A 106,169-nucleotide genomic window follows, 5' to 3' on the forward strand; every position below is an offset into this window, starting at 1 on the left:
CCATCTTGTGGTTATTTCCTAGTGTCTGCAATGGAATCTATATAGTCAATAAATGGCTCCCTGATCCATGGAGTAAAGATTAGTGTGGAAAGAAGAGCCAATAACACGACATTTCTAAGAGAATGACAGAGATTAGCACCTCAGAAAAGATTTGATAAATTCAGAGTTGATGCCTCTGATCACTTCCCAATTAACTTGCCATTTTCCCTGTGTAGAATACGAACAGATGTGAGGGAATGATTATTTTACAATTTATCACATGGCTATTCCAATAGCAATCATTGACCCACATTTGGTCTATGTACTAGAACAGACCACCATAGTCTCTGGCCCCTGATGTGGAAAACTCTTCTTTCCTTATCCCAATGAGCAAAGAATAACAGAATGTGTTTGCTTTCATCTACAGAGAAAGAAGTACGTCTTTCCCAGGATATGCAGAGAATCAGACTTGGAGTATATGCAACCAGAAACAATGCTCAAATCGTTCTAAAGGATTTTGCCAGGAAGACACCACGGCTGTTGCTGCTGGACAGACATTGCAGCTCAAACTGTTCATGTTGGGCACTGCATATCCCTGCAGGGCCACCACTACTGTGGCCTCAGTAAACATCCCCTGTGTGCTGGGGCGCCTGGGTGGCGCAGTCGGTTAAGCGTCCGACTTCAGCCAGGTCACGATCTCGCGGTCCGTGAGTTCGAGCCCCGCGTCAGGCTCTGGGCTGATGGCTCGGAGCCTGGAGCCTGTTTCCGATTCTGTGTCTCCCTCTCTCTCTGCCCCTCCCCCGTTCATGCTCTGTCTCTCTCTGTCCCAAAAATAAATAAAAAACGTTAAAAAAAAATTAAAAAAAAAAAAAACATCCCCTGTGTGTCTCTGCCCCAGCTCTGTTCCTGCCATATTAGATTCCTTCACGTTCAAATCAAAGTCTTGTGTGGGAGCACCTGATTGGCAGAGCTGGGTCACATGCACGTGCCCTAGCTGCAAGGGAGGTTGGGAAAGCAAGGTTCTGGCTTCTCCCTTGGGAAGCCTCAGACTCAAGATGGACAATCTTGAGGTAGAAAGGTAGAGAGAAGATTAAAGTGGTAGGAGAGGAAGACAGCTGGAAGCAGGAAGAGAACCAGAGAAGAGAGTAACCAGTGGCACAGTAAGGGTGGAGCACTAGCGAAATGATCACAAATTCTCACTGCTCCAGCAACTTGCTAGAGCCATCTTGGACCCAGAGACACTATCCAGCTTCCATCTTCATAAACCCCAGGGTCTTGGGTTTTCCTGAGCTTCCGTGTCACTTGTTGTCCTAAGTTTACCTTTATGCAACCTCTCCCCCAATAATTTGGCCAATCTGTGGCATATTTTGCTTTCCCAGGGCACCTGGGTGGCTCAGTCGGTTAAGCATCCAACTCTTGATTTCGGCTCAAGTCATGATCTCATGATTCGTGAAATCGAGCCCCACATCGGGCTCTGGGCAGACAGCATGGAGCCTGCTTGGGATTTTCTCTCTCCTTCTCTCTCTCTGCCCCTCTCCCCACCTCCAAACAAATAAATAAAGTGTTTTTTTTTAAAGTGTGTTTTTTAAAAGTGTATTTTCCGAAGATCACTATATCCCATTCCACATGCTGATCTTCAATGTGACATTGACACTCCTCCATCTTGATATGGGATCTGTACTTGTTTTCTATTCCTGCTTTAAAAATTGCTGCAAATGTAGAAGCTTAAAACAGCACTCATTTATTAGCTCACAGCTCTGCAGGTGTTTTCTGTGAAGGGTGTTACAAGGCTGAAATCAAGATGTTGGCCAGTCTGAGTCCTCATCTGGAGACTCTGGTGGAAAATCTGCTTCCAAACTCTTTCTTGTTTTTGGAAAAAAATCCGTTCTTTGCAGCTGGAGGACTGAGGTCCCCTTTTTCTGGGTGGCTCTCAGCTTCTAGAGGCCACCCACATTTCTTGCCATATGCCCCTTTTCATCTTCAAGCCAGCAATGGCAAATCAAAATCTTGCGCTTCACATCTCTGACTTCCTCTTCTATGATCATCCAGAGAAAACTCTCTCCTTTTAAAGAGCTTATATGATTATGTCAGGCCCACTGGATAATCTCCCTATCTTAAGGTCAACACAGTAGAGACCTTAATTATTTCTCCAAAATCCCTTTGCAGCAATACCTAGGTTCATGTGTGATTGAATAACTGGGGTCATCTTAGAATCCTGCCCCCTGCAAGGTCTATGCTTCCTCCCTTGGATCTAAGCAGGCCCGAGCACTACAACAGAGGGGAACCCTGCATGACTTCCAAGTCTAGATAATAAAGCAAAACAACTTCTTCCAGCATGTAAGAATTCTGGCTACCCTGAAGCTACCCTGCTGGAAGGGTCACACTGAGAATCTCCATACAAAGCTACTGAGGAGCCCCTTCAGGGCCAGCCCCCACATTTGAGTCTTTCCAGCCCAGGTGCCACACAGGTGAGTAAGACTTCAAATGACTCCAGCCTGTGAGGCACAATGACACCAAGTGGAACAGAGGTGAGCTGTCCCCACCAAGCCCCCAAATCAATGTTATTGTTTTAAGCTTCCAAGCTTTGGGGGGTTTAACATCAGCTGTGATAATATCCGGAACACAGGCTGAGGGGCTGTCCATCCCTTGTCAGGAAAAGTAATTCTATATCAGGCCTGTCAGAATCTTTGGAGAACATTGTTGGCTGCTATCAACATTGTTGACAGGGATATATGTCAAGGGATATACAATATCCCTTACTTTGCCTTGGAGCTCTTTTATTTGGGCTATATTTTTTGCCATCTGTGAAATCTTCCAAAGCAAAAACCACATTGTGTTTGCCTTATTTCTCTCTGTACCAGACATAGGACCTGCTAATAGGCTATGGCAGATTGTTTGCAAAAACTGGCCTCAGTCATTGCCCTCCCTATATCCATGTCCTTGCCCTGTGACTTTGTAGCTCCTCCCATCGAGAAGAGTCTATTTCCCCTGCTTTTGAATCTGGCCAAGGCTGGGATTGTTTTGGGCAGTAAGATAGAGCCAAAGTGACTACTCTGAGCCCAAGCCCCAAGAGGCCTTGCACACTACCACTCACTCTCCTGAGACACTTGCTTGAGCTAGCCAACTGGAGGATGAGAAGTATGTGTGTCATTCACCCCCAGCACCCCCAGGCAGCATGTAGCCAAGCCCCAGAGGCAGAGCAGCTAGCCAAATTGCAGCTGGCCACAGATGCTTGAAGGAAAATAGAACTGCCCAGTCTAAACTACCAACTGCAAAATCATGAGCTAAATAAATGATTATTATTTTAAGCCACCAAATCGTGGGTTGCTTTGTTACAAGCAAAAGTCAACTGATAGAAAACCTGACCAACACTTTGCAAAGTGGATTCAGTTGATTCTCCCTTCACCTCCTTTCTTAATCCCAAAGAACAAATGGGTCCCTTCTTAATCCCAAACAAAAGTCCCTTCTTAATCCCAAAGAACAAATGGGTCAAAGTCCAAGTTTGATTTGCAGTAGGAAAGCTTTATTGGGAAATTGAGATCAGGCAGGAAGTGGGATCACCCCCAGACCAGACAGTTGGAAGAGAGGTCTCCCCAACCCTCCTAGGGGAGGGAGCCAGTGAGCAGCCAGAGGCACACATGCCCATTCAGCCCAGTCCCAAATGAGCCCTGGGACTCGTTGCCAGCCATCCTTGATGTCAGAAGGCAATAAGCAGGCTTTGTCGGGGGGCTGCCCGTCTGGGGGACACTCAGCTGAGGCGGAGCCAAAAACATTTACAGGAGCTCTAGTATCGAATCTGATAGCCTGTAGAGAGATGGAAGAGAGGTAAGGGTGAGAAGGGAGGACTTAGAACACGAGACAGAGAAACCAAGACTTAGAGAAAGATAGGCAAACTGAGAGCGAGGAGACTGGAGCTCAAAGAGCTGGAAGGACCTTGGGGTCCTGGTGGCCCCCATCCAATTCCTAAAGCTCTCCTGCAGCAGCCCTGACTGATACTCTCCCGTTTCTGAAGATGAAGTTTCATGAGCCTGGTCCCTCTTCCATTCAATAGCCTTATTAGTACATTTCTTGGATATTGAGGTAAGGATGGCCCAGCCTCTGCCCATACATGCACATCCATGGCCCTGTGGTTCCTCTTGTTGCACAAAACCACACCAGACACCCTAGACAAGGACGGCTTCCATGCACCTCAAGGTTTCTCTGAGCTAAACATCCCCGGTCATGTTACCCAGACTTTTTACTACAATTTCATATAATTCATAAAATTCAACATGCACAAGGGGAAACTTTCTCTGACCTAGAGACCACTTCACGGTGTGACTCTTACATTAGACTTTTCTGTTCAGTGTATGCCCCTTTAGATAGTTGCACCATATAACTGACTTGTATGAGCCAACCACTGACTACAGTACCTGAACCTCTTTTCTACCTGAAATGTTGCCAATCCAGGTCTTCCCATCCTCATGATGATGGAAAGTATTGGCTGTGGAGACCCACAGAGCTGAGTTCCTCATTTATTGATTGTCTGACCTTGCATAAGCTACTTCTCTTCTCTGAACCTCATTTCCCTTATCTCTAAAATGGGAATAATGATACCACCTCATAGGGTGTGATGGGAAATATATAAGATAATGCACAATTTCCAACCAAACTCCTAAGCTATGGAGACTCAGGCCATGTAGATTTGGTCCTAGCCTCACCCAAAGGTTTGTCAAAATTAATGATAATTAAGAAATAAGGGCAAGTCTATAACACCTTACTAGAGACCTCCCTAAAACCTAGCTCTGTTCAGAGTATGTATACCCTAGAGAAGCTCAAAGATACTCAAAAAGGGGTGGTACCATGACAGCTTAACACCCGTGCCTCCCTGACCCCATGAGCTAGAGTTGTCCCTTACCTTGTGTATCATCACATTCACCAGATTTTGAGGAAGAGGACTGGGACTGAGATGATCTTCCACTTCCTCCTGCATAGCTGCCACCACTTCCTCCTCCAGATCCACTTCCTCCTCCGTAGCTGCCGCCACTTCCTCCTCCAGATCCACTTCCTCCTCCGTAGCTGCCACCACTTCCTCCTCCAGATCCACTTCCTCCTCCGTAGCTGCCACCACTTCCTCCTCCAGATCCACTTCCTTCTTCACAGCTGCCACCACTTCCTCCTCCGTGGCTACCTCCACTTCCTCCTCCGGAACTACCTCTTCCTCCATAGCTGCCTCCACTTCCTCTTCCATGGCTACCTCCACTTCCTCCCCAGGATCCTCTTCCATGACTGCCTCCACTTCCACCGTGATATCCACTTCCTCTGCCACCTCCAGAGCGCCTTTGTCCAGATTCATGAGATTCACTGAGAATGAAAGATAACACAGAGAGAAAATGAGAGACCCCACTACATATACAAGGATGGACCTGGACAGAGTCAAGACCCAAATGTGAATCTTCCTGAGTTTTCCTTCTGCAAGCTAGAGGACAGACTAGGCTGGCACCACAGCTGGAAAGGAGAGCCTCCCTCTCCCTGGAACACGGAGTAGTCCCTTTTCTCATTGTTACCAACCTCCTTTCCCAAAGCCCAGATGCCCTGAGGCTCCCCCACCGAATGAAGAAGTCCTCAACCCATCAGACCCAGTTTACAGGAACTTTCCCAACTGCCTGTGTCCAGAAAGACAGATGCAATGTCAGGGACTTATAAATTCCTAGGGATTCCACAGAATCCTGGGGCACCTACAAGTCCTCCTGGCCACCCTCAAGGAGGCTGCGGTAAGTCGCAATTTCCTGCTCCAGCCGTGTCTTGATGTTGAGCAGAACGCTGTATTCCTGATTCTGGCACTCAATCTCTCCCCGGATCTCAGTGAGCTGAGCCTCCAGGTTACTGATCTGCTCCTGCAACTGCTGCAGCTGGCCACAGTAGCGGTTCTTGGTGTCTTCCAAGGACTTCTCCAGGGCCGATTTCTAGGGGGCATGAGGAGGCTATAAGAGGGATGCTACATCATAGCTCCTCCCCTTCCCACTCCTGGGGATTATGTCAAGCCTCCTGTGCCTCACGTTGGCAGAGGGTCTAGAGCAGAACAGCCAACCTTGCTGAGCTGAGACTGCAGCTCAATCTCCATCTCCTGGATGCTGTGCCGGAGCTGGGTCACCTCCTTGTTGCTGGACTCCATCTCCCGGCCACTATTCGTCACTTCCTGCTCCATCTGGCTCATCTGAAAACCCAAGAACTCAGTGAGAACCAGGCTGGACCAGAAGCTGCAATGGAGAAGGTTCTGCCCCACTCACCCGGACCTTTGCCTCCAGGACCAAGAGTGAGCCAAAACCAAAGACAAGTTATCCTGAGTCCTGGGTCTGCTAGCCAGCCAGAGTAATCCAATTCTCTCAACTTAACATTCCCTCTCAGCAAGGCTCTAAGATTCTTCACACTTGTCCCCAAACCACCTTTCTAACCTCATTTCAAACCGACCCCCAAACACATACACACAAGCACACACACACACACTAGAGACCATGCCCTCATGTGCCAGGGTCGTGTGGTAGGCTCTGGAGGCTCAAGGAGAAAGGAAGACATCAGAGAGCTCAGTGTGGTATAAGAGGCACACCACGCACCTCTACTGGGGGGTCTGATAGCACGTAGACTTACATGAGTTGTTCATGCCCTGCCTTTGTTCACACATGTAATAAATTGTGAGCTTCTTGAGAGCAGCAATCTTATTGGCTCATGTCTGAGACATTAGGACTTCACATAAAGCTGTCACTGACAAGCCACTCAGTAATCATGTTTGTGGGCAATGACTGAAGCTGGATGGAAGACAGCTGAACCGAGAGATGGAGGGGTGGGAGGAGAGAGGGATAGGGTGGAGGAATGGAGGGATGCATGGAAGAAGGAGAGAAGGTTGAATGGGCAGCCCGCTCTGCTCACCTGAGTCTCATATTGCTCTTCAATGTCCCTACGGTTCTTAGCACTGATCCTCTCATACTGCTCGCGCATGTCATTGAGGATCTTGGTGAGATCTTTGCCAGGAGCAGCATTCATCTCCACGTTGACATCCCCAGAGTTCTGCCCAGTCAGCTGACTCATCTCCTGCCAGGGATGATGGGTCTATGAGGTCAAGGGGTAGGATCCTCTCCACCACATTTTAGCCCTCCCTGCTTTCCCAGAGGTACAAAAAAGGGGCACAGTTGGGAAGGCAAAGCCCAACCACCACCATAGGAACTGCTAAGGAGGCACTGGGAGAGTGTCCTCAAAAGTCACGGAGAGGGTGTCTCCCAGGCAATGCCCCATAGCTGTCCCCCCATTGTCTCTGCACTTCCATTCCTCCCACTCCTCAATAAGCCATAAGTAGCCAGTATCATACATCCTCATGATTCTTCTTGAGGAAAATCAGTTCCTCCTGCAGAGACTCATACTGCATTTCCAGGTCAGACTTTTGCATGGTCAGATCATCCAGCACCTTCCGCAAGCCATTGATGTCAGCCTCCACTCCTTGTCGCAGGGTGTTTTCCATCTCATACCTGCAGACCAGCCATGGGTAGGAATGAGCAAGAGGGCACAAGTCCCTACTGGGACATTTAGAGCACTAGGGGGTGGAGAAAGATTGTTGACAGCAGAGGGAGTGGCAGCCGGACTCACTTCATCCTGAAGTCATCCAATGTCATGCGAATGTTGTCAAGATCCAGGAGAGTCTTATGGTTGCCCACTGTGGTGTCCAGAATCTAAAAACAGAGGAGACGGCATGGAACCCATGCTCCTCTGCTATGACCCACTGCTGGGAAGGCAAGAGGCCAGGCAAAGCCATAAGAGATGATGGCCCCATCCGGGAAGATGCTTAAAACGTAGGAGAAGCTTCCAACAGCTGGTACCTGGCACATACCCCTCACAGACTTCAGCAAGGATGTTCAGTGTGACAGTCATTCATTCATTCATTCATTCATTCATTCATTTAGCAAATTAACTAAACTGAGAGCTCCTCAATGACAGAGACCAAGTCTGGTACATCACTTTGTCTGCCGGAGGCAACACTGAGGGTGGTCATTCACTAGATTGAGTGGATGAATAAGTGGATAGATAGAAACATGGCTGGATGGATGAGTGGGTATATAGATGAATGGGTGGTAGGAGGATGAGTAGATAAGGGCAGGTAGGGGGTATGGAAAAGTAGATTACTTCCATCCCCGGAGTTCTAGATCCTCTTCATCCCCTTAAACAACCAGCATGTGTGTCTGTGTCCAGCTGGAAAGACCAAGACAGGCCCCTCTAGGAGCCCAAGTAGGAAAGAAGAGATACAACTTCTAAGTTTCCCAAACTAGAAAGTTCGAAATTCTTAAAGAGTGAGAGGAGAGACACGCACAGATTACCTCCTCTCTTGAGCCACACGATATGCTCCAAACAGGATTTTTTTTTTTCATATCATTACAGAAGTTTCGAACCAACAGGGACAAGAGCTGGTCTGCCCATCCCATGCATTAAATGTGTAGGAGAACAGATCCAGAGAGGGCATCAGGTTTCCCAGAGAGGGCATAGTGAATTGATGGCAGACCCAGGACTGCATCACTGGCTCCCAGGGCAGTGCCTCCATCACTGTGCTCCCTCCACACTGCCTCTCCATTCCCAACTTAGGGTCAGGCCAAGAGGAGACCCCCCACAACCAGTCCCAGGCTCCCCCATGCTAACCTAAGCCTGTCCTCTCTTCTTCCCAGACTCTGAAAGTTGATGAAGCATGTGAGTGTGTGTGTGTGTGTGTGTGTGTGTGTGTGTGTGTGTGTGTATGAGAGAGAAAAAGAGAGAGACAGAGATAGAGACACCAGGAGAGAAAGATCAGAAAGATCAGAGTTTCCCCACCTACCTGGTTCTTGAGGTCTTCGATGGTGTCATAGTAGGGGGAGTAATCCTTTTGGAAGACCATGGGTCCCTGCTTGTTATACCACTCCCGGATCTTACCCTCCAGTTTATTGTTGTCTTCCTCTAGTGCCTGCACCTTATCCAAGTAGGAGGCCAGCCGGAAATTGAGGTTCTGCATGGTGGTCTTCTCATCAGCGCCCAGAATACCACCAGCACCACCATCAAAGTCACCGCCAAAGCCCCCAGATCCCCCAAAGCCTCCTGCAGAACCGCCACCAAAACCAAAGCCTCCTCCAGATCCACCCCCAAAGCCCCCAAAGCCTCCAAAGCCTCCTCCAGATCCACCCCCAAAGCCCCCTCCAGACACACCACCGAAGCGCCTGGAACCTCCACCGAAGCTACCAGCACTAAAACCACCCCCAGATCCTCCACCGTAGCTGGAGCCAAAACTGCCACCACCTCCTCTCCCACAGGCCCCCGAGCGCCCCCCTCCGTAGCTACTGGAAGAGCTGAATCGGCCCCCTCCTCCAGCTGCCCCTGAGGAGCTGACGCGACCGAACGAGGACATCATGCTGCCCCCGCCGCCCCTGGAGCTGCCTTGGCTCCGGTAAGAGGAGGAGAATTGTCTGCAACTCATGGCTGGCCCTGCTGCAGCTCGTGGGATAGGAGGCAGTCGTCAGAGTGCTGCTAGTTCCCGAGTGCAGGGTACAGGGCTGTCCCCAAGGCTTCTTACTTATACCCCCAGCTGAAGATGGCATGCCTGGGTGTGCCCTCTGTCAGCACCAGCCTCCCCCCACAGACCTGAAGGAGGTCTGCGATCGGGAGGCGGCAGTGCCGCCCAGGCTCAGCGTCCTTCTGTGACTCCCTGGAGGCAGCCCAGCCTCTCTCCATTGTGTGGGGTAATTTGGTGATATTAGGCTGTCAGGGGGACCATAAATCAGCTCTGCCGCCAAGGGGGTGACCTAGATCCTGGAGTTTGGTCTCCAGCCGGCCCGGCAGCAGGTCTGAGACTTAGCCCCTTTGGGACAGGAGCTCCTAGGAGTAGAGTCTTCTCCCCCACTGATGGTTATCACTGTGTGCACCCCTCCCTGCTCCCACCTTGTGCCCACTGTGGGTGGGCTAGGACTGGGGGACCACGGGGTCATCCCCGAGGATGGAGGAGGCACAGCCCCAGCCCACAGAGAGCTGCCAGTGATCGTGGGAAGCCCAGCCCCTGTCCTCACGGAGCCCCAGACTGATGGGGAACCCGGTCCTTGCTCTCAGAAACCCCAGTCTGACGAAGGAAGCAAATGACATGGCAGAAAGACCACAACACAGCCACATGCCCACCAACGCTCGGAAATAGCAAGCGGTGTTCACACAAAGGACACGGGGAGAAGGACTGAATAAGGACAGTGGTACTGAGGCTGGCTGACCTTGGAGCAGGAAGGCAAGGGGCTCCACTGTCCTGATCCTTCAGCAGGGCCCAGCAGCGGGTATGGAATTGACCCTGGTTGACTGCCTAGTCCGTACTGAGCCCTGAGGGATACAGAGATGTGCGATTTCCCAGCCCTCCTGGAATGCGCAAGCCCCCCGCTCCTGGCAGAAGGTCAGAAGCATGTTCTGGTGAGCAGGGCCAGGAGACAGCGGTAAGAAAGGCAGTGGACTCTGGTGCCAGACTACCCGAGGCAACCCCCGCTACCCGCTCTGCCACGTTATGTAATTACTCGGTGCCTCCGTTCTCTCCTCTGTGAAAGGATGATGTTAATGGTGTGCCCATCTCCTAGGAAGAGACGCATGAGAAGGGCTCCAGAAACCGTTTCACCACCTCTGATCCTTCAGTCCCAGAGGCCCTCTGGACTCTGCCCCCTCCTGGATCTTTACCATCAGCTCGCAGCGGCTCTCCCTGCCTCGCTCAGTCCGGACTCCTCCCCTGGGGAAAGTGGTCTTTCCCAACCTGGGTGTGACCACAGTTCTCCACTGACTTCCCTTCACCCCCAAGAGAAGGTCCACACTCTTGACACTCAAGGCCCAGGCTAATCTTTCCATTCCAGCCTGACCTGCTGCCGTTCCCCAGACCCCCTAACCAAATCACGCAACGCTCCCAAACACCCTTCAAACCTCAGATGATGCTCGGGGCTTCCAGTTTGCTCCAGTCCAAATATCCCTCTGTCTTTTCTACCCAGAGACTCCTACTCATCTCTAGCGAACCATCTGTGTGCCCCCTCCTCTGGGAAGCCCTCCTGCGTTCTCTCCCTCTGGCTTTGCACTTTGCTCCACTGCAGTTTCCCGTGCTTATGCATCTTGTACTTGTCCTGGTGCCCAGCACCGTGTCTCGTCCAAGTAGGATCCCAACACATATGGAATAAAGGAACGACGACCGGTCATTCCAGTTAGGAGGTGCTAAGAGCTGAAAGAGAAACAAAGGTGAAAAGAGAGAGGCCGGGGTGGTCAGCAACAGCTTCTGGAAAAGGCAATGACCTCTGTGCTGTAGCTAAAGGATGCTTAGGCTTCACAAAGGACCAGTGTTTCTTGAGATGCTTTTAGGCAATGCACAGAGACTCTGCTAAATAATAGAGTCACATGGTAAGAAAACATTCCCTTTTTCCATTTTTCAATTTTCTGATCAGTCAAGGAGAAAATCTCATTTGGATTCTACAGCCCCTTCAACACCCGTCTGTAACTACCAATCGCTGTTTCACAGACCAAAGCTGGCCTTGGGCTCAGAACCTTCAGGAAGCAACAGTGTCTAGTTAAGTATTTATTTCCTTCCATTTCTGGCAAGTGATTCTGGTTTTCATTTTTTGCTAGTAATAGAGTAACATAGGATTTCCTTCATAAACATGCATTTGTTGAAATGGGTTGGTTGAGTGCCCATCTCTTGATTTCAGCTCAGGTCATGATCCCAGGGTTGTGGGTTCGAGCCCCAAGTCAGGCTCCACACTGAACACGGAGCCTGCTTGGGATTCTCTCTCTCTCTCTCTCTCTCTCTCTCCCTCTGCCTCTCTCCCTTGCTCACTCTCTCTCTCTCTCTTTCTCTCTCTAAAATTAAAAAATAAGGGACACCTGGGTGACTCAGTCGCTTCAGCCTCCAACTTTGGCTCAGGTCATGATTTCACAGTTCATGGGTTCGAGCCCCATATTGGGCTCTGTGCTGACAGCTCGCAACCTGGAGCCTGCTTCAGATTCTGTGTCTCCCTCTCTCTCTGCCTCTCCCCCGCTAGAGCTCTGTCTCTCTCTCTCTATTTCAAAAATAAATAAATGTTAAAAAATTTTTAAATAAATAAAATTTAGGGGCGCCTAGGTGGCTCAGTCAGTTAAACGTCCGACTTCGGCTCAGGTCATGATCTCGCGGTCTGTGAGTTCGAGCCCCACATCGGGCTCTGTGCTGGCAGCTCAGAGCCTGGAGCCTGCTTCAGATTCTGTGTCTCCCTCTCTCTCTGCCCCTCCCCCACTCGTGCTCTGTCTCTCTCTCTCTCCCCATCAAAAATAAATAAACATTAAAAAAAATTTTAATAAATAAAATTTTTAAAAAGACATGAAAGGTGAACAGATGTACCAAAATGCATTAACTATTTAAATGGGCAGTACGAAATATCAATATTAAATATTAAATAAAACATTAAACAGGTGATACATAAAATATTGAAGGCATTTCGTGAATGCCTAACACACAGGAAACTCGGTGGCAAGAGTGTTGTTTGTAAACCTTTCCCAGGTTCCCGCCAAGCTCTGCTGGTGACCCCAGCACCTGCCATGTGATTGGAACCCTGGGAAGGCCCCTTCCTTTTTACCTCCTCCCCTGATCCCCATGAGCTGCTGCCACTCTGGGATGCAAAGCCCAGGTCTCGGTGCCCAAGCTGGATGGAGGAGGGGTCGGGGCAGCCGGGGTGAACAGGGGAGGCAAGAGCTAGCTGAGCAGCACCTCTGGGGCCCTGAGCGTGCATCCTCTGCAAATGCATTCGTGCTGGGGGCTCCTGAACGTCCATGCCTGACTGTGTCGAGGCAATTGAGACCTGCCTGCCTGACCAGAAGGTCCCAGCGGGGGCACCTCTGCCCAGATGGCTCTAGTGACAGACGGCCCTTACCCAGCCCTGTTCCCGAGCCCTCCAAGCCCTGCCCCAGCCACCTCCTCAACTCCCCCAGCTCCGGGCTGGCCCTAACCCTCCCTCAGCTCAGAGCTGTAGGCTGTAATCCTCAGACTTCCATTGTGGCTACACAGGAAGGCCAGGTCGCCCGTGGGGACACCCAACTCCCAGGGGACCAGCAAGGCAAGGACTTAACAGGCCATGTGTTCCAGGTTGACTGTCACCTCTGGCTGTCCCCTGAATTTTGGACTTCTCTGGCCAATTTTCTGCCTGCACTGAAGGAACCCTGGTCACTGCCAGCTCCTCTCCCTTCCCTGGGTGCTAAGAGGTCCAGGCCTTTCTCCCACATCTGGGCCGCCCCTGCACATCTCCAGTGCCTGCCACCCTCTCCTGAGCCCTTGCTCTCTCTCTGCTCTCTCCATCTGGCACTCCTCATCGGGGCTCAGGGAAGCAGTGGTGTGGAGAGAGAAGGGGCTGCCTCCCAGCCGCACTCTCCCTACCCTGGGGCCTTGGCCTGTTTCTTCATGAGAAGCCCTTCCATACACAGTTGTCGGGGCCATAAAGACAGTGCATGCGTCAGGCCCGTCTGGAGGGGTCCCTGGATGAATGTCCAGCTACTCCCCATGTGCAGCCCTGCCCCCCCACCCCTACCTGTCCTCTCCGCATCCGGCTCTACTTCCAATGCCAAGAGCAGCTTGCTGTACTGGACCACCCTACGGCCCGGAAATGAGGCCCTCCTCCAGAAGCCCCTGGGTGCCGTCCCTTCCCTCCCCCAAGTTCTCTGTCTGGCACAAGGACCCAGGCTGCGCGAGATCGGTTCAGGGACGGGGGAGGCTGACAGATCCCTGGCCTTAGTGAGCGATTTCTTCTGGGCCATGTGACATGGCTCACTCTCCCACCCTCTCAGGGCCCAGGGGCTGCCCTCTGAGTCCCACCTTGACCACCTCCTGCAGGAAACCTCCAGAAGGTGAGTGAGAAATGGCGCACACACAGCCCAGGGACCCGAGGAGGAGCGGCGCTGCCTCTGCCGCCCCACACGCAAGACTGCCACCTGCACCCTTGGTTCCAGCCCGCGCGGTGCAAGCCCTGCCTGCAGAGGGGGAGTGGGAGGGAAGGGGCTGCTGGGATTCAGGCAGGCAGAGGGACAGACAGGGAACCAGATCCCACCTGCGAGGTGTCCTCACAGGGCAGGTGTTAAGGGGACTGGGGGGATGAGGGGACAAGGACAGGCTTCCACTGGCCACAAGAGCCCTTCTGCTTGCCTGCCACCAGCCGCTCATACCCCAGACTTGCTGTGTCATTGAGCCCCAGGTGGGGCCCAGGGAAGGACCTTAGTCATCCTGCGTGGCTGCTTGGGCGAGGCGCATGGGCCCGCCCCTCCATTACCTATCTAGGCAGGGACTTCCCACTGGCTCAGCGCCAGGCGCCTGCACCTGTTCTAATTCTTTCCTCACACGTTAAGTGCCTGCCATCACCCCCACTTAACCAGACCCCATGACACCAGGGGTCATGGGCAAGGGTGCGAGGGCATACCTGGCAAAGAGGTTCAGGGCACTAGCTTTTGGAGCCCGGACAGGTCTGAGTCTGAAGCCAAGTTCTCCCACTCAATTTGGGAAGAGTCGCTTCCCCTCGCTGAATCTCAACTTCCTCACTGTAAGTTTGGATTCATCGTCTCTTGAATACTTACTGTGTTCCAGGCATTGTCTTGAGTGCATGGGATAAAGTGGTGAGCAAGCCAGATATAAGCCCTACCTACCTTCTTGGACAGTTATGGGATAAAACAGACCCTCAAGAATAAAGGTATATAGGGGCACCTCATGGCTCAGTTGGTTAAGCACCTGACTTTGGTTCAAGTCATGATCTCACGGTTCGTGGATTCGAGCCCCATGTTGGGCTCTGTGCTGACAGCTCAGAGCCTGGAGCCTGCTTTGGATTCTGTGTCTCCCTCTTTCTTTGCCCCTCCCTTGCTCTCACTCTGTCTGTCTGTCTCTCTCTCTCTCTCTCTCAAAAATAAATATTCAAAGAAAAAATTTTTTAAAAAAATAAAGGTATATAATTCAAAACTGGGGTGAGTACTATTGGTAGGAAAATGGGGAGCACATGACAAAGGTGTGACCCCATCTGGGAGATCGGGGAGGGTCTCTCTGAGAAAAAGACACTTCAGTGAAGGTGAGTAGAAGTGTCCTCGGGAAGATATAGATAGCATGTGCAAATGTCCTGAGGTGGGAAGAAGCAACGTGACTGCAAAGGCAGAAGGCCAGTGCGGCCAGAGTGCAAGGTTTAAAAGAGCTAATGTAAAGCTGCTGGTGTAGGACCAGCACCTAATGGGACATTTTCCTGTCAGTGGCATTGTGCCTGCCCCCTACCTTCTCCCGGAACCTGGTGGACAACTTGGGTTCTCAGTCCTCTCTCTTATTATCAGTCTACCCCTCTGGTCTGCTGAGCCCCTAGTAAGACCGAGGACCTATGCTCAGTGGGACGGGGAAGAAGAGGACACAAAGGTTGGAGGATCATGATTTCTTCCATCAGGAACTTCCACGGCTCCAGGCAAGACCCCCATTGCTTTGCCTGCCCTATGGTAATCTTCACAATTAATCCTCACAACGGTTGAATGAGGTAGATACTAACTTTTAAATCATTTTACAGGTGTCTAAATTGAGGCTCAGAGAGGCTGAGTGTCTTGGCCACAGTCACAGAGCTAAACAAACAGAAGGCGGAACACGGTTTGTCCTGCCGTGAGTGGGAGCTAAGATGGACACGGGCTCAGGGCTCCCTCTCCCAGCCTCACACGCCTTCTGGGTCTCTCTCTGCTTTCCCCCACTTTGTCTCTCTCCTTGTTTCCGTCTGTCTCAATTCACCCCCAAGTTCCTCCACATGTAAATTTCAACAACTATGTATGAGGGAGGGAAGGAAGGGGGGAGGGAGGGAGGGAGGGAGGGAGGATCCTCACTGCTTAATCCCAGCCCAAGGCCGTCATTATCTTGTCTCTCTCTCTCTCTCTCTGACTCTGTCTGTATGCATTTGTTTCTATCTCTCTGTGTCTTTTGCCCCTTTCTCCCATGCCAAAATGCCCCCAAAGTTCATCAGAGTACCTCAAAGGAAAAGGCTTCCTTTCCCCGGTCTGGCCCTACAGCTAATAGTGCGTCACAGGAAGGCCCCGGCAGGAATGTGCTGGCCCAGCAAAGGACAAAGGAGGAGCTGCTCGTGTTTGTCCTATCTGCCTGAAGCCAGGCCATTGCCCTGGAGTCCCTAGAGTCCTCTTGTCCCCTCTGTGGCAACATCTAAGCTCAGTGAGGTGGGCCAGGCCGGGACATCAGGACGTCCAGCCTCCGGGGCCTCAGGCTTCCTTGGGGCTGCCCCCTCTGACGCTAGCCTATAGGACTAGTTGGCTACGTTGCCTAAACCAGGTCATCTGTGGCCTTGGGGAGGGGCCTTTCACCAGATCCGATAACCATAGGGAGATGTGCCACTTGGGCCTGTAGAGTTCCCAGGGCACAGTTAAGTTCCTCTCACAATAAAAAGTCAAGTTTCTCCCACAAACTAATGAGGACCCAGAATTTCAAGGTGGGCCTATCCCATAAGACGGAAACCTCAGAGTGAGTTGGGAAAAAAATTCATGCTCGTCCCCTGGGGCTCTCAGCTCCATCCCCTGCCTGAGAGAGAACACACAGGAATGGAGCGCAAACCTGGTCAGGGACCAGAGGCCTGAGCACCCGGTCCACTTTCAGTCTGTATGACCTAGAGCGGGCCGCTGTGGCCCTAAGTTGAGGAGGTTGGAAGAGCCGTCTCCCTGACTCTCCCAGCACTGCCCTTCTGCGCTGTGCGAGGGCGGGGAGAGAGGATCGCTCTTCCCAAATTGCGGGAGTGGAGCCAGAGGGTCACGTGACCTGCCCCGGGCCGCTAAGAGGCCATTCCTCCTACCTCCACTAGACTGTGCTGTGGAGTCACTTTCTCGGTTTCCTGTCATTCCGATCTGGGGTGGTGGGAGGGGAGGCAGTCTCGCCATTGTCAGAGTGGCTGACCCAGGTCTTCGGGTGTGTTCTTGTGGTGCCAGGCCTTGTGGGCAAGAGCACTGGTCAGCAGCAGGGCCCAAAGTGTTGACTCTGCTCTTCCCAGTGGGGTATGATGGCAGGGGACCCCAAGGAGGGGTGGCCTCCATGAGGGACTCTGGTACGGCAGCTCCACCTGCTCTTTTTCTCTGGGGCCCAGATAGGGTGGAAGTCCCTCGAGGCCCATGTTTGAGCTCCTCACTTCCCACTTCTGACCCTGCTGTCAGCCAGGTGGCCTCCAGCCGCCATCTTTACTGTCAAGCAAGCCCACACCCCCTATATTCCCTCCAAACATCAATGGCAACCAGTCAAGAGGAGGAAGCTCACCCCACCACCTTCAAGTCTAAGAAATCTCACATTCTATATTCCTCTAAGGCAAATCTCTTTGGGGGGTGGAGAAGATTTAGTCTGCCACCACCTCCAAGACAGAGTGATGTCTGGGGATTCTTACGCAATCTGGAACATTCTAGGCTTCAGTCTTCGTTGGCAACCGCTGAAAGGTTTTGCTCTTCGTCCAGGTCCGTGTGGCCTCCCAAATGTGAACTTTTCCCCGGGTTTCTGCCACATGTGAGCTCATCGCCCAGCTGGGAACACTAGACCCTAGAGTCCACCATCCTCGGGGGTAACGTGTGGCCCTCTGCACCAGGGCACTATCATTCTTAGGACCACCAAACTACCCCTTCCCAGGATCCAAGGAAACTTTTCCAAACACCCTCCTCCCTGAGTGGCCTATCCTCACATACCTCCAAAACTAAGCATTCATCCCCAAAATGACACACCCTCCCCCAGAGATCACCCCAGGTAAACTCTTCCTAATGACAAAACTCAGGTAAAAAGACATCCCAGAGTTTCAGGAGCACAAAGCAGGCGTCTCTTCCCTGGGGTGAAGATGAGGTGAGGAGAAATCAACATCACTTCATTCCAATTCCTAACAACTCACCCTTTTACTGTACCATTTATAGAGCACTGACTATGTGCCAACCACAAAGCTAAACTCATTGCCTGCATGAGATCATTCTATCTACCATTGGCCTTATGTGGTAAGGGTTTTCATTCCCCATTTTGTAAAAGAGGATCTTGTCCAAACTCTTCCATGCTAGTCAGTGTGGAAGCTGGGACTCCAACTCAGGGTGTCTAATTCCAAAACCTAGGCTTTTGGGTCCCTTGCTCTCAAGGACTAAGTCTTTCTTTAACCCACGTCCCATCCTCGGCACCCCCCGAGAATTTTCATTCACACAGCCAAATGAATGAGCTCTTGAAACTGATACAGTGACTAGTCAACTCTTTCCTAGCTCTGGGCAATGAGCCCTACCCACCTCTGGAATTTTCACTAGCACTCAGATGATCTTCCCCTTCCTCCTCCTTTTCCAGCTCCCTACAGAAAAGAAAAAAAGACACTTCCACCAGAGAAGTCTCCTGCAACCTACAGCCCAGGTTCTTACTGTGCATTTACTTGCTGGATTCTCATATTAACTGCAAGAAACAGAGTTCCCCACGCTTACTATGTAAGTGGGGAAACAGACTCTCCGAGATCACAGAGATAATACAGAACAGAGTCAGGGTTAGAATCCAGTCTGTCTGTTCCCAAAGCCTCTAAAAATGCCCTCATCATGGATGGCAAATCACCACACACGAGAGGTAGCTCCCCCAGTATTACTCACAGCTGTGCCTGAGCCTGCACTGTGCCAGGTCCTGTGCTGGTGGCCTTACATGCATTCTTCCAGAAAATCCTCACAAAAAGCCCATGAGGTAGGTACCGTCATTGTGCCCACTTTATGGATGTGAAAACTGAGGCATGGAGATGGTAACCAACCTGCCCTATGTCAACTGAAAGTAGGCAGTTTCTCTCCCAGCTCTAGAGACAAGAGCAGGTGGGATGGAAAGTGACAACGTCTCAGTAAAGCATGAGTTCTTACTGGGTTTGTGGACCTCCACTGATGAGCCTTAGGGGACCCAGGAACCTCATGAATTATGTGCAAGTGTGTGTGTGCTTATCGGGCTGAGGGAGGAAAGAATATCTATAGCTTTCAGTATATTCTCAAAGAAATCCCTGATGAAAAAACTGTTAAAAAAAATCTTTAACCTGCTGCAGTGCCTGGCACACAAAAGGCACTCGATGATATTGGTGAATAAACAAACTAATAAATAAATGAGTAAACAAATAAGTGAGTGAGTGAATGAATGAATGTGCCTCCATGACCTTGGAGACACCACAAACAACCTAGTACACACATCCATCTCTACCTTTTGAGATGGTGAAAGCCATTCCAGGACCTGAGCCCAGTCCGCCCCCAAGCCCTTTTTCCCAGTCCCAGAGGCCACAGCCAGGTGTTAACGACAGGCTTCAAAGAGAGGCTTCCCCCGCTTTCTCCCCACCTCCACTCCTGACAATGACCAGGTAGAGGCGGGAGCTGTGCAACTCAGATAATGAAGCTTTATTGAATGCCAGGAGAGGGCAAGGGTGAGGCAGGACTCAAGTGTGAAGTTCTTGGGGGGCAAGAAAGGGGATTCCCTAGTGTGGTCTGTATCCACATGGCGGGGGAGCAGCGGGGGGGGGGGGTGCTCCTAGGCCTGAGCAATGCTGAGCAGCCTTAGTTCTTGGTGCGAAGAACCTGCTCGTGGGTGGACACCACCTTGCCATCGTGCACATCCATGACCTTGGTGCGGATCTGGCGACTGGAGGAGGTCACTGGGGAAGAGGGGAGAGAAGGTGTTACCAGCAGAGGACAGGCAATGGAGAAATCAGGAGTGGGGAGACCAGGGAGTTGGGAAGACTTAAGCAGACTGTCTCCCTGTTGCCCTCTCCCCTGATTATCTCTTCACTCACTGCTCTTATCCCAGCACTGATCCCATCTACACAGTTTTTTCAGCCTAGAGCTCCCAAAGGTAGGACAGAGTCTGTGTCCTCGAACTGGAGGCTCCTAAGAACTCAGATCAGCTTGGTTCAGTCCAGATCAACCCAAGTGGACTGGTCTTGAAGGGAAGACCCATGTGGTGTCCTGTCCGTGGTGCTGACCATCAGAACATTGGAGTCTGCCACAGACACCAGTGACAGAAGTAAAAAGTGGAGGCCACTAGCTCCTAGCCCTAAGGAAGGTTTATAAAATGGCTTCTTCTACCCAAGTAGCTTTATAAGGGATCTTGGGTGAGAAAACTCTAACTCAACCCCTCAAAAAGCCAATTCTCTAGACCTGCTGGGAGACAGGAAGTGGTCACGAGTCCAGGCTTGATGAGAAGGAAAGTCTTACCGTCTCTGGACGACTGAGAGCCAGAGGAGAACTGGGAAGAAGAGAGGCTATGAAGACAGAAAAGGGCAAGATCATTAGACACATGGGATACAGCAGGTGAATAGTGGGGGCAGGACTGGGAAGGAGGGCAGTGCACTCACTGGGCATCCTCGCCCTCCAGCAGGCGCCGGTAGGTGGCGATCTCCTGCTCCAGCCGCGTCTTCACGTCCAGCAGGATCTTGTACTCCTGGTTCTGCTGCTCCATCTCGCAGCGCAGCTGGGCCAGCTGCTCCTCCACGCTGCCGATCAGGTCCTGGATCTGGGCCAGCTGCATGCAGTAGCGGCCTTTGGTCTCCTCCAGGCTGTTCTCCAGGGATGCTTTCTGTGACGGAGGGAAAGATCAAGGATCAGTGAGGGTAGTCACTCCCTCCCTCCCAGTCCTGGATCAGATCCAAGCCTGTCAGCTCCCCTACCATGCTGAGCTGGGACTGCAGCTCGATCTCCAGGTTCTGCACGGTGCGCCGGAGCTCGGAGATCTCGCTCTTGCCGCTCTGCACCAGCTCGCTGTTGGTGGCCACCTCGCGGTTCAGCTCCTCTGTCTGCAGAAAAGAAAAAAAAGTCATTCACACCAGAAGTTCCTGGAAGGCGGGTCTCCTGGGTCCCTTCCCCACCCCCCATCCCCCGCCCCCGGGATGACACCCACCTTGCTGAAGAACCAGTCCTCGGCGTCCTTGCGGTTCTTCTCCGCCATCTTCTCGTACTGGTCGCGCATCTCGTTCAGGATGCGGCTCAGGTCCACGCCGGGGGCGGCGTCCATCTCCACGTTGACGTCTCCGCCCACCTGGCCTCTCAGGGCATTCATTTCCTGCACAAGCAAAGAACGGTCCATAGTCAGGAGCCATGGCGACATGGCAACCAGTTGGGGTTCCCTCCTCTCAGGTGATCCTGGCCTGAGCATTGCCCACACCACCACCACCCCATCTCAATCCCATCCTTTCCCTCCCAGCTTCATCTTCTAAGCTGGTTCTCACCTCCTCGTGGTTCTTCTTCAGGTAGGCCAGCTCCTCCTTCAGGCTCTCGATCTGCATCTCCAGGTCGGCCCTGGCCAGGGTCAACTCGTCCAGCACCCTGCGCAGGCCGTTGGTGTCAGCCTCCACAGTCATCCGCAGGTTCAGCTCAGTCTCGTACCTGGAACGATCCGAGACAAGAAGAATGGGACATCCATCCTGGCCACACTGAAGGCTTAGTTCTCTGCCCTCTGCAGCTTCTTCCCATAGCTGGCACCCTGTGGGTGGTTTAGGGAGTCAGTTTTGAAAATGGCGTGGTTGGACACAGCACCCATTGAGGACTCAGATCTGAACACTCCTGGGGGCAGGGAATAAGGCAGTTCATTAGGCTGCAGAATTCAGGGAGGGGAGACGCTTCTGGCCTCACAACCAATAGCACACAGGCCTCCAAATGTGACTGCCTCCTACACTTCAGGGGCAGGTGGAGGAGTGGGGAGCCCCTCTCCCTTAAAGCAATGGCACCCAAACCTGGCCGTGGATCAGAATCTCTCAGGTAGCCTGTTAAGAATAACTGAATCAGAACTCCAGGTTGGGGCCCAGGAGTGTTGTATTTTTACAAGCACCCCAAGGGGTTTTCATGTGGCCATCCTGGCAACTGGTCAGCCCTGTTTAGGGGACGCTGCCCCCAAAATTCCCCACCCTGGGGAGATTGGACATCCTGAGTCACTGCTGCGAACTCACTTGGTGCGGAAGTCATCAGCAGCAAGGCGGGCATTGTCAATCTGCAGGACGACATTGGCATTGTCCACGGTGGCCGTGAGGATCTGCAGGTAGAGAGGGCACAGGTCGTCAGCCAAATGGACGTCACTAGCCAGACCTCACTGCAGCCTGCATACATCAGGCCTTTGCTTTCCTGCTCTCACCTGAGTCTCCCCTCCTCCCAAAAACCTTTGCCACAGCAACCTAAAGGGTAACCCCTGATGGCCCAGCTTCGACCCACGACTTTGCTGACTCCGGGTCAGAAAAAAATGGATAGAAAGAGCCCTGGCCCTGGAACCAAAAGCCCTTGAGTTAGAGTCCTGGTTCTACCACTGATGAGTCTCAGGGTCTCAGTTCCCCTACCCACAGAGTGGAGGAGTGACCTAAGGTCCCCAAGTCTCCCTTCCTGGTCTGAATTCTCCTTTTTCTATACGGGCCAATCTGCCCATCTTCACACCTTCCTTTTAAGCCCGCAGAACATGGGACCTCAGGTGTGGCTTTCCCAAAAGAGGAGACCCCACTAGCACAAGGGATGAGAAAAGAAGAAGCAGAAGAAGTACTAAACCCCGGATTGGCTGCAGTCCTCTCCCTCACCATCTAATTTACCTAATCCACGTGAGGCATCAGAGCCAGGCGCGAGAGGAAGAAGGATCAGCGGGGAGGGCTCCCAGGGTGAGGTTGGAGCAGGGGGTTGGGGCTGGAGCCAGGAGATGCAAGTCCCCCAGGCTCCCTCCTGTGCAGGACACGTAAGGCGGGGCTCCGCTGATTGCCTCTGTGGGGTTTTTGTGCCCGCCTGCTGGTGGGGAGGGGCGCCGGTGCCAGGGCTCACGGGCGGCAGCCGCCACAGCCCAGACTAATGAGCTAATGAGTGGTTTGGGTGTCTAGCCTCATCCCGTTACAGCCTCGCTCCTCCCCTGTGCTGGGGAACAGGTAGCTGCCTCGTGTATTAGCAAGTGGGCACACGGGTTCTGGCCTCAGCTCTGCCATTGATTCGCAGGCCACAGCACCTCTCAAAGCTCTGACTCCTTCCCCTGTAAAATGTAAGGGTAGGAATCCCCAGGCCCTCGCGGTCTGCGGTCTGGAGCCCCGAAGGGCGTGAGCAAAGCGGGGAGACACTGACCAGCTCCGCGGGGGCGTCCAGAGCCAGAAGAAGGGATGCGGGGTTGGAGTCTGCCCGGTCTAGTAATCTAAAGATGCCAGTGGCCTGAGGCATCTATCGCTCCAGAGCGAGGGAGCTAGAATGGCAAGTCCTGCCGCCCGGTCCACACACCTTGTTCCTCAGGTCCTCGATGGTCTTGAAGTAGGGGCTGTAGTCCTTGGTCTCAGCGGGCCTCTGCCTCTGGTACCAGTCGCGGATCTTCACCTCCAGGTCGGCGTTGGCCTCCTCCAGGGCGCGCACCTTGTCCAGGTAGGAGGCCAGCCGGTCGTTGAGGTTCTGCATGGTCACCTTCTCGCTGCCGACCAGGAGCCCGTCACCACCACCGAAGCCACCACCGAAGCCAGCACCAAGGCCACTTCCAAAGCCAGCACCAAGGCCACCACCATATCCTCCACCGAAGCCGCTACCCAGGGCCCCACCAAAGCTGCTGCTGCTGCTGAAGCCGCCTCCGTAGCCGCCCCCCAGGCCGTAGGCCCCCCCGGAGGAGTAGCGGGAGGAGGAGACCGACAGGCCCCCGTAGGCGCTGGGGGCCCGGCAGGACCCTCCGGCCAGCACGGAGGACATGCGGCTGGAGCCGCCCCCGATGCCGCAGGAGCCCTTCATGGAGCTGGAGGAGGTGAACTGGCGGCTGCAGGTGGTCATGATGCCAGGAGGGAGGTGAGTGAGCGAGCGAGCGAGGCGGCAGAGAGGAGAGAGAGGTGCTCAGGTAAGTTGGAATAGGAGGTGGGTGCTTTATACTCCTGAGTAGGGGGCGGGCCTGGCATTTTCCATTCCCCTTGGCTTTCACCACCCACAGTCCAGTGCCAACTCCCAGTCAGATCCCTCCTCTCCCCCGCCTCATCACGTCTGTCATATTTTACTGGAAACTCATTGTTTAGGGTGTTTTTGGTTTCTTGTCCCGCCAGGTGTGATTCACATAAGGAGGTGTGGGCCTGCAGGCTATACTTTCCCATCTGGCCCTGGAAGCCGCGGCCCTCAGGAGCCTGCATGTTGGGCTCGGCCAGGCGGCGGGGAGCAGGACGTCTGCCCCAGAAACCTGGTGACCTGTTCTCCCATTAATGAGGTGGGCCTTTGACATCCATCCAGACATCACTCCAGGTGGCTCCTGGCTGGAGAAATGCCAGCATGGCAAGGCTACGTTAGCCACAGTGATGCCCCCTCAGCATTACCGTCTATAAAAAGAGAGAAGTTCTTGGGGGGTCCTCCCAGATGCGACCCGCTAGGCTGTGCCGAGAAGCCTGTCACATCCCCGGAACACGCCCAGCCAATCAGCTGGCTCGGGCTTCCACCCTGACACCCCCATTAAAGGGAAATCTAGGCAGCTTTTCCCCAACCCTGAGCACAGACTCTAAGATCCTCCACGCACCTGTGGATGGGCCCATGGCATTGGCTGGCCAAGAGCAGGTGACCAAGGGTGGGGGGGCCTCACAGGCACAGCCAGAGACGTGCTAAAAGAGCACGGAGTCACACTGAGTCTGGGCTCTGCTGTGTGCCCCTGTGTGACCTGACATTTCTCCGAGCCTCAGTTTCCTCACAGTAAAGTGGGAGTAAACATCATCCACCCTGCCTACTGCAGAGTCAGCTCCGAGAATCCAAGTGGCAGTGTATATGTGAGGGTTTTATAAGCCAAGTACGGCACGAAGTCTGGTTAGCATTGTTGTAGCCTCGTCTGGCCACAAAGAGGGTGTGCAACAGCCCTGGCACAGGACAGGAGAGCCTTTCTGCTTCTAGCCCCAGGTGTCTCCAGGCCCCCAGGGCAGCGGCAGTGGGAGAGGCCGGCTCGGGCACCCTGGTCTGAGCCCCTTGTGTCACTGGCCCAAGAGATTTGGGGGTGGAGAGGCAGTGCAGGCACTTGGGAGTGTACTTGAGGGTCCCTGACTCCTGAGACCCTGAGGCTCAGGGGGACATTTCCAGGGGTCCCTTTGGTTCTACCTCAGAGGCTTGCAAATTGGGACCTCAGCTGCCCCCACGTCTCCCAGGCAGCCTCCAGAGGCACCCCCTCCAGCCACACCCACCTTCCCACCAGCCCCTCAGCTCCACGGACCCCAGCAGGCATGTTGGGAGGAATGCAGTCGTGTCTGGGGCTGCCTGACGCGTCCCATCTCCCCAGACAGGCCCCAACAGCCCCCGCTGCAGGCTCCAACGCTCTTCCGGGGATCAACAGCTCCCAGGAGGGAAGCAAAGCCTCCCTCTCCCCGCCACTCCGCCTGCCACCAAAACACATGCCAAGGGAGCACCCCCTCACCGGGGCTTAGGAGCTCAGAAGACAATGTTGAGACAGACACTTGAGGCTGTGGGCTCCCCAAATCTGCCGCCCAAGGACTTGCAAGGATGAGTAAGCAAGGGCCCCGCCTTGCCCCACCCACCCCTGACAGACACTCTAATCTCCTTCCAGGGAATGGTCCCCCACCCGGCCCAGCCCTACAACTACCCCAGTGAGAGGCAGCAGGGATTTTGGCTGAGGGACAGATGCATTTGTTAGGAGGCATACTGCCCTTGGGTGGGGCAGGGGGGTACCTACCAGAGAAAAATGCAGCCTCCACAGAGACCTGCGGGACAGGAGTGGGTGCAGAGCCCAACACCAGCTTTCTCTGTGCTGCCCACCACCCTGTCTCCCTCCACGGCAGGAAGCCACGGATAAAATCCCTAGAGCGCAGGACGTGGGCAAAGCTCTCCTCCCCCAACCTTCCACCTGATTCGGTGGAACCCAAAAGAGGCTCCTTCCTTGTCCACCTCCAAGGGAAATCCAAAAGTAAAGAGCACAGGGAACCAGAGACATGTACACTCACGCACACAATCTAGGAAGAGACTTTTGCCAGCCCTCCTTGCCCCTCCGGACCCCAGAACCCCAGCCTGGAACAAGTCTGAGGTCCCCCACCCCTTTCCGGCCAGCGCCCAGGATTAGACCCCTGGCCTCGATCCTGGGACTGATCTCTGCAGACGTGGAACTAGGCACAAATGGTCCAGTCTGGTACTCATGACATTGGAGGAGAGACAGCTTTCTGGACAACAGGGATTAAAGGGATGAGGGCTTGTCCGCTGGGCCCTAGACTCCTAAACAAGCTTTAAATGGGCACCATGACCTGGCCCTCACTCCACCTACCCCAAAGAGGAGGGGGCCAAAATGAGCTTAGGGTGGTGTCTCTTGTGGTTGGTGAGTCTTCCTGCCAGCCTATGGAGGGGGGGATCAATGCCAACCCAAACAGGTGAGGCGGCAGGGCCAAGCAGCCCCCCACAGAGCCTGCATTGTGTGCTGAGGATGGGCTGGGCACCAGGGGATGGGTTCCTAAGGAAGGAGGGGACCTAGTGACAGCCCAGTCTGAGGAGAGAGGCACAGCCCCTGTCTTCAGAGCCCCGTCTAATGGAAGAGACTGCCCCTGCCCTTAAGAAGCCCCCAGCCTGAAAGGGAAGAGAAGTACGCATCAAAAGTACTTAAGACATGGACAAGCATAAGAAAAGCACAATTCATATGTATTCGTTTCCTGGGACCGCCATGATAAATTACCCCAAGCTTTGTGGGTTAAAACAACAGAAGTGTATTCTCTCACTGTTCTGGAAGTCCAAAATCAAGTTGTCGGCAGGGTCACACTCCGTCTGAAGGCTCCAGGGGAGAACCCTTTCTTACCTCTTCCAGCTCCCGGTGGCTCTTTGCAGTCCTTGGTTTGTGGTGACACAACTCCCGTCTCTGCCTCCGGCTTCACATGGCTCTTTGTGTCTGTGTCTCTCTCTGTGTCCTTTTCTGTCTCTTCTAAGGACACGCATTGGGTTTGGTGCTCACCCTAACCCAGTGTGATCTCATCTCAATTCTTACCATAATGGCATCTGCAAAGACCCTGTTTCCAAATCAGGTCACATTCTGAGGTTCCAGTGGATGTGAATTGGTGGGGGGGGGGGGGGGTGCACTGTCCAACCCACTACATGTGTAACGGACCAGGAACTATCCACATCACAGCAGGAGTGGTGAAAACGTGGTGGATGAATGACTGTGATAAGATGCGGGCAGGGCCAATCTGGAAGGCTTCTGGTGGCAGCTGTTAGCTCAACATAGAAGGGTGCTGGGGAGTGGGCAGCAGAGAGACAGAATTCTCAGGTGTCTGGGCCATGGTTCCCACCACCTAGTTTCTCTGGGTCCTTTACGTATAGACAGCTGCTCTGGAGGAGAGCTTTTTTTTTATTTTTGTTTTAAAATTTTTATTTCGAGATAATAAAAAGTTGCAAAAGTAATACAGAGAGTTCATATGCGCCCTTCACCCAACTTCCCCAATACAATCATGTTACATAAACATTGTACCATGATTCAAACAAGTAAATTAACATTGACCCAATGCTATTAATTAACTACAGAGTTTACTTGAATTTCACTGGTTTTTCTACTAATGTCCCTTCTCTGTTGCAAGATCCCACCCAGGACCTCACATTCCATTGGTTGTCACGTCTCCTTGGTCTCTCCCAATCTATGACAGCTCCTCAGTCCGTCCTTATCTTTCATGACCTTGACAGTGTGGAAGGCGACTAGTAGAATATCCCCCAGGTTGGGTTCTCCTGATATTTCCTCATGATCAGACTGAGGTTATGCATTTTGACAAGACAACCACAGAAATGGTGTGTCCTTCTCAGTGCCTCGGCTCAGGTGTGGAAGACATTAATTGAATGGGTCTTACTGCTGTCCATTGGCTAAGGTAGTGTTTGCTGGATTTCTCCATTGTAGCGTTACTGTTTTTCCCATTGAAATTAATAAATACCTTCAAGAAGATACTTTGGGACTATTCAACCATACTGTTTCTCCTTCAACTCCTTTTTTTTTTTTTTTTTTTTTTTACTAATTCTGCATCCATTTGTGGTGGGAAAGAGCTCTTGATACCCAAGAGCTCTTCACCTTAAACTTAAGTGAGCTTAAGACCCTCATTCGCCCGGGACTCCTTGAAGGAATGTGGCTTTTAAGAAACACATTGGAGAAGGAAATCCAGCCCCAAGAAAGAACTCTTTCTTCCTTTCTAATCCAGCCCCCAAAGCCAGACTCTGTACCCTAAGACGCTCCCAGGCTACTTCCCTGGAAGACCTACCAACTATTTCTGTAGTCGTTAATGTCTAGAGTCGTTCCTTAGGCCCCCACCAGCCTGGAGGAAAAAATAGGACAGTCAGGGTCCTCCCCATGTCACAGGTAGGAAGTCTGAGGTCCATAGAGGCTCATAGTCAAATGACTAATTAGAACCCCCCCTCCTTGGTATTCTCAGACCTCTGCCAGAGGTTGGGCTCTTCCTTTCCTCCTAGCAGAGTCCTATATCTCCTGCCCTTCCTTCCCTGTCCCTCCACACCATTCCCTGCCCACCCTTCTCACTTTTGCCCATCCTTTTCTCCACCAAGTCCCAGCCAGCTGCTTGACTGTAGCACAGGTAAAAGTCTCCTAGAGCTGAGGGCTGTCACTTCTAGAAGTGACAGACTGAAGCCTGAGCTGACCTAGAGCTCGATTTCTGCCTCCAGGAATGCTGGGCTAGCATGGGGGCAGGGAGCAGGCTGGCAGGCAGGATTGCAGACACAAGAGGCAATTGGGAGCCTAGAGTACCTCCTTGAGGCCCTGAGTCCTCTTTCCTCTAGAAAGGTCTGCCACCCACTGGTTTCCCAGGCCAGCCTGCCCATCTGGGCCTTGTCCTTGTGAGAGCCTTCACTGACACAACAGATGGGCTCAGCCAAGTGTTTCAGTGTCCATGGCCTTGTCTGTACCTGCCAGCTGCTAAGGATGACAAGACAGAAATTGACTGTCCCACATTATAGATGCAAAAAGCTCAGAGGTTGAGGAAATTTGCAAGGTCCACGGTGAGGAAGCCGCTCAGCCAGGATTCATTTCCAGCTCTTCCTGGCTGTGAGCCTTGCTTTTCAAACACAGAGAATGGTCCTTGAAAGTCAGAGCCAAAAAGGGGATCAGGGGTCATCTAAACCAACCTCTTAACTTTGCAGTTGGGAAAACTAAGGCCCTGAGATGGAAAAGGTCATGTCCAAAGTCACTCATCAGAGCTTGCTTTGCAGAAATGGCAGAGGTCTGAGAATCCCAAGGGGGGACTCTAACTAGTCACCTGACTATGAAATGTGTGACAAGTGCCTCCCAGAAATCTGAGCTAGGCAGGCTGAGAATGTGTGGGCTGAAAAGAGCTGTGCCTGCACCCCAGAATCACATTTAGGTTGTTAAGAACATGAAGAGTTAGGTAGCCAAAGCCCGACAACACATGGGTTCACTAACCATCTATGAGCTACCTACTCAGGGAAAGTAAGGCTTATGTTCTCTAGCCAATTACCCATAATGCTCACTGAAAACTGAACTCCACCCCCAACAGCCCAGTCCCCTCACTGACCCTTACATCACCTTCCATCTTCCAGCCTCTGCCTGAATTTCCGCTTCTGTCCTCTCTTCCTGCCCAAATTTTTCATGTTCTTTAAGGCCAAGCTTCTGTTCAACACACAGATTTAATATACGATCTTCTGCAGACTGTGTGGCATAGAGTAGATGGAAAATGAACAAAAGGGAAGGAGGTGTGGGAGGAAGGAAGAGAGGAATGGGAAGATGATAAGGGAATGTGAAAGGATACTTGGGATGGATGAATGGATGGATGGATCGATGGATGGGCAGGTGGATGGACAGATGAACGAAAGGAAGGATAATGGATGGAAATAGAAGAATGGAAGGTGGATAGATGGTGGGCGGGAAGCTGGGAAAAGGATGGATGGAAGACAGAAAAAGGGCGGTCATCACACCTGTCCCAGGGTGGACAAGCATCCACCTTGACTGGGGAAGGACCAGGGCCACAGGAGTTCTCAACTTAGCTGAACCTTGACAGTGAATAGATGCTGAGCAACAAAGGAAGTGAGGAGGGACATCCCATTTGCTCACCTGAGCAAAGACTCAGTGGCATGCAACCCTGGTCTGAGGACAATGCAGCACCTAAGAGTCGCTAGAACACAGAGCTGAACTGCCTGGCAGAACTGAGAACAGAGGCCAGGTCATACACGTGGAGCTAAGGAGCCCAGACTTTATCCTAACAACATGGGGAGGACCGAAGGTTCTGCACACGGGAGTTACGCTGTCAGCTGTGTTTCACAAAGGCCACTCTGGCATCCACGTGGAACGTACTTCTGGAGAAGGGACAAGAAAGGCAAAGCCAGGAGGATGTTGCCTTGCCACTACCCAGGCAAGAGATGGGGTTGGCTCAGACCTCTCCTCTGCCGGGAAGCCCCCACCCCAACACCTTGGATCACCTGACCTTCCCCTTCTCAGCCTTCCTACTGCCTCTGTGATATGTGCCACCCCTCAGGAGAGCTTACCACAGTGCCTGAGAGGGCCACAAAGTGTCTCTCACATAGTAGGTGGTCAGCACATTAAGTTGGTATAATTACCCCAGCCTGTTTGGGGAGACACAGTCCCTGTCCTTGGGGATGCCCAGTCTGATGGGGGAGGGCAAAAATGAGGGTAGAGCCTACTCTGCTCTCTGAGGGGAGCCTGGAGCCAAGAAGCCACCAGGTGGGGTGGGTAGTACACAGAAGGCTTCTTGGAAATGGTGCGTTTGACTCAGGTTTTGAAATAAGGAAGAGCCCTCCATGGGTGGAGTGGGGAGAGGGCATTCCCAGGCAGGGGCGTGGCTGTGGGAACTGCAGCACCAGCAGTGAGTCGAGAGGAAAGTCAGCGCCTGAGTTGGAATGGCTGTGTCAGGAGTCCCGAGCTCCGGGCCCGCAGGACAAAGGGGAGGGGTGAGAAGGGAAAGAGGTCCCCGGGTGTCTCCAGCCTCACGGGCGGAAAGGAAAGGACCCCCACCAGCCAGAGGTTAGGAAGTGGTCTCAGTGCTGTGCTGCCCCAGACTGAGCCATCACGTTGGACTGGGGAAGGACCAGGGCCTCCCAAGTCAGTCAGGCCAGGGCTCCAGGCCAGGCACCCCTCAATGACAAGCCACGTGACCTTGGACAAGTCACTGCGGCCCTCCTAGCCCCGTTTCCTATCAAATGGGCATCATAACAGTTCCTACCTTGCAGGATTATCGAAAGGACTAGATAATTCATGGCAAGCGGCCAGCAGGGTGCTCGGCACAGAGTCGACGTGTGGCAAAAAGTTCTCTTAAAGTAAGCCCCAGAGTTTGACCAATGGGGGGACAGTGGGTGAGCTCAAATGGAGACCAAGTGTCGCAATTCAGGCAAAGACAGAGACAAAGAACAAAGAGGGTCCAGGATAGTGGTGGGCAGTGGTGGAAGGAATGGGGAGGCCTTGGGAGGGCTGCTGAGGCCAGCAGGCCGAGGTGATGAACTGCTGAGTCTGAGGGCCCGGACAGGGCGGAGTCTATGGGAATGGGCAGGCCCGGAAGCCCCGCTGGGGAAGAGTCAGCAGGACGGTTTGGGTGTGAGGAGAGAGGGCCTGAGAGCTGGCGTGGGGCCCACATTCTGCGGATGGAGGCCCAGCACTGCCTCCCCTGACTGGGAGTGAAGGGGACGAGGAAGCAGCCAGTGCAGGTGTCCCCATGAGGCCCTGAGGCCCGGGGAAGCCCCACCAGCCACTCGACATCCAGGGCCTGGTTCTTCTCCCTGCCCTGGCTATCGGTGCAGCAGGGCGACATCTGCACACACACACACACACACGCACACACCGATTCTAGGTCACTCACCTGCAAAAGAGGGGGAGCTGGGTCAGCTTATGATAAAAGACATGTGTATAATAAAACTGAAAATATCCAAAAAGGGTTGAAGACAAATCAAAAATTAAGTACTAGGGTATATTGACAAACATGTTTTTTTGATTGCAGGGAGCCTGGATGGCTCAGTCAGTTAAGCGTCCGGCTCTTGATTTCAGCTCAGGTCATGATCTCATGGTTCGTGAGTTCGAGCCCCACATTGGGTACTGTGCTGACAGCTCCTGCTTGGGATTCTCTGTCTCCCTCTCTCTCTGCCCCTCCCCTGCTCTGCTCATTCTCTCTCTCTCTTCCTCTCTCTCCTTCTCTCTCCTCTCTCTCTCTCTCTCTCTCTCTCTCTCTCTCTCTCTCTGTCTCTGCCCCTCCTGTGCACTGTCTCAAAATAAATAAACCTCAAAAAAAAATACATGTTTTGGTTGCAAGCAATGGAATGGCAACACTTCACAAAGAGGCAATTCATTGACTCATTGTTCTCTCCCTCTCTCCCTCTCCTGCCCCAACACAGGCATACAAACACCCACATGCACACACACACCCCTCAGCCTTGATCTGCCTCCTGGCTTCACCTGCACAGGCCAGACACCCTCACGAGGCTGGAACCATAACTGAGGGAGCCCTGAACTCACCCTTCAGCCTCATGGCCAGAGAAGATCAGCTCAAATTTAACAAACCCCAGGGAAGGCTGATATGGCCAGTGGCCAAAATCTCATATGACCAACCCAGCAGGCACACATGCCCCCTGTCTGTGACCAAGGAAGAGGGATCTGGGTATCAGAAGAAGGAGAGCACAGATTTGGTCCCAACCTTTATGAGCTAAGCCCCAGTGTGTGTCTATCGCAAAACTGTACAGAAGAGGTTTCTATACCTGATCTACCTCTGGGTAGATCTACCTCTGGGTTTCCTGGCAGCCAAGGCAAAAAGGAAAACATGATGGAATATGAAACGTCACTAAGAAGGAGGCATATCTGACTGTCCAGAGACACAAACATCTTCTAAGTTCTGAGGTCTGAGAAGAATCTCTTCAGAGATTCTGAAGGTTACCAAGAGGTTCTACTCACTGAGCCCTGCCTCTATCAGACACCATGCTAGACATTTCCACCGATACTGTCATTTAATCTTACGAACCTCCTTGGGGAGGGCATTACTGGGTCCACGTTATAGACACAGAGAGGTAAAAGCAAGGAAGTTCCACTGGACCTCAGTCTCCAAGGGCCAAGCACCTCCCAGCTGCCACTGAACGTGGAGGTGTCCCAACAGTGGGGACTGTTGCAGGGAGCCCGGATGGCTCCAAGGTGCTCCATAAAGCCAGATCCCCTAACCCTGGCAGCATCATGGCCTGCCTCCTATGAGCACCAAGCTCTGACCACTTCTCCTGGGCACTTACTGGCCAGACTTCAACTGTCAGCACCAGAGACCTCTGCCTGAGGGTCTTCTCTGGCCATCAGAGCCCATTCTGCCTGTGCACAGGACAGGCTGTGGTGCTGGAGAATTAACACCACTCCCCTGACTAAAAGCATCCTCAGCCTATCAGGTTAGGAGGATAAATACCCCAGCTCCCTCGTCCCTTGGGAGGAACTCTGAGGTGCTTGTTCTTCACTGTCCCTAAGGATTACGCTACAGCTGTCCACAGCATTCACTTGCTTGGTCACACACCCCTTGTTAGCTTCCTCCCCTTCCCCGTCCCAACTACCCACCCCCTAATGGGGTTTCGTGAACTCCACCCAAAAATACTTCTTGCACTCAAGTTTTTGTTGAAGGCTCTGCTTCTGGAACCCAAACCGAAGCACCTGAGAGGGGAAATAGATATATATAATAAATAAGGTATTTTACTAATATATAAAATATTATATACAGATTATAATAATATAATAATATATAATACAATAATAATATAAGTATTATAAATGTTACTACTATAAGGGCTATGCAGCACTTAACTCACAAATAATAAGAAGTACTCTTTGTAATAAATGCCACAGAGTCCATCGACCTTCATAGGATGCTTTTGTTGGTTTTTGCCAAGCTCTTGCAACCTGCTTCTGGTGGCAACTGACAAGCAAGTATGGTTCTGACACGAAGGCTAGTTGAAATTTTTGTTTGTGTTGAGGAGGAAGATCAATGGGAAACAGCACAGACAGAGGCCCTAACTCTAGCCATTCATCAATGACACAAGTGACCTCTTTGCCGAACCAGATTGTAGATTTCAAATCCAGAAAGCATATTTGCTTGCAGGTTTTGCTGTTAACAATGCAATGGCTAGAGACATGACACATTTTTTTTGAAAAAAAATTTTAATGTTTTATTTATTTTTGAGAGACAGAGACAGAGACAGAGTATGAGTGGGGGAGGGACAGAGAAAGAGGGAGACAGAGAATCCAAAGCAGCTCCAGGCTCTGAGCGGTCAGCACAGAGCCTGATGTGGAGCTCAAACCCACGAACTGTGAGATCATGACCTGAGCTGAACATTTTTAACATGTTTCCTTAAAATATTTAAGTCTGGGTTTTCTTAAGTCTAGACAATCAATAAAACACAACAAATCTAGCCCTGATTCGTAGCATTTACCATTTCCATGGTGTAAATGCCCTACCAAATTACCACCTGGGGGAGAAAGGTTGGGGGGGGGGGGGCAGCATCGGCCAAGACAGGGCTGAGGAAGAAGAGCTTGGCCACCATAGCAACACCCACCCTGAGCCCAGCACAACTCCTGGCCCAGAGCAGCCCCTTAGTGGATCCAGAGCTGAGTTCACTCCTCTCCTGCGAGAATTCGTCCTTTCTGCAAACTTGACCAAGTCCAGCAAAGCCAGGATTCTGCTCATCTGGAAGATCGACACGCAGGTAGCATGAGAGGGCCCTGTTCAGATAGCTTACCTACCAGTCATGCATCCTTAATTAGGTCGCTCAGCCTCCCTGAGCTTCGGTTTCTGCACCTGTAAGATGGACTGAGTACAGTGCAGGGACATAACGAGGAGTTTTGGCAGAGAGCAGGCTGGGAGGAGACATTTGCTCAAACTCAACCTTAGGAAGCAGAATGCAACTGCCTTTCCCCAGCTTTGGTGTGAGAATCAAATGTAATAACGGGTCCTCTTCAGGTAAGTACTAATCCCCTAAATTCGCAGAAGAAGGAACCAAAATTCAGAGATGAAGGGATCAGCCAAGGTTATGCTCCAAGTTTAACCACAGGTTGGCCTCTTGCCTCCTTCCACTATTCCACATTACCTTCTACAAGGGACTACAGTCTTGCTTTATGGTTTTTCCCTCCTTTTGGTTATCACTTTTGATTTCTGTAGTCATATTATTATCTAAATACAAAGTTAAGTTAAAATCTATTATATGGTATCACAGGCTACAACGCAGATGAACCCTAAGGACATTATGCTACATGAAATAAGCCCATCACAAAAAGGACTAATACAAAGTATCTAAAGTAGCCAAAGCCATAGAAACAGAAAGTAGAAAGTTTGTTACCAGGAGAAAACGTAATTTGGGGTTTAGTGAGTATAGAGCTTCCATGTTGCAAGATGAAAAAAATTCTAGAGATCTGTCGAACAACATTGTGAATATATTTAACACTACTGAACTCTGCACTTAAAAATTCTTAAAATGGTAAAAAAAAAATCTATTACAAGGTAATATAAAATTGACAGACCAGGATATTGGTGTGTGTAATCTGTTTTTAACAAGGAAGTTGATGTGGTATTCAAGATGAACTAATTTTATGGTTTTTAAATTTTCTATTTGAAAAATTTCTTTGTTCTGGGGCGCCTAGGTGGCTCAGTCAGTTGAGCGTCCAACTTCAGCTCAGGTCATGATCTCGCAATTGACGAGTTCAAGCCCTGTGTCAGGCTCTGTGCTGACAGCTCAGAGCCTGGAGCCTGCTTCTGATTCTGTGTCTCCCTCTCTCTCTGCCCCTCCCCTGCTCATGCTCTGTCTTTCTCTGTCTCAAAAATAAAGATAAACATTAAAAAATATTTTTTAAACAAAAAATTTCTTTGTTCATACACACACATACACAATTTTGTGTATAAAAGCAGGTGCACTCTTTTTTTTTTTTCTTTCCTGTTTTCTTGGATCTCTTCTTTCCCTCTACTATCCCTTACACCCACCTTAGGCTCCCACCCTACCCCCAAGGTAACCCATGTTAATAACATATGTCCCTTTCATATTTCAGGTGTGCGTGTAATTATACACACACATATGCCATTATTTAGACAAGGGGCTGGGTTTGTTTATACACACAAGTGATGTCAGTACACCGCCTGTGTTTTTCTGCAGCGTGCATTTATTTCCCTTTCCCCGATGCCTCCAAGAGTCCTCTTGCCATCTGACATAGTTCCAATTTGTTGATTGTAGTGGCTGCTTAATATCGCCTAGTATGAGTGGACCACCATTTACCCAGCTCTATAAGACCGACCAAGGAGTAGTCACTTTGTTTTCCTTTTTCGGTCACTATAAATAATGCACCCTCCTATGTGCAAGGTCTCTTATTTCTATTAATTTATTCTATTCTATTAATAATGAAACCCCTTAGTCATTTGAAAATCATCACTGATGTGTACTCACACATAATGAAGCCAGAAAGGAGTCCAAGAGAGTAAAGACTCTGGGGACAGAATGATGGATGAATGTTTTTGTGTTTTATGTTCCTTTTCTTTTTTAATGTTTATTTTTTAATGTTTATTTATTTTTGAGAGAGAGACAGTGAGAGCCAGGGAGGAGCAGGGTGGGTGGGGGGCGTTGAGACACAGAATCCGAAGCAGGCTCCAGGCTCTGAGCTGTCAGCACAAGGCCCGACGCGGGCCTTGAACTCACGAACCGTGAGATCATGACCTGAGCCGAAGTCGGACACTCAACCGACTGAGCTACCCAGGCGCCCCTGTTTTGTATATTTCTGTTTATGTTGTCACACTATTCATATGGCAGATAAAAGCTGGAAGGAACAAAACCTACCTGTTTTGTGTGTAACAATCCTATAATCGTAGGAGAGAAAGTGACCCCAGGCCCCAGCAATGTGTTCACAGGGAGTCAAGTCAGAAGAGGACTCTCTTTCTAAATAGCTGACATCTTTGCTGTAACACCCCTTGACCTGCTCAGAGCCCTTCAGGGGTCCTGGACTGTCGGGAAAAGGGGGACGCAAAAGGTCCTCCCGTGGCAGTGACCACGCAGTACATCAGAGGAAAGGCCACATAAAGCTCTCTACTTTCTCGGTGCCTCAGCTCTTGCCGACCAGGCTCCCGTCCTTCCACCGATCAGGAGGACACTCAATTTCTCTTCCATGCAGCTCTTTTCAACACCTACCATGGCGGCTGCCTTGTACCAACATGGCAAGGGGCGCGTGGGATCAGAGAAGTCCTGTCCTCAAGAAACTTGCTTCTGAGGGGCGCCTGTGTGGCTCAGTCGGTGAAGCGTCTCACTTCGACTCAGGTGCTCGCTCGGTTCGTGAGTTCAAGCCCCACATAGGGCTTTGTGCTGACAGTGCAGAGCCTGCTTGGGATTCTCCCTCCTTCTCAATCTCTGCCTGTCCCCCACTTGTGCTCTCTCTCTCTCTCTCTCTCTCTCTCAGTGAATGGATAAACTTTAAAAACGAGAAACAAACCCTCTTCTGAGAAGATTCCGTGGAGACCTGAAAGAGCAGAGGTCTATACCCCAAACCCATTGCTTGACTCCACAAATCCTTACTGAGTGTCCCACATGTGCAGGGTGCTAAGGGTTGTGGGAAACAGCAAAACAAAGAGCTTCCTCTGTGTTTATGTTTCAGGGAGCTGTTGGAAGGTCTCAAACAACAAGCCTCGGAGGTGGGAAGGCAAACATAAGAAATTGCTTATCTCAGACACAAGGAGGGACACTGTGCTTTTTATAGCTCTAGGAAACAATGGGCCCAAAGAAGGCAAAACCTGACGGGCTTACCACTCATTCATTTACATCAGCAGATACACTTTATAGGCTATCATTAATTCTCACCCCAGCCATTGTTTTAGCTCTTTATGCAATTATCAAAAGCAATATTTCACAAACTTTGACACTAACTCAAGCATAAAGAATCTGAGGGTGTGTTCAAAATAAAGTTACAAGAACGTTCTGGAGCACTCCACTGCCTCCTCTCAGGTGCCAGGATCTCACAGAGTGGGAAAGGCCTTCTGATTTGGGACTGGAATCTTAGCTTGGGAAATCCAGGCAGCAAGACATTTCCGAATAGAGAAGCCAGTTTGCTCATACTTCTGCCTTGATATCATCCTTTAAGGGGGTTCATGTTTTATTTCCACAGGATACAATAATGAAAGGGAGAAACATGGTTCCTGCTCTCAGGGAATTTTACTAACTAGCTAGGAGACCCTAACAAAGGTTTTTTGGGGGTTTTTGTGTTTGGCAGCCCAGGCCAGGATGCTCTCTCTATGTGAGGGTCTTTCCATAACGTCAGGTTTAAAAGTGACAGATGAACCAATTAACCAAAAAGATTTTGGGGACACCTGGGTGGCTCAGTCCATTGAGCATCCAACTTCAGCTCAGATCATGATCTCGAGGTTCGTAAGTTCAAGTCCTGCATCGGGCTCTGTGCTGTCAGTGCAGAGTCTGCTTCGGATCCTCTGCCCCTCCCCTGCTCTTTCTCTCTCTCTCTCTCTCTCTCTCTCTCTCTCTCTCAAATAAACATTTTATTTTTTTAATTTTTTTTCATTTATTTTTGAGAGAGTGAGACAAAGTGAGAAAAGGGGAGGAGCAGAGAGAGAGGGAGACACAGAATCCAAAGCAGGCTCCAGCAGGCTCAACACGGGGCTCGAACCCGCAAACCGTGAGATCATAACCTGAGCTGAAGTCAGACACTTAACTGACTGAGCCACCCAGGCGCCCCTCAAAAATAAACATTTTAAAGAAAAGAGATTTTTAAAAGATAACACCCAAAGTTGGTGAGCAGGTTTTGAAATAGGCACCCTCATTCCCTGCTGGAAAGTACGTAAATTGGTACCACTTCTCTTTAAATCAATTTGACGGCACAAGTCAAGATCCTTAAAACATTTGTTATCCTCTCACCTAATCATTACACTTATGAGAATTAAGCCTGAGGAAATAATGCAAAATATTTGTAAAAGCTTTATGCAGAAAGATGTCATTGCTGTATTATTTTAATTTGCCACAGCAACAACAAAAAACAGTGGAAACAGCATTACACATATAACACTTCTCTTTAAATATTAATAAAAATCAGGGGCTCCTGTGTGTCTCAGTCGGTTAAGCACCCAACTCTTGATTTCCGGTCAGGTAATGATCTCACAGTTAGTGACTTCAGGCCCATGTCGGGGCTCCCTGTCATCTTTCAGCACAGGGCCTGTTTGGGATTCTCTCTCCCTCTCTCTCTGCCTCTCCCCTGCTTGTGCACATGCACACATGCTCTCTTTTTCAAAATAAATAAACTTCCAAAAAAATATTAATAAAAATCAAATGCAAAACAGTATAGTGTGGTTGTAGATAGATAGATAGATAGATAGATAGATAGATAGATCTGTAATATATATGTGAAAGAAATTCACCAAAATGTTATTAGTGATTGCCTTTGGGTACTGGGATTTGGGGTTCAGCTGAATCATAAACTCACCTATGGCCTGGAAGACAGGATCGTTGACCATAAAAAAGGAGACATGTCTACTGAACAACCAACAATGATTATGGATTGCAGAGTGATGAATCAGACTCAGCAGACTTGAAAGATGAAAAATATTTTGCCATGTATAAAGCAGGGACTCTGGATGACACTGGAGGTTAAATGTATCATTTATCACCACCCCTCTAGACATCCCTAAAATTAGCATAAATGGATAAAGCGTGTATTAGACAAAGAGACCAGGAGAAGGGATTATAGTATGAAAGTTTTGGAATCTGGAAAACAAACAAACAAAAAATAATCCTGGCGCTTTCCCAGGGAGAAGCCAAGAAGCAAGCAGATTCACACAGCAGGACCCTGGGAAGCTTCTGGAATAGGAGGCACCAGGCACATCTGAAAGGGGAGTGCACATGGGCTGAAAGGAGGAAGACAAATGGGTCAAAAGTTCATATAAAAATCAGTGAGACCTCCATAGCTCCTTTCTACCCCAACCTCTGATGCCAATAACTCCTCCTTATCCCAGGAGAAGCTGGGGGTGCACTCTGGAGAATTTACCCAGAAGGACTAAACCTTGAGAGACCAAGCACAGCTAACAGTGGGGACAATAAACTGATATAAGTCAGATTAACTGAGACTGAGACTCTTTCAGTCCCCTTCCTCCACATAGCTTCCTGAAAGCTGGTAGCTCTTCCTTCCTGAGGAAGACCCTACCCAAGAGAAAAAGCCTACAGATACTGACATTTGGGGTCCCCCCCATAAAACAGCATATTCTGCACCAGATTATTCTATAGTGAGACTCACTGGGGGAAAGCCCCCCTACTGTACACACACACACACATGCATTCCTTACCCATTCCCTACACACTTCTTACCCTACCCATAAATATTAGTAGACAACCAAGAACCCCAGACATTTGAGGGAAACCTCTGACATAAAGGACGGAGATGAGACAAACCAGGAAAAAGGCAGCTGAGAGGAAATTGAAATGATGACGGAAATGGAAGAAATGTTAAAGCCCTGATCAATAGGGTTAATGAGGTAAGAGGAAATCTTGGATCTTCAAACAAGAACAAGAGACTATTTTTAAAAAGTATCCAGAGTTATAGGGTACTAAAAATATATCTGATATTTTAAAAACTAAATCATAAGATTAGATGGTAAAGTTTAGGAAAATCTCAGAAAGTCAAAAAAAAGAGAAGGTAGAAGAAAAATAGAATGAAATACATAGGAAAAGGAGGAGTTCCAGAAGGAAAGAAAATGGCGGGGGGTGGGGGGATCATTAAATAAACATTCAAGAAAATTTCCCAGAAGTAAAGAACATGAATTTATATGCTGAAAGATTTTGCCAAGTGCCCAATCCAACAGATCCACACAGCCACATCGAGGGAGAACATGTGATACTGCAGCCTGCTAGAGAGAAAGAGAAGAGCCTAAAAGCTCTGGGGTTAGGGATAGGAATAGGATAACATAAAAGATCTAGAATCAAAACAGTATTAGACTTCTCAGTAGCAACACTGGAAGCCAGGATGCAGTGATACAATACCTTCAAAATACTGAGGGAAATTTATTTGCAACCAAGAATTCCATACCCAGCCAAACTATCAGTCAAGAATGAGAGTAGACTCATGATGTTTTCAGACATGAAACGTCTATGAATCCTTCCCCAGGAAACTGCCAGAGGATGTGTTTCACTAAAATGAAGGGGGAAGAAAAGAAAAGGGAAGACATGGGATCCAGGAAACAGGGAAGCAATGGAGGAAGAAGGGATGTCCACAAGGACAGTGAAGGAAGATTTCGGGATGACAGGAGACATAGAGAGTGCCCAGAACATGCTGGGACAGGATGCAGGACAGCAGGTTCCAAAGAGTAATATCTTCAAGAAGATAAAACTTATGAAATACTCAGTGTTTTAACATGTTAGGAGGAGATCTATATTTCTGGCAGTGAATTAGGGAATAAATTTAGGATAAGTACATAGAAAACCTCAGCAAATTGAAAAAGAGATGTTTATCCCAAAGAAATCTAACATAGCATAAAATGTTTTTGGACTGTAAATAATAGTTAAATAGTCATGATAATGTAAAATTAAACATTTACCTAATGAAAATAGCATATATTGAAAGTATAGGAAGAAGTAGGGAGCGGCCATGCTGTACAAGAGAGCTGAATCCCTCTCCTTCAGAGTGGGAAGTCAAGCAATTAGAAAAAAAATTGAAAAAAAAATCAAGAAATGGTAGTACAAGCCTGTGGTTTAGAAATAAGGCAGTGGCTCAGTTGGCTGAGCGTCTGACTTTCGGCTCAGGTCATGATCTCACGGTTCGTGAGTTTGAGCCCCACGTCGGGCTCTGTGCTAACAGCTCAGAGCCTGGAACTAGCTTCGAATTCTGTGTCTCCTCTCTCTGCCTCTCCCCAGCTTGTGCTCTCTCTCAATAATAAATAAATACACTTTAAAAAATTATAGAAATAAGGCAAACGGGGCACCTGGGTGGCTCAGTTGGTTGAGTATCTAACTTCAGTTCAGGTCATGATCTCAAGGTTTGTGAGTTCAAGCCCCACACCGGGCTCTGTGCTGACAGCTCAGAGCCTGGAGCCTGCTTCGGAATCTGTGTCTCCCTCTCTCTCTCTGCCCCTCTCCTGCTCATGCTCTGTCTCTCTCTCTCCTTCAAAAATAAAATAAACATTAAAAAAATTTTTTAAGAAATAAGGCAAATGCTGGGGCACTTGGGTGGCTCAGTTGGTTAAGCATCAGCTCAGGTCATGATCTCACAGTTCATGGGTTTGAGCCCCGCGTCGGGCTCTGTGCTGACAGCTCAGAGCCTGGAGCCTGCTTCGGATTCTGTGTCTCCCTCTCTCTGCCCCTTCCCCAGCTCCCACTCTTGCCTCTTCTCCGGTTCACTTTCTCTCTCTCTCTCTCTCTCTGTCAAAAATAAATAAAAATTTAAAAAATTAATTTAAAGAAATTAGGCAAATGCCAAAAGTAATAGCTAAGAGTTGAAAGTGAGAAGTGGGAATGGAGGCATGGGACACAGCCTCGGGATGGCTCTTTTTTATAGAAAGACTTATGTGATACATACATAACTTTGATTTTGTACATTAAATTTTTTTAATATGGAAAGCACCCATGGTGTGGGATGGGATGGTTGACTCAAGGATACAGAGCAGGGCCAGGCAGAAAAGCACCCAAGTGGGTTGAGACAGAGGGTCAAGCATTGGAGGGGAAAGAGAACATCACAGGTGATTAAACAGTAGAGTCCTGATCGTGTCCGCATACTTGACAGCTCTAGGGAGAGAGGCAGCAGGTCTGAACATGGGGGGGTGGAGGGTGGTGATGAAGCAGGGCAAGGGTGACAGATGTTTCCCAGGGGACCCCTCGCACTCAGTCTCCTGCCTGATGACAAGCAGGGGCTGATAAGGGGTGAAGAGGAGGACAGGTTGGGAGAAAAAAGTTCAGTCCTAACCACGGACACCATCCCCAAGGCGAAGGCTCTCTTTTCTACCGCCCAACACAAAACTTGTGTAATGTGAGGAGCCAAAGGGTAGAGTTAAGAGCTCAAGCTTTGGAGTCTTTGGGTTAAAATACCTAAAACGAGAGAGCGGCATTTAAAAAAAAAAAAAAAAAAAAGCGTGGCCTCCGTAACCAGACAGCAGGGCTTGAACCACAATCATGCCTCTTAGGATCCACATGACTTTGCGAAAGTTACTTAACCCCTCTGAATGGCAGAGCTGTCTCCATTCCAAACCCAGCCTCACCACACCCACCTCACAGGGTGACTGTCAACACGTGGGAGCTCCTTCCCCTCCTGCGTCCCACCTCCCACGCCCACGATATGGGGGGGGGGGGGGGGGCAAGGCGGCGGGGGAGTCTTCGGGAAAGACCCCACCAGTATTACTGAGCTTTGCTGTGTCCTGGACCCGTCAGGCTGTGGGGTCCGAGAAGGCCTCGGGGAGACACCTTCAACCCCCTCCCATTTGTTCAAGAACAGAGACCACACAGGTTTGCGTCAACCGGAAAGTCAGCTTTATTAGCCCACCACCAGCAGAGGGGGAGGGGAGACAGCTTGGGGACCGCGCTGGGAGGACAGGGCCCTGACGCAGGCCTTCAGGAGGTTGGGGCCGGCGGGCGGGCAGGAGGCTCCGGAAGAGGCAGCTCATTGCTTGGAGTTCGGGCCCTGGCTGAAGCTGGACGAGCCCTGCTCCTTGAGGATGGGCCGGGTCTGGTAGCCAGAGGGGGACGAGGAGGAGGAGAAGACTGTGGGGGAGACGCGAGGGGGTGAGAAGGGTTCTGGGAGCTTAGAGGCCCCACACAAGGAGAAGGGAGGGCTGGGGGCTCAGGGGCACCCGGGAGCCTCAAGGGTCTTACCGTTGTGGGAAGAAAAGGACTGGCTGGACGCTTGCTGAGAGGAGAGGCTGCAGGGGAGAAAAGGCGGAGCAGTTAGACGCGCTGGGAGCGGCGGGGCTGCAGGGGCTCCGGCGCAGGACCCGGAAGGAGGGCAGTGCACTCACTGAGCATCCTCGCCCTCCAGCAGGCGGCGGTAGGTGGCGATCTCCTGCTCCAGCCGCGTCTTCACGTCCAGCAGGATCTTGTACTCCTGGTTCTGCTGCTCCATCTCGCAGCGCAGCTGGGCCAGCTGCTCCTCCACGCTGCCGATCAGGTCCTGGATCTGGGCCAGCTGCATGCAGTAGCGGCCTTTGGTCTCCTCCAGGCTGCTCTCCAGGGATGCTTTCTGTGAGTGGGGGAAAGGGAAAGAGTCAACAGAGGGGATCATTACTCCCCCCCACCCCAGGCCTCTGCGCATGTTCCTGAGAGGTACATGGATTTTGGTCCCAGCTGGGCTACTGATGGGCCAGACGATGTGGACAAAAGTCACTCCGTTGTTCTGGGCCTTAATTTCTGTGTCTATATAATGGGTACAATGACCCCTCCATCCCACTCCTGGGAAAAGAGGGGCGGAACTGTATTGTGGCAACATTGAGGGGCCGGCGGCATTACTGGTGACTTGGGGACTGCGGCGAGCCGGGGTCCTTCATACCATGCTGAGCTGGGACTGCAGTTCAATCTCCAGGCCCTGGAACACCCTCCGGAGCTCGGTCACCTCCGTGCGGCCACTCTGCACCAGTTCGCTGTTTGAGGCCACTTCCTTGTTCAGCTCCTCGGTCTGAGACAGGAAAAGAGGAGCAGGTGTGAGGCACCCTAGAGGTGGCCCCTGGCTGGGAAGTCCTGCAGGAGAGCTGAGCGCCTGAGCCCCACCTTGCTCAGGAACCAGGCCTCCGCGTCTCTGCGGTTCTTCTCCGCCATCTGCTCGTACTGGTCGCGCATCTCGTTCAGGATGCGGCTCAGGTCCACACCGGGGGCGGCGTCCATCTCCACACTGACGTCCCCGCCAGTCTGACCCCGCAGGGCAAGCATCTCCTAGGAAGGGATGGCGGGAGATGACCAGCTCAGCTGAGCCCTTTCCTGGCCCCTGAACCGGCCTCCCGCTGCCAACACCAGCAGCGACCTCACCTCCTCGTGGTTCTTCTTCAGGAAGGCCAGCTCCTCCTTCAGCCCTTCGATCTGCATCTCCAGGTCAGTCCTGGCCAGGGTCAGCTCGTCCAGCACCCTGCGCAGGCCGTTGATGTCGGCCTCCACGCTCTGACGCAGGGCCAGCTCGTGCTCATACCTGGCAGGACAGAGGTCGAGGCATCAGGCTCCATCTGCGAGGCCTCTGAGGTTCAAAACCAACAGCCCCACAGCTTGCCCACCCCCCCCAACCCCCGCCCTCTGCACCACACTCCGCCCACCACAGCGGTGGCTCACTTGGTCCTAAAGTCATCGGCTGCCAGCCTGGCATTGTCAATCTGCAGAATGGGCTGAGCGTTCTCGATGGTGGCCGTGATGATCTACAGAGAAGGTAAAAGGACAGGCCTCGTTAGCCAAGACCCCAAAGCTCGGGGGTGAAGAGCAGAGAGGGGAGGATACAGTGTCCCCAAACTTGAGGGTCGCCTGGCTGGCGAGTCAGGCCCTACACTCTTCCATCCAGCCAGCCTGGGTGTCTTTTGCAGCCGGCTCAGGGTGCGCGGAGGGAGGCCCCCCCGGCTCCTACCACCCCATCCTCGGCCCCAGGCTGAGAGAAGCTGAGGGAGCAACGCAAAAATCACTTGCAGGGAATAAGAGAGTCAGGGCTCCAGCCAAGCTCGGACAGCTGGATGCTGAAAAGGGACCCTCTGCCAGCAATGCGGAGTGGCCTCTGTCTACTCCCCCAAGGTGGCCTCACTCTCCCAGTTTGTGAAACAAAGATGCTAGAAAGTGATTTCTAAGGGCCGCTGAAGCCATGGCCTGTCGCAACCACCAGGGTCGCCCGCCTGGCCCACACACCTTGTTCCTCAGGTCCTCGATGGTCTTGAAGTAGGGGCTGTAGTCCTTGACCTCACTGGGCCGCTGCCTCTGGTACCAGTCGCGGATCTTCACCTCCAGGTCGGCGTTGGCCTCCTCCAGGGCGCGCACCTTGTCCAGGTAGGAGGCCAGCCGGTCGTTGAGGTTCTGCATGGTGAGCTTCTCGTTGCCGGAGAGGAGGCCGCCATCACCCCCTCCAAAGCCAGCGCCGAAGCCACCACCGAAGCCAGCACCAAGGCCACCTCCAAAGCCAGCACCAAGGCCACCACCATATCCTCCACCGAAGGCGCTACCCAGGGCCCCACCAAAGCTGCTGCTGCTGCTGAAGCCGCCGCCGTAGCCGCCCCCCAGGCCGCAGGCCCCCCCGGAGGAGTAGCGGGAGGAGGAGACCGACAGGCCCCCGTAGGCGCTGGGGGCCCGGCAGGACCCTCCGGCCAGCACGGAGGACATGCGGCTGGAGCCACCCCCGATGCCACAGGAGCCCTTCATCGAGCTGGAGGAGGTGAACTGGCGGCTGCAGGTGGTCATGATGCCAGGAGGGAGGTGAGTGAGCGAGCGAGCGAGGCGGCAGAGAGGAGAGAGAGGTGCTCAGGGAGGCTGGGAGGATGCTGGGGCAGCTCAAACCCCCGGAACATTTATAGGCGCCGGGGAGGGCGGGGCCTCCCGACTGCTGAAGGAGGGTTCCCCTGCCTGTTTCATCACACCAGGTCCCATCCAACTCCCCACTCCGGATCAGGATTATTCAGCCCGGGGTCGACTCACTTCACTGGGTGCTGCTCGGAGTTCCCACCCAGCTCCGGGGGTGTGGGGCCGAGAGAAAAACTCACAAACACCAGTCGGCCGTGACTCAGGCTGGGCGGCGGGAACCGGCTCTCGTTCCCGGAGCCTAAGGGGCCAGCGGGGCCTTGGCACAGGCAGTTTTGTGGCGGCTGCGTCCCCAGGCGGTGAGTCAGCCCGTGAAGGACTCCCTGCCCCACGGTGACAGCCTTGGCTGAGAAAGGCCTCACCGATGCCGGCCTGGGGCCGCCTCAGGATGTGCTGTGGGGATCCTGCCTGCCCGGCTCTGAACAAGGAGAGCTGGGTTCATGGTCTAACTTTGCTTTGCTCTCTGTGTGACCTGAGGCCCCCTTGCCTCCCCTCTCTGGGCCTCTGTGTCCCCTCAGTAAAGTGACAAAGCTGGACTGCCTGATCGTGGAGTCCCTTCTAGTTCTAAAAATTCTCGGGGCGCCTGGGTGGCTCAGTCGGTTAAGTGTCCGACTTCGGCTCAGGTCATGATCTCACGGTCCGTGGGTTCGAGGCGCACGTCAGGCACTGTGCTAACATCTCAGAGCCTGGAGACTCCTTCAGACTCCGTGTCTCCCTCTCTCTCTCTGCCCCTCCCCTGTGTGCTCTTTCTCTCTCTCAAAAATAAATAAATATTTTTTTAAAGTAGTTGTTGTTTTTTTTAATTCTCTGACTCTCTTTCCCTTTTTGGATCGGATCCAGTGTCAGAGGCTGCCTTTGAGCCCCCAGAGTCATCAGAAGCATTGGGTACCATGGGACCAGTATGTACCATTGAGCCAGGCGGGTGTCGGCTCGAATCCCCGCTCTGCCCCTTACAAGCTATGCAGCATAAGCCATCCTTTAGCCCCTCTGGGTCTCAGTTTTCTCATCTGTAGAAGTGGAGGACACAACACAGAAGGACCTACACACAGAACCCCACTGGCCACTCCCCAATGGTGGCCCGGCCCCTCAGTTCCCTATGCCTCCTTTGCAGTTAGGTGCCCCCTCACCTGCCTCCTCACACCCACCTCTGCCCTCTGGCACCTCCCTCCCACAACCTCACCCTCTCCTCTTTACCCCAACACTCCCACCCTTTGAGCAGCCCACCCCCAATGCATTGCTCTACCTAGTCGTGGATGCCCATCATGAACTGTGGTGGGAGGGAGTCCCCGTCCTGCCATTAGTGCCGTGTGTGACCCCTGGCCCCACCAGGAGCCTCTGAGTCCCCACACTGCATCCAAGGCTCTGTTCCCAACGCTTTCCTTTCGAATGTCCATAGATTCCAGGCTGGGCTGGACAGCTTCCTTCGTTCAGTTGAGAAGAGGGGGAAGGTGACCTCTCTGGTCACATCTGCCGTGCTCCAGTATTGTATGGAGTGCCCTACACGTGCCACACAGTTTGTGAGAGGCAATGTTCCCACCTCAGGTTCACAGACGAGGGAGCTGGTAGGTTAAGTGGGCTTCCCAAGGCACCAGTCAACAGCGAGCTGAGGTTTGAACCCCTGCCCGTCTGCTGGCCCAGTCCGAGCCCTTCGCGCCATCCTCAACCACCCTCTCTGTGCATCTCCAACGTGCATCATTGTCTTGAATTCACCTTGCGAAGTCGGGAGGAGAGAGGGAGACTCAGAGGGAGGGAGTGATTCCCCCAACGTCACTCGGCTTTAAGTTGTAGAGGCAGGATTAGAACCCAGGCTCAGGGCATCTCCACTCGCCCACGATGCCTTGCAGGCTGGGACCAGGTACATCCATTCTCATTTACCTCCCACAGTACCTGGAATGAGCTCTTCCCACAGTGGGCATGACCTTGGCCTCAGGGCTGGAGGCAGGATTAGGGAGCTCTGAACCCAAACGCTGAGGATTCTTCAGGGTGCTCTTGGGGGTGACACACAGAACTGGCCACTGTCCTTGTTCTAAAGTGCCTCCGTGGCCCCAGAGGAGCCAGAAGAAGGCTTGCCTCGGCCTGAGCACTGCTGGGTGATATTACTGGAACCTAGGAACAGGAAATTCTGTCTCAGCATAACCAGGACTTTGCTGCTGCCATATCGCGCCCCATCAGTCACTCAGCTTGTAGGAACAGGGCCCAGAGGTCTGAGCAGAGCTGGCACCCAACACACGCCTTCAGGGCCAGGCCTGGGAGACAGAACCCGATGCTCCTGCTCCCCTCTCCCAACACCAAACATGGGCAAAGTGGGTCCTGGAATCTTGGACAAAAACCTTGCCATCCCGGTGTCAGGATGGGCCTAGAGTTCAGGTCCAACCACAGACTCATTACCCTCGGAACTAAAAATGACTCTTGGGGGTGCCTGAGTGGCTCAGTTTGTTGAGTGTCCAGCTCTTGATTCCAGCTCAGGTCATGATCCCGGGTCATGGGATCGAACCTCATGTCAGGCTCTGAGCGGATTGTGGAGCCTGCTTAAGATTCTCTCTCAAAAAAGAAGAAAGAAAGAAAGAAAGAAAGAAAGAAAGAAAGAAGAAAGAAAGAAAAGAAAAAAGATATTCTCTCTCTCTCTCTCTCTCTCTCTCTCTCTCTCTCTCTCTCGCAGCAACATAGATGGACCTAGAGAACATTATGCTGCTAAGTCAGACTGAGAAAGAAAAAAAAGATTTTTTTCTCTCTCTCTCCCTCTGCCCGCTCCCCTGGTCACATTTTCTCTCTCTTTTAAAAAAATAAAAATAAAAATCACCTTTGAGGCCACCAAGCCCCATGCAGAGAGAGAGACTTGTCCCAGGTTAAATAGAAGCAGAAACTCGAACCCGGCACCAGCACTGTTCCTGAGCTTTACACCGACTCTCCCTGTGGTCTCTGGGATGTCCTCCTTCTCTGCCTCAGCCCACCCTCCACCACCCTCTCTTCTTTTTTTTTTTAATTTTTATATATTTCTGAGAGAGAGAGAGAGCGAGCTTGTGCAAGCAGGGATAGGGGCAGACAGAGACAGAGACACAGAATCCAAAGCAGGCTCCAGGCTCTGAGCTATCATCACAGAGCCCAACGGGGGCTTGAACTCACAAACCATGAGATCATGACGTGAGCTGAAGCTGGACGCTTAACCGACTGAGCCACCCAGGCTCCCTCCCTTCTAATTGGATCCCTGCCCCTCCACCATTCCTGGAGTCAGTGTGGGATTGCACATGAGCCCAGCACTGATGCTTGGGGACCTGCATGGGCTGAGAAGCTACAGGAAGTTACCAACCAACCCATCAACCCACTCAGTCAACACTGCAGACCAAGCACCCACCGTGTGCCTGGCACCCAGGGCATGGGGGCTGGGGAAGATGATGACATAGTTTCTGACCTTGGAACCTATCATTTGGTCCCGGACAGAAAACTAAGGCCGGGAATGCAGCACTGCATGGCAGGAAGCCCTGGGGTGTTTGGCCCACAGGATGCCACTGGGTAAGTGTTACCCAACGCTAAGCCTCAGCAGTAAAGGAGGGAATATCAACAGAGGCTCCATCTGGGCCTCAGAAGATCTGAATTGGCAGAGAAAGACCAAGGGGCACATTTCCGGCGTGCCAGCGAGGCAAACCTACCCAAGGTTGCTGAGAGCCAGGAGCACTAGGTCTGTGGGCACAGAGCACAGACTCCAACCAAACTTGCATGTCTCCAGGCAGCGGGTTCCTTCCCCCACCCAGGCCTCTTCCCTCTCTCCTTCACCTACCCCGTCTCAGGTATGATGAGGTCATCTCATACCTGAGTTGGCCAGGAAATATCATTGGCCAATGCACGCCTCAACGTGCAATGACTCCCCAACCCGACTGATCACCAGGATCCCCACACAGATTCCCGACCCTGCTCTGACCCACTGTATCAGCATCGCCCAGGACAAGCCTGTTCGTGGGGACGTTTTACGAGCTCATAGGGAATTCTGGAGACCAGCCAGGCTGGGAAGCAGGAGAAGAAGGGGAAAGAAGGGAAGGAGGGGAGGCCCTCAGGGGACTGAGGGGAGAGAGGGGGCTGCTGCAGGGCCCCCAGCCCATCCATGGTGGCAGCCAGAACCACAGGCTTCAGGGCAGGGTGAAGAAAGAGAAGGTCCCCAGTGAGCTCGGACAGAGCAGCGTGCAGTCAAGCAGGAGCCAGATCTGTGCTGGGCACTCAGATAAAAAGAACAAGGCAGAAAAGCCCTCAGGGCATACTTAGAGACAACCCTGCTACCGCTACCGTGTGGTCAGGCTGTGATGGGGGTGCAGGGGGCCTGCAGGGAGGGGGCAGGCTCCCTGGGAGTGAACACGTGTTTCCAGTCCAGGCTCTGGCCCCGCCACTGCTCCCAGCATCTGGATGAATCTGTGAGAGCCAGATGGTAGGTGGTCCTCCCACTCCCCCGTGTTTCACGCCCCCCTTCCAAGGGTGGGTGCTGTCACAGCCTGTCACACTGGTCTGCACAACCAAGGGGCCCTCAGGGGCCCATGTGGCTGGATCAAGCTCTGTTAACAGCCTTGGCTCTGAACCACCCTCTGTTCTCCTCAACCTCGCCCCTACCCACACCGCATAAGGACTGAAGGAGTATTGTCAGCCCCAACACTGTGCCCTGCCCGCCACCCCTAAACCGGAGCCCTTCAGGGTCCCTCTAGGCCAAGGCCTGTGTCTCCTCCTTCCCCCGGGCCCGGTGCAGAAGAGGCACAAAGAGACGCCGCGCCACAGACAGAGCGTTCCTGCCACATTGTCTCCTTGCAGAAAGCACTGCCAGTCATACTTTCGGGGCGTGGGCGTGGCAGAGGAAGAGTCACAAGGGCTGGCGACTGCTGTCCTTGGCCTGGGCCTGGACATCAGGCCCATCATGTGTGTCCATCACATGAGAGTGTGTAAGGCGGCACCGAAGGTGGTTACAGACCGGTTCGCGGACGGCGCGGGGGGTGAATTGTTTGGTGCTGGGGTTGGGAGGGGGAGGGTGCGTGGATGAACTGTGGAGTCCCACAGCTGGGCCGCCCAATCCAGCCACAGGCACACGTCCTCAGCACCCCGGGTTGGCTTGGGGGTGCGACAAGAAAGTCCAACCACCAAAATTCCCCAAGGGGACCACAGGTCTCAGCCCCCCATCACTCCCTCCTGTGGTCCTACCTGCCCAGGCATGGGCTGAGCACTCCAGGAAAGGGTAGGGCTTTCCCTGTCTGGGCCCAGGACCATCCCCTAAGGACCCCCACCCCCAGCAGGCACCACTGCCTCTCCTGGCCCAGCTCTCCACACTTGGCTTCTCTCCACTCCGGCCTCCTGAGCCACCCACCCACTCACTTTGTGGGCAGAAGCTTCTTCCCCAGCAGAGGGGTGCAGTCTAGGGCTATCTGTGGCCACCCCACCCTATGACCCCTCCTCAGTCACCCCAACAGTAGAGGTGGGCCCCCAGGATCTGCAGGGAGAGAATCTGCAGAATCTGCCTAAGAACCTGGGGCGGGGCAGGGGGTGGGGCCCCTCTTCCCAGCATAACCCCGACAAGAGCTGAGTCACTGCTCCTTGAAGCCTCAGTGTCCCTATCCACACAATGGGGCGCCTCTTCCCAGACCCTCCCTGCTTCCTGGGGCTGCCATTTAGATAAATGAGATCACTGTCCAAATGAGCCACCCTCAACCCAGGGCTGGTTCTTCTGGTTGTGGCTGGAAGTGTGGCGGGGCCTGGTGGGCACAGGGCCTCCCCTGCCTCCATCCGTCATTGCTGGTCAGGCAGCTGGGAGACACCGGTCTCTGATGGAGCGGAGGCTGCGCTCCCAGCCTGCTCTGGTTCCGGCTCTGCACTCCAGCCAGTGGTCCCTGCCTCGACTAGGAACTCACTGTCCTCAGCGGCCCCTGGATCAGGGCTGGAAGGACCATCGTTGAGGCCCATCCCTCTCCTCAGCGACCACAGCCTCAGATCCAGAGAAGGCCTGGGAACTGTCCAAAGACGCACAGCCACCTGCTCACCTCGTAGACCATGCTCTTACCACCACCCTTCGCGGTCCTCCCTGGTTTTCACTAGTCCCAATCCTTGCACCCCGCCAGGCCTCGGGGGCTCTGGCTGCTCAGGCGCAGGCCCCACCTTCAGTGTCCAGGCACTAGGAGAGTGTTTGATGGGCCCTGGTCTGATTCTACAGCAGCAAACAGTCCCAGGCCTGTCAGCAAATTGAGGTGGGGGCGCCCTTCCTCTCATTAACCTCTTCAATCCCTTCTCATTTCCTGAAGAAAACCAGGAAGTCCTGCCCCGCCCAGTGGTTTCCAGATTTACTCAAAGGAAGACTTCCTTCCAGGTGTCGGGGCTCCTCCCCACCTGGCTCATTGCCTGCCACCAGAATGAAAGGGGCTGAAGCCCGGAGGGTCCTGGGAGTGGCTAGGGAGGGACTGCCCCCCTTCCCCAGGATGCACTTCTCCACTTTCCCCACCTCCAGGCTCCCGGGGAGGGTGGTGCTGCTCCACACCACCCCCCCCCCCCACTGCAATCCTGGCACTCTCCCCGGGCCCCATCCTGAGCAGCAGCTGACCATTTGAGGAAACGTCCCTGAGAGAGGACCCACCCTTTCTCCCACACCTGCCTGGGGCCCTCAGCCTTCTCTAGAAGCCTAGACTACAGTTCATATTCCTGGGGTGAGGCAGTAGGAGTACCCCAGGGGTGCCCACAACCCCTTTTGGGGATTTCCTGAGACTCACAAAGGAACGTGGGCCCTAACCACCCCGCCTGCCTCCCCCACCTTCCTTATGCTCCTGCCTCTTCCAGGAGGATCCTGATTCCTGTCCCACCCACCCCCTGCCCCCTCTTGGAGAAGGGCATGTCCCTCTTGGAGTAATTGACTGAATGCGTCATCCTTTAGGACTCTGGCTCCCACCTGACATCTCCTCAGCCATTTATGGATGAGAAAACCTACTTACAGGGCAAGAAGAGGCCACCTAAGACCTCCCCGGGTATGCTGGCCTGACCCTGGGTCTGGCACTGCCTGGACCACCCTCCCAAGGATCACTGACCCTTCGGAGATGCAAAGTGCCCCCCTAAGCCCTGCCCAGACCTACTCTTTACCCCGATCCTAGACCACCCTTGACCTCCAAGTCAACAACAGTTGGTGTCCACGGACTTTTCCCCCAGTTCACCCATTGCTCACTAGGGCCACCTCAGTGGCTACAATCAGGACGAATTCCATATGAGTCAACAAGCTTTATTGGTCAGGCAAGAGGTTATGGAAAAGGGACTAAGCCAGGAGTTTAGGCTGGGGAATCCAGAGGCTACAGGGTCAGTGGGGGAGCCTGGGGGGCTGGCCAGGAGGAGCAGAGTTCTCAGCGGGTGGTCTGGTGGACCTGCTCGCGGGAGGAGATGACCTTGCCATCCTGGACCTCTTCCACAATGGTGCGCACCTGGCGTGTGGTCACGGCTGTAGGAGACAGACACTCCGAGGTGGGGTGGGGGCCGAGAAACCCTGGCTCAGCCCCCAGTTCCCTGAGTAGAGCTAGCTCTCCCGCCACAGCCATTTGCGGTCCCTGCCTCTTCTCACCTCTCAATATCACATCCAGACACTCGTCCCTCCTGCTCTTGCCACTCCCTGTCCCATCCCCTCCCTGTGGCAGTGCCCCTGTAGGAGTCCAGCTTCCCAGATGGGAGGTTTGATCCTGACCCACTGTGTCCTTCTGCAAGACTGGGTGCTACCCAGTGGGGTCTATCTCTATTTCTCTGCAGTCTCCAGGGCATGGGCTAGGCTCCTGTCTCCTTCATCTCCAGACTGGGATCTCCAAGACAAGAACCAGGTCCGCATCACCCCCATTAGACTAGATTCCCCGGGGCCAGGATCTTATCTTTCCCATCACACTGGGATCTAGAAGGCAAGGAAGGCAAGGACCATGTCCCTTTCTCCCTTCAGACTACAGATCCCAGGGTCAGGACTGCTCATCTGTAAGGTTCTCAAGAACAAAGACCACGAGAGACCATGTCCCTAATCTCCCCATCAGAGGAGAGTCTCCAGGGCTAGGACCAGTTCTGCCCCAATCAAACTAGGATCTCTAGTGTAAGGACCATCTCTCTGCCCTGCCCCCATCAGACTAGTGTCTCCCTCATCTGATTCCCTTGAGCATCAATCCTGAGCCCTAACAGGTCCCTTTCTACACACACCCCTACTGAGGATCAGCTGTCATTCCCTGCAGGTCCTGGGACCCTCCCCAGCAATGAGCAGATGGGTTGCCTGCCCCGTGCACCCCCACCCTCAGCTACCGAGATCCTTACGTTCTTTGGGCTTGTAGTGAGTCAGGCTGGAGAAAAAAAAGAGAGAGAGAGAAAGAGGAGATTAGATTTGGGTCTGAGAGTTCCACCCCCACTCCAGACCCCCAGCCCCTGGCCCCTGGCCCCTGGCTCCCCGCCCCCACTCACTGGGCATCCTCGCCCTCCAGCAGGCGACGGTAGGTGGCGATCTCCTGCTCCAGCCGCGTCTTCACGTCCAGCAGGATCTTGTACTCCTGGTTCTGCTGCTCCATCTCGCAGCGCAGCTGGGCCAGCTGCTCCTCCACGCTGCCGATCAGCCCCTGGATCTGGGCCAGCTGCACGCAGTAGCGGTTCTCTGTCTCAGCCAGGCTACCTTCCAGGGATGCTTTCTGCGGGAGGGCAGGAAGCTCAGGGGTCAGCAAGGGGGGTCAGTGCCCCCTCCAGGGTCCCTGGTGCACCCCAGGCCTGGCAGCTCCCCTACCATGCTGAGCTGGGACTGCAGCTCGATCTCCAAGGCCTGCATGGTGCGCCGGAGCTCGGAGATCTCGCTCTTGCCGCTCTGTACCAGCTCGCTGTTGGTGGCCACCTCGCGGTTCAGCTCCTCTGTCTGCAGACAGGACACAGGAGAGTGCAGCGTGAGCTTGGGATCCCTTCTCCAAGTCAGATGACACCCACGGCCTCCGTATGATCAGCCCAGGGCCCATGCTGTGCCCACACGGGCACCTGGGGCTCTCCCCACCCCCCATAACTCCCCTGGACACGGTCACCTTCCTGATCTCTGCTGGGCCTCTCAGCCCCCTCCCAAACCTAACTGTGGGAGCAATGTGCCTTCTCACCAGCATCCCACTTTCCAAAGCCCAGAAACCTCCTGGCCTGTTGATGCAGTGGGTGACCCTGATCCCATGGGGTCGATATGGCTCACTGAGGATAGGGCACCCCCAAGATGCCAGGTACTGGGCATCAGTCAGGATTCAGTCCTTGCCCCCCATCCGCTGGGAGAGGCCTCCGGGCCGCAGCAGCCCCCACCTTGCTAAAGAACCAGTCCTCGGCATCCTTGCGGTTCTTCTCTGCCATCTTCTCATACTGGTCACGCATCTCAGACAGGATCCGGCTCAGGTCCACGCCAGGGGCGGCGTCCATCTCCACGTTGATCTCACCACCCACCTGGCCTCGCAGGGCGTTCATCTCCTGTGGGGGAGGGGGGTGTGGGTGTGGGCATGAGGACCTGTCCTGCTCTCTTACTCTCCAGACCCCTCCCAAGGAGCCCCCCTTCATTCTGCCTCTACCCCCTGCCCCTCCTGTTGACTCTTGTTCATCTGCTCTGCATGGGCTCTGCCTCCGCCGTCAGACTGGAGGTTCCCTAAGGACAGGTTCTATGCCCCCCCCCCATTAGACTGAGGGCTCTCCAAAGATAAAATCTAATTCTTAGGCCAGTACACCTAAGACATCCCCTTGAATTCCCAAACTTCCACATAGGATCCAGGTTCAAGGGTTTGGGCTAGAACAAGGAGACCTCCTCACTGTCCCCTTGTCCTCTTGAGGGAGGCCAGGATGGGGAGAAGGGGCCTCTGTGGACCCTGGGAGGGTCCCCAGATTCAGGGAAACAGGGTGGTACATGGAAGGGACTAGGGGTCAGGGTTCCACAAACAGGGCTGTCCCATAAGGTGACCAGCCCTGGAGCACCTGCTCTGTGCTCTTCCCTCGGTCCCAGCCCTGGCACAGTTCCAGAGCCCTGCCACCCCCTCCGCAGCCTTTTTGACCTGCTGCCCCACCACCGCACCTCCTCGTGGTTCTTCCGCAGGTAGGCCAGCTCCTCCTTGAGGTTCTCGATCTGCATCTCCAGGTCGGCCCTGGCCAGGGTCAGCTCGTCCAACACCCTGCGCAGGCCATTGGTGTCGGCCTCCACACTCACCCGCAGGGCCTGCTCCGTCTCAAACCTGCAAAAGGAAACAGAGACTTAGTCTCGATGCTTGGACCCACAGGCAGGCCCAGGTCCTGGCCAGCATCCGGCCTCTGATGGTGAGGCACCGTGGAGGTGAGGGTGTGGAGTGGAAGCAGAATGCCGCGTCAGGGCCCCGGGACCCTGTGGGGCCAAGCCCCACCCCCACCGGGCTTCTAGCTTCTCTCTTCTCTGCCTCCTGCCTCACCTCCCTCTCTCTGCCTAAGCCCAGCGGCCTTCAGAATTTGCTGCATTTGCCACATCCATGACTAAGTGGTGGACTCCCCCACCCCAGCTGCTGGCCCTTGCCATAGCAACTGCGGTCCTGGGGTGAGGAGGGGGGCCCCGGTTCCTCCCAGCCCCCTGGCCAGGGCTCACTTGGTGCGGAAGTCATCAGCTGCCAGGCGGGCGTTGTCAATCTGCAGCAGGATGTTGGCATTGTCCACGGTGGCCGTGAGGATCTGGGGAGACGGGAAAGTGGTAAGGCCATCGGTAAAGAGTAGCTCAGCCCAGACCAGGGTTCTGAGATGGATCTTCCTGCTTAGAGGCCAGGATGTGGCTGTCTTCAGGAAGGCTCTCTTCCTGCCCAGCCCCTCACCTTTACCAGGCAGTAATTGTTGGCAGAGGAGGGGCCGGCAGGGGTCTGAGGCACTGAAGCTTGCCTCCTCTCCCCACCCCCAGACCTGCCTCCTCCCACAAGGACCCCCATGCCAGGCTCCCTTCAACCAGAGCAGGCAGCCAGCTGGGAGTGCCCAGCTGGGAAGAGAAGAATGGGAGAGATCCCCTGGGGCAGAAGTTGTCCCAGAATCCCAGACAGAGCAACAGATGTGAACAACCCCCTCATTTTACAATTGGGGAGATGGTGCCCCTGAGAGGCTCCCCCAAAAGGCCCCTACAAGAGCCCTCACCAATGAGTAATTCCAAATCAGAAGTCATGACCCCTGTTGGGCCCAAACCCCAGACTCCAGCAGGCAGCTCTGCCCTTGGGAGGTCTGCTGAACCCCATTCTTCAGGGGACAGTGGGAGGGGACAGGGGGAGGGGGACAGATGGGGAAGCCAGAAAAATCCCCAAATAAGACACACAGAGGCCTTCCTGAGGTCCCGCCCCCTGTCTCCACCTCCCCCTCCCAGCAGGTGCCGTCTTGAACTCACTAGATCCCTCACCCCACCATCACCCAAAATCCCCCTCTTGCTTCAAGAAGAGAGATGCCCACGTATCTGGCAGCCCATGGGCCCAGCCTCTACGCGCATCCATTCATCTTATCCTCCAATGACATGAGGTGGTGGCAACAAGCTCTGTGATGAGGAAACTGAGGCTCAGAGGAGCTCCATGAGGCTCACTTGTCCCTGGCCCAGACTGCTGCCCCCCATAAAGGGGAATGTGGGCCACACAGTGGCTCCAAGGTGGGTTCCCAGAGGCCAACTCAGAGCCAAGCTGTCCTCAGCTCCCTGAGAGCCCGTGGCAGCCCCCTAGGCTGACTCCAGGCCATGGTCAAGGATACCAGACGGGGGGGAGGAGAAGCCATGCCCCCCAAAGGCTCTGTCCCACCAGCAGGCCCTACCTTGTTCTTCAGGTCCTCGATGGTCTGGTAGTAGTGGCTATAGTCACGGGCGGGCCCCGGGGCCTGCTTCTGGTACCAGTCCCGGATCTTCACCTCCAGCTCAGTGTTGGCCTCCTCCAGGGCGCGCACCTTGTCCAGGTAGGAGGCCAGCCGGTCGTTGAGGTTCTGCATGGTGGCCTTCTCCCCACCCGCCAGCAGCCCGTCCACGGCCCCAAAGCTGCCACCGTAACCACTGCCAGAGCCAAAGCTGTAGCAGCTCGAATAGCTGCTGCCCCCGAGGGCACTGCCCAGGCCCCCCGCAGACCCCAGCCTGCAGGAGCCAGGGCCCAGGCTGCCAGACAGCCGGCAGGAGGTGCGGGACGAGCCGCCCCCCAGGCCAGAGGAGCCCTTGATGGAGCTGGAGGAGGTGAACTGGCGGATGGTGGTGGTCATGGTGGCAGCGGCAGGTGGCAGGCAGGCACAGAGTAAGAGGGCGAGAGAGGAGAGAGGTCCGAGGTGCGTGTGGCTGCCGGGACTCGCCCGCCGCCTTTATAGATCGACAAGTGGGCGTAGCGATTACAACAGGCTCGCTCCTCTGTTTCCATTCTCCTGAGCTTTCATCACTGCTGGCTGCCTGCCAGCTCCCAGGTGGCTGCCGGCCCCCTCCCCTCCCACCATTGGGGCTTTGCCTCATTTCCCCGAACCCCCGTGCTGGGTGTCTGCGCGAGTGCATGTCTCTGGTCTCAGGCCTGTCACCTGTGATTCAGGCAGGCCCTCCAGCTATGCTTTCCCATGACCTAATACGGAGAAGAGGAGAAGCAGGACGTCACCGTCACCGGGCCCTCCCAGGCAGCTGCCACCCCAGCCCAGCCCACCGGGCCCCCGTGTCTGGCAGGGAAACCGGTCGGGGAACCAGGCAGACCCCGGCCTGAGGCCGGTCTCCTTCACCACATGCCACACCACAGTCCTGGCCCGGGGCTGGTGCTGGGGAGAGGGTGAGGACTGAGACCCTGTCCCACCTTGGACACTGGACTTAAGCCCACTAGGCTCACCACACAACACAGCGACTCTCAGGTTACCACCCCATTTTACAGATAAGGAAACTTCGAGAGGGATAGTGTCCCGCTGGCCCATCTGACCACAGAACCGGGCTGGCAGGGCTCCTGCTTCCTTCATCCCCAGTGTGCCACAGAGCCCAACACTTCCCACAGCCCCCGACACACTGCCCCCGCCCTCTGCAGAGCCCTGGCACCAGCTCCAGGAGCTGTGATTCCATCTGGCCACACTGCCCCTATCCCTGGAAACCCCAGGGACCCAGCCTGCCCCTCTAACCTTTCCCCACCTCCCTCCTGGGCCAGGGTGGGCAAGGAAGAGCTTAAGTAGAGAGCTTAAGTGGCGAGCCGGGGGTGGGGGGGCGGGGGGAGACCCTCCCTGTGAAAGGACGGCCGTGCCCCTGGCCACTCTCCTTATCCCTCCTGTACCCAAAGAGGCCTCAGGGTGAGGTGAGGGGCAGCCACCTCAAGTGCCGGCCAGATGGAAATATAAAGGACACTGCCTAAGGGTCTTCCTGAGAACCCCCAGCGAGTCCTTCCCACCCCGAAGCCTCCCCCAGAAGCCCACCCCAGTCCCCTCATGGGGCCCCCACCCGCCCTGCCCACCACCCTCAGCCTGGCCCTGGGTCCCGGTGTCCCGGCAGGCTCGCTGAATGGAATGTGGCCGTGTCCCAGATTGCTGATGGCTTCCACTTCCCAGGCAGGCCCAGACATCCCCTCCTAGCAGCTGAGAGAGATTCCCCAACAGCCCGGCAGCTGCCAAGCCACCAGAGCAAACAGGACGCCCCCCACGCTCACACACACAGCAGCCACCCCGCCCCACAGACTCCCCGAGCTGGGCCAAGCTGGTCTCCTGGGCTGGCCGTGCCACTGCCACCCCCTCTCACCCATCAACACCTTGGACCATGCCTTTAGAAAGCCCCCTGCCCAGCCCTTCTCCCTCTGATCTTGAACCCAGACCTGCCCCAGGCTGAGGCAGGGAGTTCTCTAGAAGGGGTGTGGTTCCCCAGAAAGTCTATGGGGCCCTCCTGTGGACCAGCCCATGGGGACCCACGGGCTGATTCTTAGAAACTTTCCCAGCTCGATGGGCTCTCCCATCCCTTTGCCCTCAATCTCCTGCCTTCTTCCCTCTGGCCTCCCGGGAGCCCCCCAGGCCTGAATGAGGCGGACAGAACAGGTTTGCAGGTGACAAGTGTCACCCAAGCCCTCAAACTGTCCTCCTCCCCAGTCCCTCAGCACACACCGCCCCAAGCCAATGACTGGACCAGATCACATGAGGCATTGAACTTCAGGCAAAGCTTTAATAGCAGACACTGGGGCAATTCTAGGAGGACCCTCGGTGAGGGGCTGCAGGAAACAGATACAGAAAGGCAACAGCTCTTGGCTGGTGGCCCAGATGGGCACTCAGGGTGCGGCACTAGCATGCTGGGAGCCCAAGGCGATGGCCCCCCCGTGACCCTCGAGGCTGGGCTGTCACAGGTGGAAAGGGGCCTCAGTGTGTGGAGCGGTGGACCTGCTCGCGGGAGGAGACCACCTTGCCATCCTGGACTTCCTCCATAATGGTGCGCACCTGGCGGGTGGTCACTGTGGCTGCAGGCGGTGGAGGAGGGGGCACAGGAAATCTCAGGCCCGAGCCCCTCCCCCAGTCTCCCGCACAGACGGGTCCCCGGCCTCTCCCCACTCCCTTCGGGCCAGACAGGGCAGGCTCTTACCTTCCCGGGTGGGCTGTGAGATCAGGGAAGAGGAGTACTGGGTGGCCAGGCTGCAGGGAGGGAGAGGGAGACCTGTCAGTGCAGGGGTGCGGGCCAGGAGCCCGGCCCCGTGGAGAAGGAGCTGCTGGGGAGGACTAGGGCGAGGGGAGAGAGGTCCCAGCAAACCAGAGAGAAATCACAGCTGAGAATACCACAAGGGTCAGAGGGCATCGGCCCCGTGGGCAGGACTAAGGAAAGGGGACACCCCCACAGGAGGCCCAGAGGCACTTTGTGGCTAACCAGGGATTTACAAGGAGAAGCTGAGCAAGTGGTTTTTCCATATCCCAAAGGGCCCAACAAACAGACTCTCTTAAAGCGGGAGAGAGAGTGGTTAGACTATAGGTGCGCTTTGCCATCGTCAGGGAGCAAAAAGCTGGAATGTATGACTTAGCATGGAGATTCCAGGACATTCTCAGCCCCTTTACACTGGGGCCCGGATGTACCCTCCCAGCTCCAACCCAGATCACCACCCACCCGGCTCCTTATTCCATCCCGGGTAATGGCATCACCAGCCAGTCATCAGAACCAGAAACCCAGGGTCATCGTCCTCCGCTCCTTCGTGGGCTCACTCAACACGTGTTGCGTCCCTCCAGGGAGCCACGCTCGCCCCCACGTCCAGGCATCTAGCGCTGCTGTTTTTAACTACAACACATCCTCTCCACACACCACCTGCCTCTCCCTGCCCTCCACCCCCGCCTTACAGCAGGGCTTCTCTGGCCCGACTCCCTGCTCCTGCCTCCTGACAGGTCTCCCTGCCCCCACCAGGGCCCTTCTGATGCATTTCTCCCTATGCAGCCAGAGCGAACATTCTAAGACATCTCGATGATAGTACCACTCCTCTGTGCAAAATCCCTCCGTGGCTCGCCGTTTCCCACACCGTCTAGTCCAGACCCTTTCGTTCGGCCTTCAGTGCTCTTCACAGCGGGACCCCTGCCAGTGTCACCTCCTGCAGACCTCTGCACCTCCCCAGCACAAACGTCCCTGCCTGGATGCAGCGGCCCCCGCCCGACCCAAGGGTGTGCCCCGGTGCCCCCACTCACTGGGCGTCCTCGCCCTCCAGCAGGCGGCGGTAGGTGGCGATCTCTTGCTCCAGCCGTGTCTTCACGTCCAGCAGTACCTGGTACTCGTTGTTCTGGCGCTCCATGTCACAGCGGAGCTCACACAGCTGCTGCTCGATGTTGCTGATGAGCCCCTGCAACTGGGCCAGCTGGGCCCCGTAGCGGGCCTCGGTCTCCGCCAGGCTGCCCTCCAGCGATGCTTTCTGTGGGCCAAAGCACGGGTGGCTGGGTGAGACCCAGCTGGGACCCTTCTCCAGGGCAGAGCACCCAGCAGGGGGACGCATCCGCGTGGGTTTGCGGGTGCCGCCAGCACCATGGGGCAGTAACAGAGGCAGAGAGGGACCCATGTGAAGTGACAGGCTGGGTGGGGAATTCGGGTCCTCCGAATGGAAGTCTAGGAGGCTGGACCCACACTGGGGTGACAGGTACAGGCCAGGGAGGGGGTCAGAGGCCCTACCATGCTGAGCTGGGACTGCAGCTCAATCTCCAGATTCTGCACGGAGCGGCGGAGCTCTGTGATCTCCGTCCTGCTGCTCTGCAGGGCCTCGGTGTTGGTGGCCACCTCACGGTTCAGCTCCTCCGTCTGGAAGGCGGGTCGGGGGCAGGGGGGCACAGGGGCTTGAGAAGGCTTGCAGAGGTGGGGCAGAGGACAGGGTCCACCTCCGAGCCCTGACCTCCCCGACCTGCTCCCCCAGCCCCTCCCTGGCTCTGGGGGCTGCAAACACACCCGCACACAGACACCCTCTGTGCCCACCCTGGGACTCAGTGGACGCACCGTGCTTTGCATTCAACAGTCCTACTGAGCACTGCGCAAAAACAGCTTTTACTCTCTTTGTGCCTGTTACTGTCCTGGGTACTGTAGCTGCTAGGTGTGTGTTTACCAAGGGCATGAGGTATTCATCCAAACACACACATACCTACAAATATGCTGGGGGAAGCCCCAGACAGGGATGACGGGCCCTGGATCCGTTCCCCAGGCCGCAGCGTGGCTTGTGTGAGCCTGAGGCCCCTCTGAGCCCCACAATCTGCATCTGGACATGAGCAGTGGGTCCAACTGGTTTCCAAAGGTCCTTCCAGCTGGGACAGCTGTGATCTACAAGTTTTCCAGCCTGTTCTCAGGACCCAGCACACGTATGGAGCAAGTTCACACTTGCTCATGCACGGCCACCCACCTTGCTGAAGAACCAGTCCTCGGCGTCCTTGCGGTTCTTCTCCGCCATCTTCTCGTACTGGTCGCGCATCTCATTCAGGATGCGGCTCAGGTCCACGCCGGGGGCGGCGTCCATCTCCACGCTGACGTCCCCGCCCACCTGGCCTCTCAGAGCATTCATTTCCTGGGCAAGAGGAGAACAGGAGCTCACCAGGGCCATCCCAGGGAGAGACCCTGGGGCCGGGCCTCTCTCCCTCAGGGAGATGGGTACCGATGACCGACAGACACAGACAGACAGCCCAATGGCTCCTCCCCTTGAAGATGGAGGTGGATGTGATCATGTCTTGAACATGCAGGGCTGTGAATATGGACCATCTCCCCCAACTCTCACTCAGAGATGGACTTTGCCCAGATCCAATGTGTGCGGGGCGAGGAGAGACGGTAACTCCCCAGCCCGTCAGGGGATGAGCTGGGACAGCCTCACTCACCTCCCTGACCACCCGCCTCATCCCCTGCCCCCAACCGCACAGGGGAAGCAGTCCTGTGCTGGCATCTGCAGAACCAGAACTTGCTAGGAGATGTTAATCTGCTGGGGCGGGGACGCAATCTGTATGACCAGCCTCAAAGCCAGGTGGAGACACTTTCTGGGCTCCTGCTTCTCCAAGATTAGACTCCCCTAGCGTGGGCCAGCCCAGAGGTTGGCCCAGAAGGAAGCCGCAGGCTCATTAGTCCCCCTACAGGGTCTGGGATCCTGACCCTTGGGTTGAGCCTTAGGGTCTGTAGGACTCCAAGACTCTCTGAAAAAGGGAGGTGGGAGAGATGGCAAAGTGGTGGTGTCAGACGTGGGTGTGGCTATGGGTCAGACAGACCTGTGCAGCTCTGGATAAATCCCTTCACCTCTCTGAGCCTCAGTCTCTTCACTGGTGAGGGAAGGAAAGAGCACCCTTCTCCCAGGGCCACTGTCAGTATCAGCTGAGATAATTGCCATGAATCACTTGTAATGTGCTGAGCAGATTTTGGTTGTTGTTATGACTATCACTATTACAATTAATTAGAGTAATTAGCATGCGTGTTCTTAGACTGATTTGCTCATCAGATAGTTAACTGCCACCACTCAATAGGTCGTGCCTTGAGGGACAAGGGAAGTATCTTCGGGGGGAGAGGGTCCTCCAGGCCTCGTGCAGGGCCCCCTGAGGGTCTCCCAGGTTCAGGGCCAGAACTAGACTGAGAGCATGGCCTTGGCCCAGGAAGATTTGGGAGCCCCAGCCTTGCTTATTCCCAGGTGAGTTTCTCTTACACTTCCAGGACAGCCTCACCTCCTCGTGGTTCTTCTTCAGGAAGGCCAGCTCCTCCTTGAGGTTCTCGATCTGCATCTCCAGGTCGGCCCTGGCCAGGGTCAGCTCGTCCAGCACCCTGCGCAGGCCATTGGTGTCGGCCTCCACGGTCATCCGCAGGTTCAGCTCAGTCTCGTACCTGGAAAGGGTGGAGGCATGAGCCAAGGAGCGCCCCAGGACACCCCCTTGTACGCACAGAGAGCTCTGGTGTGCAGAGCCGGGCCCAACACCCGCCCCCGGGGACAGCCCTGGAGGCGCAGGCTCACTTGTTGCGGAAGTCATCAGCTGCCAGACGGGCGTTGTCGATCTGAAGCACCAAGCTGGCATTGTCGATGGTGGCCGCCAGGATCTGGGAGGCACAGTGGGCTGGGTGAGCAAGCACCCTGGGAAGGCCCCGCAACACCCTTCTTGCAGCCCCTTTGGAGAGTGGACCAGATAGAGGAGATGAGGGCCCCGCAATCTCCCCCTCGGGGCACCCTGCGAGAGGGCCCACAGAGTGGTGGGGGCGCAGTGCCCAGGCACAGGTAACCATGAGGTCAGGAGAGACCCATAATATTCCCGTGGACCTCACTCTCTCTTCCCCAACTGAGATCACCTCTAGGCTCGGTTGCCCCCTCCTCCAGGAAGCCCTCCTCCACACACCCCATGTGTGTCCCTCCTTCCGGTCACACCTCCTCCCTGCCCATCTCCTTCACAACACTTTTCCCAACTGTGATTTTCTCCACAACTTTTTTGTCATTTCCTCCACTGGACTCAGCTCCAGGGGGACAAGGCCATATCTGTATCACTCTCTTCGGAATCCCTAGCCCTGGGCAAAGTACCTGGCCCAGAGTCAGCCCCCAAGAAACATTGGTTTAATTAAGCAATTAATTAATTAATTAACAAGATTATGACCAGCCCCACCTCAAACCTAAAGCAAAGTTCTCTCTTCCCACAGGGTCACCTGAGTGGTTGAAATGAGAGCAGGGAAGGGGCTCTGGAGGGGGCAGAAGGTCAGTTATTATTACTGCTGCTGTCACTGTTATCGTCAGAAAAGCTGAGAGGCTGTACTCCAGAGCCATGTGGGCAGAAGGAAGGGGAGGCCCCTAAATGCTGCCCAGAGGGAGGAGAGAGGAGGTCTTAGTGGAGGTGGCAGATGAGCTGGGAAGAATCTGGAAGCTTTTAAGGCTGAGGGCTGATGTGCAGAAGGTGTAAGAGGAAGCAGCCTCAGCAGCCAAAAAGTAGCTCCAATAGCCTCGTTCTGGGCCTCAGAGTCCCCTTCGGGGCCCTGTGAAGTGACCCTGGGTCTCCGTTTCCAGAGTGAGCCCAAGGGCCAATTTGTTACCCATCCTTGGCCTCAGTGGCCTACAGACCCATCTCCTACCCACCTCCCTGCTCAGGAGGCTGATTGGGCTTAGCAAGGGGCCCTTGTGAAAACCCCCGAGGGGCACAGTGACTCAGAGGGGCGGAGGCCTGATGCTCGGGCACAGGGGGGTTGTGGTGAGGAGCTGGCTGACCCCGAAGCTTGGAATGCTGACTCACCAGGGCTCCCCTGGGTTCCCTGCTGCTCAGACCAAGGCCCATATCTGATCTGGCACTCCCAGTCGTTCTGCTTCCAGGGGGCAATTGCAGGAATTCCCTTCCTGGCCGAGGTCCCGGGAAGGAGCAGACAAAGCCCCTCACAGGGCAGCACCAGACCTGGCTCCCTACCAGGAAAGAGCAGGCCCCAGCCTGGCCTCCCCTAAACATCCCGGCATTTCTTTCAGCTCTCACCTGCCTCGGGGTGGCACGGGCTGCAGCACCAAAGGACCCTCCGGGGCGGGTCTCGTGCAGAAGACCCAGGCACCCCGTTCACAGAATGCCAAGGCCGTGCTCTTAGAGGTCATGAGCATGTGGGTATGTGTTGTGTTCTCCTTCAGACTCACTTAATCCCTTCCCTTGGGAGCTTCCAGTCTGAGCAGGAAGACATAGATCCTTCTCTCAGGGACCCCCAGAGTGACTTTCCATGGTCATGCCAGTGAGAGAGTGAATGAAGGAAGGAACCAATGAATGATGGAGACCCAGGGCAGAGAAGAAATGTTGGAAAAGGTCCAAAGTTGGGAGGGAGGGAGTCAGAAGCAGGTAGTAAGGACACAAGGCAGAGGGCAGGGAGCTGGCTGGCCCACACACCTTGTTCCTCAGGTCCTCGATGGTCTTGAAGTAGGGGCTGTAGTCGCGGGCGGGCCCCGGCCCCTGCTTCTGGTACCAGTCCCGGATCTTCACCTCCAGGTCGGCGTTGGCCTCCTCCAGGGCGCGCACCTTGTCCAGGTAGGAGGCCAGCCGGTCGTTGAGGTTCTGCATGGTCTCCTTCTCGCTGCCCCCCAGCAGGGCGTCCGCAGCACCAAAGCCGGAGCCGAAGCCCGCGCCGAAGCCGGAGCCGAAGCCCGCGCCGAAGCCGGAGCCGGAGCCGAAGCCCCCGCCCAGGCTGCAGGTGTAGCCCCCGCCGTAGCCGCCCCCCAAGCCCGCCGAGAAGCGGGATGAGGTGACCGACATGTTGCCACAGCTGCCGGCTCCCAGGAGGCTGGGGGCCCGGCAGGTGCCCCCCACACGAACCGAGGACACCCGAGAGAACCCCCCACCCGGCACACACAGGCCCTTGACGGAGCCGGAGGTTGAGAACTGGCGGATGCTGGTGGTGGTGGCAGCCATCGTGTCCACAAGTCAGGAGCAGGGTCTGGTCTGGACAGAGACCCCAGGCAGCTCTTTATAGCCAGGCTAAAACGGGGCTGGGCCCCCGGCCCTTGAAGTCAGAGCCAAAACCCCAGCCATGTAATTTATTTCCATACCGGCCGCCCAGGGCCTGGGGCTCAGGCTGGACATGCCGAGTGCATCCCCCGGGCCCCATCCCCTACCAGCGCCTGGCCTGGACAGGTGGCTTCTTAGCAGCCCATTGTCTGTTGGGAAACAAAGGTGGCGTTGGAGCCGCAGCCCCGGGGCAGGGTGAACCTCCATTCTCGGCCACAATTAGGCAGCTGAGCTCATCCTTGGGGGCAGTCCGGAGAACCCAGCCCTGGGAGCCAGACAGGGCCTAGAACAAGGCCCCACAAGCCTGGAGCACGGAGGCTGGTCTGGCCCCCCAACCAGCATTCCCGAGCCCCAGGGAGAGGGTGGAAAGATTTGGGATGACACCCTCTCCCAGGTACAATGTGGCCCTGAGAGAGCACATGCACCACCACCCCCCCGCCCCCAGACCAAAGGAGAGAATCAGCCTCTACTTGAGGGATTCCCCCAGCTGATCAATCCACGTCTGCGGGAGGGGACACGGCCCCTGGCCTGGGGGATCGGGATCTGAGGGGAATAGACACTGCCATTGGCCTGAGGAAGCTTTGGATCCAAGCCTCACAGGAAGTCAATTCACAAGCCTATTCCCTCCTTTGTAAAATGGGGGTCATTCCTGCCTCCCATGGTCTTTGAGGGAATCTGGAGAGGTGGTGGCATCAGTGAAGCTGGGGGTGGACTCAGGAGTTTGAGACCAGAGGGAGAAAAACGAAGCAGAGAGTTAGGGTGACCGCTCCCGCTCATCCCCCCAGGAGCAAAGGAAGGCCACTCTGGAAGGGCTCCCTGGAGGAGGCGAAGCCAGATCTGTCTGTGCAGCTGGGCGTGTCCGCTAGCACTGCACCCAGGGGAGGGCCACCCCTGCGAGGGAGCAGAGCTGTCCCACTTCCTGGCAGCTGGCACCCGCCCGCCGCCCAACAAGAGATTACAGCCTAATCTCCTCGGCGCTAATGATTTAGGCACTGCCAGGACACTGGCGTCTACACCGGGCCTGTCTGAATGGGGAGCTTCCGGGGGTGGCCAGGGCCTGAGGGATGGGCAGGTGAGGGCGAACCTGGCTCCCATGCGGGTGGCCCGGGCTCTCAGCCCACACACAGGGACACAGAGGGAGTCAGGTTTTCCATGCAGGCCTCAGCAACGGGGCTGAGGCAGGCTGCTAGAAGGACTTCCTGCTTAGAAAGTGGGTGGCCTCCCAGGTGACGATGTCTCCTTGCTTGGGAAGTGGGGACAGCACAAGCTATCTGGGAGAGAAGGGATGAACCCCAGCCTAACCCTGCTCCAGCCCTGCCTGTGAAGTCGAGGGGTGCCCAGTGCTGCTGGAGGAGGATGGAGAGGGGGCTCAAAATCAAGGCGGGGGAGCAAGATCAGACCTCCAGGGTTCTCTCACAAGGTTAGACACCAGGGAGGACTTCCTGGCAATCCAGGATGGTCTCTAGGAAGGACCTGGGGTCACCTGAGTGGGCCAGAGACAGGCCCTATCCCAGCCGATCACCCTGTCACAGAACGACATGCAGTGAGACCCTCCCCATCCCTGCTGGAGCCATCCTCCCAGGAACACCCCCTCCCCCAGGAGCTAAGTCCCTTCCTCCCTCCAAGCAGCCTCGCTGGGTTGTCTGCCTTCCACACTGAATCTGGAGTGCGGCCAGGGGCCCTTCAGTGCCTCTCCCTAAAGCCCACAGCCCAGCCTTCACCCTACCTCCAAAGCTCCCAGACCCTAGTCTTGAGGTCCAGCTTCAGGGGGCAGAGAGTTTATTAACCTTCCTTCCTCCCTCCAAAATCACCAAGGCCTCATCTACCATCACCACCATTTGACCCCCTCAAGCTCCCTCAGCCCTGACATCAGACCGCATGCCAAGGTCTGAGCTTGCTTCCCCACACTGGTGATTCCCGGGCCTTCTGTCTCTGCTCTTTGGAGACTCTACTGTCTGTGGATCCCCCTAAGGCACCCCAACCCAGAAAGGATTCACATGCTGAGGGATGGGCCCAGCCAGCCCCTATCCCTGAGTGAAAGGGCAGAGTTAGACCCCAGGAAGCTTCCCTGGCCCTCTGGAATGCATGACTATCCCTGGCCTACGAAGACCTGGACATTCCACTCACACAGCTCAGGGACAGCCCTCGCCACATCTTCCCAGCAGTGCTGTGAGGAAACTGAGGCACATGGCACTTGAGTGGCCAACACGCAGGTGGGGCGGGGCAGGGGGGGCCGGCATTAGCAGCAGAGCCAGGCCCGGGGCCAGGGCCGCAGCAGCTCCCACTCTCCCTGCCAGTTGGGGAAGGAAGGTCTGACAGGAGCCAGCCGGAAGGCTGCACAGAGGTCCTCTCGGCCGTGACTCCTCCTGCCCGGGCCTGTCCTCCACCCCCGGCAGGGAGAGGCCCCTGGCAGCCGAACGGGCAGCACCAGACCCGCAGCCCCCGCAGTCGTCAGCAGCTTGGCCCACATGGAAGATGAGAAGAAAAGGAGGAAGGGATCCAGCCCCAGAGGCTTCTGGGAGTCAAGCAAGTGGGAGAGGGGACCCGTGGACCCAGGGAATGACTGGGACAACTCCCCTCGTCCCCCACTGCCTTCATGCCAGCCCTAGGCTTGACTAACCCCACGGGCCCAGGGCCTCCTCTCCAGGGGTTGCTGAAAAGCCAGCAGGCTCAAGGGAGTAGAGACAGGCCTTGCCTCGGATCTGAGTGGGACCAGTGTGTGGGGAGAGGGTCCATGAAACCACACCCACCCCTCTGATGTTCCTGGAAGGCTCAGAATGGAGAGTAACCTGGGGGCCCGGTATACAGTTGATGTTCAATAAACACATATTAATAGGGAGCGCGGGCTGACTCAGTCAGACAAGCATGTGACTCTGATCTTTGGGTCATGAGTTCAAGCCCCATGTTGGGTGTAGAGATTCCTTAAATATATAAATAAACTTAAAAAATAATGGGTGCGTATTAATACTGATAAAAGTCATGCCACATCTGCCTGGCTTCTTGGTACCTCTAGGCTCCCAGCATTAACTGTCACCCCCGAGGACAGTGCCCACACTTCACCCCCACCCAGAACCCAGAGCCCAGCTTGTACACAGCAGATGCTTTCTTTTTTTTTTTTTTAATTTTTTTTAATGTTTATTTTTGAAAGAGATAGAGACACACAGTGCGAGTGGAGGAGGGGCAGAGAGAGAGGGAGACACAGAATCCGAAGCAGGCTCCAGGCTCCCAGCTGTCAGCACAGAGCCCGACGCGGGGCTCGAACCCACGAACCGTGAGATCGTGACCTGAGCTGAAGTCGGATGCTTAACCGACTGAGACACCCAGGTGCCCCACACAGCAGATGCTTTCAGGTGCTTATTGAATCACTAGGGACATGGAGTCTGGGCCATGACTGGGGTGGAGACAGGGACCCAAATAGGAAACACACGATCACCTACCCTCTCCACCAAGGAAAAAGGTCCATATCAGGTGAGGTCGGGGAAGTGAGAGGTCCAGGAGTCCAAGGTGGGAGGGTGATGCACCCAGCTGGGACCTTGGCTTGGCTGATGAGGAGAAGACCCCATATCCTTCAGGAATCCCAAAGACCTTCCTTCCACCTGTGACACCTGCCACTGGGGTACCTGTCTGCCCCTTTCCATATTCTACAGACACTGAGGCTTTATCACCTCTCCTCTGGGGGACCTTTGTCTGCAACGGGATAGGCAGAGCCACCAAGCAGTTCACAGGTCCCCCGCCTGGCCAGCCTGTCCTCAGAAGTGCACCTGCACCTAGCCACACCTGCCCTCAGCTGGAACCCTCCTCTTCCTCTATTGTTTCCTCAGCCTCTGTCCTGAGGCCCAAGGCCCCAGGACCACCCCCACCCAGATCCACCCACTGAGGACTTTTGTCCAGCTCCAAAGAGAGCCCCACCCTCCACTCCCGGGACTGTGGGAGATGCAGAACATTCTTGGGGCTCCCGAGAGTCTCCTCCCAGTTAGGAGAGTCAGGGGTGGGTGTCCCTCAATGCCCCCTTACACACCAGGAGTCTCTGGGTGCTTTCTTGTCTCCCCAGGGATAAGCAGACTCAGCCACCTCCCTCTGACTGGTTTCCAGGAACCATCAGCCTGGAATGGACCCAACACATGAGATACAGCACCCAGAACACCTCACTCTTTCAGGGAGAGCCACCTCAGCTGCCGAGGGCTCCTCCCCTAAAAGGACCCAGAGGTCCGAGTGCCCCCAGTGAGAGAGACCCAGGCAGGACAACAGGGCAGGGGAGGGAGGGGGTGGAAATGGATGGAGAGGAAGTCTGGGAGGGAAACCCAGGCCTGAAGGAGGCATGCATGGGAACTCTTGCTGCCTTCTGCCTTCCCTCCCCCTTCCCTCCTCTTCCTCCTTCTTTCCACTCCCCCTTCCCTGGCCTGAGGGCAGCATCCCAGGTGGGTTCCTCTTTCAGGCCTGGGGCTCACACCTCCTCCCCACCTGGCCTGGCAAACTGGCTTGGGGACCCTAGAGCCTGGGGGACAGAAGCCAGAGACCCTGAAGGGACTCTAGGCTCCTTCCAGCCTTCCAGGCCCCACAAGTCCAGGGCCCTCAGGCCCTGCCGCACCTGCCCTCCGCTCTTCACCTGAGAGGCCAGATGCTCCCTGTTCATCGGCACCCGTTTGTACCTGCTTTTCAATGCTCTAGAGTGATCTCCTCCAGGGGCAAGTGTGGCCCAGTCTCCTGGGGAGAGGCTTTATCTCTCCCCTCAGATTTTTAATTAAATTTTTAATTAAAAAATTACAGCAGCAGCTGTGTCTCGCAGGAGGCCCAGGGGAGGGAGGATGAGGGAAGGAGGACCCAAGGAGAGAAGAGCAGGAGAGGAAGGATTATGGAAAGGCAGAGAGAAAGCAGGCAGGAAGAGGCCGAGGGGGCCTTCAATCCCCCTGTTCCCAACTGAGGAGGTCCACAATGGAAAGCGAGGTAGTCCGTCCTTCCCGAGGGCAAAACAGGAGGACAGAGCGGGAGCACACCTGTGCAGAGGCCTGGGCTCCGTGGAATACTCTGACCCCCCGACCTCCCACCAACTCCTCCCATCAAGGCCTGCCTGGCCCCTGAAGCTGCCCCAGCCTGCTGGCCAGAAGCCAGCTCCCTCCGCTAAACTTCACAGCCCCCTTGTCCTGCTGCCCAGCCTCAGGCTCTGGAGGCCCTGGGGCTTGTTATTTAACATCATAGAGGAACCCTGTCATCAAGGAGGAATCACAGCTTCTATTTGGTCCAGGGTCAGGCACACATTATCTGTGATCAGAAGCCCAAGTCCAGGGGTGGCTCAGTCAGTTAGGTGTCCGCCTCTTGGTTTCAGCTCAGGTCATGATCTTGCAGTTCGTGAGTTCAAGCCCCACATCGGGCTCTGTGCTGACAGTGTGGAGCCTGCTTGGGATTCTCTGTCTCCCTCTCTCTCTGTCCCTCCCCTCCTCAAAAATAAATAAATAAACATTTTAAGAAAAGAAGAAGAAGCCCAAGTCCAAGGTCTTGAGGTCAGTGGAAACTCTGTGTAGCCTTGGGCATCTCACATCCCTTCTCTCAGCCTCAGCTCCCTCCCTCATCTGTAAAATGGGGCCACTGGACTTCCATGACAAATTCATGAGGCTGAAACAAGACAGTTTGTCAAGGCAGCCGGTGCTACGCCTTCTTCGTACTGGGGATCCAGGAAAGGTTCAATGACTCCAAAGTTGGTTGGGTGAAGCATCCCAGCAGGGAGATATAATCCTTCCCTCCCCAGGCTAGGCAGAGTAACAAACCCCAAAGATGTCCACATCCTAATCTCCAGAACTTGGGAATGTGCACCGAATGTGGCAAAGGGGACTTTGCACGTGTGGTTGAGAAACCTGCAATGGGGAGATTAGTCTGGATTATCTGGTTGAGCCCACGATCATCACAAGAGTCATTTATAAGAGGGAGGCAGGAGGGTCAGAGTCAGAGATGTGACAATAGAAGCAGCGGTCCAAGTGATGAGACCACGAGCCAGGGAACGTGGGCAGCCACTAAAAGCTGAAAAAGGCAAGAAACAGGGACGCCTGGGTGGCTCAGTCGGTTAAGTGTCCGACTTTGGCTCGGATCATGATCTCATGGTTCATGGGTTCAAGCCCTGAGTCAGGCTCTGTGCTCACAGCTCAGAGCCGGGAGCCTGCTTCGGGTTCCATGTCTCTCTGACCCTCCCCCACTCACAATCTGTCTGTCTCTCTCTCTCTCTCTTAAAAATAAATAAACATTAAAAAAATTTTAATGAGAAGCACAGCCCTACTGACACCTCACAGAACCCATTTAAGACCTCTGACTTCCAGAACTGTGAGATGACAAATACATGTTGCTTTAAGCCCCCAAGTTTGTGGTAATTTGTTACAGCAGCACTTGGAAACTAATACACTCCCCTGGCCCATTCTAACACCACTGAGTGCTAGCCACTCTCACTTGTGTGAGAATTATTTGGAGGTGGACCTTTCTAGAATCATCATCCTTTACAGCCAAAAGATGGCTTTCTGTTCATCTCTGGACCCAACGCAAGGTCTAACTCAGCACTTTGCATACACAGCGGGTGCCCAGCTGATGCCTGCTGAATGGATGCAGGCCATAAGAACCCAAAGTTGGATTTCATTCAGCACTATTCATTGCATTCGTTGTGTGGCAGTCAGCAGGCTGGGTGCTGAGAATTCAGCACTGAGTCAGCCAAGCCCTGCCCTTAATGAGCGCAGGCCGATGAGCGAGAGACGCACAAACAGTCCATCGCGGCACGGTGTTTTCTGTGTGGTGATAAAGGTATGTATGTACGAGCACCTTGGGAGGAGGAGAAGGAAGAGACTCATTCAGACCGGGCCGCTGAAGACAGTTTCACAGGGAGGGACAAAAAGCTGGGTCTCGAAGCCAGGGCAGGGCTTTGCCAGGCAGAGAGGACAAGGGGAGAGATCATCCAGGCACAGGCGGGAACGCACCGGGTGTGCTGGGGAACACCCAGAGGCCACAGCTGCCTCAGTATTTCCAGGAAGGTGCAATAGCAATGTTCAGGAAGATGGATCTCACAAGGAAATGCCTTCGTTCAGCCACTGTTGGTAGAGTACTGCTGCGTGCGGGACATCGTCCCAGGCTCCAGCGATACGGTCGTGAGCACAACAGACAACACCCTTGCTCTTAGGGAGCAGACCTTCTAGCGAGAGAGACGGGCAATCATCAAACCAGAGAATGATATGTTCTCCAGGGAAACACAAAAGCGATATGAGAGTTTCAGGCGGCCAAGGAGGGCTTCTTCTAAGTGACATTCAAGGAGGAAACTGAAGGAAGGAAGGAGCCAGCCATGTACAGGAAGGGCATTCCCGGCCGAGGTGACAGCCAGTGCAGAAGCCCTGAGGCAGGACCAAGGTACACATCTTTGGGGACTAGAAAGAAGGGCCAGTGCGGCTGGCGGCTGGCGTGGGGGTGAGCAAGGGAGAGGGTGGAGCCACCTCAGGCCAAAAAGGGGCAGGGCCGACCCTGCAGAGCAGCGGTTCTCATCCAGGATCCACCAGAGCTGGGCCCAGACGGGCCTCCTGAGAGATGGGTGGGCTGAGCATCCGGTAGGCCAGGGCAAGGCACGTCCTTGTCAGTTTTTGTTTGTGTGTGTGTTTTACTGCCAACTTCCCAGAGTCCTTAGCAAGCCGATGCGCATTGTGACTGTGCAGGGAGGGGATAAAGTGCTAAGCATTTCTTAAACTTACTCACCCAGGGTTAGTGGGTGGCACTAGGGTTCCATGGGACCCGCTTTGGGAATCTCTGGGCCAATGCATAGGGCAGGGAAGTGGGGAGAAATGGCTAAACGGAGGCTGGAAAGGGAGACTGCCATGAAAAGACGTGCTAAAAAGTTTGGACTTGGGGCGCCTGGTGGTGGCTCAGTCGGTTAAGCGGCCGACTTCGGCTCAGGTCACGATCTCACGGTTTGTGGGTTCGAGCCCCGCGTCGAGCTCTGTGCTGACAGCTGGGAGCCTGGAGCCTGCTTCGGATTCTGTGTCTCCCTCTCTCTCTGCTCCTCCCCCGCTCGTGCTCTGTCTCTCTCTCAAAAATAAAATAAACATTAAAAAATTTTTTTAAAAAGTTTGGACTTCATCTGCAGCACTAGAGAGTCTTTCAAGCTTTGCTGCGCTGTTTTATTTTTAATGTGTCTATTTATGGAGATTCTAATTCTATAAAAGGGATAGTATCGATCTCGTGGATGCCTCAGTTTCCCAGTTAATCATATCTCTCGGAGAGCCACCTCGTTCTGTTTAATGCATCATGACCATGAGCTGTAATTGACTTACTCCTGACCCTACCAAACACTTCTCTGGTCTCCCGGGTTCTTGCTTTTACCCACGACAGTGAAATAAGCCTCCCCGAACATACACGACAGTGAACTTCTGCATACACCTCCATAGGGCCAATCTTAGCGGTGGGATTACTGGGGTAAAGGGTGAATCCAGGGATGCCTGGGTGACTCAGTCTGTTGGATGTCTGGCTCTTGATTTCGACTCAGGTCATGATCTCACAGTTGGTGAGTTCGAGCCCCACATCGGGCTCTGTGCTGACAGTGGGGAGCCTGCTTGGGATTCTCTCTCTCTCTCTCTCTCTCTGACCCTCCCCTGCTCTCTCTCTCTCTCTCCCTCTCTCTCTCAAAATGAATAAATAAACTTTAAAAAATAAGTTTTTTTTTTTTAAAAAAGGTAAATCCAGAGCACCTGGGTGGCTCAGTCATTTAAGCATCTGACTTTGACTCAGGTCATGATCTCGCGGTTCGTGGGTTCCAGCCCCGCATCAGGTTCTGTGCTGACAGCTCAGAGCCTGGAGCCTGCTTCGGATCCTGTGTCTCCCTCTCTGCCCCTCCCCCATTCGTGCTCCGCCTGTCTCTCTCAAAAATGAGTAAACATTTTTTTTTTTTTAATTTTTTAAGGGTAAATGCATTGTTCACTTTGATAGCTACTGCCAGATTTTCTTCCAGTGTGAACTGAAATGACAGAGAGAGTCTGCTTGAAGATACTCTAGTCCCCTCCACAACAGATGATAGTGGGAGAGAGAGAAGGGACAAGAGCAACAACACGAGGACAATTAGCACACCGGGCAATGGACGTCCGGCAGTTTGTTTCACTATTCTCTCCCTGCTTTTGTGTATGTTTCAAATTGTTCACAGTAAAGAGCGAAGTCTCCTCGGGAAGCTCTACATACTCTCACCTGCTCCGCCGGCACTGGGTCTCATCACAGCTGGAAGCTTTGTCTGGTGCTGCTGTGTTCCGAGTTTTGTCTTTTTGACAGCTGGAGGCCCCCTGCTTCATGCTCCCTTTCTTTAATCACCACTGAGACTGGACATCCCCCCCCAAGTTTCTTGGTCCCTCCTTATTTTCCTTCTTTCTTATGAACCCACGGTTCCTATCCTTTACCTAGTTTTCCCGTGGGGTCTTTTCCTTCCCAACTTGTGTGAGCTTTTGGCAAATGTGGGAAGGAGGCCTTTGGCACATGGGTTACACACGGGTTTCCCCAGTTGGCCATTGGTCTTCCAACTTTGTCCACAGCATCTCTTCCCAAACAGATTATCTCCCTTAGATCACAGTTGATCGTTGTTTCTCGAATGCACCCAGGCACCAGGCGCACTGCAGCAGGGGTGTGAAAGCTGGACAGGGGCAAGGGCGGGCCTGGGGCTGAAGTGATGGCCCGGGAGAGAGACGGTGAGGGTGAGGACAGGACACGGTGGCCAACCCGGAGGCCTGAGCCGAGTAGGCAGCAAGATGACTCAGCATTTTCTGGGCTGAGCCGGTGGGCGGGTAACGATGCCACTGACTGGGACAGTCAGAGCGAAACGCAAGGTTCAGAGGAAGAAAACAATTCTCTACTCTCAAAGCACTTACCACCCTATGTGGTCACACCTATTTGCCTGTCTCCTCCTCTAGACGAGGGCAGAGACCCTCCCCTGTCCCCAGAAATGGAAACAGCAATGGCGCCTGAGAACTGTAGAAGTTAATGAATAAATGAATGACTTGAGTGCGAAGTTCCTCTCAGAGCAGAGATGTCAGGAAGTGAAAGGTGGCATTCACAACTCAAGGGATTATCTCTTCCACAATGTCTCCCTCCCCAGGAGTTGATGGGGATGATGGCCATGCCTTGTGTGAGCCAAACAGACCCGGCTGTGCCCACCAACCGGTGCCAAAAGACAAGAGGCTGCATGTGGTCCTGAGAACTCCAGAATCCACAGGCTCCTTGGATATGACAGGCTGAGGGACCTCTCTGGACACCAGGCCAGGAAGGCCTCCACCTAGAGGTGAACCAGGGAAGCAGGAAACCAGTGAGGTCACCACCGAGACCGCAGAGGCAGAACCCTGGGCCTAGAACCTTGGAGAACCTTCTAGAAAGACTGGCTGGCTCCAACAGACCACAGTGGCCCAGGGGAAGACTTCCAGGGCAGATGAGGCAGGCCGGTCACATTTCTGGGGGTGATTTCAAGCTCACCACCTGGAGACACTGGTCAGGGCTGGAAACCCTGGCAGTGCCTGACCAGGGAGCAGAGGGAGGGAAAAATAGAGGACACTATGAGGTTCCCACCTCATGTAGGCATCTCATCTGACCCTTACGCTTCGTAGCTCCCAAAGGAGAAGCCAGAATGCTTGCATCAGAACTCCAGGCCCTGCTCCTTCCAAGAACCTCCCGGATTAAACCCGGACTCCCGAGAGCGCAGGCTGGAGCCTCAAATGTGTACCTGGAGCGCCCTCTGCTGGCCACCCCGGGTCACGCGCCTCTGCTTCGCAGTCCAACCCCTGCGCCTCACACCCGTCCCCTTCTCACCATCTTCGGCTCCTCCTTCTAGTCCCATGACCCTCACAGCCCCTGGCGCCCAGGTTGGGCCGTGTGTCCATTCCCCTGCCTCCAGGCCGAAGGACACGAAACTCCTTTCTGCAGCCGACCTGTACATTGATCCTGCCCATCCTTCCGTTCTCCATCTCAAAACACGGCCCCGAATCTGGCCCAAAGCCCTCCTCCCCACCCCCAGTTCAGGTGGTTCTATTAAACCGCTTGCCCCAAAGTCAATCCTCCTACCCAGCCTCCCCCAGCCCCGACTGTGACGTTGTCTAAGGTAGGCCACGCTCTACTCTGTGGGGACCACCTCCTACCTGAGGCCAGCTCCCGAGACACAGCAGGTGTCCTTGATTCTCCCTCCTTGGAATACCCCACACAGAGTATGACCCTCCACTCAGTTCACAAAAGATGGAACGCGTCTATGTGCGAACCGTTGTGAGTGCCCAGTGTGTATATCTGTGTCCAGGCGCGGCCCGTGCGTGTGGCACAGGGAGTGGGGCCCCCTCTGTGAGGTCTCTGCAGGGGACCTGGGTGGGGCCGCCCCCCGCCCCACCCCTGCCGCCTGGCTCAGAGCGGAAAGAAACTGGCGTCCCGCGCCCGCAGGGGGCAGCACCGAGCCGCTCTGGCCCCGCCGCGTATTCGATCCCAAGGAGTCCCGGCGGCGTCACCGGCCAAGAAGAGCTTCAGATCTACAAAGAAAGCAAAGAAACCCTGTGGGTCTAAGGAATGGCATGGGAAGGGGCACCTGGCAAAGTTTCCAGAACTTTGAGTGGCGGGTTCACAGGCGTTTGTTGTACCTTAATTTTTAAATCCTGCCCATATGTTGTAGGTGTTATTTTAAATCTATTCAGAACTACTTTTTTTTTTTTTAATAATCATCTTCGGGCTCTCTCTAGGACAGGAAAGACCCCTCACCCCTCTGAGTAAGCCGCCGAGGGCAAAATTGAGCCTTCCAGCCCCCTGGGACTCCCCAGAAAGCCTGCGGAGGCTCTGAGTTTCCCCCGGGTTGACCATGGCCTTGGGGGAGGGCAGAGCAAAGCTTCTCCTACAGCCCCGGGTCCCACCAGCCTCCCTCCAAGATACGCATTTACACACAGCTCTCACGCACAGTCATGTGTTCACAGGGCGGCCTATTCACTCAGACTCGGCACACACACGCTAATTCACACTCACACATTTACACACAGCCCACACTCATTCACACTTTCCTTCTCACACAAATCACACTCACTAACTCCCCCTTGCGCACGCGTGCATTCACACCCACCCAGACTCCCACATTCACACACTCACAGCTCTAACATACTCACACTCACATACTCTCACAGACTCACACACTCATAATCACCGACACACTCACACTCACAGATTCATACACCCCCACACACCTTATGTACACACTTACAGACTCCCATACTCATACTTCCAGTCAGCTTGCACGCACATTCGCACAGACTCTCATGCGTTCCCACTCACGGACACACACCCTCGGGCTCACAAACCCTTACGCACACACACCCACTCAGATCCACATTCACACATTCAGGCAGGCTTCACAGCCTTATACACCCGTACGCACTCACACACTCCCGCGCTCACATTCTCACATACTCGCGGACATACCTGTGCGCCTTCACACGTGTGCACACTCAGCCTCTCGCTGCTTGCGCTTTGCACACTCATTCACACACTCACACAGAGCAGCCGGTTCCCACTCACGCTCTGGCCCAGTGACCTTGAGTCATCACAGGCAGAGAGAAGGAGCTGGGTCTCAAGAGAGTTCTGGGATCTTCCCAGGAGGCCCAGTCCCAAGGTAGAGAGAGGTTTCTCCTCAGACTGAAGGAAACAGTTCATGTGACAGCCCTGTGCGAGTCCACATGCCTCAGAGGGAGTCCCCAAACTTCCTGCACTCGTTCACTAGCTCGTTCTCTCGCTCCCTGACCTACCTGAGGGCGAGCCCGGGGACACGACACGGACACATAGCGAGCCCTGATCTTGGGGAGCTCTGTCTCCAGGGGAGATGCCTGGACTTCACGAGCTGGCTGAGCAGGGCATCATGGGGGCCTGAGCGGGTGGAGCTGTGGAAACATCTAGGAGGGGCCCCGTCCCAGCGCAAGGGGCAGGACAGCTGGAGAAGGGGTCTGAACAGGACCTGCACACATAGGGGTCACAGGTAGACACCGGCCTCCCAGGCCTGGGGCCTGGCACCCTCGGGAAAGAGCGAGACCTCCTGGACGAGGGGAGTTAGCCAGGGAAGCAGAGATAGGGGCTGGGCCTGGAGAGGCTGGAGGGGCCACCGGTGGAAGGCTTAAAGAGAGAAAGGCCCCCAGCTTAAAGAGAGAAAGGCCACAGGGAGCCCTGATCAACTGTGCAGAACGGGAGAGGACGCTCCGCAGAGGCTGACAGTGCGTGTCCAGAACTGGCAGGTGCCCTCAGCCCCCAACCCAGGAACAGAGCTGGCCCAGAGAGCAGAGCCACTGGTCCATGAATGCCCACAGATGCTCCCCTAACTTGTCAGAATGAGTGCCCCGTGAGTGACAGAGGGTCTGTCTATACATAGGGTCAGAAACAAACACACAGCCCTGAGAACCTGGTGATCTTCAGGAAGAGTTGCCAGCTTCTCCCAAAAAGCCCGCCCCCACCAGGCCACTGGCTCTAGACCAGCCAGAAGCGAAGGGGTGCGGGGGGGCACCCCACCGCAGGGAGCAGGGTCCGGGAGGCCTGGCAAAGCAGAGCTGGGGATAGTTCGGGGAGGGTGCTGTGCCCTGGGTCCCCAGCCGGGACCCATTCCTGGACGAGGGAGGGTGGGACTGCTCCGACCCACACATTCCAGCTGCTGCCACACCCTTCCAGCCTGTTCTCACCTGTTCCCACGGTTTCCCAGACTGCCCTGGGCCCGGCTCTCACTGCCAACTCCCAGAATCCCTCAAGGCTCAGAATCCAACTACAGGGACTTTGGTCTAAGTGTCCAGAAACCCACTTCCACTGGGCCAACTGCCTCCCCACCAAAACACACACACACACACACACACACACACACACACACTGAACCATCCTCAGCCCCAGGACACAAACAGGGCTTTCAGGGAGTTGAGGCACTACTTTCCACTGCAAACAGCACCACCCTCTGGGACACAGTGCTGCCCTCTTGCCACAAGGCCCTGGGCTACACCTCCTCTACACCCCCTCTCCCCGACCCAGGTCCCCTGGCTGCCTGGAGCTCAGCCTGCCGCTCTTCACAGGTGCAGGCACGACATCCCTGCTCATCCCCCAGCCTCTCCTCCCACCGCCCCGGTGTCACCCTTGCTGATTTTGCATGCAGGACGGAATTCCCACGCCCCCTACCTGGGCCCAGGGCCAGGGCCCGTGTGTTCCCACCAAAGCCTGGGAAGTGATCTCTGCAGCCCGAGCTGCCCTGGGTCCTCCCAAGAAACAGCCAAGCCCTGCCTGCTGCAGGGGCCTGACGGAGGACACCCAGGTCTCACAGGCTGAGCTCCAAGCTGCTGAGGCTGCAGAACAGAGTGACGGGCGGGCAAGGGGTGCCCTTCAGCCACTCACGGGGGTTTGAAATGCCATCTTCACCAGCAGACGTCCGAGGAAGAGGGTAAACAGCGGCCAGAGTCCCCAGATCCCAGACTTGAGGTCCTCCCCCCACCCACCCCCAATCAGGAGCCTGGCCTGACCTGCAGGGACTCATGGGGAAGCTGGAGAGCTGACCTGGCCTGGGCTGGGCCTGCAGAGCTCGGCTGGGCCTGCAGAGCTCGGCTGGGCCGAGATCCCAGCAGGGCTTCCCCCGGCGGGAAAGAGGTGGGATCCCAGCAGAACCCACCTCGGGTCCCGAGCCACTTCTTCAGTCTCAAGGTCACCTTCCATCCACCAAGAGCCCCGGGGTTTTGTGCTCCTTTTACAGGAAGGGAAACTCAGGCCCAGAGAGAGGCAGTGGACTATGGGAAGAATTTTACTACAAGTGAGGGGTGGGGACTGACCTCCGCGGACCCCCATATGTCTCCCTCCCTGTCCCAGATGCCGACGCAGGGGTGCGGAGGAAGCAGGGCCCCCAAAGGCACACGACCCCACTCAGCCTCTGTCCCCGGCCCCCAGAGCTCCAAGCTAGTGAGGACAAAGTCTTCCCTGAGAAACTGGGGACAACAAAAAGAATGGGACCCAGCTGCTCGAGGCGGGGGGGCCTTGCCACCCCCAGCTTTCAGACACCCTTCACTGTTCCACCAACATTTGCTGAGCAACGAGCAAGACTAAGGCCCAGCCCACAGACTGTCTTAAGCCTCAGCCTCCAGCTCTCCAAGCACAGAGGACATGAGTAGGGGCACCCCGAGAGCCCAGGCCATTGTGGGGGCTGCGCTTTAGCAGGCCGTCCCCGCCAGGCTGCACCCCACCCAGCAAGGACACGCAAGGCAAGCAGTTCCCGATACCGCCATTCCGAGTGGGTGCCAGACATGTTCCTTACAAGGCTGCGGAGCTGAGCTGGCTCAGACAGGCGGGGGCCCGGGAGGGGCCCAGAACACCTGGCTGGGCCAAGCCCGGACGCACCCCACTCGTGAGGAATGTGGACGCCGCCCGGGCCAGCCCTGGGAAAGTTGCCACCCCCCTGGCTCCCGCCCGGCCCTGACTCAGCCTGGGTGGGCCGGGAAGGTGCAGCCTCAGCAGGACCTGAGTCTCTCCCACCCCACCCTCCCCGCTGGCCCACTGGGGACCGAAGCCGGGGGACGGTGCCTGAGAGAGGGGCCAAGAGCCGAGACGGCACCCACCGGGCCTCAGGATGTGGAGGAAAGGCAGGGACTCCATCAGACCTGTCCCTCTCCTGCTCTGCCCAGGGGCGTGCCCCCTTGAGAGTCCCCCACATGTCAGGAGAGCCAGATGCTGTAAACACAGTGGTCTGCACCCGTGTGACTCTAGCATGAGACTTGTCATTTTTCTGAGCCTCAGTTTCCTCATCTGTAAAAGGGGCCAGCGATGGCTCCTCCCCACAGTGCAGGGCTGAGGTGGTGGGGAAGCTACAGCTGAACCAGGAAGCATCAGACAAGCAGTGGTAAATTAACCAGGACTTTGACCAGGCCTGGGAACTTGGGGGAGGGTCCCGCCAGCTCTGGCAGGGTGCTTTCACTCTCAGAGGAAAAGCAGAAAGACCCTGGGGCCCCACCTCCCCCTGAGTCACAGAAGCATCTGCTGAGCCCCCCAGGGAGCTTGATTAGGTCAGTGCTCCCTGCAGAGCTGAGTGATTCCATGGGTCCTCCGTCCCCATCATCCACTATGGATATGCTGAACTCCCCAGGACATGGGCTGTGTCTCTCCCTCAGCTACAAGATTCCCCACGGCTGCGGCCACGTTTCTCCCCCAGAGGGGATCCCCAGGGACTGAGACCCTGTCTGCCTTTCTCTGTCTCCCCACATTCTCTGACCTGCTCCACAAAGACCAAAGACCAGTGAAGATCCAAAAACCTGTCCTTCCCCACCCGGTGCTGCCTCGACTTCCCCAAGCCCTGACAATTCCTCTGCTCAACCACCAGCCAGCTCCCAAACACCATGCTGGGCCTGCCTCACGGTCAGTGCCTGCCTTCACCCCCAACCTGGGGGCCAGCCAACCTGCCACCCCTCCTGTGCTGGGGAGGAAGCCACCTGTCCCCAGCCGGGACAGATGGGCCCTGTCAGACCCTCCCTCCCTGGAACTCTTCCTACTGCCCGGCTGGCCCAGGAGAACTTTCTTCCTCAGACCCACACTTCTCTCCTGTGACTCAGGCACAGTCCCTGTCACCTGACCATTCTCCCAAGCCTTGCTAAGTCCAGGGCTGGCAGCAGGGGCTGGGGTTGGGGGCCACACAGTCAAAGGCAGCTCAGCAGCAGTCCTGGCTGGCCTGGGAAGGGAAAGGGGAAGGGAGGGGAGGGGTCTCCAGACCCATGGGGCCCCACCACCTCCTGCCCACCTCCCCTACCCTTCACCCCCAGCCAGGCTTTGGCCAGGCGTGCAGGCCCGGGTTGGGGTGCTGCGTTGGCAGGACAAACAGTCTCTAGTGTTGGGTGTTGTGCCTCGGTTACCAAGGAGGGAGGCTGGCTCCCTGCCGTGTTTGGGCCCCAGGCTGAATGCGTGGGTGGGGAAGGAAGGCAGAGGATTTGGGGTGTGGAGCCCTGGCTTTCCGCTCCCAGGGCCTGTGGGCAGGGAGGGCCCGCTGAGACTCGCAGCTCGCTGGGCAGACTCAGACTTGCTCCCGCCCTACCTTTTGCTGGCTCGGGGACATGCCAGGCCAGGTGAAGCCTGCTGGGGGAAGGGCAGGCTCCTCTGCCACTCAGATTTGGGGCTGGGGGGCTGGAGCCCCAATAGGGCAAGCACTGCAATGTCCCAGGACTGACCACACCACAGTCTGGCTCAGGCAACCCAGGAGAGGGTCCCAAGACCAGGCCAAGTCACTTGGGCCTCAGTTTCCCCATCTGTAAAGTATCAAGAGCTAGCGTGGGTCGTCCCTGAGGGGCCCACCCGGTTCTGCTCTTCCCTCATGAGCTGAGAGACTGGGGAGTCAGGCTATGAGCTGGGAGCCCCTGGCCCTGAGGGCTCCTCCCACATCTGTGCAGGCCCACTGCCCAGGCCGGGGCCGGCACCCATGAGTGCCAAGGGGTGGCTGAGCACAGGAGCCCAGGGCTGTGACCAGGAATGGCTCTAGAGAGGAGGGGCCTCCCTCTCTGCTGGCCCTGATGGTAGGGGCTAGTCTTTCTCCCTCTCCCAGTAATGGTCGACCGATAGCCAAAAGAATCTGGGCCTGACCCCCACGACTTCTCACCTGCTCCCTGTCATAATCTCAGGGCCCCGCCTGTGTACCTGGCTCTCTGCTGGACATTAGGGAGGCAAGACCAAGGCCTATCCCAGTGCTGGGGACACAGGCTGGTGCAGGAGGCCCCGGACAGCAGCAAGGCAGTCCCCAAGAAGACAGCACTGGGAACTTTTCCAGGGGAAGTGGAGAAGCTGAGTCTAAGGCTGGGGTCGGGGGGAAGGGGAGGCTGCCAGGAGAAGAAGGGGAAGGGGGTTGAGCATGCCACAAGAAAACACAACGAGTGTGGGCATTGGGGGTGGGAGCCTGGAGGTAAGGCCAAGATGGGCAACGAGCCAGTCTGTAAGGGCCTTGTGGCCAGGATGAGACACTAGAAATAGGGTTCATCACGGGCGGTGGGGGGGCAGGTGGACATGACCCCAGATGGGAGAAAGCCATCTCCCACAGGCAGACACTGTCACTAAGCTCCAACTGAGACTCTGGGCGCCCCCCCTCCACGCCCCCCCCCCCCCCCCCGCCACGGGAAATCCCAAGACCTAGGCCTCTGCTTTGGATAAACACATGAGCTAATAATGCCAATCCAAGCCAGACCTGCCCTCCAAAGCCTTCAGTTGGCAAAACAAAAGAGAAAAGAGGCCTGCCTGTGCAAGTGCTGGGCTAGGCCGCTGGGCATGGGGAGGGGGCATGCATGGGACTGGCGGGGCTGGGAGCTGACGGTCCTGGGCAGGAATAGCCCCGGTGTGTGCCCCCCCAGGGGGAATGAGGCCCCTTCCTAAGGAGCCACCCCAGTTTGTGCCTGCACATGTGGGAATCCCAAAACAGACAGATCTCATCTGTGCTCAGGAAGACGGAACTCTGGATTTGACTGGGAAGCCTCTCCATCTTTAAGGTTTAGAAACTGATTCCAAAATAACACCCGCGCAGGCCAAACAGAACATGGAAGTAAGAGAGCCTCGAAACTCATGGGGGACTTGAGGGCAAATGGCTCCCTTGACAAAAGAGTAAACTGAGGCCCAGAGGGGGAACAGGCCTGCAGACAGTATCAAGTCAGACCAAACCTTATGACTTTCCTATGCACCACCCAGACCACACCACCTCCCGGGGAACCCCCAGAACAGCCGCACAGACAGTTCCCACCCACTCACCTACCATGCAGGCTGCACCACAGCTAAAGGGGACGGGCCGTGTGACCCCCTCACTCACCACCCTCCCTCCCCAAGAGGCCTTTGCTCCCCACACTTATTGGTCCCAAGTTCTCCCATACCCTCTGACCTATCTGACCTCACGGCAGCCAGAATTGTTCTCCCACTGTGCAGAAAAGGGAAACCAAGGCCGGAAAGGCCAAGCCATTGCCCAAAGTCTTTCCATGACAAGTTCTAGAATGTGGGGAGGGGGCTCTGTGCCTGCGTGCAGGTCCCTGTAACTCAGACAGCAGCAGGGAGGCCCCAGCTTGCAAGGCAGGGAGGGCAGGGGTGAGTCAGGTGCAGGACCGGGCAGGTTCAGAGCAGCCCCAACACAGAGCCAAGTCCAGAGAAGCCAAGCCTCAGGAGCCGTCCCTGAGTCTGAAGCAGGGGCTCAGCAGGAGCCCAGGTGGCCTCAGGGTCAGGGCTGAACACACCCAGGGGAAAAAGGAGCAGCAGAGAGAGGCCAGGGTGCTGAAGACCCAGAATGTCAGCAGCCCCCACACCCAGGCCTGCCCAGGGACCCCTGTGTCCCACCTCTCTCTCTCTCTGGCACATTCTGCTGTCCCATCCCTTATCCCACTTCTAGCCCTAGGCCACAGCTAGGTGTTTTAATGCCAGCCTTGGGGACAGGGGTCACGTAGTAAGAAGAAGCACCCCTTCTAGGTTGGTTGGTGCCCCAGAGCCTCTTGGGCCATCCATATGTTCAGCTCTGGGCCAATCCCGTGCCCCGGGGACACAGGATCAGCAGGACGTGGGCCTGACTTCAGGTAGTTCACAGCTCAGTGGGAGATGAGGAAGGGGGTAAGTCAGGAGCCCCTGGGGCCTTAATAGAGAGAGGCATCCTGAGAGGGTCTCCTAGCAGTGGAATGTGCATAGGATTCTTCTCGAAATTTAAATCTGGTCTTTTCTTAACTTTTTATTTGTATACAGAAAAACCCACACATAATTCACGGCTATACAACTCAATGACTCTTCGTAGAGCAAACACACCCATGTGACCAGCACCCGTATCACAAAACAATTTGAGTGGCCTCCTGGGGGATGCCCCCTTCCAGGGGGCGACTTATTTCTGGCAGCATAGATTCTTTTGGCACAGTGTGGGCTTTATTTAACTAGCCCATATAATATGGCTTCTTTTGTCTTCTTTCTCAACCTTACAACTGCAAGATTCTCTCACTGCTATAGAAAGTCCTGCCAAGTGACTAGCACATTCCAGACAGGGAAACTTGGGGAGCCCAGCCGAAGCTTGTACCCATAGCAAGCGTCCAGAGCTTGGAGGACCTAGCAGCCCTTCCTCCTCATCCAAAAAGGGTCAGGGCTTAACTTCAGACCCGCTCCCAGCATGGGCATCAGCAAGGAGTTGGGCTCCATAGCCCAAGGCCTCCCTCAACAGCCCGAGTCTTCTGTCCTGTCCACCCCACTCCCCAAATCCAGCCTGCTCCTCCTCCTCCATCAGGAGAAGAGGAAAGGCATCAGAGGGATATGCTAAGGATATGCAAATTATACGCAAATATACCCAGGCTCCTTGAGTCCATTTGGACAGTGGCCAGAGTGCGTGGAGACCCAGACCTCCAAGCACCAGGTGGGGAGATCACCTTCCTGCTCACTCCTGACCACAGTCCTCCCATGAGTCCCTAAGATACACAGCGCCCCCCTCCCAAACCTTCACCCTGCCTGCTGCCCTCCTGCTCTTACTAATTCAACTTAGTGGGGGCTGCAGGGTGGAGGTCCTGAGGTGGTCACAGCCCCTGACCTCCAGGAACTCACAGTGTGGCAAGGAAGGGCACACAAATGCAGCCACCACTGCCAGCTAAGAGGCAGATGGGACCTGGGGGCTCAGTATTTCTGGGCATGGCTCGAGCCTGCATTTCTGGCCAGCTCCCTGGGCATGCTGGGATCCTCCTGCCCCAGGCCACACTGCGAGAAGTCGGGAGTACAGGCAGTGTGCGCACAGTGCCTGAGAACATGAAGGGAGCTGGGGGGAACCAGGCAGGAGAGGGGTTAGGGATGCAATTGCAAACCGGCAGTCCAGGATCAAATCTCTGCTCTGCCCTTTACTCATGGTGGGTACGTGGGCTCCCATCCCAGAGCTTGGGGTCCTGAGCTGAGAGGTGCCCACCAATAACAATCGCCCCCCCCCAACCCCACCAGGTTCTGGAGGCTTCCGTGAGTCAGAACTTGCCAAACGCCTCCGTGGAGCTTGGCACAGTGATCATTGGGAGACTTTTTGTTAAAGCCAACGTCGATTAGGAAAGGGCACGAGGGAAGTTTTTGGGGGTGAAAGAAATGTTCTCCAACTTGACGGTAGTGGTTCCTTGGACATACATTTGTCAAACCCATGAACTCCACACTTAGATGAATATCTCAATACCTCAATAAAGTTGAATTTTTACAAAGTGACCCATGAGATTGGGCATCATTAGATGAAAAGGACTGGGGTGTCATTACGAGGACAGAAATGCCAAGGCACGAGTGGGAAAATGCAGCCGGCATATTGCCAAGGAAGAGACGTTACAGGTACCGTTCTCTGGGTGCTTCTGTGAGGCGTGGAGAAGATTCAGGGACTAAAACTGGAAGGAGAGTGTCCTGCCCCACTGCGAGGGTTGTTGGACACCGGGGTTCACGGAGCCCCTACTGACTGCTCCCGAATGGCTGACACCAGTCAGCACTAATTGAGCACCTACTATATGCAAGGCACTGGTTTGGGACTTTACCTAGTCGAGGGGTAACCCCACCTAAGGGCAAAGAATGGTTTTTACTTAAAAGTAAAAAATAAATCTTTTTTATTTTATTTATAAAAAATAAAAAAGAACAATATTTTGTGACACATGAAAATTGCCTGAAATTCAAATTTCAACGTCCATAAAGATTTATCGGGCCATGGCCACACACCCATTTGTCCATGAATTAATGGTTTCACGCTTCAAGGACAGAGTTGAGGACTTGCAACAAAGACCACATGGCCAGCAAAACCTAAAATACTTGCCATCTGGCTCTTTCCAAATCAAGTTTGCCTATAAAGCCCATAAAGCAGAGATTAAGGACGCACTGTACTAAACAACGAGGAAGAATGAGGGTGCCACACAGCCCTCCTCCAGGGCTGCGGTTTGGACCCACTGCCGGCGAACCCCTCCTCCCTCTCCCAGCTGGTAAACCGGGGCCACCTCCGCCGCGCGCTTGGCCGAGCAGCAGTGCCCCCTGCCGGCGGCCAAGGGCTGGCCGGCGCGCGCTGAGCCCCGACTCTTCGCATCTGCCGCCATCTGGTGGCCTTCTCCGGAAGTGCACCCAGGAGCGCAGATGGCGTGGGGTCTGAGAGAGGGCGGGGTCCCTGTGGCAATTTCCCAGACCAACGTGCAAACTATTCCAGGCAGGGGTCGAAGCCTGCAAGCCAGTGTCCGCTGAAAACGTTTCCCTTGTCCCTGCTTATTTGATGGTTGAGAATACAGGTGGCCGTGCCCAGCAGCGTGCCTAGATGCTTAACAAATGTTTGCTGACTGTGGCTCTGAATCTCCAGTTCCTGGGGAGCTGAGCAAAGAACTTGAGCTGTCGCCACGGGGTGATAGGAGAGGACTTGAAGGTCTGCTGACCCAACTCCCCCTGCCTATGCATTTGCCTTTGCATGCTTCCTTCATCCTTTCCTACCTTCATTAGTTATTCATTCTTTCTTTTTTTTAATTTTTATTTTTGAGAGAGAGAGCAAGTGCGAGCAGAGTAGGAGCAAAGAGAGAGGGGGACAGAGGATCCGAAGCAGGCGCCACGCCAGCAGCAGCCAGCCGGATGTGGGGCTCAAACCCACAAACCGCGAGATCATGACCTGAGCCGAAATCTGACAACCGATGAAGCTACCCAGGCGCCCCTCATTATTCATTCTTTCTTTCAACAAGCTTTTCTTGAACACCAAGGGAGTCACTTTGCCAGACTGCTGGACGATGGAGAAACAACTGAGAACAAAACAGTGTGGTCCCTGCCACGTGGAGCTGACAGTCTGGTAGAAGAGACCAGTAATGTCAGTATAACATGACAAGGCACAAGCCGAGAAACCTACAAGAGCAGCACATAAGGTGGCCCGACCTTGTGGGATGTAAGGAAAGGTTTCTAGTGCCTGCAGAACGGATGAGCTTGCCAGACAGAGAGGGGATATGCATGTGCAAAGGCCCAGAGATAACGAGTATCCCCAGCAAGTTGCTGAAAGAAGCCTGAGAGGCAGGAACACAGAAGGGAATGAGGACAGGGGGCAAGAGGAGGCTGGAGGGAGAAAGGGATTGTGCCAGCAAAACTTCCACACTGAGTGAATGCCAAGTTCAACTGGGAGCCGCTGCAACATCTGGGCAGAGGCAGCGCACTTCTGCTCCCTGGTCTCACCCATTCAATGCCTGGGCAGCGATGGTTGCTGGAAAGTTCTCCCTCATTCTGGGATGAAATCAGCCACCCTGGAACCTCCCCTGTCCACAAGCCCCCTGTCCTGCTGGGGGCACGCACAGAAGGATCAGGCTGCCCCTCCACTTGTCACAGCCTCACTGGCTGCATTCCGTGGCAGAGGCAAGTGGGAGGGCTGGACCTGGGCTCGGGGTGCAATCCCGCTCATCCCTTTACCGACTGTGTGGCCTTGGGCGGGTTCCTTAACCTCTCTGTAAAAGGAGTGGAACACTGCTCAGCTCAGAGATGCTGCCCGCGAGCAGGATGGTGGTGGGAAGCGCTCCACCCCTCATCTGTGCTCCCCAGCGCCCTGAGCTGACCGCTGCCACCAATCGCACGGGAGCTGGTGATCGGGGCGCGCTATTTATTTGCGGGTTTACTCGCCCTACAGGGCCCGTTACTTGGTAGGCGCTCAACAGCGTTCGCTAAATGCACGAGTGATTACTGCGACGATTACAAGCAAGCCGGCGATCGCCACTCGGGACGCAGGCCAACAATTACAAATGGTGACGATACCCACAGCTCCCCAAGTCGGCCGGCAGTACCCTCACCCCCACAACTCAGGAAGGCGAATCCACTCGAATAAGGCGCGGGAAGGAACCCAAAACGGGGCCCGGCGCGCTCGCTGCGCCCTCTGCTGGCGGGGCCTGCAGCCGCGTCTCCCTCTCTTCGCCACCATCTCCGCCCGCGCCGGGAAGAGAGGCTCCAACTCCGCGCGCACCCCCTTCCCCACACGCCCAGGGAAGCCCCAAACCATCCCCGGCCCTCCACGGACACCTTTGTCCTTCCTTTCTTCTCTCTCCTGCTCTGCAGCAAACATAGTTCAGGTATCCCTAAATCCCCACCATCCCTCCCCTGCTATCTCAGTCTCAAATTAGAATAGTCCAATGTTGGAGCAAGAAGGGACATATTATTATTATTATTATTATTATTTTATTATTATTATTATTATTTGCCGCTACCATCGACTAGGCACTGGTGATTTGCCAGGCCCCGTCACCTCACAGCCTTCCACCATCTAGGAAGTGCAAGAGGTAGGTGGCTGTAGCCATTGGTGTGAAACAGCTTACTCAAGATCACAGGGCAAGAATTTGAAGAAGCCTGGTGTCTTGGGGGGCGCCTGGATGGCTCAGTCCCTTAAGCGTGGGACTCCTGATTTCGGCGCAGGTGGTGATCTCCAGTTGGTGGAATGAGCCCCACGTGGGGCTCCACGCTGAGTGCTCGGAGCCTGCTTGGGATTCTCTGTCCCTCCCCCACTCGCAAGCACACACACACACTCTCTCTCTCAAATAAATAAACTTTAAAAATAAAAGAAACCTGGTGTTTTTCATCAGCCTGGGTGGGGCTCCTCCTGCCTCGATAAGGGGATAGGTGGGCCTTGAGACGGGGCAGGGCCCTCTGGGACCCCATGAACCTCACCTTGCCCCCTTATCTGGGAGATGATGAATCCCAGGAAGGGATACAATGTGGTGAAAGTCCCATCATCAGTGCAACCCTCGGGAAACTGCAGGGAGGCTGGGAGAGAACAGAAAAAGGAAGCTTTATGTGCATTTGGGCTCTGTGGTCGACCTTTTCCTGGTACACAGACGACACTTGCCCAAGGCTGCGGTGCAGGACCAGGGCCCAAACCTGCCGACTCCCTGCCCAGGGCTCCTTCCATCCCATCAGGGTATCTGCCGGAAAAGGAACCACAGAGTAAACCTTGGGAGGGGCCAGCACAAGAAACATACGTGCTCACCCACTACAAGCCACCAGCTGGTGTCCACCCCCCCACCCCCCCCACCCACCCCCCACCCCCTGCCGCCCCAGACCTACCGCTCCCAGCCCTAGAGAGAGGACCCACTGCAGCGCCTCAAGGGCGGGATCACTTGTTAGGACTTTGGCCCCGGGAAAATGCAAGGAACTTGGGGCCTCGCCTCCGTCCCGAAGCCCGGTCTCTGCTGCCATCTTGTGGCCACTTCAGGAAGTGCGCCCGTCCCGCCGCTCTGCATTCCACCCCGTATTGGAGGTAACGGGTTGAGCGAAACTGGGCGTTGTTCTGGGACTTCGTGGGATGTAGAACGGAACAAAGCACAGCCCGTGCCCTGAAAAAGCTCACGGTCTGGCAGAGGGGTCTCCAAATGACTTGTTCCAAACTGAACTCCACTGCAGGTGGAGCAACCGGCCTGAGCAAAGTCCCGGAAGCAGGAAAACATCCGGTTCTAAGGACTCCAGTCTGTCCCAAGCCTAGGTCAGATGTGGAGAGTAGAGGTAAAGTCACTTGGGAGCCGAATGGACCAGTCTTTGGACATCAGTCTAGGGACTTGGTACTTAATTCCTTAGGCGCTGGGGAGCCAATAAAGGTCTTAGAGCAAGGGTGGAGCTTGAGCAGGGGGTCTCTTCAGGAAAAACAACAACAACAACAACAACAACATAACAGCTGCAGGGGACAGGAGTGAACCAGGCAAATAGGAGATGCTTCAGGGCAACCAAGAAGGTTCGGGGCGGGGGGGGGGGGGGGGGGGGGGGGGGAATCAGGGAGTATGGTCAGTGCTAACGATGATACCACTGACAGCTAGACTCAGGGCCGAGGCCGAGCAGGAGAGGCGGGGCCTTGGCTCTGAGTTGCTATCAGGAATCCCAGTGAAGACGTCTTCAGGCAACTGGAAGAAATACACGAATAAAAGTGGAAGCAAAATAGCAATTGCTCACATGTGTTCAGACTGAACAGTTAAGAAAGCACTTTAGCTCATACACGTTTTGGCTAGTATTTACCGAGCCCCTACTATGTGCCAGGCCCTGTGCTACGTGGTTGGAGATGTGTCAGTAAATGGTGCTCGATTCCAGTGGGGAGACGGACATTAACTAATAGCCCTGATGGATAAGTGTAGGGCATTGGTGTGCTAGAAGGTGCGACAGAGAAACAGGGGGAGGAGGGACTCGGAGAAAGGAGTGCGGGAGGGCTGGGGGGAGGGCTGCAATTGAAAGCAGGGCAGTCAGGAAGGGCCCCAGTACAAAGGAGACTTTCAAGCAAACCCTGGAGACTGAAGGGCAGTAGGATGTGCTCGTCCAAAACGTGGGGCTTTGCTGTAGTGATTATTCTGAGCTGTCGGCACTTGAAAAGCAGTAAATGCCGGCATAGGCTTTTTTCTAAACTCCTCTCATCTGTCTAAAGACAGATTCTCCAAAAGGGACTCAAGGGTCATCAGTCGCCTCCCCCCGGGAGCAGGGGAGTCATCCACCAGGGAAGATTGACTCCTGTCACAGGACAAGAGACTAGAAGTAGACACCCCACCCAGACAGACTCGTCATGACCGTCACATACCTTAGATGTTCTTCTCGGGCCCCATTCAGCTTTCCTAAAAATCATTCACTTTCCCCTAAGAGGCCTATACACCCCTACACCCCTCCCTTTCCCTATTAAGACCATACTTAAGCTTGCGTTCTAAACCACCTTGGGGAGTGTACATTTTTCCTGGTCCATGAAGTGTACATGTTAATAAACTTCTGTTTGTTTTTCTCTTGTTAACCCGTCTTTTGCCACAGGGGTCTCAGCCAAGAACCTAGAAGGGTAGAGGGAAAATATGTTTTCCTCCCGTATAAGACTTTGGGAAAGGAAGCCGTGAGAATATCTGGGGAGAAGCCTCCAGACCCCAAGGTGGGAGCATCTCTGGCACGTTCTAGGCCCAGCAAAATTGCTGGTGTGGCCAGAATGGGGGTGCAGGATAGTGTATTGAAATGAGGTGAAACAGGTAACAAGGACTGAGATTGAGTCACAGAAGCCCCAGCAACGAAACATTGGAGCGGTTGCCGAGAGAGAGAAGACCTCCCTCCAATAGGGTGCTGGAGGGAGTGAAAGATTTGTCTCTGGAAGGTAATTTTGCAAACACCCTACAGATATTCTTTTCTGGGGCACTGGGTGTTCGGTCAGTTAAGCGTCTGACTTCGGCTCACATCATGATCTCGCAGTTCATGAATTCGAGCCCCGCGCCGGGTTCTGTGCTGACAGCTCAGAGCCTGGAGCCTGTTTCGGATGCTGTGTTACCCTCGCTCTCTGCCCCTCCCCCACTCATGCTCGCTCATGCGCTCTCTCTCTCAAAAATAAATAAACAGTAAGAAAAAGGTTTTAGGGGTGCTTGGGTGGCTCAGTTGGTTAAGCATCCGACTTCCGCTCAGGTCATGATCTCACAGTCTGTGAGTTCAAGCCCCACATCAGGCTCTGTGCCAACAGCTCAGAGGCTGGAGTCGGCTTCAGATTCTGTGTCTCCCTCTTGAGATCTCTGCCCCTTGTCTGTTCACACTCTCTCTCTCAAAAAAAAAAAAAAAAAAAATTTTTTTAAGATACACTTTTCAATTGACCCAGAAAATCCACTTAGAGGAATTTATACCAAGAAATACTGAAAGATGTTCACGTTGAATTATCCACAAGAATGTTCCTCTAGTGCTGATGAGAACAGAGGATTGGAGATGATGTAGATGCTCAAGAAAAGGGGACAGGTTATGTTATTTATGCTACATCCAAAGGAAAGTTATGTAGCCTTTTAAAATGTTATGGTACAATTCTGTTTATCCACACAGAAAAAGACTCAAGACACATATTTGTCACTCTTTTATTATGGAAATTTTAAAGCATGCCCCAAAGTAGAAAAAAATGATATAACATACCCCCATGCACCCATTCTCAAAGTCAACAATTATCAACTCATTGACAGTCTTTTTTTTTTTTAAGTTTTATTTTATTTTTTGAGAGACAAACAGAGTGTGAGCAGGGGAGGGGCAGAGAGGGAGACACAGAATCCGAAGCAGGTTCCAGGCTCTGAGCTGTCAGCGCAGAGCCCAACGCAGGACTCGAACCCAAAAACACGAGATCATGACCTGAGCCGAAGTTGGACGTTCAACCAACTAAGCCACTCAAGTGCCCCAAGTCAATGACGGTCTTGATCTATACCCCCACCCCTACCCCTACCCCCACATCACTTTCAAACAAATCCCAAACACCATAGCATTTCATTCATAAATATTTCAGTATGTAGCTAGCAGATAAGAGCTTTTTTTCTTTGACATAACCACATACAGCTATCCATAACAATTTCCTTTATGAAGGAAAACTACCTCTCTGCTTACCGTACTTCTGATACCAAATGTGTGGGTTTCCCACACCAAGCAATTCTGATTCTGACTACCCCAGGTTAGCACAGACCACACCACAAGGCTAAGGGCTCAGTCCCACATGTGCCACTGCCCCCACTTCAGACGTCAATCCCAACCAAGCAGTGGGTCCTGAGGTTATCGCAGAAACCACTTTTAGGCGACAAGCTTGAGCGATGGACACCTGAGTAGGCTAAAACGTAAAAGGACCCACAGCAACCACACGGTGCAAACAGGCTCATGAAGCACCTGCCTCGAAATAGCCATAGGCCCTAATGGACCAATTACAACCAGGCACCGTTCCTAAGATTACCAAAAAAGGGAAAATTCCATACATCCCCATACCACCCACCACTACAGCCTGTAACTGTGGCCCCTCACCACCGCCACCTCATCGCAGTCTCTCCTCTGCTCCCTTGCTATGTATTTCATGAACTTCCATTTCTTTCACTGCCAGTGCCACCGGCCCTCACCGGATTGGGACGTCCCACCATCCAACTGGAGCGCCCACAGTTACCCACAGTTCTGTCCCACCTGGTTACATACAAGTCAGGGGTTCTCACACACCCCCTTCTTGGGTTTGGTAATTTGTTATAATGGCTCACAGAACTAAAGGCAACACTTAAGTATTACGTTTATTATAAAGGACGTAGATGAACAGCTCAATGAAGAGGTACGTAGTGCAAAATCTGGAAGTGTCCCCAAGCCCAGGAGCTTCTGCTCCCATGGAGTTGGGGTACAACTCCCTCCCAGCACGTGGATGTGTCCACCAATTTGGAAGCTCCCCAAACTCCACCGTTTAAAAAGTTTTTATGGACGTTCCATCTGTAGGTGTCATCGATTACCTCATTGGCCATTGGTAACTAACTCAATCTCCAGCCCCTCTGCCCTCTGGGGGTGGGGACAAGCCTGAAAGTTCCTCTGGCAACCAGCCCTGTCCTCAAGCTCTCTAGGGGCTCCCAGCCACCCGTCATCTCAGTAACATACAAAAAGACACCATCACCACTCCACAGGTTCTAAGGGTCTTAGAAGCTCTGGTGTCCCGAACCGGGGACTAAGAGCAAGTATTATAAAAATTTTTTTAATGTTTTATTTCATTTTTGAGAGAGACAGAGACAGAGCTTGAGTGGGGGAGGGGCAGAGAGAGAGGGAGACACAGAATCCGAAGCAGGCTCCAGGCTCTGAGCTGTCAGCACAGAGCCCGATGCGGGGCTCGAACCCACGGACCGTGAGATCATGACCTGAGCTGAAGTCAGACACTTAACTGACTGATCCACCCAGGCGCCCCTAAGACCAAGTATTATAATAAAAGAAGCTCTAAGCACCCTTATCACTCAGGAAAATACAGGGATTTTAGGATCTCTGTGCCAGGAACCAGGGGCAGAAATCAAATATGTATTTCTCTTAAATCACAATATCACACCTAATATAATCAAATACCTGGTCAGTGTTTAAATTTCTAAGTCTTACAAATGACAATTTTTTTTCTTAATTTGGAAGCCACATAAAGTCCACCCAAAGCAACTGGTTGTATGTATCGTCTTTCAAACTGTAGCTGCCTCCTCCCGCTCTTTTCTTTCCTCCTCCCCATTTGTTGTAGAAAACATTATTTGTCCCGTAGAGTTTTTCCATCTGGGCTTGTCTAATTGCATTCCCATGACATAGTCTGACATGTTCCTCTGTCCTCTGCATTGCCTGAAACTTACTAGTTAGATCTAAAGCCTTTATCAGATTCAGGGCTTCCTCCTCCTTCCCAGCAGGGGTGGGGGGTGCTGTGTTGTTTCTCTTTTGGTGGCTTTGGAGGTTGATGCTCAATGCCCAGATCCATTCATCGATTAGGGTTTGCAAAATGGTAGTATTCTAATTATATCACTCTCCCTTCATTTATTACCTGGAATGCTCCTTCTATAAAAAGAATCATTCCCCTCCTCCTTCACCTACAGTTTGGTTCCACTTTGCAAGAAAGGTATGGTTCTTACAGGAAAGACAAGGTAAATCATTTCCTTTTTATTTTTTTTTTAAGTTTACTTCTTTATTTATATAAGTGAGCTCTACGCCCAACATGGGGCTTGAACTTACAACCCCGAGACCAAAAGTCACACGCTCTTCTGACTGAGCCAGCCAGGCGCCTTGATAATTTCCTTTTATTTCCCAGTTTTCAAAGTAATGAGATGAGTCCACCGCATCCTCCAAATTGACTAAATAAGAATTTTCTTTCACTGTTATAAGCTTGTGCATTCAAATATATTTGAAATGAGCATATTTGATATGTTTTTTTTTTTTTCACAATTTTATTTTATTTTATTTTTTTTTAATATATGAAATTTACTGTCAAATTGGTTTCCATACAACACCCAGTGCTCATCCCAAAAGGTGCCCTCCTCAATACCCATCACCCACCCTCCCCTCCCTCCCACCCCCCATCTACCCTCAGTTTGTTCTCAGTTTTTAACAGTCTCTTATGCTTTGGCTCTCTCCCACTCTAACCTCTTTTTTTTTTTTTTTTTTTTCCTTCCCCTCCCCCATGGGTTGATATGTTTTGATCTACTGCACTTGCTATCCATAATTATATAAAATATCTTCATGGTTCCAAAATCAAATTTCCAAAATAGTGTAAAGTCAAGGAAATCCGCCTTCTATCCCCGTCCCCTCCTCCCTCCACCCCTCCTTCTCACAGGTAACCTTTTTTGGTAGGGGGGATCAAAAAACAACAACACACACATATTTCCCTTTTCTTTTTTTTTTAAGTTTATTTATTTATTTTTGAGAGAGAGAGAGAGAGACCCAAGCAGGCTCCAAGCTGCCACTGCAGAACCTGACGAGGGGCTAGAATGATGAACCGTAAGATCATGGCCTGAGCTGGAATCAAGAGTCAGACGCTCAACCGACTGAGCCACCCAGGCACCCCCATATTTCCTTTTTCTTGTGTAAATAGTAACATACCTCATTATCTGTAACATTATGAAAAGCAAGTCACAAGACAGCTTATAGCGTTGGATCCCAACTAAAAATGCATTTTGCTTAAATGTATCATAATGGCAACAACATTTTGATGTCTCTGCATCTGTGCTCTAGGGGGTTTACAAGCCAGCACACCCTTTGTTTGGCCAAGTGGAGGCCAATCTGAGCAGCACACATTTGCTGGCCGGGATGGGGCAGAACTGAATTGCAAAACCGAGGTGGGAAGAGGTTAAGATCTGGAGCTGGGACAGAATCAAAGGAGGAGATAAAGAGCTAGCAGAGACAGATCCTGGAGAGGGAGAGAAAGGGACACCATTAGAATGATCAGGAAGGGTCCCCGCAAGCTGAGACTTTGGAGCCATATTGGGGGGGGGGGGGTGTGAATGCCTTCCCCCCTCCACCCAGAAGTCACTGAGTAAAGCTTAAATGTAAGCTTAAATGTTCACTAGCATTTTAATTTTTTTTTAATGTTTATTTTTGAGAGAGAGACAGAGAGAGAGAGTGCAAGCAGGGGAGGGGCAGAGAGAGAGAGAGAGAGAGAGAGAGAGGGAGACACAGAATCCGAAGCAGGCTCCAGGCTCCAAACTGTCAACACAGAGCCTGACTTGAGACTCGAACCCATGCACCACGAGATCACAACCTGAGCCAAAGTCAGACACTTAACCCACTGAGCCACCCAGGCGCCCCTGTTCACTAGTGTTTTAAATGAGAATGGATTCTTTGAGGGAGAATTTGAAGAGGTGTCAAGGGTGCTGAGGGCTAACATGGCACAAAGCAGGGGGACACTCAGAGCAGTTGACAGCTTTATAAATATCCACATAAAAAGAGATGGTAACATGCCAAGATGGACCTTGGTCTTTCTGATTTAACGGCTGATTTTTTTTTTTTTGCCACTTTTCTACTTTAAAATTTGTTATGCAATAAGAATATATATTTTTGAATAATATATAAAACAATAACATATGATGCATTATAAAATATATAATAATATATAATATATGAAATAATAATATATAATAATATTTTTAAAAATAATATATTTTTATTGCATAAAAAATTTAAAAATTGGGGCACCTGGGTGGCTCAGTCGGTTAAGTGTCTGACTTCGGCTCATGTCATGATCTCACAGTTCGTGAGTTCGAGCCCCACATTGGACTCTGTGCTGACAGCTTAGAGCCTGGAGCCTGCTTCGGATTCTGTGTCTCCCTGTCTCCCTGCTCCTCCCCCGTTCATGCTCTGTCTCTTTCTCCTTCAAAATAAATTTCAGGGGCGCCTGGGTGGCTCAGTTGGTTAAGCGGCCGACTTCAGCTCAGGTCATGATCTCGCGGTCCGTGAGTTCGAGCCCCGCGTCGGGCTCTGTGCTGACAGCTCAGAGCCTGGAGCCTGTTTCGGATTCTGTGTCTCCCTCTCTCTGACCCTCCCCTGTTCATGCTCTGTCTCTCTCTGTCTCAAAAATAAATAAAAACGTTAAAAAAAATAAAATAAATAAAATAAAATAAAAAATAAATTTCAAAAAAACATTTAAAAAAATTTTTTAAATTGTTTAAGTAGAAACCAAACACAAAAGTATACAATATTTTATAATAAGAAAAATATGATCATTATTTTTAAACAAAATAAAACACGGAGATACAGAAAGAACTGAAGGAAGCGAGTTCACGCGAGGGCCATGCCAGGCCACCCTGCCCTGGGCAGGGTCTCAGTGCCTGGTCCCAGCTCTAGCAGGGGAAGCCAGCAGTGGGCGAAGGGCCAGCTCTCCAGGACAGGGACACCTTCTCAGTCAAGGTCACAGGCTCCGGGCCTGAAGCCAGCCCTGCAACTGGCTAGCTGTGATCTTGCAAAAACAATTTCACCATTCTAAACTTCAAAAGGAACAGCTCCTCTGGCTTGCTGGGGTGTCCGGCAGATTCGACGGGACAGTAAATATAAAGTGCGTAATGCCAGGCACTTGGAAGCAGGTAATAAAACAGTAGCTCTACAGTGAGCCATGGACTCCCTATTACCTAACCGAGGTGTCACGAGTTTCCCCCACCCACAGCCCAGGCCTGTGTTGAGGCAGAACCTGAAACCTCACTCTGTCCCCAAGAGAACGTCCTCTCTGCAAAAGAACCAGTGAGCCGTGGGGGTTACTAAAGATTCTGGAGGGACAGTGTGGATGCACCAGGTAGAACACTGGGCACCAGGCTTCCCCCCTCGAGGCCCCCCAAAAGCTGTCATCTCTCCCAGTCCCTCCCCCTCCACCTGCCGCGCCACCCACGGTTCACTTCACTGACCCCAGCTTCCCTGCCTGCACCGCCTCATCCCCTCAGGTCTCCCCTGGGGTGTCCATCCTCCACCCAGCATCTTAGCTACATCCAGCCTCCCCCATCTGACAAGGAAGACCCCCAGGGCACCTGGAGCTGATCTCCTTAGAAACGTAGCCAGGGGTACAGTTAATAAATCCAGTGCGATTTTTTCCCCTGATACATACAGGAAAAGACACAGGCTCAGAGTGGTTATGCGAGTCGCCTGAGGACACAGAGCAGACAAATAACAGGACAACATCTTTCAAATAGTCCCTTGACTCAAAACCCCAGTCATGCCAGCAAGACCCCCTTATAAGGACTGGCATCCCTCCCCTCGACCTGGCTGTCCCCAGGAAGCTCTCAGATCCTCCTGAGCATCCGGGAAGGAAGAAAGGACCACACGCGCCTATACATGCTCCCGCTGGCTCAGACGCACAAACGTGCGCGCGTGGGCGCTCATACACATGCAGTGTGCACGCCGCACTCACCCACGTATAGGCACACCACCCACACCTCCGCACACTCACACACACGTGCCTCTGTTCCCACAACGCCCACCCGTCTCTGAACAACAACTGAACTCTGTCATCTCCTTGACTCCTCCCGGGGCAGGCATGCGCCCATCTCAGTGTCGATCGGAGTGGGAGCTTCAGTCGTTGTTGAAAGAACAACATTAAGTACCCATTTTTTAAAACTCCTGGTCTGTGTGCTGCAATGGCTGCCCGTCCACAGCATCACCGGTCACCCAGACTCACTTTTCAAATGTGTGGTCACATCCTGCAGCTCCCGAGTGCTGGCCCCGTGAAGGGCACGGCCAATGCACTTACAAGGTCAGAAGCAACCCAGAGGTTCCTCCTGGGAACCCAGCCCCTCCGAGTGGCCATGCAGCCCAGTGGGAAGGCCACTGCCACCCCAGCCTGTGTCCTTGTCCAAGCCCAGACACCTTACCTGCAGGAGGGCACTGACATCTGCTTTGTTAGGATTCCATGGGACGTGAGTGAGAGACACTCAGCACAGCACCCAGAATGAAGTGGGTACTTGACTTTAAAAAATTGTTTTAGGGGCACCTGGGTGGCTCAGTCAGTTAAGCGTCCGACTTCGGCTCAAGTCATGATCTCGCAGTTTGTGGGTTGAGCCCCGCGTCGGGCTCTGTGCTGACAGCTCGGAGCCTGGAGCCTGCTTCAGATTCTGTATCTCCCTCTCTCGCTCTCTGCCCCTCCCCCCACTCGCGCTCTCTCAAAAATAAATAAACATTGAAAAAAATTTACTAGTAGCCACATGTTTAAAAAAGTAAAAAGAAACAGGTGTAATTAATTTTTGATATATTTTATTTAATCCGATATATCCAGAATATTATTATTTCAATAAGGAATGGGGATGAGAATTCCTGAGATATTTTACAATTGTTTTTTCATGCTAAGCCTTCCAAACGTCGCGTGCGTTTTACACTTACGGTACACCTGCATTCAGACTAGCCTTATTTCCAGGGCTTGTGAATCACATGAGGCCCATGGCTGCTGTGGCCCTTTGGGAGCTGGATTTCACCTTCAGGGAGGGTGGGTGGGTATAGGTGCGAGCAGAGGCCACCCAGAGAGGGCCAGGCACCTCAAGGTGACATGCTGAGAAGAGCTGGAAGCTGGGGACAGGGTGCAGAGGTGGCTGAAAGGGGCCAAGTGACCGGGAGGGGTGGGAACACCTTACTGTGGTTTGTCTTCCCTGTGCTTCCTCCTCGGATCCTCAGTACAAACCGCCCTGCTCTCCCCCAGCTGATAAGAGAGTTCTCCAAGCCCATTGACTTAAGGAGCCTTGCTGCTAGGTGAACACAGAGATCTTTCTGGAGATGATCCTTATGTGAGTTACATTAACTTTAAAAATAACAAAAATAGGGGCACCTAGTGGCTCAGTCGGTTGAGCGTCTGACTTTAGCTCAGGTCATGATCTCACAGTCTGTGAGTTCAAGCCCCGCGTCGGGCTCTGTCTGACAGCTCAGAGCCTAGAGCCTGCTTCGGATTCTGTGTCTCCCTCTCTCTCTGCCCCTCCCCTGCTCACACTCTGTCTCTCTCTCAAAAATAAATAAACATTAAAAAAAAATTTTTAATAATTATAATAATAAAAATAGAAGAGGTGCCTGGGTGGCTCAGTCAGTTGAGGGTCTGACTCTTGATTTCCCTTCAGGTCATGATCCCAGGGTCCTGAGATCGAACCCCACATCAGGCTCCATGCTGAGCCTGGAGCCTGCTTGAGATTCTCTCTCTCTCTCTCTCTCTCTCTCTCTGTCTCTCTCTTTCTCTCTCTCTCTCTCTCGCTAAAATTAACAGAAAGAAGTCACAGGAGTTAAGGTCTCAGGGGAAGCCAGGCGTGTGCTGATTTCCATTCCAACACGTCTAACACTCTTCACTTGATCTGGATCATCCACCCTGCTGCACCTCCCACCCCGCCTAGGGGACTCCTACTCCAGTGCCCCGTCAGAATGCAGGGTCTGTGCACCTGTGCCTGGCACTTCCAGCATCCAAAGCCTGGGCTGTCAGCTCCTTGAGGGCAGGTGCCAGGTGTGGCCCTTCACTTCCTCCACGAGCCCAGGCTCACTTTATCCTCCCCACCAGAGGCAACTGAGTCTACAGTTTGGCCACCCAGGTGGCCCTGACCAGAGGAGGGGAACCAGGGGCTCTGGCCTGTACCCCCCCTGACAAAGCAAGGCCACCTCTCCCTCATCCCATCTACAGGGGACTCCCCAGGGGAGGAGGAGGAGGAGGAGGAGGAGGAGGAGGAGGAGGAGGAAGAGGAGGAGGAGGAGGGGAAGGAGCAGAAGGCGGGGTAGAGAGGGCAAATGCTTTGAGCGAAGAGGCAAACAGGAACTGAGCAGGGTTCCCACCTTGGGTTGACAGCAATGAGTCCCTGGCAAGGGGAGGAAACACCAGAGCAAGAAAGCTAGGCTGGGGGGGGGGGGGGGGGGCGGGGGCAGGCAGGCAGGGAGTTGGAGGAGAGTAAAGAAGGCCCGTCATATATACGAAAGCTCCTTTGCTCTAAGGGTCCAGCTCGATGAGTTTTTGCCACCTGAATCAAGATGGAGGTCATTGCCAGCACCCCATAAGGTTCCCTCGTGTCTCTTCCCAGTTATCACCCTAGGGGCCAGGGAGAGGGGGGAGAGGAGGGAGAGGAGATACACTGTCAGCAGAACCCCAGCTTACTCCTAGCACGCACATCTTAACAATAATCACATGCGATCCAGGTCTGAGCCACAGCAAGCCCAACTCTGCCTCCTTTCCCAAGTGGTAACAATAGCAGATTCATTCGCTTGGAGGGGGAGGGAGGGGGGTGGGGACACCATTCCAGCCATCTCTGTGTGTGGGCAGTGGCTCCCAAACAAGGAATGCAAGAAATATCACATGTATTTGACCTTCTTTAAATCAAGTTAAATCCCATGCCAGTTACTGTCCCACCAGCTGCCCAGAAAACCGATCTTGGATGTGACAAGGGCTTCAGCATGTCGCAAGATTCTCTCTAGGTCACAGGGTTTCCTGTAGCATCAGAGCTACAGGAAGTACCCTTGGACCAGATCATCCATCTGCACTGGTTATCAAGAAGACACCTGTTTCCCCAGAGGATGCCACCCATTCCTGATGGGAGATTCTGCCGCTTCCATGCCAAGTTTGGGGCCCCGGGGAATTCGTATTGAGGCTGAGGGTCCCCAGGTGTCCCACACAGCCATGCCCTTGCCACACAGCCTAAGGAGATCACCGCGAAGAGGCACCCACCTCTGTCCTGTCCCCATTCTGAGGGACTAACACCTGTCCCGTACTGCTCTCAGGGCTTCTCTCTCCCCTTTCACCTCTGGGAATCTGGCATAAACTGCTCAGTGACTTCTAATAACGCTACATTTTTATCCCATCACACATGAGATATCCTCTTGAAATCCCCTTGAAATCCTCTCAAACACCTAAGAGAAAGGCATCATTATCCCTTTGTACAGATAAGAAAATGGAGGCCGGGAGAGAGTGAGTTACCCTGGCAGGAAGAGGTGGAGGTGATACTCAGGTTCAGATACTCCAGAGCCTATTTGCTGTAGTGCCCCCAGATGCCGGGCCAGGACCTCAGAAGTAGGAGCACAGTAATGAATAGGCCAGCACTAACAGCAGGCACGGACGTCACTTCCTGATGAGTTTGTCCTGGCCCCATCATTACTCCCAAAGCTCCCAGAGCTGGGGCCACCTCCACACTGGACTGTGGACTCTTACAGGCCCTCCTTGGAAATGCTCCCAACCTGGAAACACAGAGCTTCAGACTTCAGTCCTGGCAAAAGTCCTGGCAAAAATCACCCGCTCCTCTTAGGGGGATAAAATCGAAACCCTGAGAGGGGAGCAGGACCACCCAGGAAACCGGTCCTAATCAAGAACCGGGTCACCTGCTTTCCTGACCACCTGCCCCAGGCCTGATCCCTGAACTGCATCCTGTCCAGGGCAAAGCAGTGTGTGTTTGTGGTGACAACTGTCTACGGTGCACTGAGGTCAGGCCTGCCACGGGGCACCAGGTCCCTGCACGAGAAGCTGGGGGATGTGGCTCGTGTAGGGCTACCCTCCCTGCCCTGAGCCAGGAGGCCAGACCTAGAAGCTTTCTTGGGAGCCCAGAGTCAGACCTCTCAAAAGGATTTTTTCTCAAGGCGCCTGGGTGGCTCAGTTTGTGTTAAACATTCTACTCTTGATTTCAGCTCAGGCCATGATCTCACGGGTTTGTGAGATTGAGCTCTGCGCTAACAGCATGGAGCCTGCTTGGGATTCTCCCTCTGCCCCTCCCTCCCTCTCTCTCTCTCTCTCTCTCTCTCAAAATAAATAAATAAACCTAAAAAAAAAAAGAAAGAAAGAAAAAAAGATTTTTTTCTCAATCCTCCACCCCAGAACTAGTAGAGTAACAGAGGGTACAGCCCGGAGCTAGGGAGCAGCCATTCCAAATAACTGAGCACCTACAATGTATGTCCACGTGTTCATTTGACCAGCGTCGGGCTCCCACTGCATACCAGGACTACACTGTAGAGGAGATCGGCATGCACCCTGCTCTTTGAGCTCACAGCCTGGCGGGGAGACAAAAAAAGGAAGGGGCAGAGCCAGGTTCATGGGCACGTAGCCTGCACAGTCACACGGGGCCCCAAGCTTGGAAGCACTGTGTGTTTGGTTTTGCTGTCACCGTCTTGACATTCTTAACCATTTTTGAGCAAAGGGCCTCACATTTTTGATTTTGTACTGGGCCCAGAAAATCATGTAGCCAGTCCAAGGAACAGGCAAGCCAAGATGCCGTGATACATGCCCAAATAGAGGAAGTGGGGGCACAAAAAGGGCTCCAAATAGTCTTCTCAAAAGAACGGATAAGATAACCCCAGCTGAATCCGGACGGATGAGTGGGACACATCACACAAAGAAGGGGGAAGAATGT

At 54.0% G+C, this 106,169-nt stretch overlaps 5 protein-coding genes across 6 annotated transcripts; all 5 read right to left on the reverse strand.

The window, feature by feature from the left end:
* Nucleotides 1-3,498: 3,498 nt before the first annotated feature.
* KRT9 (keratin 9) lies at nt 3,499-9,442 on the reverse strand. The gene is made up of 8 exons (XM_060646093.3): nt 8,810-9,442; nt 7,597-7,679; nt 7,322-7,478; nt 6,886-7,047; nt 6,050-6,175; nt 5,701-5,924; nt 4,877-5,322; nt 3,499-3,783 (listed from the first exon to the last, which is right to left on the reverse strand). Exons 1-8 carry the CDS (start codon nt 9,440-9,442, stop codon nt 3,764-3,766), a joined length of 1,851 nt encoding a protein of 616 aa, XP_060502076.3. The 3' UTR covers nt 3,499-3,763.
* Nucleotides 9,443-19,349: 9,907 nt separating this feature from the next.
* Nucleotides 19,350-23,774, reverse strand: KRT14 (keratin 14). The gene is made up of 8 exons (XM_060646096.3): nt 23,185-23,774; nt 21,897-21,979; nt 21,180-21,336; nt 20,852-21,013; nt 20,622-20,747; nt 20,310-20,530; nt 20,170-20,216; nt 19,350-19,610 (listed from the first exon to the last, which is right to left on the reverse strand). Exons 1-8 carry the CDS (start codon nt 23,713-23,715, stop codon nt 19,513-19,515), a joined length of 1,425 nt encoding a protein of 474 aa, XP_060502079.3. The 5' UTR covers nt 23,716-23,774; the 3' UTR covers nt 19,350-19,512.
* Nucleotides 23,775-43,333: 19,559 nt separating this feature from the next.
* Nucleotides 43,334-46,294, reverse strand: KRT16 (keratin 16). Its single transcript, XM_060646095.3, has 8 exons — nt 45,685-46,294; nt 45,127-45,209; nt 44,833-44,989; nt 44,578-44,739; nt 44,360-44,485; nt 43,833-44,053; nt 43,690-43,736; nt 43,334-43,578 (listed from the first exon to the last, which is right to left on the reverse strand). The coding sequence occupies exons 1-8, from the start codon at nt 46,228-46,230 to the stop codon at nt 43,478-43,480; spliced, it is 1,443 nt and encodes a 480-aa protein (XP_060502078.3). The 5' UTR covers nt 46,231-46,294; the 3' UTR covers nt 43,334-43,477.
* Nucleotides 46,295-53,565: 7,271 nt separating this feature from the next.
* On the reverse strand, nt 53,566-58,671 carry KRT17 (keratin 17). The gene is made up of 8 exons (XM_060646103.3): nt 58,105-58,671; nt 56,921-57,003; nt 56,384-56,540; nt 55,630-55,791; nt 55,085-55,210; nt 54,772-54,992; nt 54,628-54,653; nt 53,566-53,785 (listed from the first exon to the last, which is right to left on the reverse strand). Exons 1-8 carry the CDS (start codon nt 58,534-58,536, stop codon nt 53,691-53,693), a joined length of 1,302 nt encoding a protein of 433 aa, XP_060502086.1. The 5' UTR covers nt 58,537-58,671; the 3' UTR covers nt 53,566-53,690.
* A 1,773-nt stretch (nt 58,672-60,444) lies between these two features.
* LOC132687652 (keratin, type I cytoskeletal 42) lies at nt 60,445-67,280 on the reverse strand. 2 transcript variants are annotated; one of them, XM_060646100.2, is made up of 8 exons: nt 66,577-67,280; nt 64,695-64,777; nt 64,411-64,567; nt 63,117-63,278; nt 62,402-62,527; nt 61,927-62,147; nt 60,848-60,897; nt 60,445-60,719 (listed from the first exon to the last, which is right to left on the reverse strand). In XM_060646100.2, exons 1-8 carry the CDS (start codon nt 67,093-67,095, stop codon nt 60,628-60,630), a joined length of 1,410 nt encoding a protein of 469 aa, XP_060502083.2. In that variant the 5' UTR covers nt 67,096-67,280; the 3' UTR covers nt 60,445-60,627. The 2 variants fall into 2 exon arrangements, with proteins under 2 accessions (XP_060502083.2, XP_060502082.2); XM_060646099.2 differs by having other exon boundaries at nt 60,445-60,725.
* Nucleotides 67,281-106,169: the final 38,889 nt, after the last annotated feature.

The sequence above is a fragment of the Panthera onca genome, chromosome E1 (assembly GCF_046562875.1).
Source record: "Panthera onca isolate mPanOnc1 chromosome E1, mPanOnc1 haplotype 2, whole genome shotgun sequence".
Classification (NCBI taxonomy): domain Eukaryota; kingdom Metazoa; phylum Chordata; class Mammalia; order Carnivora; family Felidae; genus Panthera; species Panthera onca.

What these genes read in the sequence shown, in the direction of transcription:
- KRT9 (XM_060646093.3), bottom strand. Translation starts at nt 9,442, where the DNA reads ATGAGTTGCAGACAATTCTCCTCCTCTTACCGGAGCCAAGGCAGCTCC. An exon ending in TCGAAGACCTCAAGAACCAG is followed by an intron (nt 7,680 to 8,809) that starts GTAGGTGGGGAA and finishes CTCTGTTTTTAG; the next exon opens with ATTCTGGACACCACAGTGGG. An exon ending in TTGGATGACTTCAGGATGAA is followed by an intron (nt 7,479 to 7,596) that starts GTGAGTCCGGCT and finishes GCTGGTCTGCAG; the next exon opens with GTATGAGATGGAAAACACCC.
- KRT14 (XM_060646096.3), bottom strand. Translation starts at nt 23,715, where the DNA reads ATGACCACCTGCAGCCGCCAGTTCACCTCCTCCAGCTCCATGAAGGGC. An exon ending in GCTGATGACTTCCGCACCAA is followed by an intron (nt 21,337 to 21,896) that starts GTGAGTTCGCAG and finishes GGATCGTTCCAG; the next exon opens with GTACGAGACTGAGCTGAACC. An exon ending in CTCTCAGTCGTCCAGAGACG is followed by an intron (nt 19,611 to 20,169) that starts GTAAGACTTTCC and finishes CCTCTTCCCCAG; the next exon opens with TGACCTCCTCCAGTCGCCAG.
- KRT16 (XM_060646095.3), bottom strand. Translation starts at nt 46,230, where the DNA reads ATGACCACCTGCAGCCGCCAGTTCACCTCCTCCAGCTCGATGAAGGGC. An exon ending in TGAAGAAGAACCACGAGGAG is followed by an intron (nt 44,740 to 44,832) that starts GTGAGGTCGCTG and finishes ATCCCTTCCTAG; the next exon opens with GAGATGCTTGCCCTGCGGGG. An exon ending in TGCAGTCCCAGCTCAGCATG is followed by an intron (nt 44,054 to 44,359) that starts GTATGAAGGACC and finishes CCCCACTCACAG; the next exon opens with AAAGCATCCCTGGAGAGCAG.
- KRT17 (XM_060646103.3), bottom strand. Translation starts at nt 58,536, where the DNA reads ATGACCACCACCATCCGCCAGTTCACCTCCTCCAGCTCCATCAAGGGC. An exon ending in TCGAGGACCTGAAGAACAAG is followed by an intron (nt 57,004 to 58,104) that starts GTAGGGCCTGCT and finishes CCGTCTCCCCAG; the next exon opens with ATCCTCACGGCCACCGTGGA. An exon ending in TGCGGAAGAACCACGAGGAG is followed by an intron (nt 55,792 to 56,383) that starts GTGCGGTGGTGG and finishes CCTCCCCCACAG; the next exon opens with GAGATGAACGCCCTGCGAGG.
- LOC132687652 (XM_060646099.2), bottom strand. Translation starts at nt 67,095, where the DNA reads ATGGCTGCCACCACCACCAGCATCCGCCAGTTCTCAACCTCCGGCTCC. An exon ending in TGAAGAAGAACCACGAGGAG is followed by an intron (nt 63,279 to 64,410) that starts GTGAGGCTGTCC and finishes CCTCTTGCCCAG; the next exon opens with GAAATGAATGCTCTGAGAGG. An exon ending in AGGACTGGTTCTTCAGCAAG is followed by an intron (nt 62,528 to 63,116) that starts GTGGGTGGCCGT and finishes CCCGCCTTCCAG; the next exon opens with ACGGAGGAGCTGAACCGTGA.